Source organism: Clinocottus analis, unplaced genomic scaffold (assembly GCF_023055335.1).
Source record: "Clinocottus analis isolate CAN_PGR_092001 unplaced genomic scaffold, fCliAna1.0.p SCAF_25, whole genome shotgun sequence".
In the NCBI taxonomy this organism is placed as follows: domain Eukaryota; kingdom Metazoa; phylum Chordata; class Actinopteri; order Perciformes; family Cottidae; genus Clinocottus; species Clinocottus analis.
In genome coordinates this window covers 4,181,728-4,305,000 of record NW_027175987.1, presented here as the reverse complement: position 1 = coordinate 4,305,000, position 123,273 = coordinate 4,181,728, and the positions used below count along the sequence as shown (strand labels likewise).

At 41.2% G+C, this 123,273-nt stretch overlaps 2 protein-coding genes across 15 annotated transcripts; one reads left to right on the top strand and one right to left on the bottom strand.

Moving 5' to 3' along the window:
• Positions 1-428: 428 nt before the first annotated feature.
• Positions 429-30,626, bottom strand: cep350 (centrosomal protein 350). Of its 2 annotated transcripts, none has more exons than XM_068591202.1 (37): positions 30,265-30,626; positions 27,906-27,994; positions 27,776-27,819; positions 27,503-27,611; positions 27,253-27,406; positions 25,620-26,272; positions 25,320-25,433; positions 24,901-25,020; positions 23,223-23,342; positions 21,663-22,384; positions 21,454-21,572; positions 18,553-19,559; positions 18,224-18,365; positions 17,766-17,935; positions 17,431-17,611; positions 15,710-15,900; positions 15,372-15,535; positions 14,838-14,948; positions 14,529-14,669; positions 14,228-14,355; positions 14,014-14,121; positions 13,692-13,909; positions 13,241-13,455; positions 12,870-13,148; positions 12,607-12,756; positions 12,067-12,227; positions 8,496-8,740; positions 8,194-8,405; positions 7,650-7,791; positions 6,949-7,109; positions 6,617-6,750; positions 6,464-6,519; positions 4,511-6,366; positions 3,579-4,106; positions 2,852-2,998; positions 2,591-2,713; positions 429-2,032 (listed from the first exon to the last, which is right to left on the bottom strand). In XM_068591202.1, exons 2-37 carry the CDS (start codon positions 27,979-27,981, stop codon positions 1,862-1,864), a joined length of 9,372 nt encoding a protein of 3,123 aa, XP_068447303.1. In that variant the 5' UTR covers positions 27,982-27,994; positions 30,265-30,626; the 3' UTR covers positions 429-1,861. The 2 variants fall into 2 exon arrangements, with proteins under 2 accessions (XP_068447303.1, XP_068447304.1); XM_068591203.1 differs by having other exon boundaries at positions 8,206-8,405.
• Positions 30,627-39,926: 9,300 nt separating this feature from the next.
• Positions 39,927-113,518, top strand: LOC137794613 (voltage-dependent R-type calcium channel subunit alpha-1E). 13 transcript variants are annotated; one of them, XM_068591502.1, is made up of 48 exons: positions 39,927-40,038; positions 58,741-59,007; positions 66,171-66,276; positions 66,475-66,614; positions 79,619-79,722; positions 80,442-80,600; positions 82,144-82,334; positions 84,418-84,521; positions 85,456-85,571; positions 85,820-85,873; positions 86,882-86,923; positions 88,135-88,230; positions 88,434-88,643; positions 88,800-88,912; positions 89,108-89,220; positions 89,884-90,015; positions 91,176-91,245; positions 91,417-91,534; positions 91,750-91,817; positions 91,934-92,025; positions 94,829-95,752; positions 95,963-96,225; positions 96,987-97,098; positions 97,708-97,837; positions 98,321-98,380; positions 99,048-99,154; positions 99,370-99,381; positions 99,596-99,692; positions 100,886-101,046; positions 101,370-101,507; positions 102,078-102,279; positions 102,556-102,720; positions 103,419-103,529; positions 103,620-103,700; positions 103,910-104,095; positions 104,243-104,334; positions 105,191-105,365; positions 105,458-105,585; positions 107,172-107,268; positions 108,248-108,353; positions 108,449-108,556; positions 108,677-108,777; positions 109,021-109,127; positions 109,298-109,460; positions 109,714-109,842; positions 110,083-110,230; positions 110,494-110,675; positions 110,852-113,518. In XM_068591502.1, the coding sequence occupies exons 1-48, from the start codon at positions 39,935-39,937 to the stop codon at positions 111,404-111,406; spliced, it is 7,239 nt and encodes a 2,412-aa protein (XP_068447603.1). In that variant the 5' UTR covers positions 39,927-39,934; the 3' UTR covers positions 111,407-113,518. The 13 variants fall into 13 exon arrangements, 12 of the variants coding, with proteins under 12 accessions (XP_068447603.1, XP_068447604.1, XP_068447611.1 ...); XM_068591510.1 differs by lacking the exon at positions 107,172-107,268 and adding an exon at positions 106,366-106,462 and having other exon boundaries at positions 39,933-40,038; positions 91,931-92,025; positions 94,988-95,752; positions 99,367-99,381; XM_068591504.1 differs by lacking the exon at positions 107,172-107,268 and adding an exon at positions 106,366-106,462 and having other exon boundaries at positions 39,933-40,038; positions 91,931-92,025; positions 99,367-99,381.
• The last annotated feature ends 9,755 nt before the right edge of the window (positions 113,519-123,273 follow it).

Here is a 123,273-nt window from a genome sequence, read left to right as displayed (position 1 = left end):
CCAGATTACCACGCTTCTACACAACCCAATGTTTTTGGGAACAAATGTTCAGCTGGCTACTTTTACAACTGATAAAGGAAGAGGACAACCACATGTGTTTTCTCATGTCAAAGAAAGTACATTGACTGGAAAAAAGGAAAGCTTAAATCCAGCATTTCAGTTCTGTCCTCTGATGTGGTTCTTCTTTTGTGTCCCACGTGCATACTTTATATAGTTATTCTGCGTTTTGTGTATGTAGTGTGTTTGCACAACCGAAAAAACAAAAAATATATCTATATAATACCAGCATTGATGCAAAAATTACTTGATTTTTGAATGTCAATGGAAAGGTTTGTCCCCCAATGCTTACACAAAAACAATGTTGAATGGGGGTTCAAAAGCTTCAGTGAGAGCACAGAAAAATAGGAATAAACCGCAAATAGCTGGACTAGTATTTTCTTGCTGGTTGTATGAGATGATTTCAAACTGTGAACGTAAGTACACGGTGTCGTACAAAAGGGAGACAACTGGACAGTTGTGGCCCCATTGAACGTCCTACAGAACACTTTCAATGAATCATTAACACTACAACGTTGAAATCTGAAAACGGTTTTCTCTCCGTCTTCTTTTTCTCTTTTCAATAGCATTCCTTAAACCTCCTCTATAATATATTGCTGTGTTCACGTTCACATTTCTTTTTGTGCTTTTTACAATTTCAATACATGTTAAAATCTTTTCTCTATATGTTGACAAAATCATTTACAGTTCAAAATGTTCCGTACTTCTCTAATCAAACATTTTCACGCAATAAATAATATAATTATGGAGGCAAAATGTTTTCAGTGACACTCTAGTACAGCGCAGTCGGACAATATTTGATCTGTGACCATTTCTTTTTTTCTAACTTTCTTCCAGCCCACTAGTTTTAAAATTTAACAATGATTATAAAGTTAATTTGTTGACTGTCAGAATAATCTATACATAGTCCCCAATTTAAAGTCAAAGCAGCAGGACAATGATGCAAAACATGCAGCCAAAGCAACTGAGGAGTTTCGGGGCCAAACAGTGACAGGCGGCGTCAGTCACCCACCAAGACGTGACGAGCAAAAAGCGAATGGCTGCAATGTCGGTGGGTCAAGGACTTTTTTTAATTTAAGGCAGGCTTACAAACGCCTTGAATGGAGGGCTGATCACCCAACGTGAATGTAAAAACCCTCAAATTACAGCTAAGAGTTTAACCTCATAATCATTGTTTAATTTCAAGGAACTGGATTACAAAGCAAAGACGATAATGTGTCACTGTCAAGTCACTTGTGGACTACACTGTATATTCTTCATCTGCTACTCTATTATAATTTTTTAATCCATACATATTTTTACTTTAAGATTCAATATAAAATATGACAACCTAGAACCAACCTCGTGTTCTAGGTGGATTTTAATTTACAGTCCCCTATGGAACGATCAATTTAGCAGCATTTATGGACATTAAGTGCGAACAAATTGCGCAATCTATCCCATTGAAACATCCACTCATTCTCCGACTGGGATTTACAAAAGAACCAGTCCGGGAGGTGAGAACTGAGACAAGGTGGTGTTCAGGTTTAAGAAGGCTGGATTGCTCAAGAGGCGTTTCGTGTGTAGAACAAATCACATCACCACAACAGTTAGCTGAAGCAAAATTCAGCAAATGAATGTCACAGAAATAAGTAGGAGTAGTTTAGTAGAGAGGTAATGCTGGGACTGAAGGCATCTGAGGGTTGCTGTTGGCACGTCAGCTGGTGGAAGACCGAGCGGCGGGAAGTTGGCTTGAGTTCATCAGGGTGGGAAAAGACTGGGATTGAGCTAGAGGTTGTAGTTTAAAATCTAAACAGGAAAGCTGTCAGGAGAGGGAGTTTTCTCCTCTGGCCCTCTTGTCGTAGATCAGCGTCAGCACGTTTGCTGTGTCCTTCAGCAAAGCATCAAAGATACTGTCTGCCAGCTGCATCTTGACAAACAGCTCGTCCTCATCATAGTTGACCCACTGGGCTTCCTCCTCGTGGAGTTCCTGAACCTGGGAGACAAACACAGTGACGAATATCAGTGGTTTGTATTGTAATGAGTAATGTGAAAACATCTCTTGATTCAAACTTAAAATTAACTTTCACTCAATCACTATTTCAGGGCTGGATGACTATAATTTATAATCAACTCCTGTACATCCTGTTATTCTGAAATAAATTAAAATTGTCTTTAGAAAAATGGTATAAAATAGGTCTGCTCAACCCGCTCTTGTACTTGTGTGAGGAACTATATGGGGGCTAGTTGACGGGAAATATACCGCAAACAATCGTTTTAGCCAGATAAAGTGTTACTTCCAGTAAACATAAGTAAAGACTGTAATACAAATTAAAATGTGTTGACCTTAAAACTTCCAAATATGAACATTTCATAAAACTGCTGCTGGATGAGCAAAGAAAGACAAATTCTAATATTATCCGAAAGGAGAAGAAAAAAAAGAAGAAAAAGAACAACAAGAACAAGAAGAAGAAGGCATGATCGTGTGATCATGTCACACAGGACAAACACAAAGTTTGCCCAAAAACCTCAAACATTTATTTTTGAAACCTACCAGAATGTGATCGACTCTGTCTCGCTTCTTTTTGCCAAATTTGAGCATCTTCTGCCAGTCAGTCTTCTGGCTGTGATCTTTCGTCAGACCATACAGTTTTAGTACTTCTGCTGAGATGATTTCCTGGGACACAATGTAAAAACACCATGTCATCAGGTGTGTAAAAGAACATTGAAATATAGAAGAACTAAGTAAGTAGCCAGTGTGTTTGTCTGAGGTTGGTACTTTTCAGACACATAAATGTAGCATCTCTTTCTGTACCTGGATGTTGGTGAGGTCTCCTGGTGTCTTCACTCTGTGGAAGAAGGAGGACTTAAGTCGACGTGGTTTGACCCACTGAGGTTGATTAGTGTTGGGGTCCTCAGTATAGATCTCCTGAAGCATCTCCCACGTTAGGTCATACACAGCCTGGGGAGTGAAATTAATATTAAATAAATGTGAGCTAATAAAGCTGCAGTAGTTTCTCAGGTTAAGTAATCTTATATGAGGTGAGTGAGCTAGCATGTCAATATGTCAGAAATATTTACTGCTTAACATCTCTTGGCATTTCAAAAAAAGTGTTTAACCAACAGACAATATCACAAGCAAGCCTGAAGTTTATCAGGAGCAGAGTGATATCCAGTGATATTTCAAGTGAAATAGTTGTGTATTCCTGAAAACATCAACATACTAATTAGAGAGGACTATGCAGAATAATGGAAACTTGTCTGGCATTTAACCTCAGTGAACTCACTCCGAGTAAGTGTCGTCTTTAAGACGACACTGCTGTTGGCTTAGTGCTACGGAAGCAGAAGGACACTTGTGTGCTGATTTTCAACAGAATTATTGTTCGGGGGATCGAAAAGAAAGTCAAGGCTTGCCCGGCTTGCTTTTCTTCTAGTTTACACATTGTTCTGTAATACACTTGCATTGATTTTTTTCAGTGGGATATTTGTCTGGTTGTTTTTGTTCTATTTCTTTTTTCATGTTTTGTAAGTCTCCTTTTCACCTTTCTGTAGCTGCGGACGCAGAGGACCTCCGGGTCCTGGCTGCTGGCCTCTTTACCCAGATACTCTTGTGATGGTTTGGGGTTTGGCAGCTGTGACAGGGCCAGTGCTCCCTGCTTCCCCAGGCCACAGCTTTCCCAGATCTCCTGGGCGGCAGCATGGACCATTTTCTCCACCTCTGTGGCTGAGTGAGGCACAACCATGGCAGGCTGCTCAGGTAGTTTAGGGGGTAGGGGGAGAGGTAGCTCAGGTCTAGGTGGAGTCTTAACCTGCGGTTCCCCGCCTGGTGATAAGCACAGCCCCCCCAGGGCCGCTTCGACTGATGCGTCAAACCTCCCCAGCCTCCCTTCCTCCTCTTCTTCTTCCCTTTGTTTGAGTCTCTGCTGTTCTCTACGAGAACTGAGGCCAAAGTCCTCATCAAACCAGTCCTGATCGTCACCCAGCTCATCTAGCAGTTCACGGCTCAGTTCCAGCTCTGCTAGTCGCTTGGCGAGTTCCTCCTGACCACTAGCCCCCAACACAGGACTCTCCTGTTGTGAAAGAAATAGAGAAAAAAGTTAATTTCATGCTCGCTTGCAATTTTAGATAACCTTCCATAAATATGAAGGTCTAACGGCACCATAAGAGAACAAGTCCCAAAATAAATGATTGTTTAACACTTTTCAACAAGTCTTAAAGAATATTCTTTCTTACTGATGTTTCAAACACAAAAGGCTTTCAGCAAAGAGCACAAAATTTAATAAAGTCTGTCAACATGAAGTTGGACTTTGACTTAGCACATACAGAAAACAAGGGTTCTCCAGGTCAAATCAATATGTACTGTTTGTCAGTAACACAACAAACAGTGCTGTTATTTCCACAGTTCAATAATATTCATAGTGTTTTTTGCAAGATTCAGTAACGGGTCACTAAAGAATTAGAAAGCTTCACTCACCGGTTGGTTACATAGCTCTGGAGAAGACAGCTCTTCTTTTTCTGTAGGTAGGAAGAAGGGAAGACCATCTTTTTGTTGCACTGAGAAAAACTCTTCTCCAACATGTTCACCAAACAGGTCTTCATTCATCTGGTTGGCAGCTTCTATCTTCTGCTCTTTAGCCCTTTTAATTGCTGCAAACTGCACCAAAGTGTCTTTTACAAAGTTGTTGAGGAGGTTGTCTGCAAATGTGTCCAGCAAGTCTCCATCTTTCTGTTCTCTTGTATCATCCCTGATATCTGTAGAAAGATTTGCAGACCCAAACTGGTGTTTTGAGTCTATCTCTTCATTTTTAACAAGGGTAGTAATGTCTAGCCGACTATGCTTCCCATGGCCAATATTGTCCATGCCAGAGATGAGGATGTTGGTTGGTACATCTTCAAAGTCCAACATTATGTCCCGAGTGTTGCCATTAGAAATGTGAGGCTTGGATTCTTTGTAATGCTGCGAATTGAGGTGGGATCCAGTCTTGTGAACAGACTCATTCGTTATCTTTTCATCTCCAGGCCCATGGACATCGTTAGACGTTTGTTCATTCTTACTCTTCAGATTTGCTTGTTTTGTGGATTTGTGCTCATCTGTTTTAGGTTCATCCACACCTTTATCTGACGGATCACCACAGAACGAGTCCTCATCCTCCGTGTTGTCTGTGTAGACCTCAAACTTGTCTGGCAGGTGTGTAATCTTGTCTGGAGGAGCAAAGATACCATGGCTCTCAACACATTCAAAGTATACCACCCCATCATAGGTGCCGTTGTTGCTACCCTCAGACTTATCCAACTCCACGCCAGCCCAGAAGCCATTAGCAAAGCTAGTTGAACCTTTGAATCTTAAAGTGCCAGGCTGTACCCCACCAACAAGAACTCGATCTGCGATGTTAAAACTTGGCATTTCATCTGCAACAGGCAAAATGGGTGGCGAGTGGCTGGAATTAACAATATCATTGCTGTCATGTTTGGAGTCTTCTGTGTGGTTCTGAAGATCCAAAAGTCTCGCAGATTGGGGAGTGGCTTCACTAATCCCTGAATGGTGACTCAGCTCTTCAGCTATTTCCTCCTCTACCTCCTCATCATGGCTGTCATATAGTGTGGCTCTGCTCGGGGATTCTTTTCTCGAGCCCTTGATCTCTGTAGGAGCAACTGAGATTTGAGAGGTAGGCCTCGAACTATGACGCACCTCTCTGGGTGAAGAATCCACCGAAGACTCAAAGTCATCATGATAACCATCTACTATAGGTGAGGAGCCCTCAACATCCTTTTTGGGTGCCTCCTTCTTTGAAGAGAAGGCAACAGAGTTGGGAGAGCAGGAATGGTCAGTGGGTGCAGCCGAATGCGACTTGTTGGAGGAGATAATATCAGATTTTACAGCTTCTTCAGCTTCAGATGTTTTCCTTGTTCTTATTTTATTATCTTCTATGCTAACAAATGGAGAATGTCTATGTTCTTTGCCCTTGTAGGAGGAAACATGTTTAGATGCAGAGAGCTTCTCTTGGGAGTCGAGTCGGTCTTCCTTTTCTAGTTTGTGAAGATGTTCAGAATGTTGATCCTCAAACGTGGAGCTTACTTCCGCCAGCTCATCTTGAATGTCAGTTCTTTGATATAACACAATGTTCTTATCCCCAGACCTAATCATCTGTGCCTTGGCTTCCTTAGAGGAAGGTCTTAAAAGTTCCTCTGTAGACAGGCGGCTCCTCGACCTTGAGGGCAGACATTCTGGGCTGCCATCTACCGGGATTGGAGTGACTGTTGGTGGGTCTTCGTCAGACATTTCTTCAGACACTGAGGTGGATCTACTATAATCAACTTGAGGTAGACCATCTGGAATAATAGGATAGGGTCACATTATCATTGGAACATTTGCGAAAAAACACGTTTAAATAGTTGTTTGTATATTAATTATGATTATATTACTCACTGTGATCCAATGAAGCGTCACTTAGCTTCCTTTGAGAGATTTTGCTGGCTTCAGACCTGAGAAAAAATAATTCTCTTTAAATTGAACACCAATCTTTTCAAACTAATATTATAGTATAAGATATGTTGTCATGTTTACATCTCATTTTGGTACCTGTGAGCAGGTGGTTTAATGCTGCTCTGCTCCGGGATTGAGGTGGAATCTTTAATTTGGGACTTTGTATCAGGTGTTGGGTCTGGCTTCTTGTTCAGCTCTGCCTTAGTTTTCTCAATTAAGGTGTTATAGCTCTGAAAGGAGAATGGGATAATAACAGTTAAAATATGAAGAAACCTGTTGACAGTACATTGAAAAACACACATTCGCAATCACATAATCATCCAAGTTTATTTAGATGTGCAAACTACATTTAAACATTCAAACTACATTTGAACATTCAAACATTCAAACATGTAACCATCTAGAAGCCCACCCTCGTACACATTTACCTCCAGCTGTTTCAGTAGGCTGGCCTCCTGTGCCTTCAGGCGATCCTTGTGCCTCTTCTTCTGCTCTTTCTTTAGCTGGTAAGCCATAAACTTTCGTTTTCTGAGTTCTTCCTTCAGGGCCTTGATACGGCTCTTTATGTCAGTCTGGTCTGAAATGAGTTCTGAAGGGAAATGTTGATGATAAATCACAGTTAGAATGTGAAACCAGTGCCAGATCTCTGATTAGCAGAGGGTAATCCAACTTTGTTCCCACTCGAATGCAAACCCAATTCTTTCAGATTAGTATACATTTTCTTTATTAAGAATGTGCCATTTTTGGGCATGTTGCTTTGCCTTGGACCCAATGAACAAACAGTATTACAAAGATTAAACCAAGGTTTAAACAGTGGCCTGAAAATGAATAAAACACATTCAGGTACAATGCAGGGCCAGCAGAACTGTCTTTGCTTGTGCAGTAACTAAGTCCAATGCGATGTGTGCTCCTATCCTATCACACAGCTAAGCAGGTTATGTATCAGGGAAGTGCTTGCATAATGTATTCCTGGCAGCATCACATTATGTCTGACTACAGAGCGCCAGCAATATTTCCACTCTTGCTTCTTTACATCTTCTATCTTGTTTGAGAACTACCAAGGACTATCATACACCCCCAAAAACCTTATACATTCAGTGTATGTGTGTTGAATTAGTGGGTAACTCACCAGTCTGCATGAGCATGGGAGATTCAGTTGGCTGAGCACGGGCCTGGTTGGTGGTCCGGGACGAGGAGTGAAGCTGCATCTTGGTTTTGCTGCTGCCATCTGAAGGAGAGGCAGCAGGGCTGTGGCTGCCTCTGAGTGGAGACTGGAGAGACAAAACAGCAGGAGGAGGAGCGGAAGAGAAAGGAATATTACTTCAAGATCTCTCAACACAGTCAGATCGAGCATGCCTGGATAAATATTTTACATGCATAATGAACCAACAAATGTATAGTTACACCATTTCATGTCCTTCACACAACATAAAGCTGTGTGTATTTTCAATACACACAACATAAAGCTGTGTGTATTTTCAATACTTCAATGAAAGATGGCTAATCACCCTAACATCATCTAGACAAAATGATTTGGATAAAGTTGACTGACACCTGTTCACGATAGCAAACTTCCAATCTGTCAGACACGCAAGATCAGTTGCTATATTTACACTAAAAACTATCTCCGCTACCATCAAAGAGATGGGACAAAAGAGTGAAAGAAAACCCACACTTATGCGTACTTGTCCACTGGGTGACAGAGAAGCAGAACTGAAGTCCTGGGTGTAATTTGCATGGCTGCTCCTCACAGAGCCCAAAGGTGTTTCAGGGATCGACACATGTTGTAGTGAAGATGGGCTTCCTGGTTGCTGGGACATAAGTCCCTCTGTGTGTATACTGGACTCAGGTGTTGCTGAGTAACTGCCACCTTCACTCACAATGTCTGAAAACATGTAAAACAGATAAACAAATTAATATTGACCTAATTTTTACTTTAAACCAGGCAAAACCAGCTAGAATCATGTTGCTTCACCTTTCTCGCTGTGAGTTCTATGCCCTGAGCTGCGATGGTGACTGGGGCTGGGGCTAATGTCGGAGATCTCCTTTTCCTGGGGCTTTGCCATGTCTCGAGGTGTTTGCCTGTCCCATACAGCCAGGGCCTCCTTTTCCATCCTACGGACCTCTGCTTCCTCCTGGTCCAGACGCTGTTTCCACTGCAACAGCTCCTCAGCATGGTGACGCCTCTGCATTAGATGCTGCTCCCGCTTTGTCAGGAACCTGGGGAGGGTAGGAAGGATGGGGGAAAAGAATGGGGATATAAGGATGGAGTGGAAGAGGATGGAGAGAAAAGGAAAAAATGAGGAAGGAGACAGGAAGAAGTCGGGTGGTGAGGAGATGAGGTAAAATGGCAGAGAAGAGGGACAGAAGAGAGGTTTGACAAAGGCATTTATCGTAAGGAATGAAAACGTGATTTTGCAGATGCAAGCAGACCCAAATCACCTGAAGATCCAGTTATCACTGCAAAATCCCCTCAAACCACTGTCAAACCCACACATACACACCCAATACATGCTTTACATATTACTTTCTCTGGAATAATAATTTGAATAAAGAAGTGTATAAGCACCGATAAAAAAAAACAAGCATAAAGTGATGACATGTCACTCAGAAGAAAAGAGCAGGGAAATTAACAGTGAAGATGTCAGATTCATGCATCAAACTGAAACCCAGGGGTTAAACGCTGATTAGGTGCAGTCACACAGACAAACAAAACCACACACACACCTCAAACATAAATAGAATATATAAACTAAATAAATAAAAATGTAAGCGGAGACAGTTACTTCTGTATAAATGTGTCTCTTTTTAGACATGTAAGGATAGCAAGACATAAACACACAACAGTTCTTTGTCTTGAACGAACAAGAGAACTAAAATCTAACTTATGCGAAGTCTTGTAAACATATAGCACATATATCTGCAGATGTCTATCAGAATAAAGTGCAGTCAGGTATAGCTGTTGTGTAATGTGGTTCCCCACAGCTATGGGTGCCATTACAGTGCAGTATTATTTAGCCTTGATCTAATTTAGAGGTCTTTCTCTTGACCTAATGTATACTGATGACAGGCTAGAGACTGAAGAACCAGACGGGGGGAGGGGGAGGGTTAGTGCCTTCCCAAACTCTATTACAGCCAATGGCCATCTGTACATATTATCCAATCCTATGCAACAGTTACCTAATAAAGAGGGTTAGTTAAGATTTAGTGGGTTCATTAAAGAGATAGACCACTCTATCTCTGATATGTTTTCTGCAAAAGTCCTTTTCTGTAGCATTCTGGTTTAGTCTCTAAACATTTAGTACCATGACTGGGCTGGAGCTGGCCAGCCAGCGGCCACAATATGAAGGACATTGAAGAGAGATGCACAAAACATTATTTCCAAGAGGCAAGAAAGGAACGGAGGAGAAGAGTCACAAATTTAACACTACAGAAATTAGTGAAATCCCAGAGTTGAGTCTGAGATTTCCATCCAACAAGGAAGGCACCTATTAAAATTAAAATAACCTTTAACCTTTACAGAACAAAATTCATCTCACCTCCATTATTGTCAATGTAAACACTGTTTTTTTGTTTTATCGCTCCACAACAGAATGCTTTGATGTGCACACTAACAATACATTATATATTTAAATTAAACTTGTCAAAAGTTTTTTTCCCCGCAAGGCAGCCTTCCTTGGGCACTTGTCATGCTTTCGCTCAAACTCTCCCCAATGCAAATTCCATCCTGGACACAATCAAACACATTCAATCAGTTATCATTCACAGTCCCACCCCTATAAGTTCCCAGTGCCAGAAGATGAACACAAGCATGTTCCATGGGGTGGGGATGAGGCAGGGCAGGGCTAGGTGGAGGTTCTGGGGAAGAGGTAGAGAGCACTGTACAGTACCTGGCCAACTGGTTGCAGATAAAAAGCTGGAATTTAGGGTGGAGGTTGGGGAGACAGACACTGAGGGAGGCCCAGTGGTGGGCCGTGAACACAGAAAGGAAGTGGTGGACAGGAGAACAGTGTCTACAACACACAAGCACGCAACAGACCAAGTCAAAAGAGTCACACAAACATGGGTATGGAAACATACAACACACAAAGTAAGAGGGGGAAAACGTTAAAAACAGACACAGAGGGAAAAGACAAATAGAAAGAAAGAGAGAGAAGAGTGATATGAGCAAATGTGGTTTGATTGCACCTGATGTTTCAGTATGTCAGGTTTCTGTTTGAATATCGCTTCTTTTAAATGTTTTGGGAATCCATGAACCAATTAGCGAAAATGTGGGCGTCGTGCATAGGGGGTTTGCTGGAGGTATGGTCACTGCCAAACCTGCTTATGGAGGGGGTGAAATGATAGTTATCAGTAACGCTGATTGATTCTTAAACAAATTACAGCCTGAGGTAACACTTACAACCTTAGATGAAGGGACATTTGTTAGTGTGTTACATGAAGATAAATATATAGCGAACATTTCCTTTGACTTTGATCAACAACAGGACAGTGGTAAGAGAGAATGACTAAGAGAAATAAAGAAACAAGTGGTAGTCTGTTAAAATGGCAAACATGCAAGCCAGTAAAGGCATGGTCCGACAAATATCTAAACACTATTGCTTTAGTTAAATTCTCTTCATATTTATTTTTGTATTTAAATGATGTTACTTTTATGAATATAAACAAATATAGACCAAAACATTTTGAAAGCTACTATTGAAAGCATGTGATTAATAGCCAAGTTATAAATCCTAAACCCCAAAACAATTAACCCACTTGTTGGAGCTACCCGGTCATGAGAGGCTCTACAATCACCTGACCAAAGTTGTTGGCCAAGTCTAAAACCCTGGGAGACGTACGGGAGCACCAAACGCTTGTAATTACATGTGAACTCGATAGAAACTGAAGTTTGCCTTTTCTGTATAAAAAAAGCATGCCTCTGCAATTAGAAGATGCACATAGTGTTACAATTATTTAAGATGCTTAAATGCTGTCTGATGTTCTTGCTTTTAAACATTGTTTAAGGCGGCAACACACAACTCGTATGAAGACCCTTCTAAAAAGTGCTGTTAGGTAGCATACATTTAAAGTTAAGGGAGGCATTGTAGTAGAGAGTGGCTTCTTGTCGAGTTTAAAGGGATAACAATACGGAGCATGCTTATCTATTATATATACATTCACACATCTACTGCATTTTACACAGCAGAAGAAAGATGGCGTGCACTGTTTTTTTCCCCATTAGTTCTGACTTATCATAGTCAACTGTAAAGCTGTAAATCTAACTAAGTTTTACTAATTTAAATAAAAGCTCTACTTCAGGTGAAGTGTGAATGGTGTGTTATGCAAGAAAATACCAAAAACCTAAAAAAAAAAAAGTAAAAGTATTGCTGAGCATTCCTTCTGTTTTTTGAAAATATTTGACGAGTACAAAAGAAGCTAACCTCAAAGGGAAAGGCAGCAGGACATCACTAATAAGAGGTTATGACTCCTGATAATACACTTTGTCAAATGGTCTGTAAGCTGTAAGAACCCAATTTATATTATAAATAAAAATAATGATTTACTTCTCATCTGTGTGAAAGCGCATCTTCTTGAGCTTTTGCATGATGTTGCTGGTCTCACTTCCAGAGACGGAGAGCGAGGGAGAGGGGCTGCGGATATCATCAGGGTGTCTCAAGTTGGGCGAGGCTGCCTCGGACACAGGGGTTTCCGAAACAGGAGTCTCCTGGGGGATGAATATAGGACATTTCAGAGAGGCCAAGTCATACAAAAATAAAAATGGTAAATGAACATGGCACCATGTTCTATATAAGTATAATTTCCTTCATGATTCCATTAACAGCTATGCATATCGCCCTCGTGGGTTGGTAGACGGCTGTATCAGCAGTAAGCACTGTATGAGCGCTGGGCAATGCGTCAGTGAGTAGCTTACCAGTGGGACACACACAGCTTCCATTCAAATGATAGGTATCGAATTAAGCTCTGTTTCAGTATTTGTATAGCTTTAAAAAAAGGTACTGGTATTGGTGCTAGCATTGGTGCTGACATTGTAATTTTTCAAACTATACAAAGCCTTGGTGATTAGTGACTGTTGCACTACTCACAAGTGGTGCTTCATCCCCAGCATATTTGAGACGCTCTTTCAGTCTGAGTGTAGAGTTTCTCATCCGCTCAATCTCCTCCTGCTGCTTCAGCAACAGCTGCCTCTCCTTCCTGGCTGCTTTGTTGGCCTCCTGAAGTCGCTTAATCTCAGCCTGGGAAAAGCAGTACAGTGGGAGAAAAAGTTGGTTAATAAAGTAAAAGGTTAAGATGACACTATGCCCCAAAGCACGACTGTTGCTTGATTTCCTATTTCCACCCCATGTACCTGTTCCTGCTGTAGTTTCATCAGGAGGCCCCTCTGTTTCTTCCTGATGGGTGGCATTTTGTCATCCTCACCCTTGTCCCTCAGCCTCTTTTTTTGGTGCTCAAGCCAGGCCAGCTCAGTTCTGGTCTTCTCTTTGACAGCTTTCTGACGAAGATGTAGAAGAGAGCTCTGGTGTTGCAGTCTTACGTCCTCGTCCTTCATGTACTGACGCACCATGTCCATGGTGAACTGGGAAAAGCTGTCCTGTCCGCCAGAAAAGGCCATGTTTGAATCCTGAGCCTGCAGGAGAACAGAGATGAAAAGATAGAGGTTAGCTGACTTTTAAGGATATGTATGTTGCCAAATGTTTGTAGACCACACTGCCCTCTTACCTTTAAGATATTGTGTGCCCCTGAAACCAATGTTGTGTTGTGATTGGCTCCATCATCCTCTGATTCCTCATGGTGGCGGGACTTCTTCTCTATAGTCCCACGGCGGTGCGCCTCAGATGGCAGCAGAGAGCGGAAGGAGCGCTCTTCAATCTCATCCTCTGTCATGGATTCATCAAATTTGAGGGAGTACTCTGTTGCAACTGACGTACTGTCTCCTGGAGGGCGAAAATTAAGATAAGCTTAAAATGTTCTGGTGGCTTGTGTCCACAGTTTTGACTTATAGAAAATGTGAAAACCTTATTTAATCTTTATTGCAGTATTTCTGTAACAATGCAGGGACATGTTTATACCAACAGCCCCTGACAAATGAATACATAGGAAATACTGGCATGTTTACACATGATAAAGCAAGTTGACTTTTAAACGAATAGCCATGTTTGCCATCCAATACCTATCTCATCCACTGCAGAGGGGATGCTTTCACTGCAGATGGAGTCATTTGCAGCTGTTAGAACTTCCTCCTCTATGGAGCTGCTGCCTGCTTCCCTCTCTGCCCTTACTTCAGCTCCTCCCTTCCTCCATTTCCCCTCTACTGCTTCTTTTTTCGTCCGATCTCTGTGCTCTGGCGAGGCTTGAGACGGGCTATGTTGACTGCTAGAGTCTGCTCCACTGAGAAAGAAAAAATGGATAGATTTAGTGTCGGTAGGTTTTTCCTTCCCCAAATCTAATGGAAATCTGAAAAATTATTGCTACAAACAAGGCCCAAGCTGTACCTGAGGTTTGGTCTTCTGAAGGACAGAGAATCAGAGTAACTGGGGCTGTTAAACGAAGACAACGGTTCTTCTGGCCTGGTCTTTCTGCTTGACACCTCACTAGAGAAGCTGTAAGAGAGCATGCAGAAGAGACCGAAACATTTAGAACAGATACTAAATTCAAAATGGAAGGCAGTATATATAAATAATTAAAAAAAGGTGTTTTTTAGTTCACCTATCAGAGTCATTTTTGTCCTTTTGCTGCTTTGAATAGGAGCTCGGCTGTTCTTCTATGATGGAATCAGAAACATCAGGGTGGACAACCAAAGCTCCTGTTATCTGCGACCGAGCCAATTCTGTCATCTGATAGACAAGAAAATAATGTACAAATATGATTATTGATTTGATGAGTCTTACACTGGTCTTACTCTTTCCTCCTTTGCATGTATTGTTATGCATTTACTGAAACTCAACAATCAATTGGCTTTTGTTACAAAATGAAGACAGGGGCTGTTTTCCAGGCAGGGATTGCTAACCTCTTTGATGTTTCGGGCAGTGTCAGCTGTGTACCGTGCTGCCTCAGCTTGTTGAGTCATCAACTTGGTAGTTGCCTCCTGGAGGCCTTCCAAGGTCTCTTTTTGATTTGCCGCCAGGTTTTCCTGCAGTTCTATATGAGCCTGGACAAAAACAAGCATTGACATCAGACACAGAAAAAATAAGCACTCGTACCTTACAATTCAAAAGGTGAGGATGCAAACCCTAAAGTTACCATTAACAAATGCACATACATATTATTTGTGCAAGTAAACTAACTGATGGTGTGTGTGTGTGTGTGTGTGTTGTACCCTGGCCACTCTCTGCCTGTTTTCCTCGAGCTGTAGCTGTGTCTCCAGGGCTTCCCTTTCAGCCTTGATCTTCAGCTCATAGAGGTCATGCGCATGACCCTGCTGCCTGGCCTGCAGGGTCAAAGTTCAGAGAGCAGGTCAATACAGTGCATCAATACACACATTAGTCAGGTAGTAACTCACTCTAACTTATGTAGGCCAAAAAAGTATGTTCTCTTTATCATGTAAATTTGATGCAGCAACAAATAATTTAAGTCATGGATGAATTCAATTTCAGAAAAGATGTGTGTAAAAAAAAAAGTGCAGATATGACAATTTAGGGCAAAAGTGGATATGTGCCATCTTACAATCATTAAAATATTAAGCTTCATAAAAATTATGAAATCATCACTCATCAGAATTACTAAAGCTGAGCGTATTCTTCTCTTAATTGTTTAACATAAACCCAACTGTTAATATCTTAACATTTTAGACACAGCTGAATACACAGCAGAGCTACTTTGTAGTCATTATCGACAGTCTCGTTGACTTCACCTTGAGCATCTGGGCCAGTGACACGCTCTCCTGCTGAGCCATGGACACACCCATCACCCTCTCCACGTCACCTAATTGTCGGACTGATTCCTCAATGGACTCCAGGTACTGGAGCTCTGCCGTCATACGCTGCTGCAAGACAGCAGGTGAATACTGTTGTTCACCTGTGAAAAAAAAGGGTGGAGAGAGATTAATAAAAGGCTATATTGGTGGAGTGGGTCGGACCTTTTCTGTCTTCATCTCGACAGTTGTGACTTTAGCTAAAAGCAACATTCAGTCTTTAAGCTCTGCTTCACATAACGTCTGTTGTTTATCATGTTAATATGATTTTGATCTACCTGTGGTCTTGGTTTCTGCTCTACCACTGCGTGCTGTGGTGCCTGTGTTTGGATTATTTGCCCCTAGAGAGGCACTTCTCATAGGCTCACTGGAAGAGCCTGCTTCTGGAGGAGAACCAGGGTATGGAGAGCCAGACGGAGAAGTCTTTTTGGGCCTGGCTGCTGGAGACTTCTTACTGTCAAGACCCAAACTACAAATAAAATTAGAAAAAAAAGGGGAAAAAAGTTAGTAGGTGATCAATTAGTATTGTAAAACCAGACAATTTGTCTTCTAAAGCGGATGTTTGAAGACTTAAATATATTACTTTAATACGATAATTTTAAAATAGTTTTCTCAAACATACAAATTCCAAAATAGTGTTAGAAAAGGAGACGCTACAAGATTTGCACAGTGGTTTAACCAAATGATAAAGAAAGAGGCCCTCATGCTGCAAACCCTAGAACTGCCTGAGGCAGCATAGCCCTGCCGTGAGAGGCCCAGACTATGAATGGCTATATTGTGCTGCTCAGAGATGATCAGAGGCCAAGGACGTTGTCCACAGAAATCAGGATACACTCTACTTCCCCATTAAAAATAGTAGGCTGTGGCACCTATTTTTCCCTCCAAGGATAACAATCAGACTAACTTCATATATTAATAGTAAATTAATTAATAGTAAAACAGTTGGCTGTCATAAGAGAAACATAGGAATGCAATATTCCAAAAACCTACAAAGCTCAATGAGAACTATGGTAATACTTGTGCTGTTACTACAGAAATAAAACCATACTAATGAACACCAAGTCACCACCAAAGTTAACTAACAACCTACTTTGTAAATGGTGCTATGAAGGACACAATCCAGCCTGAATGTCTTGCCTTTATTGTGCAAGACACACAGGCAGCACAGAGTGGCAGGAATCTGCCACCTGGGTTTAAGAATACCATTAGAGGGCTCAAATGTCACCACTGGCCACTGAGATTAAATTAAGAAGAAAAAAAACACTCTCCTTTCCTCTGGCAGAAGGCCCAAGCTGTGGTGAAGCTGGCTGACCCGACCAACTACCCTGCAGGCCCCAAGAACAAAATAGCCACTGTTGGGTTGAACTGCAGCCTCCCCTAGTTGCTGAGCACTAAAAGGCTGCTTAAACCCTCAAACCTTCAACAGAACAGAAAGCCACAAGACTGTTTAGACTGGCAGCCTCAACGAGGGCCCTCCAAGTGTCGTTAAGTAATTAGTCATGCCCAGATAAATGACACTCTAGTTGATACAGCATAAACCAAGTGGGTTGGCACTGCAACAATTAAGATAACCCAGTGTTTAAATTACATTTCAGTTTAGCTTGGAAATACAGTGTGGCTTTTTGGGCTAATTGCAATATTAATTTGTATCCAGTTAAACAAAAGTTCCAGGAAACACAATACACTCATTCCGTGACCCTAAAAAGAAACGTATATAACGTTAACCTACTATATAGAGAACAGCATAAAACTATCCCAATGAAAGCCAACAGCACCACCGCTCTTCCCACAAAGCAGTGTTGCACAGAAGGTTACAGAAAACCAGGAGGGAAGGAAATACATTGATATCACCGCACAGACTCTTCAAATTGAGATTTTAGAGATGCTTTGATGAAAAAAATGCAGACACTGAAACTTGCAGGTGGAAGGTTTTACAGCATTAGACCTAAACCTAAAGTAACAAACCTCTCCTTTGATTTAGTCTGACGAAGATGGTTACCTTTGTTGAGAAAGCACTGAGGTTTCCCCTATAGTGTCATTAGAGTGGAGACTCTGGCTGTGGGTAGAGCTTTTGTCTGAGCCTCTCTTCCTGGAGTCAGAGGATAATGCCTCTGAGGGAGGAGAGCAGGAACTCCTTGGCGCTTCTACCAGAGTGGCATCACTCTGGTCAGATGCTGTGCCTGCAGAGGATTTAAGTTTATACATTGTGCAGCAGTGGTATTTGTTAACTATAAAACTGCATTTGACCATGTAGACCATTTTCTTTATTTCCTTTTTATAAAAATAAAAAATAGGAGTTTTTTTTAAGGAAATATGCAAATTATCCATTCTTACCTCTTTTTCTGGCAGAGTGTTTAGAGAAGGGTGAGGAGCCAGATGTTGAACCAGAGGATGGATGTGGTGAGTGAAGAGATGAGTGAAAGGATGAATGGTGGGAATTGATGCCTCCTGTACTTTTGTCATAAGGGGACCTCCTCATCAGCTCTTCAAAATGGCTGTTCACACTGACAGTGAGGGGAGAAAGACGTAGGATCAATCACTTTTAAATAAAACCAAGGGACTGTGACACCAAAACAATAGTTCCAGTGAAGATGGAACAAAAAGAATTAATCTGTCTGAGAGTAATTGTACTGGTTACTTCTCATTCTAAAAAACCTGAGAGGAAAAAAAAACACTGAACTCCAGAAAGCAGAGAGGAATTGCTGTCTGAAAGGGCTGCATGAGTTTTCCATTTGTGTGACATGAATGCCATCGAGTGGTCATTTTGAAAACTACATCCATTTTTTTCTTACCTGCGAGAATTGGAGCCTCTCTTAAACTGACCGCTGGCTCCGCTGCTATGTGATGACACAAAATCATCTTCATAGATGGCTGTGTCTACAGGACCATTTCCAGAGTGTAACAAATGTGCAGAGGGAGAATTCCTCTCACTCACTACAGGACAAGGTGGAGATAGAACAGACAGGAGAAATATTTATGATTTTGCATTTGACTTAATATGTCAGTTCTACTATGATTAACGTTTCATGTTGCTCTTATGGCTACATAGATAGATAGATAGATATTTCAGTAACAACAACTTTCTCACCATTTCAGACAAGACACTTATATGTGAACTAACCTGAAGCATGGCCATGAAGATTCTTAGTGAAAATGTTGATTACACTTAGAGGGCTTCCTTTGTTCAACTCCTCCCAGGCTGCTTTGCTACCGTCATGCTGTGCAAAGGGTGAGCTGAGGGCTGAGTACATCGCTGCCTCTCTCTGGAACTCTGACAAACGCTGAAAATCCTTTCTGTGACCCACGCAGTGGTCCACAGCCCTTAGGCGATCTGCCGATGTAGGTAGATGATTGTTGGAAGGGTAAGGAGGACTCACCTCTTCCTCAGAAAAAGTCCCTTCACTGATGGAACCAACACTTGAGTCATGGAGATCTGTCTGATTCCTGTCCGTGTCATCTATCAATTCATATCCTATACTTTGTTCCACTCTCTCTACCTTGTCCAGGCCATTGGCTAGCCTCCTCCTTTCATGTGTGTAACTGTTGAGTATTGGCCCTGTTACAGCAGACGTTGTTTGTGTATGAGTCAATTTGGCATGTGTGGCTTTCTTTTCTTTCTGTGCCCTGAAAGCATGCAGATTGCCTGTTCCTGGAAGAGCTGGGCCATTGTATGAACCATGACCTGTGCTAGTTAAAATCCTCTGGATCCTCGAGGCTACGTCATCATTTTCAGGGGCAGCTGTTTCTGCCCGGCATCCATCATCAAGATTAGCTTGAGAGGGTCTAATAATATCCACATCCATTGAAGTTTCAATACCATAGTTGATCCCCTCCCCAGCAAGCTTCCGTGCCTCACTTTCTATACGGTTTGAGAGGGACGCGGCTGTGGCCTTGAGGGCCTCAATGCGGGTCATCTTGGACTGAGACCTGTTCGAAGGTGCTGTGGCTGGCCGCTGGGTGTGCTTGAGGTCACTAGCTACCATCGCAGTCTCCATCCTGAGAAGTCGAGACAGAAGATGATCACCATAAGAGGCGAGCCCACTGCTGCTGGGACCAGTCGTAGGTTGAACAGCTGGGCTGAGATGTTCAGGCTGAAGTAGAGAGGCAACTCCATTATTCAGATCATTCCTGCAATAGGGAGAGCAAGAAAAGATGGAGAAGTTAAAGGGAGTGAGAAATAAAGACGCAACTTGCTTTAAAACAGCGTTCAAATTAAACATATGCACAAGTTTTAGTTTGTGGCGATTGGCTCATATAGCGACGATTGTTTTTTTCCTAAGGCGATATAAAAACAATTTCAACTAACTCACTTCAGTTAATTAATAGTCAGTAAGAATAATCCCTGAATATCTGCACCCAACAGTGCATTAAGAGATGGTTCTGGTAAAGAGGCATGTTAGCCCGCTGAGCCCAATTTACCAGCATGAGTAACAAGATCATTTTAAATCCTTCAACACAAACGGGTTTGCTAGTGCCATGGATCTGACACACCGCATCTCAGTTCTCCATGTGCTTGCTTAACAAAAAAGTGCCCTGTGCTCAAAAAGAGAGTTTACCATTATGAACAGAACTAACTATTGTCATTTTTTAAATATTCAAAGCTTTGATTGATGTTTTAAGAAGCGTCCAATTTGTCTGTCGTCATATTCTAGGATTTCATCACCCTAGAATAAATTGAAAATATGATTATGTGTTATTGTGATTGTATAAATGCAATTCATAGTTCTGTTGACTGCTGCTCTACTGCACCGTTAACAAAAGTACGTGACTCGCTTTGTGTGCAGCAAGCAGAAGACAAACTAGCAATGAAAATGTTTTTGAAAAGGCAAAATGCCAACTAATATGGATTTAAGCAGAATATTTCTTTTGTGAATTTTCTAAATGATTTAATCTATTACTTTAAACAAATTATTATTAAATGAATGTTCCCTTGCAAAAAACACCTTTATATACGAGAGCTAAATATTTTTGCAACTTCAGTTCGAATGAAGAAAAGAAGTGTTTTCACCAGTCGGATAGATAAATTTTAATGGTAGAGCATAATGAACAGGATAGAGAACTCACTGTAACTAGATGAACACTTTAAACGACAATAACTATAAATCACTGAATACACACAGAGAAAGATTATTATTTTTCTGTTTCAAAAGGTAAATCTATTACTCATAATCATCTTTATATCGAGTCAATTATCTGAGAAGTTCTTTTAATGCATCTGAAAGAGGAGCACAGAGTGTAAAATTGCCCGAAAAGCCAACCATCAGGGAACAAACAGTTCCTCTGTTTGGTACAGTCAGATGATTCCCGAGATTTTAATCGCCCACACATTGGGCCTCATGCAAGAACCAGATTCCATCTAAAGTTTCATTATTTTCTACTTCGAATTTTAGCTCAGGTGCCTTGTTATAGGAGACACATGCAATTAGTCTTCTATTATCCAAACCTACGTAATTCACATAACTAATCAATTATGCATGAGAAGATCCTATATAAATTACACCTAATAATTATGTTGGCATTGTCTTGTTTAACTCTGCAAGTGAAAATGATAATATGCAATACTTTAAAATGGAATATCAATATGAACATCTCAAGCTGATAAATGACTACAATGACGCAATACTTGACAGTTAATTTGTCTCTTTATTGAATAAAACCTGTCAGAACCAGGCCTTTGGAAGAGAGCATGTCTTTAGACAGCATCCTTATATTGGCCGAAACAGATGGATGGTTCTTCACATACAGGTTTTTGCAAGTTGCTGTCAAGGAGAACATCCTCTGTCGCCTTGAAATATGATATTGCCATATTTACACATTTCATGAACGCGGTCTTATTTAAGTACAGGTTGCATTCATCATGTTTTTTTTACAGTTATCTAAAGTTATGGTGTCCATTTCTTCCAATAGATAAGATAAGGCCTATACTGGGTTTGTTGTTTATCCTGGTCAACAAATCGTAGTGTTTGTTATTCTGGAGAGTGATGGAGTGAGCAGGCAGATTTGTGTTTGTGCGTGTGCGTACCTGGATAATGGAGGAGGTGGCTGGTCATTCAAAGATCTGTCACTGCTCGAGGGACTCTGTGGTGCCTCTAGTCTTTTGTTTTCTTTGTCAGACTCTCCTGAGGGCTGGTACATCGGTCTCTGTGGCAGAACATGTTAACACACATGTCAAAAACCTTTTTATTTTCATTATGTATGTATGCATATATGTATCATGTGTATGTACAATACCATTTGACTAGAAGGAGTAGCAAGTTGTGTCTGTGTGGCCTCCTCATCCAGCTGAGCCTCCTCCAGGAGCAGTTTGGTGTAGGTCTCTTGTAGTCGCTTTTGCACTGGGGCCACAGGCACCTCGCTAGGAAGGGCCACTGTTTTAGCCGCTTCTCTTTGCTTCCGGTAGAGGTCCTGCAGTCTCTGGTTTCTACTCTCTGCCTCTTCCCTCAGTGCCCTCTTCTCTTCTACCCGTTGCTTCTTTCTCTCCTCTTGTTGCTTGGAAATGTATTGCCGAACAGTGTCTGCATCATAGTGTCGTTTTTTCTGCCCGGTGTCAGCAGATTGGTGTGTAGCAGGGCTGGCGCTGCGGCAGCCTCTTGAGTAGCTACCTGTTGCCACCGCAGTTCCCCAAACAGAGACTGAAGCCCTTGTTCGTGACCCTGATCCCCCTCTCCCTCTCGTACCACTGCTCCCTCCTCGAGACCTTTGCCGGGACCTTTCCTCCCTTTCAGCCGCTTTACACTCCAGCTGAAGGTCATTAAGTATCCCCTGGATGTCTGCTGACAACAGGTCCGTGCTGACATCTACTGGAGCCTTCTCCCGATCTGCAGATGGAGGTGTAGATGCGGTTGCGGAGTGGCTTTTGGATTGAAATTCACGTCGAGGCCTTTCTGTGCTAGTCGGGCGAAGCCGTGGGTTTGATTCTGAGCGCGGGTCTGAATTGGAGCGGTGACGGGAAGCTGTTGGACATAGGGAAAACCATTTACTAATATAAACACACACTTTATAAATAATGTAATGCTAAACAAAGCCTTTGAAGTGGAAGCTAGGTTGATGGAACATTAAACATTCAGACTTTAAACTATTCTTTTTTTCTTTACACTAACAGTAGGCTATACAATCATTTTCACTGTTTTCCTGTTTATCTATGATCAATATGTTCAATAAACAGGTTATTGCAGCTTGCAACACACTGGATGTTTCTACAAGTGACTGCTCAAAACACTCCAAAATCTAGACGCATACTAGATGAGGCGTGTGGGGCTGGCTTGCTGCGGCAACTCTAATCTGGGCCAACTTGAAAATTCCCATCTAGATTTTAAGTATCTAATCCAGACAGTTTTTTCAGAACATGGCTGCGAGCTGTGAGCCTCTCTCTGCTCTGTAGTCTCTGGAAATCAGGTCACGTCTAATTGTGCACCCAACTAGAACAGCCAGTCAATCTATATTCTTTCCGGTCAATGGTACTCTGTACAGAAGAAGATAGTCTGTGACAATGAGAGAGCGTGAGACAGAGTCTGAGACCACTAGCAGCCAAAGACTCTTTATTTATTCATATTTTTCGGCAGGTGCCGTTTTCAGTCTGAGTCCTAAACATGCAAAACTTCTATATGTATTTTATACATATAAAGTACAACTCCCATTACAGGCAATAGCAAGCCGAGCAAGACCATTAGAAAAATGGTTATAGCAGAGATGACTGTGTAAGCAAGTTTATGAATTTGTCTAATATAGAAACATAAGACAGGGGTATAGCGGCATGTATAGAAGGGTAGAGTATAGGTCTCCATGTCCCACCTGTTCTGCTCAGTCTGTCGGCTGTCTGGCATCTGTCCTCCGTCCTGGGCAGCTTGGGAACTGAGCCCAGTACCGTCTTTACCAGCTTTTGGCCCTCACGCCATGATGCAGGGCTAATCACTACAATGACATAGAACATGATCACCTACAATGCTGCTAGGAGAGAGCATTGGAATGCAATATAGTTCATGTTGACCTGATGGAACATGATTGCATGTGTTAGCACATATGTAGACATGTCACCACTGGAGCAAGTTACCAGAAAATAAATACACAAAGAACAAAGAAAACATGTTATACCGAAGGTGCATTGCTTTAGTTATAAACGGTCACTTAACCTTATAAAAAACAACATGGAGCACAGAAGTTTCTCCGTGGGAGAGTTGATAAAACAAAATAACTTGATGTTGCCCAAATCTCCCCCCTCCCTTAAGTACATTTTCCTCCTTGTCCCTAGTACCATCTGACAGATGAATTGTTTTTTTATTCATGCCAATCTCTGCTGCTCAGAGTTCTGCCACCAGCTCAGTACAATGAGAGTGTGTGGAATTGCATGTGTGGTGCTCAGAGCATTGGAAAATGACATTTCAAAAACAGCAATATCTTACATGGGCAAATCGAGAGTCCTTTTCACTATGACTGTATTTAACTGGAGGTGCAGTTCCTGGTAATAAAGTTATACATCAACTAACCAAGCAGCTGTTGGTACTGGGTGGATGAGCAACTGAACCTGGCCACAGATTTCAGAGGGCTATTTATAGTGTTTTTCCAGCATGAAAGAGAGAACAGCCAGACTTTAGAGACAACCCAAAAGTTGGAATGAACAAGTAGACACCCAGTACAGTATGATCAAGAGCTTGAGAATAAGAATAGTATATTTTACAGTCAGCTTCCAGAATATCCAGATAACCTTTTTTGGTTCTGTACTGTATATTTCAATTGTGTTTTTTAATTAGACGGAATCATTCATACAGATGATCAGGCCAAACTGGAATCAATATATACAGTTTATATAAGACAATATGTTTCCCTGATGAAGAAAGATAAAGATCTATCCACACAGATGAAGTCTTCTAGCAATCATCTTTACATGTGTGCCTTTGGAGGCATTTTTGTCAATGGGGAGGGGGGCGTTTTCTCAGCTATCCAAGGTCTGCTGTGCCCAGTATACAGCAGTATGTGGCCATGATTCTTCAATGTGGGTGTCTGTATGCTACACAAACTGCATGTCAAACATACTGAACATTTCTTCAGGGATTAAAATCTTAACACTGCTTTAGAAGCCAGCAAACTTTCTGCTTCATGCACTAGAGCACACACAGGCAGTGTATGAGAAACAGTGAATACTGTAGTTTAAACACTAGCTTCTGTAGTCGTTGTGTAGAAATTGTGTAGAATTTTCAACATCACACCAATTAGATTCAAATTAAATAATCAATTATTGTTGTAGATAATTATTTGATGGTTCGCTAAAAAAAGTCAGCACTTGATAAAACTATCACTCTCATTGTGGCACAGACGCTTGAGAAAGCCGTCTATGCACACAGATTGTTTTGGTCCGTATGTACAGATAATAAAATTCTGTCAGTGTGGTCCACATATTTAGCTTTCCTAATGTCACTAATTGAAAATAAATCAGAGGGTGGGTTGGTTCCAGGACATAAAAGACATAAAATACCTGGTTTGGCATTAAGGTCAGAGGAAGGGGCAGCTCTGTGGATCTTCCTGACTGGTTTCGGTGGCCTCCTCTCTTTGGACCTGTCTGCTCTCTGCTGCTGATGTCTGGATCTAGTGCTCTCTGTGCACAGAAGACAAAAGCAGAGAATAAGCAACACAAACTAACAAACAATTACTGAGCTAAAAAGCTTTCAATTGGCTGAAAGCCTAGCTCTGTGTCCCGGGTCAAAAATACCTGATGTTTTAAACCAAAGACTATAAGCAAAATGATGTTTGTTTATGGAACAATCCTCTATGAAAAACAGCTGAAACAATATATGTATATTTTGTTGGCCCTTCTGAGAGATCATTAGACTTTCAAGCCATGCATTCATGTTCAATCCTCAGCCTGCTAAGAAATTGATTATGTCCTATGCTTACCAGCAAACTGTCGTGACATGTCTCTGTATATTTCTCTGCTGAAGGTATGGAACTCCTCCTCCTTCCAAACTCTTCCATCAGGAGTCCGGATCTTTGTCTCAGTACTGTTGAAACCTGGGCGTGTAAAGGATTGACGACGTAAGCTGTAGCATTCTGTTTTCTACTATAAACCTACAATGTGTCTTCCTAACACATTAAGCTATTAATATGTCATTATGTCTTTTTAAAAAAAATTTTTTTAAAAAAGGTCAAACAAATGAGAACATTGTAAGTTTGGGATATATCCTACATAAATGGTACCTTTGTATATCGGTGCAGGCGGAGCAGCCGCTACTTTCCGTGTTTTGGCTGAGGGCCTGTTGCTAGTACCGGCATTGTTACTCCCCACAGCTTCCATAACGGGCTGTTCCAGATAACCCAGCAGCTTCTCTCTCTCTGCAGACTCCTCCAGATGTTGCCTCTGCCTTCGAATACGCTCTTTGAGCTTCTCCAGTTTAACATCAGGCTGATGTCGCCTTAAATTCTCTAGCCGCTGGGAAGCTGAACCAGGGCTGGTGGAGGGAGTGCTCTCCCTTTGGTGTGTGGAGCCCGGAGTTGTAGCGAGACATGGGCTTAACTCTTGGCTATCCATATCACGTTGTGCTTTTGCAGTGCTTTCCTCCTCAGTCTCCTCCCATGCAGGGACTCTGAAATGTGACTGGTTTCCAATAGTCCTCAAGGTGTCCAGGGCTGGCTGATCATTGAGGTAGCGGACCTTTGTGCTCTCCATAGCCGAGGAGTGTGTGCTGTCAAGGTCCCGGTCAGTCTGTTTGTCCCTGGTGTCTCTCTGGTAGACCAGCTGGCTCAGTAGAGGATCTGAGGAGGGCAGGGAGGATGGATGCGAAGACCCTGGCACTGACTGCAGGCTGTAGGCCTCCAGCTGAGAGGAGGGATGTGGTGGAGGGGTGGCCTCTCTGGAAACAAACCAGATTACATGGGATCAGGAAGGGGATCAAGATTTACTCTTAATTTACCACTCACTGAGAATACAGAAAAGCTCATGTATGGGTGGTCAAAGTGTGTACAAGGTCTATGATAAAAACCATTTAAAATGTATGACAAGAATTGTTAAAAAAAAGAAGAAAAAAAAGTGAAATTGTAGTACTTCCACTACTTTTGGTCTCTACAAATTCTTAAGATATTCACATTTAAATTCAGTAATTCTGTGAAAATACCAAAGACAAAACATATGGTTTTGCAGTATTACCACAAAAAGCAGAGCCTTGAGCTACTGAAGTACCTGTGAGACATCAGCTACAAGTAATTCAGAGGAGATGTCAACAACATATGGTCTCTGAAAGGAAGTCTTGAAGAGCAAAGAGCTTTCGGGGACTCACTGTTATTTAGGTGAAAGAGCTCTTCTGATGTATCAAGTTGAAACAATGAGGTGACGCAATAATTACAATGAAAACATCACAGTAATAAGTAATAAACACCATCTTATTCTGTTGTCACTCTATAGATACCCTTTATAGTATGACTAGATTGGTATTATCTAAATATCATGTAGAGTAGTAAAATTGATAAAAGTGTTTAGAGAATGAAGGTGCAATAAAAGCATTATGCTTTTAGGTATAGTTTAAATTGTGTTTATTTATATATATATATATATATATATATATATATATATATATATATATATATATATATATATATATATATATATATATATATATATAGAGAGAGAGAGAGAGAGAGAGAGAGAGAGAGAGAGAGAGAGAGAGAGAGAGAGAGAGAGAGATCATCAATATGATTTGATCGGTGCTCGAAAGCATTAAGCAAAGATATCCAGTCCAGATTATGACAGAATACGCTCTTATCCAAATACAGCAATTTACTTAGAGAGAAAAACCTAAGGATGTTTCATACATGCATTTTCATGCAGTTTTTGTACCTGTAGGAGGCGAGTGGATCCCTGAACTCCACGCTGTTGTTCCTGCGGACATTGCTGTCCTGGGTGGTATTTCTCAGAGGGCTGCGTGAGCTGCTCTTTTCTGGACTCTGCTGATATCGCCCCCTGCGCTTTGAAGACCCTCCGTGTTCATCAGCTTGTTGACCATTTGTGATAGAAAAAACAATGTTAAAATTGTTGTGTTTTGAGTGTCGAATTTAACTCATGATAAGGACATTTTGAAATAGCTCACCCCTGCAGCAAACCGTCCTGGAGGATTTCTTCTTTGGAGGGTCCATGACCGAGTCCAGGAGAACCCCTGTCCCTGGAGTTGCCTCGAGACGGTTTTCTATATGCCGCAACTAGAAAAGGGAGGATACATGTCGGACTCTTTGGGTTATGTGATGATTAAAGGGAATCATTGTTATCATAAGTTGTTGCAGACTGTATTTCATAACTTTTTTGAAATAGAAAATATTTTTCAGTAGCTGACAATTCAGCAGAAAAATGGTCCAGGTGTACTTACAGCAGCTTTGGACTGGGACAAACTTTTCCATGCACTTGTCAGCTCTGACAAAGAGGACGAGAATGAAAATCAGAGAAAAAGTGCTTGCGAGAACTCTAACAATACAACTGAACTTTAGTCTTTCACACACCTCTGCCATTATTGTGATCTGTAAGCTGCTGAGCAGAGCTTTTCAGAGACACATCAGCCCTCCTGCTTCTCCTCATCTCTCTTATTCACCTGAAGCCAAGATTAGACACAAGGCAAATCATGAAAACCAATACTGAGCAAAGGTAAATATGACTTAAATCAACTCTTATACTGCATACAATATACCCAGTCTGAAAACAAGGCAGTTACAATTAAGAAATAAGGCAGATAAAACAAAATGTTTTTGAGCTGAAACCAAAACAATGAGTAGCATGTAGAAACAAAATACATCAAGCACTTTCAAACAATAAAATGACTGACAGAAACAAGTATTGTAGACAACCGTCAAGCTGTAAGCAATGCCAAGCATGTGAACAAAGTACAATTTGTTGAGCCTAATTAGTTCCGAGTCCAACATACTTAACTATTATGACAGCTTGTTGACAGCAGATCAATGTCAGCCTGCCATTTAAAACCGGTTCTACAGCAGCACATTCCTCTAAAGATTTCCATGTGGGAAGGTAAGATGAACTCGAGTTTGTTATGTCAGCCATAAGATGTTTACTTAAAAGCACCTGTTAAGATGGAGTACAGGTGTCTGGTCTTACCTACTCTCATAAAGTCAATGACAAAATTATATTTCATTATTTTTTTCTTCATAAGACAACAGTCTGTCGTTGACAACTTTGCCACATTAATCAGTTAACTGTGCCAAGGATTAGTAAGCAAATCTGGCCTAGTTCCTTGGCCCTTTGCACACCCTTTAAGTCATAAGGAATTCATCAGAAGTCATGCCTTGTATTCATAATAATCACGTGACACGACCAAGCAAACAGGAAGAGAAATTGAACTGTGTTTCTAAATTAATAGATTTTCTTTTAAACATTGATGAACATAACTTATGAAAAGCGTAATTGTGTATTTTTTATTCCACACCTTAAGGTTCGAACAATATCCCGTTAATCTGTAAACGGTAGTAAATGTCATAGAACTAACGTTTCCAGGTCATCCTCTTGCTTCTGGAGATAAGCTGACGTTAACTGCTTTTGGCCAAAGTTGTGACTGTAAAGTGCACAGGCCAGCATTACAGTAAACACTTCTATCGAAGCTCGGTTAACGACGAAGAATTAAAGTCAACACTTGTGAGAGACACTTACTACCACCCATTTACTCAAGTTAACGACCAAAAAGGCTAGAGTCTTAAGCTTAATCGGCGGCTTCACTGCGGTGTACCCGGTCCTCTGTCGCTGTCGGAAAAACTCTATCCAATTCAGGCATTCAGAGCTCATTAGAGTTCGTTTACGAACGTACTTTGACATTTAAAAGTCGTCGAAGGGCAAGAACAAACAATGCCGGGTGAACTTTAAATAAGAAAAAAATTAAACTCTCCAGCTGGAGTGCATGTGATTTCTACTAAAACAACACAACCGTGTGAAGTCAAAGATGGCTACATGTTCTTCTTCGCTTACCGACTCAAGTGTTGCTCTGCGGTATCGGCTCGGTGCTGAAGCCTATGAGCGGACACTACACTACAAAAACACACATGTAGGGACATTGACTGTTGCAATACAGCTTCCGACCACTAATGTCCTCACTGTGCAATGGACTAGTTACACAGCCGTTGGGCGAGGAAGAAATTACGTGCCATTTTTGACTTTACATGGTTTGTGTTGACTTTAACTTTAATCACAATCACTCCATTGTCGTCAATATGGTTTGTTTTACTTTGTATTCACCTGACAACGCCTTTTTGTCCACGAATCGGTTGCTGATAACTTTATCTTCCATTAGAGACTTCATATTTTCAACAATATTGTGTAAAACATCGAGAGCTTGAAATAAGTGGGTTCACACCGATAGTACATAGGGACCTGTACAATAACTGTTGCCGACAGCGCTGTTATCGTTGCATATTATAACCTTTATAAATACTAAATTAATAAACAGTAAATTATGGCCATCTAGCTCCCCACATCACTTGTATCAAAGCTCCGACTGAACCACCCTGTCCGAGAATTACTCGTCCGTAGACTCAGACAACACGATCCTTCATTAGTCTACTTTCCGGGGTGAACTAACAGCCATGGTATTATGGTTTTCTAAAAACACAAATATTGTTAAAACAACATGAACTTCACAACAACCATTTTTGGGTTTATCTAGTAAAATCGTTGAATGACCATAAATAATGTCTTCAACTCCTTCGAGCCTCTTACTTCGAGATGACCTATTCCTAACCGTCTCGGTCCAGAGAATAGTCGGAGCCGCGAACTCGAGAAAGAGTTGACGTTAATGCGAGATGACAGGAAAGTCATGAATTAACTTCGCCGACCACCTCTTTGGAGAAACATAACACGTACCTTTAGAGAAACAATCCAATGTGCCTAGACATCCGCATTCATGCTGACGTCCCACTGACGAGGAAATCCTTACTTCTCCGGACTTCTTCCTCAGTTTCGTCCAGCTGTCTGTTTGCTAACGTTAGCGTTAGCCGGCTAACGTTAGCAAACCAATGTTAGCTAGTAGTTGTGCCAACTAAGCTAGCAACTTTTTCTAGCGACATGCACCCATTGTTGTTGTCTCGGTGTTTGTCAGGACAACCAAAACTCGATACCCGCTGTGAGATTTCCAGAAAGAAATGTCGCTCCCCGCCACTGAGGTTAGCTTTCCCGGGTTACTATGTTGATGTTTCTCAACAGTAAAAACTGGGGGTATCCAAGACGGGTAGGTAACCGAGTCTGAACTATCGCGAGATTTGAACCGCGTCAAACGCTCAAAGCCCCACCTAGTGCGCGCGCGCGCACACACACACACACACACACACACAAACACACACACACACACACACACACACACACACACACACACACACACACACACAAAGTTACCATGAATAAATACGTGATGAAAACAAAACTACACTACACAACATTTTATCTTTTTTGCAAATTCACTTTAAAGGAGTGAACTAAATAAGCCATATAACAGTTCCAAACGATTAGGCACAAGTATACAATTAAGTATGTGTATCATTTATAATTTGGCATATTGTAGAGTGTATTCCTTTTTTAACAGTTGAACTGAAGAAAAAATAAGTCATGAATAAGTCAGAGCCAGACTGTAAATACAGTATATAGTACATGCAGAAAAAGCTTACCTGCTGCTCCCAATACAATTTATATGCATTTAATGCCACCTAGCGGTCTGAGTGTGCATCACATGCAGAGGCACATTACTGCATTGATTCGCCTTGTACGTTACACTTATTCACAAAACAATAAGTGTCATATAGCCCACTAACTCCGAGTCCAGTTCATTTGAGGGATTTTTCATCACAAGACGATTGCTTCATTTCTTTTTCATTCTAAGGATTTTTATTAGGGCTTGTGTTCTCTTGTATACTGGTGCCTATGGAAACAAATTGAGTGCACGTTATAAAAAAAAAGGGCGAAATAGTTTGATGATGTTATTTGTGCCCACTGTTTAGCAGACGAGTCATAAATATATAAACTGCAGTACAGCCTGTCATAACTACGGAGCCATAATATTCAGGTTTCCAGGTTATGGCTGCTTGTTTGAGCACGCAGAAGGCAACAAGTTACATGTATCCGACTTTGCTGTTTATAATAACACACTAAGTTCCATGGGGAACTATATATTTACGTGACATGTCATAATCATACAACAGCGATTTTAATTGCGTTTTGGAGTCTTTTCAATAAAAGGTGCCGTAACAGACTGCTCCAATTCCCCCTGCTTCTCCTTGACTAACCTGGCACGGTCTCTCTCTCTCTCTCTCTCTCTCTCTCTCTCTCTCTCTCTCTCTCTCTCTCTCTCTCTCTCTCTCTCTCTCTCAGTACTGGCAGGGGAACAGTACGGTGAACGTTGTCGAACATTATCTGCCGGCACATATTTTTTTATTTTCTGTGGAGAGATGACCGACATGGAAAGGAGTTCTCTCTTTTTAGGTAAGACATTCTGCGTATTGTATATATCTTAACAGGTATTCATTTAAAAATGGGATTGCACTTATGACTATGCATAAACAACAACTAAAGGTGTGTTTGGCAGAGGTTATTTTTGTGTACCACCCAAAGAAATGGGGTGCAGAAATCCATAAAGAGATACGTGAATGACTGCTGCATGACTTGAAACAACTGCCTGCAGTTTTGCAGATATAAAAACACGTTTTTTCAATCATTTTAACAGTGATTTTTTGAGAGTCTGTGGAGAAACTGGAATGCAGATATACTTTTTTTCTAAAAGGTTTTTTTTTCTTCTAAATGTTCGATTCTTAAGCTGTATTTCAACTCCACCATATATAAGCAACAGCGATGTGCGGACAGTGACAGAGCAGGAATCTCTTTTCACATTTACCAGTGCAACAGGCTGAGAAAGCATGAGTAATTACACTCTTGCAAATACAAGAGGATCAAATCTTCATATTCAGTTCATCAGAGTGACATCAGAGTTTTTCAGCAGAGTGACAGAGCAGGTGGTAGTCACATTGATGGAGACTGAACAAGGCTCTACAATGGGCTTCGACCAGATAATGATAAAATATTCAAGTGCAGAAGAAACCTCTTCCTTGCTCAACCTCAAATGTTCATTACATTCAAGCAGAGATCATTACCTCAAGGAAAGAGGAATTAAGGAAAAGGAGAATTAATTAAAGATGAGAAAATCAAGACTCCATTTGCTCCAATTAATTAAATGAAAGCATGTGTCTGACAAGTTGTTGATGAGATTTTACTAAACTGTCACTATTGGCTTGTGAAATCCATCTGTCATCCTGTTTGTTTGTCTCTGCCCTTGTATTTCAAATACCTGGGACTTTATCAAATGGTATGTAATAAAGATAAAATACATCAGAAGAAGAATAAGCACCTTTTTTTCTGAAGTCATGGAAGGTTGACACTAAACGAAGCGGCAGTTTGAATAATCACTGTTTGGATGACAAGCTGCTGGAGGCAAACACTGTGTTGCCAGTCGACTTCATCGCTTTACATTATTCTTTTTTCTGAAGTGGAGCTTTACAATTGCAGTCATGCAACCTCTGACAGCATTTATACCGCTTAGTGGTTCAATGAGCAGGTGATCAGCTTTGTTCTTGAATTGATCAAATGAGCTTGTGAATGATTACAAATGGATCACGTTAACATTTGTCATCAACCACCCCGATCCAGTTTTTCTTTTTATTGTTTTTTGTTAATCTTTTTCTTGTCAAGTGCTCAGATTGTCCTGCCTAAATAACACCACTCCTGTCTCTCAAATTGCAAATTGATTTTCATGTCGTGTAAATTAGTGCCTCTGTTCAGCAATCAAACGGAAGCTGACAGGACCACTTGAACTGAAACAAGCTGTATGTTTCTTGTACCACCTCCAATGCATATTCACAATGCTGAATAATTGTGATTAATCATTTACAAAGATGATTAATCACACTAAATGCATGTTTAGTTGCCACATGCAGTATTTTTGTTAAACTCTTGGTAAATACATAAAACACTGACAGCACACTGTCCAAAATATTGTCATTACAGGTTTATATATATATATATATATATATATATATATATATATATATATATATATATATATATATATATATATATATATATATAGACACACACACACACAGACACACATCTTTTTTTATATCAGAGCAGGTATTATCTTTTTCGTATATGTGTTGTGTATAATGGTATCGATGTTTACAAAACAGTGTTCTTTCCCCTCAGCCTTATGAATGAGTTTGGCAAAGATTTAAATGGCAGTGGCCTTACTGCCATATAATCCACCTGTAAAACATTGTTATATATCAGTAATATGTCCGTGCAAGACATTCTATCTAATATCATGGTCTATATATGGTATGAATGCTGTAATGTTGTTGTGCAGACATTATGCCCTAAAAGCCTACTTTTTTTTTTTTTTTTTTATTTTTTTATGATTTTACACTGACAACTACTTGCTACAAAATTCAATTACTTTTGTGGTAGTATCCTGTTAGATTTAAGTGTTTGTTATTTATATCAATATATTTTTCAGTTTACCTTGCACAGAAGTGAGGCTGTCTGTTGAACTGAACAACACAAATCCAACAAAAATCTATACGATGTTTTTTTAAATTATATATAGCCAGTGCCAAGTTGGACAACATGTTAAAAAACATTATCTGTCTCCCTGTTTCCCAAACATCTAAACATTAGTGAAACTTTATGATAAAATTATATCAGAAGACTGAGGAATTGCATCATGTTCCGCCCTATGACAGTTTGCTTCCCATGAGGCTACTTTCCCTTCCAATAATTGGACTTTAACAGTGTGGTGGTCTTATTAGTTGTGTTGATCATTACTCATCTCATGTGGCAGTGATGTTGTGTAATGGTCTTTCGTGGAAGGTCATCGCAGCAGTAGGAACCCTTTGAGAGGCGTCTGTCATGGTGTACCTGGCTGCAGTTAGTCCGATAAACTATGGAGGAAAACTTAGCACAAAACTGGACGTTTACAGTGGCTTTGAGTTAAATGTCTTGACAACTCTTGGCCTTAAACACCATTAAATTTGTGACATATATTTATACTCCAGTGTTTTTCAAATCCCACGGCACACCAACAACCAAAAAGTTACAAACTACAACATATATGGTAGACAATTATTGTCCTACCTACTGGCATGGAAGAGTATTTCATTACTATGCCAGCCACGATATTGCAGGCTCAGAAGCTCAACAATGGAAAATATTTTGCAGCAACTAAATAATATCTTTTGGGACCAATTACATTAAATAGGACAATTTCCACGTCACACCTGACGATCTCTCACGGCACGGGGTTGTGGACAGTGGTTAAAAATCACTGGTCTATTCCATCGACTTAGTGCTCCAGTTACATTGCCAGACTCACAATAAAAAGTTTTATAAAAATATATCGAAATGTATGCAGCAAAACCATAGATATTGTCTTTTTTTATTACTTCCTGGGGCCACTATGCGACTCGACCACTGACAGTTTGGTTAAAGATTCAGGCAGACACACTTCCTTCGATCTCTAAATTGTAGTTGTCAGCTCCAACTAATGCTGACTCAAGTGACATCACGTGAGACCCTCCCTCTGGAGCCAAAACAGGTTTTTAACAGGTTTTTACTTTTTCAACACATTCAACGTTAAACTCCCAAGACATCGATGTGTAAAATTGGTGATATTCCCCTCTAAATGTTCCTCAATAGAGCAACCCATCAGTTCAAAAATGTATCCAATAATTTGACTTCGACATTACCATGCTTGCTCACTGAAATGCACCACAGTGTGGAATAGAAAGTTTAAGATTGAATGTGTAGATGTTGACACTGCCTAATGCACTCTGTATAATACAGAACAGTAATCTCAAGAGGCTTTATTGTGAGAGAGCCCCTAGCTCTAAATTAGCGGTTGGCTGAGCTATAGAGGATATAAGACTTCTAATTGCGGGGATTCATATCACTGCATGTGCCTACACTACTACAGCAATGCTCTATTATGTGTCAGCGTCCCTCACTCTGTTCAGTTCATTTGATCTTTGTTCTTCTGCATGAGACCAAAACTTAACTTGGACACACTTTATGTGTGAGTAGAATATTGTTCCTCTGTTCCCATTGCATTGTGTTGGACACCTCAGTGCATTACAAATTCAAACACTATGCATCACACCAGCATCCAAAAATATGCATATTCAACCCTTTTTGTCATATCTGTTTTAATTCGTCATCTTATTTCCATATTCTTCCATTTTTCCGGAAAATTTGTATAACTCAAATGATCAGATTTCTGTCATGAAATGTCATTTCTCAATTCCTCTTTTGGACCATTTAAGCTCTTCCCGAGGTTTCTTAGCGGTGCGGCTGAATCTCCTGCACCTCATTAGAAACATGATGGTTATTTTCGGCTGGCTCAAATATTATATTATGCCAGATTCCCTTCAAACGGCCATTAGAGTAGGTCCTGGTGACATAAAACTCCCTGACACATGTTTGGCCACTTACCATGTTGACATCCAGGTTGAGGGGAGGATGTGGTGGAAATACAATGTGTAATCAGGCGGTTGTGTGTGTCGTTGGGGGCAGCAGGTGTGAAAAGGTTCCTCGCCTGCCAGAGCGTCTCCTTCACTCCTCATTAGTAACCTTGTAGACACCTGGCTGTCAAACAAAGAGCGCAAAAGCAATTTAGCCCCTCTAATGTTGTGGTTCAGTTTTCGTAAAGACTCCCATTCTTTTGTAACTTCACCAGTATAGCCGAGAGTAACACATTATATTTCGGATAATGGCACTATGAGAAGCTCAGTGACCAATGCTAATCAACAACTAACCTCTTAAAAGCTATTAAGGATGATTATTTCAAACCACAGTCAACTTTCTTGGCAGTTTGGTTTTGATAATTGTTTGAGGCAACCACAATGGAGGGCGGAGGAAGCAGCTAAGTGTTGATGTTTTAGTCAGTGCATTGCAGTGTGGGTGTTTTTTTAGAGCATTGTGGTAAAGGTCTGTTTTTGAACCGGTGTTGGTATGGGTCTGGCTGAACTAATCGTTCTGACAATTGTTGCATAAGGGAGAAGAATAAAAGAAAGATGTCTACTTCTTCCTCCTCATTTCTGGTCACAAAACATTATTGTTTTATTTTTATGCCAATATTATGATGATTGGAATATATAACAATTGGCTTTCTTGCTAACAGTTGAATGAGAAGACATAAGATAAACTGTGAAGACAAAATCTATCACATTGGGATTGTTTTGATCTGTCGTTCTCTTTTTATCTCACTGGCAATGTCACAAGCAGATGGTAGATGCCCATAAACAAGTCACTTAAGTGCGTCAGTATTGAATACACTGTATGGTATGTATACATAAACATAGTCTAAATGACCTTTACTTTAATGCACCATAGAGGAGCCAATTGCTGATAAGATCTGTACGGACTTTAAGAGCAGCCTTATGCTTGTGGCAATTTACAATGCATGTTCATTGTTGTATATACTTTCATGCCAACATCAATGTCTGTGTCCATTTTAGCAACTTTCATTTTCTAAAAGTGGCCCATTTGTCATTCAACCCATACTAACCATATTTGTCTAAAAAAAAGTTTTGGTGTTTTTATCAGCCAAATCTATTAGTATTGATCATGGGAATGGCACCTCTCTGAGTCAATATAGTTTTCCTTTGTGGTATTTTTTTGTGACTGCCGCATTTTTAGTATTGTATTAACCACATCTATTAATTTTTTTACTTAAACACCTCTATATGTCAGCTAAATTGTCTTGGCATTCTTGTTCAGTGATCACCAATTTAAAAACATAATTTGCAAAATGAATTCAGTAAGCCCTGGATCAATGAACATTCTCCTGACATTTCTCACACAGAGCTCCCCCTAATGGGAACCATCTAATTGGGCATACATATATTTATACTGGCATGTGTGTATGTGTGTATATATATATATATATATATATATATATATATATATATATATATATATATATATATATATATATATATATATGTATATATGTATATATATATACATATATATATATATATATATGTATATATGTATATATATATATGTATATATGTATATATGTATATATATATGTATATATATATATGTATATATATATATGTATATATATATATATGTATATATATATGTATATATATATATAACTAGTGTTAACTAGTTTTTTATATATATATATATATATATATATATATATATATATATATATATATATATATATATATATATATACATATAACTAGTGTTAACTAGTTTTATATATATATATATATATATATATATATATATATATATATATATATATATATATATATATATATAGTGTTAACTAGTGGTCCACCTGCAGCAATGTATTTTTAAAACTCTGCTTCATCTCGGTGTTCTAGTCGTAACCACCACGGTCTGACTGTCTCCTTTTTCCTCTCAAATCATTGTGCATATTATAAATGCTCATAAATCGTTGGAAGTATGATACTACCTTGTGGAAATGTTTCTCTTTAGCCACTAAATGTTCACCAGCTAACTTTTTCTGCCGCTTGCTGCTGAGCTGCTAGCTTACAATCGTGTCAATGTTAGCTATAAAGATATGGAGGGTTAAAAAAAAAAGTTATAGGCTGTAAAACCAAAACCGTGAGTTAAAAGATGCTAAAGGAAAGACTATAATGCCAATGTTGGATTTGGTAAAGCACAGCTAAACTGAACAATGTTTATTCAGTACGGTCACCACCAGTTGGCCCATTTGTATTACATTCGTTAGCTCTGTTAGCAGTGTGCCTTGCCTCAGGAAAAAAATGAATGTTTGATGATTCATTTGCAGATTCTTTGCTACATTTTTCATTTATTTCATGAGCCCAGTTCAAAGAAATATCTCCTATCAACCTTCATGGTGCTGCTTGTCATAGTTGTCACAGGGCTTTATCCTCTTCAGTAAGAGCTATTCGCAAATCAAGCAGGTTTCTTTTCCTCAGTTTCTGCAAACATTTTGATATGTGGAGGTGTGGAGACCTGTAGAAATCAAGGAGGTGAAGCTTTCTTGCACAATTGAAGCCATCATCACCTCAAGAGGGCCTCTGATCATCACAGTGCCCCGTTCATAGCATGGTGTCCACTTATTGACAGCATCCAATTAATTGCTCTCAACTTACTGAAGCAGTCTGATGGATTTAAAAAAGATGCTCATGACAGTTAAACAGCTTTCATCATTTCATCCCACGTGCTCTGTACAACTCCACAACATACCCTTTTTAACGACTTGATATTTTCACTGCACAAATTATTTAGAACCATTTCTCTCCGAGGGACCATAAAACCAGAAATCTATCGTTCGGGTCACTAAATTGGTGAGGGCTCCATAAAGCTAGAGTAGCAGCAGCAAACTGCTTTTGCAGCATGTCAGCCTATAAGATGTATTGAATGCGTGTCTTGTTGAGGATGTACCTGAAACCAGAATAAAGGAGAAGATGTGTTAAAAAAAATATCTCTCCCTATTTTTCTTCACGCCTCGTAATTGCGCTATTGAACATCGCACCAGTAATATTATATAATTATTTGCTTTGAGGGTTGCATTACTGTTATATAACTGGTGTTTATGCTCAAAGGACTAATATTTCAAACTGACTGTAAGAAGTGAGAGCTATTGGGTCATTGGCGAATTGCCGAGCTGAACAAATTCATATTCACCCAGAAGAGTCTCTTCTTTTGACTGATGTAGCTCTCTGACCCAAACACAAGCCATAATTGCAATGGGCCATTTTGCATGGTTGTGCATATAAATGGAAGAGGCCCAGATGATAAAGTTGGTCTCAAAACTAGAAAGCTATTAGCAAAATCTGAAAAACACTTTTGGCCATTTTACATTTTGAGACAGTCCCTAACTTCAGCTTGGGAGTTTCTTGTCTTCTGTTTCCTGTCTAATAAAAGACCAAAACAAACTGTTTTGTAAATCTTTGATGTCAATTACATTTTGCCTGATTAATATTCCTCTATTCCATTTCCTCTTTACTCCCTTTCCTTTCTGCAGCACTATGCTGAGATCCAGGGCAGCCTTCCCACCATGCTGGAACTGGGCTCCGGTTTGGTCAGCTCTCAGTCTCTGACAGGGGACCACAATGCTTTGGGGCTACCGAGAGCCCCATCAGGGGAGGAGTGTTCAGGAGGTGGTCTGGGCATGGGGGCGATGCGTGGTAGCAGCACCCAGAGGCACCATATTCTTCACTCGTCCACAACGGACTGTGAGAACTGGCAGAAGCACCGTGCAGGACTGGCTGCAGGGTCGAGCCTGTTGTCCGAGTCCCACTCCTTCCTGGAGCCCCAAAGTCTCTCAACCAGCTATGACACCCTCTACCTCCCACACTTGTCCAGCGATGCTGCCCCTCCACATCCGAACCGTCTCGGCCTCTCTCTTGACGTGGCCTCGACTTTCGACGTTGGAGCAGGGATGTTAGGGGTGGATGGAGATTTGGCGGTCAGTCCCAATGTGATGAAGCGACGCCGTGGCGGCCTTATTGAGCAGAAGGACATTGTCAAAGCCCACCAGGCACATAAGATTCACAGCACACCACAGGCACGGCGCAAGGAATGGGAGTGAGTATGATGCTGATTTACACACAGAACCCTGGCTCTCTCGCTTTCTTTTACCTGCTGAATTATAATGAGGTTTATCCTGAATAGAGTAATGCAGCAGCAGACCACAGCAACACAGCTGTATACAATATTGCCTGAACCATTCGTCGATATGGTAAAATATGTTATAGCGATGCTTTAAAATCTCATTGTATAATTTCATTATATTTAACATAATTGTGAAACAATTCAATTCATGGCATGTTGCCAGAATCAAAACCTATTGTAATGCAACTAAAATGGATATCATTTTGAGCTCTGCTGCGGCCACAGTTTGGATCACACTTTATTTTTGTAGTCAAATGATAGTATTCGTCATGGGGTCAGGTAGGGCTGGGTAATAAAGACAACATTTCGAATCACAGGGGTTTTACTGTGATGTTGTTTTCTAAACATTCAATTTAGAAAATATTAAAAAAGAGAGTAAGAGAAAAGTCTAAAATATTTTCACATTCACTCTATTCTGTAATGTTTACCAACTGGAGCTCCTTAAGAGCCTTAAATGTATCTATGATTTGTTTGTTACTAGTTACTGAAAAAACACACAAAAAACAATTATAACACAAAAATATTTTCTTTTTTTTAATCAAATTTTCCTCAACTGATTTGTGTAATTAGTGTACAATTAGAAAAGAAGATTCAAGAGTGATGTGGTGTTGACAGAAATCACAGTTGTACAGATAAAATACAAAATATTATAAATATGCAATGCATGGGTTTGTGTATGTCACAGCACTAGTGAGTATATGCAGGTATAAAAGAATAGTGTGACATTTCACAGATGAGAGAGACTGTTCTCATGTCTGCACACAGTCAGTTAGCTTAACTTAGCATAAAGACTGCAAACAGCTAGCCTGACTCCATCAAACAGTACCAAAATTCACCAGTATTTCAACATCCCTAATTAACATCTATAGTTTATTTAATAAGTGCAAAAACAACAAAGTTTAGGCATAACAATTTGCTACTTTAGGGGTCTACGTTTTGGCTGTGAGTTGTTGCTGATCCCAGCCAAGCAATAGAGGAGCAATTAATGAATGTACTCTTCAATTTCATCTTTTAATTTGTGAGCTTTAGAGGTGCTGATAGGTGGATTTCGTCAGCTGTTTCTCCCACTTCCATTCTTCTGGCTAAGCTAAGCTAACTGGCTGCTGGCTGTGTGTGTTTTTACTGGTTTCCTGCCCTGCGGTGCTGTGGATTTTCTAGCTGATTATAGCAGTGACGCCCCCCTCTGTTACCCTGCTGAAGCTGGTCCTTCACCTCTTGTGGTGTTGGCACCCTCTGTGCCCCCTCCCTCCTGCCTCACCACAGGTACAGGATGCCACATCCCATACTGAGTTATGTCTATGGCCAAAGAGACAGAGGCCTAGGGAGCGTGACAGCGGAGAGAAAGTGGGAGGATAGATAGGGGGTGGAGAGGAGACAGATGATGACAGACAATGAATGCAGGGGAAGAGATGAGGAGGGAGTAGAAATTCGAAATAAGAGGCGTAATTTGCAGTATGAGAACCCCTTCTGCTTCAATTTGCATTTGATATTCAAGCCCATGTGACAGTGGTATTGATGTGGTTGATTACTGGATCACCAGGGCTGTTCAGATACTCAGTCATGGGCCAGATAACTATTCTCTCCCCTGCCTGATATAATTATTACAATACTGCATGACAGATCTACACTTCATCCGCCGAGAGTACAATGACCAGAGTGAGTCAGGATATGTAATAACCATGAACATCCACCTCTCAGGGCCACTTAGCAACAAACCCACGGCCACCTGACAGGAGGATGTAAAATGAAATGTTGCACCTGAGCCAAAGAGTGCACCTGCTTTTGTTATTCAAAGGATATTAAGCGTTTTTCAAACCAAGCTGGAGCATTATGTTAGTTTGTCCCTTGTTCACTTTAGCCTTTAGCAAGATATCTACAAGTGCTGGTTGAGTGGAATACAGTTATGGATGAATGTTTGTCCTCCCCAATGACCTTCTAAGTTATAGTTACCCCACCGCCTGTCATATAGCACCACCATCACGTTAGAATTTTCCCTCAATCCACTCTGATGGGCATAACAAGATATCTGGAAAACGTTGCTGTGGACAAGTGTGATTTCTTGAAGATAATTGTTATTGCTTTTTGTTTTATTGATTTCCAGATGTTTTCCCAAGTGTTGGGCCAAATTTCCCATAATGCAATGAAAAAAACTTGAAATTATATATATATATATATATATATATATATATATATATATATATATATATATATATATATATACTGTAGTTTGTTCAACTTTGCGTGTACTCATACTCCCCAGAGGAGGAACCCATTTGTGTGTAGTGTCACTGTCAGACTGCACATTTTTAGACCTCCTGTTTGGTATATGGAAACAACGAATAGCAAAACCATCAGCGTGTTGTTTCTTTTTCAACCCTTTGCATTTTGGATGGTAATGAGCAGTGTAGCCTCTACGAGCCACTGACTTTGTCTCTAGTCTTGTTTTGTTTTGCGCCTCCAATGAGGATATTCTGAAACATTTTCTTGTTACAGCTCCGCTTGAAAGACATGTTGAAACAGCAAACACTGCTTTGTAAATGAAGCAATTAAGCCTCAGATTCTGGTATTTTGTTCTCTTCTTGGCAGGGGTCGAAAGGGTTTTGTATGTTTGTGTCTGTATTTTGGTGTGTGAGTCTGTGTGTATGTGCATTTGTAGCATTTGGCACTTTCGGAAGTGCTTGATGAAATAACAGTACTTAGATTTGGCCTTAGCGTGGCCCTAATGACAGTCATCAAACTGAATCAATCTAGCATTTAGATGACATCCGTCATTGGTCACAAACAGACGAGGGCACTAAAACTGTTTTGGTCTCTCTTTGACCTTGGTGCTGTGTGTGTTTTTGTGTTTGATTTATGTGTGTATTTCTGAGAGAAAAGGTAGCGAGAGAGAGAGTGACTACTTTATCAAAATGTTCTGTGCACTATTTTATACAAATTTAACAAAAATTCACATTCAACAGAAGAGCGGCCTTCAGAAAGAGCAGCAAGAGTATCAAAAGGCCGGTTTCCAAGTGACAGCACTGAGAATGAGATTATACCTCAAGATTCATTTTTAAAGGATTCTAGGAACGACTTGTCGTGATTTGCGGCATGTAGAACGTGTGTGTGTGTGTGTGCGTGTGTGTGTGTGTGTGTGTGCTGGGATTAGACGTACTGTGAATTCTTAAATATGGTTCTTTAATTTGCATTGATTTAAATGCTTCTGGGTCCAACGTCACACCTCCATTGTGTGCGCATCCTCTTTTACATTGAATAACTCTACTGTCTGAGGGCACTGACACATTCACAGTAAACGGATTCAGGATGAAGGAGACTGAAGTGGCTAAGTGTAGTGATGATACAATTGCGGATCTCCACAGTCTCTGGACTATTCAGAAATTACTGAAGCATCTTAAAAGAGAATTTAGAAAAGAGTAAATTGCACTTTCTTTTTCTCCTTTTCGCAAACACAAGTGTAAACATGTAGAGTAAAACATCTGTAATCGTTGGTTCAAATTCTTGTTTGACTAAAATCCTTGAGAAAGGTAGTGCAGTCAGATGTTATATTCAAATGTTCTTTGACAGATCAAATTGACTTGACTTGCAGGACAATAAACAAACCAGTTAACCTACCAGTTTTACACTCTTCCATCTCTCCGGTCAGATTTGTCTGCTACACAGCTGAGCTGCATTTTTTTTTAGAGAAAATATGACACCGCATTCACAATTGTCCCCAAACTGATTACTCCGCACTGACACTTGGATTTGAGCTTTCAGATTTCAGATTTTCTTATTTGCCTGACGTACTGCCTGTGTGTTGTTGTTGTAGTTCCTTGACTTCCATGCTGACCGGCAACACACACACACACACACACACACACACACACACACACACACACACACACACACACACACACACACACACACGTATAAAACTCTGCACAGTGAACACATATTGAGGGATGTCAAATCAACAATTCATGTAATACTTCACAGGCGATGTATTCTGTAAAAGCTGCAGGCCTCATCGGTTTCAGATGAAAGATAAAGACACCACAACATCATCATTGCTGTAGCCACTGTGTGTGTGCTGTCTGTATGTGCATTGTGTTATCAGTGGTTATCTGTGAAAGGCTTATCCGTGTTGACTCTATTCTCGGCACGGTTGTGTTTACAGACTCAGACTCAGTGTGGGATCCTTATTTCTTCTGATCACAACCTGATTGGAGCACACTGGCTATGCCTCTGGCCATCCACAAAGCGTCTTCATTCGTCGAATACATTGCTCACAGCTGCAGTTGAAAAATTGCCTATTTACAACAGTGTCAGTGTTTTCATGCTTTAGGCACCAAGTACGAGGCTCATTATTTTTCCACTTGTACAAAGAACATGGGTTCGGGGTTCTTGTTTTAGTTGAAGACTGCAGGGCCATAACAGTGTAGCAGGGCCATAACAAATGACTTTGCTTTTTGCGAGCGGCATACCTCCTTGAAGGGCAAAGTTCATTGATTGACATTAAATTGTTCTATTCATGGTCCTCAAAGGATGAAGCCTGCTGACCGTAGTGATGTCCTGACTGTTCCATGAGCGCCACCGTGAGGTTTACATTTGTGGTTTGAGTGAAAGGTTTTGCTAACTATTTGATGGATTGTCATGAAGTTTTGCACAGACATTCTTATGTTTCTCAGGATCCCTTTGGTAAACCCTTCAATCTTCATCTAGTGGCATCATCAGGTATTTTAATTTGTCCAATACTTTGGTTTTAATCAAATACATGCAGAACTAACGCCATTTCCAGCAGCCTTAGTTAGATTTTGTGTGAAATGCTAATTAGAAGATGATAGCAAGCTAAAATGTGTTGTTGTTTTTTACCTCGCTGCAGACTTTTGTTAGTTTTGTTAGATTCATGAAAACACTGAAGTCTGGGTTATTTTGATGTAAATCTGGGAAGATATTTTCTGATGTTGAGGCTGAAAATTGATTTGGATGAATGTGTGGAATATCCAGTCTTGCTATATGTTTCCAGCCAGTTTTTAAAGGATCAAAGTCCAATAATCCTCAGAATACAGTTTACGGAACTTTTCTTTCTTTCTGTATTTCTTTTTTTTTGTCTTGAAGAAACCTTTTTAGCCAATACAGGCTAAAAAAATACAATTCCGCTTGACTGTTATAGAAAATCTACGACTTTGTAATAACTTTGTGCCATCTTTTTTCATTTTTAAAAACAGTGTGAAAAATAAATAAAAATCCACACAATTTCATTCGTGCAATTTGTTGCTTTCACGTCGGCCCATTGTTGATAGAACTCAGTGTTTTGTGACGCTGCTCTACAGAGTGGAGAAGCAATCATTGTTGTTAGGAAAGCAGTGACACACTCTGCTTTGAATCTGCCTGCTTCTCTCAGTGTTTGTCAGGCAACAAAGTGTCAGCTCTGAATGAGAGTCTGCACTCTGCTGCCCTCGGAGGGCCTCACGCTCTGGTTTCTTGTCAACCTGTTGAGCTGCGTGTCAGACGAATATTCAAAGGAGAAGACACAAGGTTTTACAAAGTTGGTCATTTACTCAGCCATCGGCTCATTCACGCATTCTCACAAAGACTGCAGGAGTGTGTGATGTTTTAAACAGAGGCATGTTTGGTGAGCAAGGCATGCTATCTAAATGTCATGAAAACCTGTTCGCTCATTCTTACCGCTTTCACAAGATTTGCTTGAAGGGACACGGCTGCACTCTTAGCTTTGAGCTACGGTTACTCACTTAAGATCAGTTTGAGGATTTTTAAAAAGGTCGTTTTAGGCAGCTTTGCTTCTTCTATCAATGTTTTACTCCTCAGGGTTTGACACTTTATTAGGCCTGCTACCTGACCCTTTCTAATTCCATCTGAGAGAGACTCTGTCTCTCCTTGTATCTGTCTCCTTCTCCTTCATTATTGTCTCCTTCTCGGTGTCAGACAGACACCCAGCGCAGTGTAAATGTCAGAGCTGTTTGTCCTAAGTGAATTATTAATGATGACACGCTGAAAAGCCATTTTCAGTGGCACAAAATGACGTGTCTGTCAAACAATATGCAGAATGGAAACGGCAATGTTACCGAGGGATCAGTTGGGGGAGGTTAATATTTGCTCTATCATAATGTTTTTATTTCATTCCAGCTGGCATATTTGCTTTGCGACAAGGATGCATTGGTTGTGTTTTGGGTTTAGGGTGGAGCGCTTCTCATTAATTGATAAAATGATACACTGCTGCTTGCAGTCAGTCTCACACTATCCCTCCGCCCGCACTCGTTTCTCTCTTTGCTCTCCCTCTGTCTGTCCTCCTGTGTTTGGATGGCAAACGTACAAACTGACACTGTTGATGCTCATCACAGAGACAGATAGAGATCATGAGTTACCAAGCTGTGAGATGTGTCAGTAGATGATAGTGTCTGAGTTTGACTCAATTTTGCTCTGGGGTGTAGAATGAAGACATTGAAGGGATGAGAAAGAGTTGTGGAGTGCATCAAAGACAGACCACAGGGAAGTGGAATTAAACTCTTTTTTTTCTTTACAGATTTTTTCTTGTGTCCGAGTGACTTCATTATGCTTTATTGTCGATTAATAGCATCTATAGTCGATTGCTCTAATTATGGTAGAGTCGATGTTGTCTTTGGTTTTGATGATTAACTCTTCACTCGAAGATTGATGAAATTAATTTGTGTTTAAAAATAACTTCTGTGGCCATATATTTTATTGACAAATTGTATTATCACAATGTCCCCGATTTGATTCTGGCTGGGGACCTTAGTGCCCGCCACCCCTCCCTCTCACCCCATGTACCTGTCAGTCTCTTTTGTCACTCTCAATAAAGGCAAATGCGCCGGCGGTTAAAGCTAAATGCCATCGTCGGCATGTCAACATTGACAAAGTTTATATGCTGATGTTTAGTAAGAATGCATTTTTGCCACAATCGCCATCTTAGTTTTGTGTGTTAGCTTTAGAATATTCTGCTAATCAGCGCTGAACACACAGAGCACGACTGAAGTTAAAGGGAATGTGATTTGATTTGCAGACTTTTGGACAAACACAAAGTATTGAACTCAAATTTTGACCTAATGATGATGCTAAATGCAAAATTAAAAGGTTACTAAAATAGTTACATTTCATCCCAAGGGGGACATAACAATAGCTTTTGAGACGTTATCCTCAAAATCACAAACCCCATGGTGGCGCTAGAGAGACACCGAAAAAAGTAATTTGATTTCATCATCTGAGAATTCTGAATGTCTGTACAAAAGATGGTGGCAAATCATCTTTGAGATGTTGAGATATTTCAATCTGGACCAAAGTCAAAGACTGATGTTGCCATTTTGTGATTAAATTATGAAGTTATGTTAGTTCAGAGCTCAACCCCCCCTCACATTATATATTGACTCAACACAGAGCATGTCCCCGTTACCTGTTCCCATTCTTTCAGTATCACACTCCTAAATGCTACGACCATGCATCTCTGGGCTCATGCTCTGGTTTACGACATCAGTCCTGAGGGACTTCTCTATGAAATATGGCCTCCGGTCCTTTCATTTAGCACCACACAATGACCACCTGCTCTCTCGTTTACGATTGCACATTCACACTCTGAAAAAAAAAACCACACGGGCAGTTGAAGTCTAAATGAATATGGTTTGCAGGCCCTTATTGTCTTTATCATCTGTTTAATAATTGATAAGATGATATATGCGCTGATAACTCATTTGCTTCAAGCAATATCTTGATATCTCGATACATCTTGATATACCTTCAGCTCTGTGCTGGATGGAAGAAGGATGGCGGCCTTAACTGTATTCTGGAAAAATAAGTTCTGTGAGGAACATAAAGCTAGATCCAACTGAATTGAATTAAATGTTACTCAGAATTGTCTGAACACTTGATTAAGAATTATTGATTCCATTATTTATGGAAGAGGCATCTTCCATCAGACCCTATTAAAATAATAAGAAATTAATGTTAGATGGTTATTTACCTTGATTTACTGACAGAAAGATTTTTTTTCACTGGAAAGATACATTTTTCTGAGTGCCTGGTTTGCCGCACAGCTTCTGCTCAGAAAAGCAGCACTTTGTGTTGACCTCCCACTCTGCCCTGTGATATTAAACCATTTAGCACAGGAAGCAATGGGACCTGTCAAGCTATCCGCATGCACACAGACAAATAAAGCAACCATCACGTAACGATGTTTAGCTCGAAAAGTGACACCTTTAACCCCCCTTTTAAAATAGGAACTGGCTATTAGTTAACATGAGGAAAAAAAAGGATTTCGGTCTTTGAGGTCAGGATGTAAAATGTCAAGGTGTAAATCAGAAATACAATCAAATCACATGTAGTCCAGAAAATATACTTTCTACTGAAATCCCCCCCCACTCAAAACATGTCATTGCTTATATGAAAAAAGTTATTATAATTGATTATTTTATGTCAGTGTTTAGAATTTACACTGAATGTGATAATCACCGTTATTCTTTTTTTTAATCGAGCCTTTGAGCTGCATTAACGCTGATTCCTACGTTTAGGAATAACACTTTAATACTTACTGTAGTTCCGTTACTGTGTACGTCTGGAAAGACGGCGTGTTCATGTGTGTATGTGTGTGCGTATGCTCAAACTAATTAAGCTGTCATGTGCTTCTGTCGACATTAAAGTACTAACACGCTGTAGAGGATGAATGTGTACCCCATCATGGACCTTGAATCCACTTCCGTTCGTTCATGCAAAGCTTGAGATTTAAATATCAAAGATGATTGTGCTCTGGGAGTTTAATGCTGTTATCTTATTGGAGCAAATAATACCTTTGTAGTGCAACAGGATTTCAGTCACTGATGCTTTCAAGCCAAATGGGCTTATCAAAGAGGCTATAGCTAAATTTAATAGCCTTTTTTGGCCCCTATTTTGAGATTACTTTTCGGTTGTGGGTTGTGGAGTATGTGGCCAGCATCAAGATACACACATTAGCCATTATTGGAGAGTTATGCAGGGAAACAAGCCAAAGACACGCCCAAAGTGTGTGTGCGTGCGAAATATTCATCACATCCAACCCCTCTCCAAAACCAGAGGGAGCCCAAATGTTGCAGCTGCATGACTTATGTTGCTCCAGAAGGGTAGTTATGACAAATGTGTTGAAGGATGCTGGGTAAGCAAACTGAGTTGTCATCTATATCCAACAGCGAACTGCTGCTTCAATGCTGTGCCTGTGACCTCTAGTGGAGCTGCCGAGAACTCCCTACTGCACAGCTCATTCATGCATTCATAAGACAAATAGACTGTGTTTTAGCATGTGAAGTAGTCTGTGTCCATCATGATGTTGCTTCAAATAAATGGGAAGACGTGGCATCAAAATACAACTTGAAGGATTTACAAGAGAAGGGGAATCATTTCTTGAGAATTATCCATGCAGATGCACAATGGGAACAAAAGTGTCATGTCTTTTGGCGTTTAATTTGGTACACCTGAACTCCCTACAGGCTGAAATATCGACAAAGAGAAACAGTGGCTTAGACTGCAAACCCAAAAAAGAACTGATGAATCATTCCTCCATTTGATTCATCTCAAGCCAAAGTTGGATTTGATCCTGTGTATGTTAGACGAGCGTTGTTTTGCACACCAGAGGCCTGATCCCCGGTCTTAGTGATTCACTGCAGCTTGAGCTTGTCTGCACCGTATGTTTTCCAGATCAGAGCAGCTGCCACTTAAGAAGCTATTAAGTAATGACTCGGGGAAAGTCTGTCCTGCAGAGTGAGAAATCAAGCATACCCAATCTGCAGCTGCTGAGACAGTCCTAATCGGAGTAAAGTATCCTCCAGCCCACCGGCCTTCTGGTTATGATTGGCAGGCTCTTGCACACCTCCGTGATAAATATACAGCTGCCTCTGCCGGTATTGACCTGGTTGGCTGCCAGTTTGATTAATAAGTCTGTAATTTTGAGCCAGAAAGATAGATGGAGTAAGGGATCATTTTAAAAAGTAAATAGCCGGAGCACCAATCACTGAGAATTTTTTATTCATGGCTTTTCTTGATTAACCCACCTGATTACCTTCTGTACATCAGGATTTAATGGGGTTTTTTTGTTTGCACTTTGTCTTTCTGAGATGTTTGGAGTAAGAAAGGTCTCCAAACCAATGCTAAAAACATTCCCAAAATCACCTCAATGTGTTTTGTTGAACAATACAATCACATTTTTATGGGGTTTATTCTGCAAACTCATGTTTTCCTCCTTTTTAAGCTACGTTCAGATATGTTGTACGAAACATTGATTGTACCCTCAGAGAAAATGCTTGCTTTACTAAAAGTATTATGATCAGGGCTAGTATAAATACTGTGGAGGTTAATTGAGAAGTTCTAAAGGCTTCAGTTGGATGGAGAGAGGCAGGTCTGGGAAGTTCCTTAGAAATGTATCATGGGCCTGGGGAAGTGAGAAATGACAGCAGACAGTAGGGACTGATGGGCAGACTGAGCTAAATCCAAAACAATTGAGGCAGCCGTTACATAAACATAAATATATTGCTATTGTTAGAAGTTTATATGAACATTTAGAAAGGTGACTAACCCCAAAGTTGTCAGACAATAAAATCATGTGTTAGACATGCCATGTCATTTCAATTAGTCAAACTACATGTCCATCTTTGAATTCCAAATATCCAAATTGAAAATTGAAATTTTCTGTCCCAGTAATAGTCCCAATTGCAGTACCTCTCTTTGTCACTAGATGGAGATAATTGCTTAGCAATCATATTTCCCACCAGCCTTGATTTTATTCATTTAGTATGCATAACTTGACGGTTATGTTAGTACACATACATTAGTGTCAAACTAACAAACAAACCCGTCATTGGCCTTTTGTGCAATATTAAATATTAGCTGGAAATGTCATCCTCCTGGACTATAATGGAAGTAACTGTTAAACCTGCCATGATATTACATTTTCTTTGCACAATTGACTCCTCCATTAACTGTTTAATTATGTCTTTCATAAGCGTGTTCTGTATCACACAGCCTTAAGAAACACGTACTAAAAGATACAATCTAAGATCTAAATTGAAAATGTTCCCTCAATAGTATTTAAATGAGCTCCCAAAATCATTCAATTATAATTATTATTTATCAAAAATGATAGATTGAGTTTGTTTCTACACCTCACAATTATTATTAACTCAACAATGTGATGTCTCAACTTCATGGGCCTCAAAGCCGTTTACAGCCGGTATGAAAGAGCCTCTCAAAGTCATGTGGTCAGTGTGCGGGCAACAAGTGCATCTTTCAGTGCACGACAGGTCTGCCGTCTAACGTTGCGAAACCCTAAAAAAATATATCTTTATCATTCTAATCTGAGTCACCTTAATTGAAAAATCATCTCAGACAGCCGTATAAATGTCAGCGTTTATGTTTGCTTTGTTATCTGGTTGATGATTGCAGCACGCCATTCACTGGCCAACTGTTGCTTTGATCACTGGACTGAAAATATGGCAGAAACCAGGTTAAAAGCATCCTTGTACCAAAGTCGTTTGCCTGGAGACAACGGTCATAACTCAGCCCTCCTTGGGGAACGATGATTTATATAGCGTATTCTATAAAATCTAGGGTTATGGCGACAAATTTACAGGGCTGAGAATAGGGGGCATGTCAGTTCAGTTGCTAGGAAACAAGTCGGAGGACGACAACAGTCGAAGGCAGAGATCTGGGTTGGGTCGAGTGAGAGAGAGGAAAGGAGAGAGAAGGGAGAGAGGGTATGCAGCTGGCGAGATAGAGGAGGGTGAGAGAGAGAGAGAGAGAGAGAGAGAGAGAGAGAGAGAGACAGAAAGAGAGTGAGAGAGACAGGCAGATAAATCGTGCCGCAGGGTAAATATGTTTCATCACATTTCCTTTGGGCGCTGATCAAGGCCGGGAAAGAAAGCAGCAGTGCTGCTATTTCCATGCAATGTCATTGCGGAGAGACGACTATTGATTCCGCCATGCCCACGTGTAATTATTCCTGCTATTGTGATCAACAACGTGGATCCAATGTGAAGCCCAGAGATTCAAAATTGTGGGTCCCGTGCAGCTCATCATTAACACACACCCAGACACATGCAAAGGCACACGTGCTCTCACGCACGCATATGAAGTCCTCTCATGTTCCCACAATTATCATCTCAATGAAGCTAAATATAGTCCGATCCCCCGGCACCTTCATCTCGCCACATCAATAGGTCTGTTGTCGTCTGTCTGTCCTTCTGCTCGCCCCGAGCTTTTCTGTGTCATGTTGAATTCTGGGGTCTGGCCGATGGCACACTGACCCAGCACAGCGGTTATTTTGGGCAACTTAAGGTTTACTTTTTCCTTTTTCTTTTTTTTTTCATGACTTGGGCATCACATGATGTACAAGTTAATAAATGAGAACACAGCACGTGACACATACTGACACTAGTCAGGGAGGTGTTATGCAGGTGTTGTAAAAGTGAGTTTAAATGAATTTCTCTATAGAGTTGTTTTAGCGGTGGTTTAAACCATGTGGTTGTCCTTGTCTCCAAAAAGTGCTTCAAGCTCACTTCCACGAGAACATATACCAGTATGGTTGTGTTTCACTCTTATTTATTTGTTCGTCACACGTTCAGCAGCAGCAGCACACATCAGCTGCGCAGACAGACTGTGAGAAGATTGTTTTTGTGTCGATGCATCTTTGAAAATGTAATCATTTGTGTGAGGGGACAGTTTGCCAGTGCTTTCTGGCTGCAGATCTGTTTGAGGTAATCAGTGAGGGGACACACACCTGTGCCGCATGCATTGCATACTGTATCATGTCTCAGGCTCTTTGGTTCCTTTCTCTTGCTTTTTACAGTGCAACATCCAAGCAGCGCATTTTCACTCATCCCCTCCTTACACTTCTGACTTTACAGATTGCTCCTATTTATTTGTTTAACATGGTTCGATTATTTTGTGGTTAATAAATTACTTTATGTGTCAGTGTGGCGCTTTTCTGCTTGCTGTGTCAACTGGAGTGATGCTTTTATAGAATAGCAAAACGGACATTGGCTTTCCCCCCACATTTTGCAGCTAATTTTTGGTGCTTTGTGTGGCGAGGGACAACCACACACTGCTTCGTATGTTCACAGTGATCTAAGGGGTGTCTTGCATTAATCGTGCAGGGTCTAGCCCTCCCATTATTGCATACATATTTTATCATGCAAATAAACAAAGCAAAATGCAAGGGATGATTATTTCACATTTGGTTTTCTGTGTTAAAATCTCTGTCTAACAATTTAATCAACCGATATTCTTCCAAGACCTGCGCTGAGAGAGAAAGCTAGAGCATTACAGTAGTCCATAATACATAATACATCAGCACAATACCTGACTGTGTTAAAACACTGAACACAGAGCAATGATAGATATGGTTATGTGGTCACTACTCCTCAACTTCAAGTTGAAGTTGATAAACACCGAGCTACTGCCTCACTATACGCCGATGACAAGTGCACTCTAAAGACATACATAATATATTTTCATCAACCACTCTCTTTCTAACAATCTTTTGCTAACTTTTTCAGTGCAGCTCCCCTCCATATTTTTGTGGCGCACGCTGTCATTGGAATTGTCATTTTAGTTGTCATTATATTTTAAAGTTTGCAGCTAAATCCAACAGTGAACTGGAGTTATCCTGTCCAGGTATTTGTACACTCTGTCTTAAATCCATGAGAGAATTGCACATGACTTATCACAGGTTGTACCTGAGACAACAGTCAAGCTGAGCTTCCAAGCTGTTGTATTGTGAAAGTTAGGACAAATCAAAATGACAACTTTTTTGCTCACTTTGTTGCTCATATCTCAACAGTATTATGGACTAGACAACATCTATTCTTCTTAAATGTCTTATTGCTATAGAGACTAATCTGACAGTGACAGGTAGGACAAATTGTATGTTGCATACCTGTCAAAAGTCACACAAATCCTTTCGATAGCCTTATCTTTTTGAAAACTTAAAACAGGTGTAGTGTAGCAAACACAATAATGAAACTCTTACCTGCACAAAGCCTCTTCTTTGGTTGTAAACAACTGCATTCTCCACAATGATGGAAATGTTTTGACAAGTCTTACTCACACAGACACACAGCTTCCTTATCTGACATCTCTCTCTCTCTCTCTCTCTCTCTCTCTCTCTCTCTCTCTCTCTCTCTCTCTCTCTCTCTCTCTCTCTCTCTCTCTCTCTCTCTCTCTCTGTCTGGCTGCCTGTCTGTCTCAAAGCACTGTCTATCATTGTGACTTTGTTCCAATCAAAATTGTTTCATAAGACAACAAACATCAATGTGTCACCCAAGAAGTCAAGATAATAGTATTTCCCTTTAAGCTTGTAGTTTGTCCTGTTAAACATTTTTGTAAGAGCAGATTTTGCTTTATTCTCGACTGGATGTCTCTTTTATTTTCTGTAGCATTAAATGTATGTCCAGCGCTACACAGTATGCTGTTCTTGCTGGTGGGCAGTCAGGAAACTAAAGCTGTTGATATTTTTAGCATTACTGAGCTGCACAATACCTTATAGATATGTGAAATCCATGTTGGACTATAGGTTGCAGAAATGCAGACCAATATTACAAAATGACCTGAAACAAAACCCAGCAAATGGAAAATCACCAACAGGCTAGTTTTGATTAAAGTAAATTAAAGCCGCTTTGAGTAAACACGCACAAACAATGCATTGGCCATCCTGGTTGTGTCTGTAATCTATTTATGGGTTTGTGTGGACAGTAAACAGCAACACTGTAGAAAAGAGGGATGAGAACATGTGTCAAGTGAATTAAAAAAAGTGGGCTTTTTCACGTGACTCAGGGTGAAGAAGCTAATTTAGTCACAGGACTATTATTAAGCGAAGAGCCTGATAATGACCAGCTTTCAGATAAGAGCATGCCATGTATCTCTGTTCACTCGTTCTATTTTTGAATTGAAATCTTCGTTGTCACCTCTGTCCTGTGTCACTAAGTCCCATTAACGAAGTGGGGACTGTCAACCTGCTGTCACGACAGGAAGTAACCTTGGAAACACTGTCTCTTACAGCGAGATTTTCCAACATTAACAACACATCCACAATGTCAAAATGTTTCCACCAGCATATACTGTACCTTCAGTAGTGAAGAAGTATATAGTGGAATATTTTAGGGTTCCTGAATCCTACAAGGCTTTCTGTTGCCTCCATGAGAAGCATGTTCTTTTTCTTATTTTTTTACAGTTTGGTTTGCCTGGAAATATTTATCGAACCTGTTTCAAAAGATGTTGTTTGACCTTTATGAGTATCACTTGTAGCTGCAAGAGAAATTGGCTCACATGTTTAGCATGTATTAGCAGTACAGTATGTGATTTAATAAATGTCATTATACTCCACCTGTAGGTACCACGGGAAGAGTTATAAAGTTATTGCCAAATAGGCAACGCGAGTAATATTGTATAGAACATTTCAACAGCAAGGCGATTCAAAGTGCTTCACGTAAACCATTAAGATCTTTAGAAGACAATGCAGAAGAAAACAAGCTTTAAAAACAATTAAGAACATTCATTTTGAAACAGTCAAAAAGCAAAAAAAAAAAATAGAATAAAAGTTGCATTGCAGTTTAAGAAATGAAATGCAGTGGTGAGATGTCAGGAAATTGATTATTATCCTTGAATCTGGTTTAATTCAATATAGCAGCAAACAGAAAAGTCTTCAATTTAGCTGATGGTCTCAGCAGATTTGCAGCTTTGATAAATACATAAATACTCATCTGCTTACAACTTCATTATAATGAGCTTAATAATTCAGTAAATGTTCATAGATGCTTAATGCAGTGTAACTTTAATTTGAAGAGGATAAGTGGTGTTGCGATATACCAGTATTGACAGTAATAAGCTCTTTATAAAGTGTACTAACCTTCGAGCCAGTGATGTCAGTTTGAACTTCAAAGCTGGAGTGATTGGTTGATCTGGGCCATCCAGCAAAAATATTGATATTTCATATTTCAATTGGGTTCAGTTTTAGTCCTTCAAAAAAAAAAAACAACCTCAAAGCATCATCAGCAACAAGGAGACTTTTTCCAGAAAGAACCCTGGTCCTTCACCCTCATCATCCCTGTTGCTAACGTCTAATTACCATAATTCACCCCTCACCTCTCAGCCAAGCGCGCCGTGGCTGCGCCGCTCTCTTCTCTCTGCAGAAAACAATGTACTGGTATCACTGCTACACAGAGGAAGTGGCAGAAACCACATGTCTGTCACATGTAGCCGATATTGAAATAACAAAAAGCCTGTGAAACGTGATCTTTCAACGGTTCTTTGCCTGGTAGCTGGAGGAGACTGTTTCAGGACAATTTGTATGTCTCTTCTCATCACTTATAATGAGGAGATGTCAGAAATCTGTCTGTTATGTGTTCTATTTTTAAAGCCCATAATGTCTTGGAGCTCTAACGAGTTGGAGGCCACACATCATTGATCACTGCCTTCGTCATACCACTATCACTAAACACCCATCAGTGTCAGCGTCTCCTGTGGTTCTTCTTCTCTATGACTTCTGTTTCCATCAACATCAGTTTATTGGCAAATTTCACTTCTCACTGATTCTCTCAGCTTGATGCTGTTTGAGAAAAAAAGGCTTTCATTCAGGCGTCATGCTTTACATCTTTTTGGACAGTTCATCTTTTTCATAAAAAGCATGCTCTTAAAACAGCTGAGAACTGTAGTTTTCAGCATGTTATATTGAAATAAAGGTAAATAGTGCTTTAATTTGCAGCGGGGGACAGTTGCAGTATTTGTGATTGACTCAATTATAACATGTGACACACAAACATACAGTACAATGCCCATGTTCATTATAATGAAAACATGAAATCTCTCAACTATTGGCTAGATTGCCATACAATGTGATACAGATGTACCCCCATGGGGATATTTGTCTAAAGACTTTGTTATGACAAAACACAATGTAAACTAATGACATTAACTCCCTCATTTGTAATTTGTGTTTCCTTAGAAGATTGTATCTTACAAATATTAACTAAGATGTTAACATTATTGTTATGACATTATGAGCATGCACATTTTAGTACAAAGCCCTGCTGTGAATCAATTCACCATAGAATTAGCTCTTTTCAAGTAATTTATTGATGACACATTTAGGCACACAGAATGTCACCAGACTTATCCTCTTCAAGCCAATTATCGTATTGCTTGACGTACAATACATTTTCTCCGATCTGACAGACGTAACATTTCAACTCCACCCTTGTAACATCCAACACCGGTGCCTGCGCTCCCCCTTCATTGTGAAAAGCTTTCATCCTCATGAGAGTATGTGATCACTTCCAGCCTGCACGCAGCAGCACAACTCCCCCTCACTATCAAGCCGAGCAATAGTAGGTTCTGAACACTGTAATTACCCAAAGATGCTTGCTGCTGTCCTCCTGAGTGTCTTTGCTGGCGCAGGTTTCATTTCACAACAGGTGTTTACTCCTGCAGACTGGATGTGTTACCGGACGACCATGCGGGGTGAACAACATCAGAATCAACGATCACAGCATGGCCCCTCTTCAAATGGTAGCCTATTAACCAGTCTCATGAGAAAGCTGAAGTGATCCCACATAAACCTAGTATTTTACAATAATTGTACCCACATTTTCAGCGAAAGCATATCATCCTGATTTATTGAAGCCTGACAGCTTTACAAGCTGTCACATTTCTTTGGTTTACATAATCTCTCCTCGTCAAAATGGAGACATCAAATATTTCTATTTATCATATCATGACTTTGTTAATTTCCTGTGTTGTGTGTTAACACGTGGTTTGTTAAGTCAATGTGCGCATATATTGAAGTACACGTGGGGGGGTTGAACGGAGGTTCGAGGTGCATAGGAGACACTGCTGTCTCCTCTCCTTCTGTCTGACAGTGCGGTGGGGAAGGTACACTTCTTTCTCCATCCCAATGCAGAAAAGACGGATAAAGGATCTTATTGTCCTCCGTGTGACACGTAGTTGACAGTTTTGTTTTGTTCGAGTTGTTTCGGGGGGGAAATGTCGTGGAAAATGGCAAAGTTTTTTATATTTTTTTTCCGGGCGTCCTACGCACGCAATTGGATAGTGCTCTTGTGGTAGGTGGTCAACAGAGAAGAGGAGACGGGAGACAGGAGTGATGTGCTCTGAATTACTCAAAGGACTGCTGCCAGTTTATTTAAAAATCTGCTCTCGTGCTTCTCGCTCAGCGGACTGAGAGGATGGCTGAAGACGTGACCTGTTGCAGCCTTTCTTCCAGATATTAGTGTTTGGATGGGAATCAAATGCTGTGAAATTAATCAATTCCACAGCTTCGTCTTCCAGACGACGGAGTGTTAAATAAGGCGGAATTACTTTTTTTGGATTTGTGTCCTTTGTTTTACGCAGAGCGCACTTGACGAGCGCCTCTAATTGGATCGACTGGAGGTGAATCCGTGAATGTTTTTGAACAGATTTTGAAGTTGAGAAACACTGAGTTCGGTGTTTCTTTTTTTCCGAATAAAACTGATGATGGACTAAAAACTGGTCAGGATCTCGCCCCTGCGCCGCTGTCACGCCTAGCGCAGCACCGCGCCCTGCTTTCTCGGAGACTATAACCTCCTTTCCCTCTCCCGTCTCCCCTCCCGACAGAATGGCCCGGTTTGGAGACGACGTCCCGGGCTTGTTGAGCTCAGGTGATGGAGGGTCCGAGCGCAACCGGAACCGCGATGGTGCGGCTATGTCCACAGGTGGCATCTCCCCTGCCTTCAAGCAGACCAAAGCGCAGCGTGCCCGCACCATGGCCCTGTACAACCCCATCCCGGTCAGGGAGAACTGCTTCACCGTCAACAGGTCCCTCTTCATCTTTGGCGAGGACAACGTGGTCAGGAAGTACGCCAAGAAAGTCATTGAGTGGCCATATCCTTTTCTGCTTCATGATGTAAGTGAAGCGGGTTATTGTGTGAAATATACAAAGGAATCGTGGAGGAGTAAAGTACTAAGGTGGGTAAACTGTGTCACGGTGTTCCAAATAAACAAGAACAAGTGTATCATATTTCCACAAGTGCACCCAATTTCACAGAAAACCACATTCCTTAATGAAGCAGCCAAATTCTCTTCAGTGCCTGGCCCCGAGTGTCTCATTCAGCACCATGGACAGCACACACAGGGCAAGACATGATAAATTCAACCAACACACACACACACACACACACACACACACACACACACACACACACACACACACACACACACACACAGTGTGAGATACACTTCAGTCTAGGAGTCATTTGAGTGATACATTACTTTTTTGGGGGGGGGGGGCGGGGGGATTTATAAATAAGATAAGATTCAAGATATGTTTGTATTGTTGTATAGGTCAATAATCGAGAATTATCTAATGGGTTATGACTCAGGTTTTATAGACAAGAAATATGCAGAAGGGGGGCGATGTCAATGGAAAGTGGATTAGAGGAAGACATAAGAGGTTTATGGTTGTAAATCCTTTCTGTAAACAAAAGGATGAAAAACCTGCTGTTGCCATAACACACGCTGAATGCACTGAACATATCGAGCTCAACTAGAGCATTAATTGGGTTGATGGACAGAAAATGATTCGACAGCTATTGTGATAAATCAATTGCTCTGGTCATTTCTTAAGCAAAAATAGCAAATATTCATTGGTTTCAACTTCTCTAATGTGATGGTTTTCTCTTTTTTTTTTTCTGTTTCATATCCCATATAAAACGAATACATTGAAGTTTCAGACTGTTGATCAGACAAAATGACACAATTGATGAAACCTCCTTGAATTTTGGGAAACTCTAATTAACATTCATGCATTAATTAATGCTTTTTTTGTGGGGAGTTGCAGCCTTAAACTCAACGACTGATCCCAACCTGACCAACTAAAATGTATACTGTCTGCTATACAGGTTTCAGAGCATCGGTATAGCAGCAAACAACTATTTGCTGTGTGAAGATACTGTGCAATAATGTCGACCGGAGCAGAGAATGAAGTTGCTCTCCTTCTGTGTGTTGTAATCCGAGCTTCTCTACTTGCCATGTTGACATAGCTGAGCCGGCTTCACTTATGTACAGTGCTAACGTTAGCATGCCCCAATGGCTAGCTGCGCGGCTGTATTACAAAACACTGTGATTGATTTTAAAATAACGACGTCCCATTAATGATTATTTGGCTACTTTCTCAAACCTAATGACTCAGTCTTCCGTTATTTACTAGAAAGAGGAGCAACTATTTTATGTCCTCTGTCTGTCGCTGAGGAGGACGACACAACACGCATATGTCCATTGGTGGCGTGTTTGTGCTGCTGCTGTGCAGCTCGCCAGGTGTCCGGGCCAGGTGTGGCCTCCTCTCTGCTATTGTTCTGCTCCATTCAACAGCTTCCTGACTGACTGACTGGCCTACTGATTATAAAAACCCAGCAAATAGAATGAGTGGACCTATATTGTTAAATGCTGTCTATTGTTGTTTTCTTTGGGCTTGGCCATCTACTGAGGTGATTAAAAATAGATACTGGATGAATTTCAATCAACAGTTGAGGAAAAAAGGATGGAGGTGTGTGTGTGTGTGTGTGTGTGTGTGTGTGTGTGTGTGTGTGTGTGTGTGTGTGTGCGTGTGCGTGTGTGTTTGTGTTAGTTATCATATCATATTTCATCCCCCTAGTGGTTGTGTCATAACCAATAGTGATGGTATAATTGCACCGACAGGCACATCTTCTGTGTCGAGAATACAATTTTAATCCAAATATTATGTGTGCTGCAGTGACCAGAAGGAAAGCAGCCAGACTACATAACCTCCAGGTTAATGTGCTGTTGTGGAGGGAGTGTCTCATTACACCTAATGAGCTCTACTGTATCTGATTAACAGGAATTATATGTAATGATGTCTGATCGCACTGTCATATACTATTACAACCAGTCCTTACTCACTATTAGAGTTAGACTATATTATACTGTTTACTAATATGGTTTTGAGCAGACTGATGCTGACCTGAGTCTTTCGGTCATCTGATTGAGATTAACTGTGATGAGTGGCTCTCTCCAACATGTGAATCATGTCTGAAGTGGGAGGATTCATTTATAGTAAATATAAGTAAGCACAAATGCTTTGTTCATATAAAGACATTCAAACATGAAAGCAATGATTCACATACATACTGGTTTTAGAAGTATTCAGATCAATTACTTCATGAAAAGTAAAGTACCCTGCATGGAAATTATACTTAGACCTGCAAAAACTGACCACTTTGGGACAAAAGTTGGGAACACAAAATTGGCATATGTTGCGCTTTTAAGCTTATATAGCAAACTTGTTTGCGAACATTTGCATATTTACACTTCCTGCAGTTATGGAGGAACTTTCACTGATCATTTCGTAAGTCACACTGTTTTTTTTAAATCAATTTCTGAGGTAAATCTGGCTCTTAGGCTTCTGAATGATCCTTAATGTTCAGAAGTTAGCAGTTTAACTTGAGCACTTACCTTAAACTTAACATGAACCTATTTGTATTCATAACCCTTACTGCCTCAGCCTTTAATGAAGGAAAGAAACACAAATCGGTCCTCATAGAAATACAAGAACACACACACACACACACACACACACACACACACACACACACACACACACACACACACACACACACACACACACACACTTCTTCTTCTTCTTCTTCTTCTCTCTCTCTCTCTCTCTCTCTCTCTCTCTCTCTCTCTCTCTCTCTCAGCAGGACATCTCCTAAAGGTCAGCTATGAGTTGGAAAACAACATGTCACCTCGCTGTAAGAGGCTCTTTTTTCTCTGAGTGCTCAATTAACAGCAGATCAATTTAGAATTATCCAGAGCCAGAGTGCTGTGGGCGTATGAGAGCATATTGTACTCTGTTTTGATATTTACATGAGTACATATTCTCTGTTCTATGTTTTGGAGGAGGTGGTTAAATATGTGTCTGACTGTCAGCCCACTGACAGTTGTCAGGTTGTAGTCGATGGAAGACTGATCAAGGCCTGGCAGGGAAGAGGAAGGGCTAATTAAGTCCACGGCCCGAGTTTTGTGCAGCAGGCCTGGTGAGGACTGACAGCTGCTCTTCCTGTCTGATCCCCACTGGGTTCCCCCGCAGTGGGAAGTTTCCCATTGAGAAGGTACACCTCTAAATAATTGATATGGATTTAAGAGTTTGTTTCATCAGGGCTCACAGTAATAATGTGCTTGCTGGTTGTCAGACTTTCATTTTTTAATGATGATAGGCAGACGTGTTAAGTCTTAAACAGAATGGGCCACTGTTCTTTTTGAGGACTGTCCAGGCATTTCAAATCCTGTGAGGCCTAACCACGATTTGAAGTGCACGAATGTTAATTTGATTAAGGGTGCTTTCAAGGTTGTAAATCCTTTGCAAATGTCTCTAGATCCAGCTTTAACCTGAGAAAGACCATTAATTTCCCTCTAAATTGCATCCTTGCATGAACAATGGAAATGGAAAATTAGCCAGGAAATGACCCGAGTGTTGATTTGGTCCTACTCTCATTTATCTCCAATTACAAAAACAGTTTTTCTGCTTATTGCTTGCCTTTTTTTTAAACTTCTTTAATCAGAGCAGATTTTGTAGAGTGAATGTAGCTGAAGAAATGAGACTTGTAAATTGGGCCTTACAGTTATGCTCAACCCTTACTCTTTGGTGTGAGGACTGTATATCCACCAATTTCCTGACAGAGAGGTGTATATAAGAGCTCGCTGTGGCTCAGAGTTGACACGGTTTACTTGCAGGGCTGCTGCATATAAACAGGACTGACTGAACTATGGCCACATTCATCCTCAGGATTGATCGTCTCGCTCAAGCAGACCACTGAGGTGTGGAAGAGATGTGGAATTGAAGATAGATTGGTCAATGTTTGATGCCGCAGTCTGTTAAATCCAACATCTTTTACCTTCTGCATACTTTAATAACAGCACGGCAATAGAGATGTTAGTTGGAGTTTATCAGTCTTTTCATTCCTCAGGAGGAAATAGAGTTGATTTTACTCCAACTGGTGATTACACTCTGGGCCTAAGCGTATTCACAGATGCACAGGGCCTCACACTCTGTCTCCATGTCTATTTTTACACGCATGTTTGAGGAGTCGAGGCAGAGTGCCAGCGTCACTGTGACTCACTGGATTGCTCACGAGACGCCTCACTGCTGAAGCTGGTAGACGATGATCCTCGTCACGCTCCAGAGCAGCGCACAGGAGGGAACACAGGCTTTGGTTCAAGACAAGTGTTGATTGTGTAATTTAGGGTGAAGTTACCATTGAATTTTATCATATTACTTATTTAATTAATGTATTGAAATGTCTGGAGTCAGGGAACCCAGTCAGAGTCATCACCAACTCTGCAATTTAGCTCATTTCAGCTCTTCAGTTTGGCTAACATGGCCCTTTGCTAGCGCTTCAGCGAGGCACATGAAGTATAATTCTGTTTGTCAACTCGCGCAAAGCGAAGAATCCTTCTTCACTTCTTCCCTCTACAGTTCACAGTTCCCTTTGAACTGAGTGTGTTTTCTCCCTATGGTGTGTAATCTTACTTTGCAATGCTGAATACCCTGTGCAGTCCACTTCTCAGGGAACGAGGCGATCAAAATGCCGCCTGGCCGTCCAGCGCCAAGCAGTGGGCAGACAAAGCAACTGAATGCAGTGGAGCATAGCAGCTAAAGATTTAATCTCTTCTAAACTAAATACCTTAAAGACCAATTAGGTGGAGGAGTTGGCAGAGACAGAACACAGAGATGAAATGGGAGTCAACATTTGAATTTAATTTGAGAAGTTGCCGGAAACACAACTTCAAATCTGCTTGATGAGTAAAAGAATGTTTTCTGCTTCCCCGAAAGTGGTCAAAACACAACTTATAGCAGGTTTTAGGTGCTTTTTTTTATAGCTCAGAGGCAGAACAAGGAGAAGTGAATTATTTTAAACTTGCCTACTTTTAAATATTGTACAAAATCAAGAAAAATGTTCTCGCTTTTGACAATAAAGATAAAGATATTCTGCTCTTCAACGTCTGTCCTGTGGTGAAAAATTGCCTCAGTGTGTGTGTGTGTGTGTGTGTGTGTGTGTGTGTGTGTGTGTGTGTGTGTGTGTGTGTGTGTGTAACCAGAGATAGTTCAGGTGCCCAGTAACCGTCTTGTCGGATTGACTTTGGGCTGGAAGAGAACCCTGTTGCCTTGGATACCTCTGTCTTTCTTTCTTAATTTTGTCTCTTTCCTCCCCTTCCTTTCCTCTCTCTCACATTGCCCCTCCTGCTGTTTGTGTTGTATGTGTTTGAGGGAATGCAGGGAGTGGCTGGTGCTGAAGCGATGCGTGTTATTGTCGGAGGGTGACTCAAATAAATATTTTACTTCTAAAAAAACCACCTGACTTTCATTATGCAGTGAAACCCCTTTTTGCTGTTTGTTCTCACGCTCATCATGTTCTCCTTGCTGACGGCTTCTGTGGTTTTGTTTGTCCAAAGATTTCTCTGCGCTAAACTTGCAATCACTGAGTCAAATCTGTGGCTGAGTCTAGTTTTAAGTTAGAGTCCCTGCGGGCTGGTGGGAGTAAGATTATATTTGCGTTGTTTATTTAGCTCACATATCCCTGAGTAACCATGCTGGCTCCAGCTGCCAGTGCAACATCAATATGTCCGGAGTCAGTCTTATTTGGTCCCATTGCCTCCTCCTCACCCACCGGTTTAGAAAGCTTCTGACACACTGAATAACCATCATGTTCCCTCCCGCTGATCTCCCGTCATCCCCCTTATCACTTTGTCCTGTTTCTTCCCTCTGTTATTGTTGCTTCCTTACTTCCGCTCTCCCTCCCTGTCTCCACTCTGCAGCTTTAAGCTCCCTTCCTGCCTACCTCTTCTGCACATAACCAGCAGAACGGGGACTGCCCACGCAGAACATTAGATAAAGAACACATTGCTGGCTTAGCTCAACCCCAAAGCAGCCCATAGAGCAGCCACTGGAGCTCGTAGTAAGTGACCCTGTTTATGGGATCAGGTTTAAAGCACACCTGATCATCTCCCTCCTCGATAAGCTCTCTGTTGCCTCGGTGTGTGTGTGTGTGTGTGCGTGTTGATGTCTGTGTGTAGCTGTCTGTTGCAACTGACCTTTCATGATGTTTAGCCTGCGTCTGGTTGTGTCTGCGGCCCCGAGGCTCATAACATGCAGGTTAATTCTGTTTTGTTTCCTACAGAGGAATCAATGTTCGCCTGACTATCAATGCTCCATGACATAATAATTGCAGGGCTGCTGGGTCTGATTTAATGTGTTTAACTAAATTATTATTTTCATTTTTTTCTTTTGTGATTTAGTATGTGGATCCTAATGTGTTCTCTCTAGTCTAAGATACTTTCTGGGCTGTGTATAAATATCAAAGAAGGATTTTTGGTGTCATTTATTACACTTTGTACATTTCCTGAACTACTGTTGTGCTCTGGTGAATAGACCACGTCACGTGTGTGTTTGACTCTATTTGCCTTTCTGTAAATAATCCATTACTTAAAGGATGAGGCTGGCAATGTGTTGTTTGTGTATCCAATGTTTGCTATAGCTTATTCCTCTGTGTTTAAACTTCCATTGTTGCTCAAAATCTATTGAAATAAGCCCCACTGTTGCACTGGGCGAAACCTGTTCCTTCATTACCATGAACATGGCCACTGTCGTATATTTGATCCCATCCTGTTGCCTGAAATACTCACGAGTGCATCAGATCTGTGGCTTAAAACAGTTCCGAACAAATGCACTATTTACTCCTTTTGGAGAAATGTTTGCGAAAAACTACAGTGTCCAGTTGCTGTAGGAAATTACCAAACTTTTTAGAAAATGAAAGTATACATCTATGACTGGATTTTAAAAGATTCACTTGGACTTCATGGTCTGAGAGCCACAGTCAGGGGGGTCATGCAGAGAGACTGACTAACATGTTAACATTGATCTTTAAAAGGAGTTTGTTGTCAATGACACAAAGATAGAACATCACCAGCCTTATCCCTTTCAAATGAACAAACTTTTTCGAGTCAAAAGTTCCTTAACTTCGTTCGTCCACTCCGTTTGAGTACATGATCCTCACCACCATCATCGCCAACTGTATCGTCTTGGCTCTGGAGCAGCACCTTCCTGGAGAGGACAAAACCCCCATGTCAAAGAGACTGGTGAGTTATTCACACATGAAAAAGTCTGCACACACAACCACACTTCCTGTTTTTCTGTCAAAAGATTCATCCAAACGGCCTCTGGTGGAGCCTGAAAATCCTTACGAAACCCAAACGTGACACCTCCACGCACAGTGCTTCCATTTTCTGTAAAGTGTAAGCTAATTGACCCTCTGATTATCTGCTCTGCTCTTCCAGGAGAAGACAGAGCCCTACTTCATCGGGATGTTCTGCTTGGAGGCTGGGATCAAGATCATCGCCCTGGGCTTTGTATTCCACAAAGGGTCTTACCTCAGGAATGGATGGAACGTCATGGACTTCATTGTGGTCCTCAGTGGGTAAGTCAAACAGTGTGTGTGTGTGTGTGTGTGTCGGTGTCGGTGTCGGTGTGTGTGTGTGTGTGTGTGTGTGTGTGTGTGTTGTGTCTGCATGATCTCAGGAGCCTTTTAACTTAAAAGGATCGCCTACCAAGAATAAAATACTGGAAGAAACAACGAAAAATGTAAGCTTATATCTTTTCAAAACAACTGAAGAAAAATCACAGATTATTATGGTTTTATGAAACACTGGACAGAGAGCTAAAGACACTTTATAGTATATACAGATCCATCAAAAATAGTGTTTACATCCCAGGGGCACTACATTTCTTGGTCTATTGTAGAAGGTTGCATGTATTTTTTTCACAAAGCAGCATATTTTGTGAACTAGGTAACTAATAGGCAGGGATTTTTGGAAAAAAGGTCTTTTTAAGTACAACCTGTTTCGCTGAGCACCTTGTTGGATTAACAACCATCTGAAGTCATACTACAAGAAGCGTTGTACTGTTGTGTGGGTGGTGGAAACCATGACCTCACTCTGTGCTTACAGATCATCTATAACAAGGTAGTTAAAGGCCCTAAATGCCCTGGGGGGCTTATGACTACATTAGTCTGTTCTGTGGGGGAAAGGTCTTACATGAAGGGCATTTCACAGCAGTTACCAGAAAGGTGTCTTAGCAAAGAGAGGAAATGTTTTTGATTTCTGCAGATTAACCTCTTACACACACACACACACACACACACACACACACACACACACACACACACACACACACACACTCACACACACACACACACACACATGAAATATTAATCAATTCACAGTGCAGAAGTACAATACAAGACCGGGTTCTTAGAGAATTCTACATGATTCTGTATGTTCAATAATTGATGAGCCCGGCTCCTTAACGATACTCCACCCGCTGTTGGAGAGAGAAAAGGCGTGACGTTGGAGGAGAAAGGAGGATGAGAGGAGAGAAAGAGAGAGGGGATGACAATGAATAAGTGTTGTGGACGATAGGCCAGAGAACCTCCTGCCCCTCTCGCCTGTTGATCGGTGTAGATATAGAAGTTGAGGACACCCAGGCCCATGTGAATAAATGGCCAAAATTAGAAGTTTAATTAAAACACAGTGAGACAGACACGTGCTAATGGATTGTTTTAATCTCACCTGCGTGAATGGGGACAGAGAACAAGGGGGACAGATCCTGCAATCACACTCCACCTTTCCGTTAGTGTTGTATATCGATCAGGAAGTAAGTATTGATATGTTGTCTTCTACTGGTACCGAGGTCAGTGTGTGGCGAGGCTAAAGTAATTTGAATCATCCGAATTAATGTAACCTAATGCATTGGAATATTTCCCGAGACAATTTTCAAAAGAAAGATACTCCTTTTTCAAACACAAGCTCAAAATATTCATATGGAAGTAAAAGGAAGGCTTTTTTCTTTTTGTGGGTTCAATCAAAGCGACCGATTGTGACTTATGGAGGAGATGTGCTTGATCTGGATGGAATAGCCTTCCAGCTCTCTTTTTATTAATATTCAACATGATGAAGTGAGCTGCAGTTAGATCCCCCCTCGAAATTATCATTCTGACCACAGCACAGACAAATTAATGAAAATGTTCTCCCTCTCCCTCCCTCCCTCTTTCTCTATAACACACACAGACTATCCAACACACACACACACACACACACAATCACATGGACACATGGACACATTTACTCACCTGCAGGGCGTCACTCGAGGTTTCCAATGTTATTAGAGAGTGAATGAAGATTATGAGGATTGATGATAATATTAGGTGAGTGACCGTGCTGTCGATCGGTTAGTCATCAGGAGGCCTCTGCAGACAGGAGCAAAATACAGATACAGACTCCCCAAACTTGTACTCACACATGCAGGATGAATGCAAACATTCAACATCCTAAGCGTGATGCACAGTATACACACGTATACAGAGAAGGTATTCATTTGACATATTTTTGGGGCATTTTCATGCCTCTCTTATGGATCAAATCAGGGACGCCGTGGTGAGCTGTAGGCCATGGGGCTCCCTGAGTCAATTGTATTCATATAGTGCAGAATCACAACATTTTCTCACTCTACGGGAGTGTCTATCCTTACACAGTGGCACCCTTTATTGGGTGAAAAAGACAGAAACTTAGGAAGAGTGACTGAAGTCTCCCTCTCCCAGAATGGACAGATATCAAAGAAATATTGTTATACACAGTAGATAGAAGCAACACTTGATAAAAAAAAAGACCACCAGAATGACAATAAGAGTCAAATTTAGTGCAGACCTAAAGCATATTAAAAAATATATTTTCAGAGCTAATGTCAAGAAACTTTAGGCATTTTAGTGCTCTCGTGCTTAAGTGCAAAAAACAATATATTTTGTGAATCGGACCTTGAGGCGGTGCAGAGGTTAGAAGAGAGGGCAACTTCTGGCTCTATCAGCTTCTGCAATCCGTTCTTTATTTGCCAGTCAGTGTATTATACAGATATATATATATATATATATATATATACACAAATATATTTTGAGTTTTTTATGAACCCTGGTGAGGTGAAGTGCACATAATGCTTCTAATGTTCAGTGTTGTTGACATTGTCATGGAGGTATTGATTCAACTCGCATGACTGCACTGAGCTGACTTTGATGAAAGGTTTACATGCTTGAGTCATACAGGCAGAAACTCTAATTTAAATGTACGGGCTAATCTTTTTCCTTAAAAACAGAATACAGGACTGTTAGCTCAGACTACAAAGCATATAAGCCTTCCCACAGTGGATACCCCTGACTCACCCAACATTTGTTTGGACATGTGTAATTATGGAACCATTTGCTAACGTGTCGACGCTTGAGGCCATGATTACTTCAGCAAGCCGCCTTGGTGTTTCAAGACGGCCTGTATCTCACACACCGAGAGAGTGAGTGGGAGGGACGTATGAAAAAGCAGATTGCCCTTGCTGTTTCCTTAAAGGCTGTTATCTTGCAGCTGAGGACGGTTGTAACTGCAATTCAAATGCTGGGCCTGGAAATCACGCACGCTTCACCGGCCTGTTACTCCTGCTACATGGCAAGTTGTGAAGGGAGACGGATAAAAGAGGAGGCTGAGAGCAGTAACACGTAACCAGGGAGAAACAAAGTAAAGAAAAGAGATGAGAGAAGAGATAGAGCCGGAGCAAATGAGAAGGATGCCTCTATGTGTAATCGTACGTACTAATTGGCACCTTTGGCAGTCTCATTCGCTGGCAAGCCCTCCATTAGACTGGCAACAGTAGGCAGGGGGCGACGCCCACTGAAGGCTTGTGTCACCACTATGTGCCAGACTCTTAGAGGGGGGATGGGAGAGAGCGGAGGAGAGATGGAGTTTAGCTCAGAGAGACTTCATGAGAGGAAAGTTGACGAGATTGGGAAAAAAAAAGAGCAGATCAGAGCATTTTCTTGTTCCACTTCTGGTATTAAGTGGGTTGTTTTTGGAACACAGACATTCCTGCTAAGTCAAGATGGCTCATTTTTTTATTTTTTTCCTTTGGAAATTGAATCTAAAGACATTCATTTTGTAAGGCTGACACTGGGTCTGAACATGTCTCACAGTTAATTGTCTTCTCACTGCACTTCTTTTTAGTTGCAAAATAGGCAGAAAATAGAAAGTTAACTGCTTGTTAAACATACTAAACTTGCGGACCATGAGGCAATATTGCCATTCCAAAATCCTATTAAAATTGCAGATATTTTTTAGGCATGTTACTATTTGGTATTTGGTGTAGTGAAGACAGGAAATAAAAGTAGAGAGAGATGATATGCAGCATCGGTCCCCAGCTGGACTCAAACCAGAGACATTTCAAAAGCATAGGCCAAGAGGACACCCCAAATTCATGATCTGTTGTCATGTCTTAATCCTCTCTTCAGCTCCGTATGCTACGACTGCACGTCTTTTAGCCGACAGCATCGTCTGACTGTTTGTCAGTCATACAGCTGTTAAACTATCACACACACACACGGATGCTCACACACACACACACATACAGAGATAGACCTGTCGTCTCCGCTCATATTTGCCATCTGTTGTCTGATCGATTGATGAGTTCAGACGCAGCATGATGTGGATATGTCCCCCTGAGCTGTCACCGTGGTGACGAAGGACCCCGCCCCAGGTTCGGCTGTCACGGTCTCCAGAGCTTGTCAACGTCCCTACAATTAGACCAGACCAGTATAGATTTGTCTTTTCCTATAGTCTGATGGGGGAATGTGCTAATTTGCCTGCTTTCCTGTGTGTGTGTGTGTGTGTGTGTGTGTTCAGAAAAAGCACCGCTTTTCTTTCACTTTTCAACAAACCTTTGTTTCTCAAATCAAACAAAACAAATCATGAATATGTACGCGAGTAAGATGAAGACAGAGTGTGCAGCAAGTGACATTCAAATGACGGCCTCAAAGTAAAATTAGTGTTTTAGCGGTGATCCTGAATTAAGTAAGCGAATAATGATGATGGAAATTGACAGTCTAACAAGCTCACGCTGTGTCCCTGTATGCCCCCTCTCTCTCTCACTCTCTTCATGTTTCTCACCATTATAAAGAGGCTGAGTGGGCCGTGAAACAAAGACTGTGTCAAGGGCCTTTATGCGGTCTAGTCTGGGATCTGATCAGTAGATGAGGCGCTACCCTGACATGAAAGCCGTCCCGATGTTAACGAGAACTCGCGTCCCATTTAATTCAGTTCATTTACTTGTGAAAGTTACAGAAACTGAAAAAGGGTTGAGCGGGAACATTTGTCAATTAGGAACTGGAAATTTGTCCTTACAAATCGAATTTCAGGCAGACAGCTTGAGTGTGAGTTCTCTCTGATTTTGTTCAGGCTCTGGTTGAAAGACTTGCTGAACAAGATACACGGGGAACAGGGTCTTCCCACAACTTACAGATGGAGTTTAGAATTAAATTGCGTCTTTTACAGACAGACAGAGCCGGAGGAGCAGGTGTCAGCGCTGTGAAGACTGCACTACACTCCAAGTTGTAAACACGTTCACTTCACATGGAGACAGGCTGACATGCACACTCAGCACTGGATTCATAACAACATGTTGTTACATGAGGTGGGATTTCTGGAGATTAATCTGTGCCAAGAAACCGTGGTATCCTTTATAGCCTCGAACAAGTCAAATGTGGTCTTCCCTATACCAATCAAGGGAGTATCTTTGATTTTCAGCATTAGTCTGGAGACAAATTAACCTGAGAATCCTCCCTCAGAAAATCTTGAGCAGGTGAATTTCTCTGCATCATTTTATGGTGGAAAAGTCTTGCTCGCACTTTGACGCCAATTGTGAATATAAACAATGCTTTATTTGTGCTAGTGAGCCACAACTACACCAACTTGTAACGTGTAAACCACACTTATAAGTACTTCACAATTGTGAAACTCATAAACCCACTCGAATGTTGAATGAAATTCCTCCTTTCAACAGTAGTGTCTCACCATGCAATGCAGATGCCGAGGATAGGCCCAGACTGTCTGCTTTGAACACTGGAAGACGGCTGTGGAGCAGCTAATTAAATGATCATAATTGATTGTAGAAATATAACATCAAAGAGCGTTATTGAATGACATAACAGTATGCCAATAAGTTTAGGTAGCATTTTCAAAAACTGTGCAAATATCACCAAATTTGATTTTTTTTCTTGTATAGTTTTTGTGTGTCACATTGCAGCAGAGACCGTAGATGTGCTATGAGGCGCACAGAGATTGTGGAGCGGTGGACCACAATCTCTGCCTTCTCCTGTCATCCCACCACCACAGAGTATTATACCACCACTTATTGATAGCTGTGGAATCGTTGGTCTTTTGAGAAATAATTACCGATGTGTGCGGGTGTGATCGAAGATAAGGCCAAGGCTATGTGAGAAGTTTGCTCATATTGGTCAGGACAACAATTCTGTCCTACCAAAAATATTGGTCGGGACTTCTTCATGCTGTCAATAAACATACACTCTTTATGCCACAGAACAAAAGTGACCTGACTGCTGACTCTGATGTATGGGTTGAACCAATTGTTTCTCCATAGAACCTGATTATAAAAAACCCAGCTAAAACCTTTTTTTTTTTAACCGTTTCCTTTTTTATTTAAAATAATAACTTGTTTCTTGGGCTGAACTAAAAAAAATGGATTTATATGGCAGTCGGTTTTTGTTTGAAGCAGAATCAGATGTCTTCTGAGAGGCGTCACAATCAACTATCAGTGTTGTTGGCAAGAGAAAAGTGGGCACTCTGTTACAGTCACAGTTTCTCTGGAAAATGCTTCTTTTGTTTTTACACAGTCCATATGGGAATCCCAAGCAGAAAATCTTTTTAGAAATTGCTTTTAGACATTTTATGATACCAGCTAGCACCCATATCTCTTCTCTTTACTTGGTTCCAGGCCATGGATGTATTGAGTCCATCCGACAAGCAGTGAGATTGAATGGATGAGTGTCCAGAGGGCAGGGACGTTAAGTGAATCCGAGATAATTCAAGAGACTGCAGGTAGTTTGAAATATCTTCAGTGTTCAGTGCATCATGATCCAGTGTGCTCAACTATCAGTGGCAGAAAATGAGTAATGTTGGAGAGTTTAAATTACTTTCAGTCTCCACAACGTAGTGAAACAAAAAACTCCCGTAGCCTCAATCTCACACTGCGCCGACACCGATATGAAGCCCGAAGTCTGAATGCAGAAACTGGGGCTCAATTGCACACATTAAGTATGTCTATCTTTAAAGACCCTGACCGATCGAAGAATTTGAACTCTGCTCTGAGTCTCACTACTCTCACTACCCCTATTATATGATTAATGTATGTCATTTGCATTGAATGTGCTATCCAGAAGGTTTGTTCGTTTTATCTCCCCGTTAAAGGTTCATTCTTTTACTGTACCAATGCCGAGGCCCTGGGACAAAGGTTTTCGTATCTAAGTCCTCTGAGAAAAGTTTGTGGTTCATGATTTTAGACTATACAAAACTAATTTAATTAAATTGTTAAAGGATTTCCTCTTTAATCAACCAGAGATAAGCATTGGTAAAATGATGTATGTAATAGAGGCATTAAATGAGGCACAGGACACCATGTGTTGTCACTACATTCAGCACCGAAGCTGCTTCTCGAGCAGCGAGCATTGTGTTGCGTTTGGCTTTCATTGTCCACAAGAGACAAACCAGAGCGCCAATCCAAAATGCATAATAGTTCAAAAATATATGTATTTTTCTTGAATGTGATATTGATATGTATTTTCTCTAGATGTCGTGAGACGAGTATATCACAAAAAAAAACCTAAGGAGCAACTAGAAGCCTACGTTCCAGAGAGAAATGCTCTAGTTGCTCTCTCTAGACACTTTACATACAAAACATTATCATAAAAGTTGCTCTACTCAATAAAAAATATAATACATTGATGTGACTTAAACAAAACCAACAGTAAGAATAATATAACACAGGACTGGAGCAACTTTGCTTTAAAAAAATATATTATGGAAGAAACATTTTGAATGCAGGACTTTCGCTTGGTACCATTATTCTTCTGCATCGTGTTATTCCTACTTTTTTGTGAGGGATCAAAAATGTCTTCTTCCACTGCTTTATGAAATTAAAACTGAATTCTAATGTTGTATTTTATGTTCAACTTGCATAGTGTTTAACTTTGTAATTCTTCAATGTTCTTGCCCTGCTTTTAATAGGGCTTTTTAAATGGAAAGATACTGTATGTAGGCAGTGATCATGATATTATGCAACATTTCCTGTTTTCTCTTTGGTTTTGTTTGTGAACTTTGAGACCTAGAATGAGTTGGTGTGCCACTGCCAACTCATCTCTGAACGGAATTAACATTTCTCACTCTCTCGCTCTCTGACTTTATCGCTCGCCATCTCTTTCCCTCCTCTCGCCCTCTCTCCCTCTCTCTCTCTCTCTCTCTCTCTCTCTCTCTCTCTCTCTCTCTCTCTCTCTCTTCCAACAGATGGCTAATAAATCATTTACTCAAATCAATTATTCATTATGGCCAAAGAGCAAACATTTACCTAACTGACACATCAACCAATATGCAGGCTGATACTCAGCTGATTCACATAAAGCCAAGCCAGAGTTTTAGGCTGTCGATAGAAGGAGCAGTAGGTAGAAATGAGAGAGCACCCTGTGGGAGGCGGAGAGGCTTATATTAACTAAACCAACCGGAGCAGCACTGTAGGAGTTCCTCCACACAATTCCTTATTCTGTCAAGACGATCCGTTGAACACACCACCCACTGTACTATGGGCCACCAGAGGAGTTATATGAATTCATGCTCCTGCAGAATCACAGGTCTTCATGACACAGGAGTGTATGGGAGGTCTGATTGTAGTGTGGGATCGGTGCGGAAATTGGGCTGAGTCAACCCGGATTATTTTATTTTGAGAAACATCTTCAAATCTAGAGTCACGATTTTTAATGTTGACTTCAGCATTTTAGATGGACAAGTCAAGTTATCGGATAATATCAGTCAGAAAGGATTGTTGAGTTGCACAATGTTATCCTGTATTAGTTCATGTCCACGTTTTTATCCAGCTCAGCTTTACCAACTCATGGTATGTGTCTCTCCACAGTACTATAGATACTATAGTACATAGTACCATAGTATCTATTGTTCACATTGACATTGACATATTAATGGCTTTATACTGTATGGTATGTTGCTTTTTGTTGAATGGAAAACCTCCCAGAAGTCACTGTTCAGGAACTAAGAACAGTATATTGTATCACAACTATTTGGTGTTCACAAATACTTTGTAGGAAAAGTCCTCAATTTGACTTTTAGACATAGAGATCACCAGAAAACCTTATTTTACAGGCTATATTTTAAAATGTATACAAAAGTGCATGTATAATTAATGATATTAATAATAGCAATACAAAAAAAAACACAATGAAAAAGGCTTTCGTAATGAACAGAATCTTGTGATGCGCCACAATCCTATAATTATCCTGTAACCCCTGAGCTGAGAACCAGTGGCGCTAATAGCGCACGCTGTGGAATTGATATCACAGCAATAGTCAGGTGCGCTCATATCGTATTAGATAGCAGCTTGAGGATAAGTCACAACGTTATCAGTATCACAGCATGACGGTTGTCACAACAGATTTGTCACGCAGCAGCAAGCTGTCACTTCTGCACGGTGTGTCATTGCTACTCACTTATCCTGGCTGACAACTCTGACCAGGGCATCAGCTCAGTTCACTACACTGAGCATCTCACACAACGGCTGCAGATACGTTCAGAGTGAACAAAGATGTTCTTCTGCGTGACATCTCCCGGTGACTAAAAATGACGTGATGATTTACTCGAGGATGCACCAGGCACCTTTCAGATGTGTGTTGTCTCTGGGATCCGTTAAGGTGTTCATGAAGTGAATGCCGGGGTTCAATCGCTCCAAGACGCTCTCATCCCCAAAGTGTAGCTTTGGGGATGAGGCCCAAACTGTAAACACGAAAGTGACCGACACTCCTGTCACTTTACTCTGAATGAGCGTCAAACATAATCAGCCAAGACACTCGCACAAAACACCTCATTTATGATGGAACTGGAACACTGCCACAAAGGAAAGAAAGCAAGAAAAAAGATTTTATAAAGAAAAGATCAGGCCTAAACTGTAGCTCAAAATGTAACCAGTGAGTTTAGTTGAAAAGAGAGAAAAACGATTTGAGGAGATGTGGCAACTGTAGGGAATTATAAAAGGAGTTGCTTATGAAATGTATTTAAATTAACACACTCAAAGAAATTCCCATATGAATGCCTCTGGTCCACAATAAGTAGGCCATCATATGGCTTTTACTGGTGTTGTTTGTTCCTCTGTAATGTGTTTATTGTCTGTTGTGCACTGTGAACTTGTCTGTTGTTGTCTGTATGACTTTTGGCGACAAATGAGTTGTAAGTGTTTAATATGAGTTTGATGTAAGTAATATGATTTTAAGTGTTTATCACCACATGAAATAGACCAAATCTAATAAAAACAACAGATGAATTGTCCGACATTAGGGAGAAGGGAAACTACAGGGTGGAAATAAACTGTCTGCCAAATCGTTCTTTTGCGCCAAATCAGCCATGTGTTGTGCGTCCTGTGGCTGGTTTACATCTGCCAGTTTCTGTGGCCAACCTTCACCTTCCTTATAGAGGGTGCCAACGTCCAGACGGCAGTAGTGTGAAGCATAACTGTCATAATGAAATGAAAATGTTTTCATGTAAATTCAATAAATAATTCTAACTTCTGCCTATGTAAAGTAGTTTTTATTCTTCTGTTATCGAGTATGTCCAGTTCCTGAGCACAGCCGCCTGCATTAGATAAGTGTCGGTGAAATTGGCATCAGGCCAGAACAGTTCAGCCTGAAAAATTAAGCAAGATAGCAGCTGTCACTGTGAATGAAGTTACATTTTAGAAGAGCAGTGTAATGCTGCAAAGTGTGAGGTTTTAGGAAATGTCTTTTGTTTGTTTCAATCTTTTTATTTCATGTACCCTTGCAAATGTACAAAACATGGTGGCTTACAGACCAAATCCAGTTTACGGTCAAATGAATTCGTCGTCCTCTTCAGCACCATGGACAGCTCTTAGTAGCTGTGTGCACGTACTTCGCTGTAATTTAGGGTTTTTAAAGTGTACGCGTAATTTACACAACACATGTGAACATTTTGTCATCCTGGAACATCACGCAACAAAGTCAATGTCGTATTTTTTTTGTCTGTGCATATTTCAGCATACATGTACACCGTACAGAGAATATCTTTACATCCAGGCAATCCAAACAATTCATATCTTGCGTGTTTTTGAAAGCGTTAACAGTAGCTGATACGCTTCTCTTGGCTTGACAGTGATACTGACTTCCAGACAGCAGCTCGAGACACAGACACAAAAGAGGCAGAGACTGCGAACCAGCAAACATTCTATTTCGAGCTGTAATGTCTCTTTCCTTTTTGCAAGAATATAGACGTCCTTGGCTTAAGCAGACAATTAAAAAGCCGCTAACATGACTTTTGTCTAAAATTAGGAAAGAGTCCAGTTGGACATTGAGAACAAAAACCCTCTAAACTGCAAAAGGTCATTATTAGAAAGCGGGACCCAGGACTTCCACTGAATAACGGCGGACTAAATGAGGTAGCCATTTTTAGACCCTCCATCCCTTTGTCTCCATAACAACTAAAGAGCAGCCAGGACTGACTAATGGTCTGAGGAAAGATTGAGAGATGGAGGAAGTGGGGGATGAAATGACAGAGGTGGCAGGAGGCAGCAGAGGAAGCGATTGGGGTAAAGGGAGGGAAGGAAAAAGACATCGCATGTTGGGGGGGGAAATGGAAAACGGGAGAAAATCCAAAGGGGGATGTGTGAAACTCATGAGACTAAATCTATTTCTGTATTTGTGTGGATGATGGTGAGCTTAATTTAATCTTTCCCCACCTCATTCTCTCTCTTCCTCTCACTCTCTCTCTCTCTCTCCCTCTCTCTCTCTCTCTCTCTCTCTCTCTCTCTCTCTCTCTCTCTCTCTCTCTCTCTCTCTCTCTCTCTCTCTCTCTACGTCTTTCTTCTGTTAATTAAATCAGATGACGCTCTGTGCCTCCTAACACTACAGACAGGACTAATTTTCACCACCGTGTCACAAGAAAGTCACTGGATCTGTGTTGCTGTTTTTCTAGCTGTGTGTTATCACGTATGCCGTCATCTTAGATGACACAGCATTACAGAAAGATGCTGTTTTAACATTTTAGATCATATATATATATATATATATATATATATATATATATATATATATATATATATATATATATATATATATATATATATATATATGTGTGTGTGTGTGTGTGTGTGTGTGTGTGTGTGTGTGTGTGTGTGAAGTGAATTAATACAATAAGCCATCATTGGTTCTCCACTTTCCAGAAAAGCAATGAGCACTCATATACATTTTAAGTTTAAGTTATTTGAGTTTAAACTCTGTCTTCAAAGTAAAAAAAAAAAAAAGGCTGCTCCATGCTTGGCAAAAACTTTACTATTTCTAACTTACTTTTTCATCTCAGCCAGGTGAAAGGGATATAAATGTGTGTTCAGGTCAGTAGAAAATAAATAAACAGAGTCAAAGGTGCCAGTGTAATTGGGAAGGAGGTTGTAAAAACAGGTGGCGGAAGAGGTGGTTGAGAGGAGAGAGGTTTAGGGATGAAGAGCAGGATATGAGGGTACAGAGAGGAGAGAGAAACGAGAAGCAGGAGGGCAGACTAATGAGGAAGCAGGGGTGGGGTGGGCAGTGGGGATCACTGTCTTTCTCTTTGCTCATCAGTCTGAGGGCTGAAGGCCACACAGAGGTGTGTTTAGACGGCGGGGGAATAGATGAGAGAAAACAAGACAAGATAAAAAATGAAACTTTTGTAGGACTGGCTTTGTGTAGCAGATAACAGGTCAGTGTGATTGCGACATTTGTGTGTGTGTGTGTGTGTGTGTGTGTGTGTGTGTGTGTGTGTGTGTGTGTGTGTGTGTGTGTGTGTGTATGTCTGTCAGTCCACAAGCTTCATGTCTCTCCAGTCTGAGAATGTCTTGCCTTCCCCCTAACAGAGCTGATTTCTCTGTCTCCTTCTAAATAGCAGTTGTCACAGCCATTGCATCCTCCCACACGCAGCAAAACAGCCAAAAGCCCGGAAAAACATCCCTGTTGTTTCCTCTGTTTTGTCTTTGCATGCTGGAGACCTCACACTCCATATCTAAACTCTGCAGCCATCCTCCAACACTGTGTGTGATGGCCCCACTGTCTTTGTGTGTGGGTGTGTGGGTGTGTGTGTGTGTGTGGGGGTGTGTGTGTGAGAGAGAGAGAGAGAGAGTTTCCCCTTAATGACGGCACAGATTATAAAGCGTAACATTTTACATTTTAGCTTTTATGCTCATCTTCAAGACAGTAAGAACTCCGCTCTGTGACTGCGTGTGTGTGTGTGTGTGTGTGTGTGTGTGTGTGTGTGTGTGTGTGTGTGTGTGTGTTGTCCTCTGCAGGATCTTGGCCGCTGCAGGGGCACATATGAACATCTCAGTGGACCTAAGGACCTTGAGGGCGGTACGAGTTCTGCGACCTCTCAAACTGGTCTCAGGCATCCCGAGTAAGTACCACATTACGTCAATATCCTTTTATTGCTTAAGTCAAGAAAATAGAGGATATTGTCTCACGCCATCGGATGTGTCTCGCCAGTTTGGGCGATTTGGTCAGGTTTTCAGATATCGGCTGAGAAAGATTTACGCCTCAGGCAAAGGGGCCACGTCGCAAAAAGCAGTTCTGAAGAAATAAAACCAAAACTGCCTGCATAGATACACTTGAGAGTGAACATTTTTAAGTAAGGTCCATTTGCAACTGTCATTAATATACACTTTATAAATAAAGGTTGAATTAATTAAGGAATCACACAAGTCCTCTATTAAATTCCAAGCCAATATTAGTACTAATAATTGATTCATCTGCTGATTATCTTTGTTATTAATAGGGTAATGGTTTGGTTTCTCAAGGTTGTTTTTGCCTGACCAACACTCAAAAATTTAAAAATGTTCAATTTACCGTCATAGAAAGTAAGAAAACAAGCAAACATTCATTTGAGAAGCTTGAATCACTGATCGCTTGCTTAAATTTCCCGAATGATTCATAGATAATAAAAGTATTTGATGGTTTATTCCTTGTTAATAAATTCATTGTCAAAACACTTCAACTCTGGTTGAGAATATATTTTCTTTCAATCACTGTAAAGTGAGGTCATTACATTTCATGACTGACATGTTTCCCGAATGAGTTTTCCCGTCACTGTGAACTTACGGCGCGCTCTACTTCTAGGTCTGCAGATCGTCTTGAAGTCGATAATGAAGGCCATGGTTCCTCTGCTGCAGATCGGCCTGCTGCTCTTCTTTGCGATCCTCATGTTTGCCATCATCGGCTTGGAGTTTTACAGCGGCAAACTGCACTACACCTGCACGCCGCAGGCTGGAATACTGGGTACAGACACACTCGTTGTGTATCTATGTGTGTCTCTACAGGCCACAGGAACATGCTGCGCATTACATGCAGGATGTGCGTAGTGATGCTTACATAAGCGGATGTATAACTGCTGTTTCTCCCCCTAATCACATGTTGCAGTGTGTATTAACCAGAAATAGTGATCATTATTACATTCTGAATGTTACAGAGACTAAAACATACTTCAAATGATGCAAGTTCAACAATCATTCTGGACCATTATTATTAGTTTGATTATATCATTTATTTACACATATCACAGCTTTAGTCTTACAATGTTTGCTCTGTAAAATCATATTGTATAAATCAAAAGAAAAGAAAACTTAAAAAATTACAACACCCTTCTATCTAGTATTTCATACAGACAGGAAATCTAAAAGGTGGAAATATACAGGTGTTTAGGAGTTTAGTCAACATAAGTAACTAAGTTCATTTGTTATAACTTATTTGTACTAATTCAGTGTCCCAGTTCAGATACACACACATATACATACACATTGTGCATTGATTTATACTGCACTGTGTTGGTAGCCAATAGTAACATCTTGCCATTACTGTTATTCCTATATTTATTCACATTAAGCCAAGATCTAATTTACATTGCGATGAAAAATAGAAAATTGTCTCAATAACCCTGACACACACTGATGGCATGTATATTACGAAAGAGAATAATTTGTAGAAAGGGCCTGAAATTGTTGTGAATAATTAATCATTTCAAACAGATGAACGACAAATTTAGGAAGAATTTTTGTCAGAAAACTGCATCAGATGAAGGAAACGCGAAGAGTCCGGACTGAGCTCATGCTGTTGTCATTGAGTGTGTATCTACTGCATGTGTGTGTCTATGTGTTGTGTACATAGCTCTTCAGGTGGTAGCGCCATTGTCCTAATTACAAATGCACACACACACACACACACACGTGCACACAATGGCACGGCAGGCTGCACCTGCAGGGTTGATCAAACCAAACTGTCAGTGTTGTCCTGTATAATTAAAAAGAATGCGGCGCTCTACAATAGCTCATTGTGCATTCGCAGCTGTCATTAACCTCCATGCTGTTCCTGTCACACTGAAGCTGAATGGACAGTTAGATAACAAGGCAGTCTGAAGTGCGTATTTTCTGTCACTGGATGGTCACGTCACTGTTCTGACAGGCCTGCCGCTGCTCCGCTATAGAGAGGTTTCTTTTATTCCTTTTGACTTTAATTAATTCTTCCTGCACATTGTGACACGTGGGGCCAGTAGGATATCTTCGAGGCTATACAATTCACTGTCATCCAACTCAATTGTAGAACATTAATGAAGAGCAGCGATGCTCACTGGGTACGTGGGTTTAAAACTGTGCCGTGAACGTGAGAACAAATGATTCAAATTCTCACATTTTGTGTGCATTATTGAATGCGTAATAGCAAATTAAATCCAGACACTCGTTGAACGGGCAAGATCTGTTTTCGGTTGCTCGTAACTTTGGTCCTATGTACAACACACATATTGTTTCTCTATCTGTGCACCTTTCAGACAACGAGACGGTGGACTCCTCTGAGTACGAGGTCCCGTGCGGCGTACGTCGGTGTCCGGCCAAATACACCTGCGGCGATACTTGGATCGGCCCGAATGACGGCATCACTCAGTTTGATAACATCCTGTTTGCTGTTCTCACGGTCTTCCAGTGCATCACCATGGAGGGATGGACCACCGTGCTCTACAATGTGAGGCAGCTCACACGCACGTGTACACTTGCATGTGCCGCTCATGATGTTTCTCTGGATTGCTGCAAATGGTTGAGGTGCAGCAGTGCTTTGTTCACAATTTGGATTCTATTAACCTTAAAGAACAGAAGCTGCTTTTGCACACCGACGTTAGCTGACTGGAGGTCTGCGTCCTCCTCTCAGAGCCCCATGGTGAACATGGGGGTCAGGGATACTGAGACGGGTTTTTAGTGTTGAAACTGAAGAGTGCTTTGTTGATTCTTGCTCTCAGCTTGTTATTTTTTATTCTATCTATCATGAGAAATGTACAACCTGCTGCAACATGCTGCAAGGGCTGAATAGAGATTAGACTACCCACCTATGAAATATGACACGCTATAGAAGCTCTTAGAAATGTAATCTCGGATTATTGACTGCACCTCTGCTGTATATTGTGAGAATATGAACATGAAGAAGGCAGAAAAATAACATGTTGGCCTCTGTTTACCCATATTTAAATACACAGAACTAACGTGAATCATTCCTTGAAGCAGGATCTTAATGGCAAGTTCAGCAGAAAATTGACTCCCTGAGCCATGTCTCAAAAATTATTCTTATTGCTCTAAGTTTATGTGGTACATTGGATTAATTGTACATATCATGACCAGAAATATGCACGACAGTGTTGTCATTCTGTGACTGACTGGGTCAGTTATGCTGTTGCGCTGTAGGGAACTGTTTGTGCTTGAGGACTTATAGTTCAAGAGCAAAAGCTTGAGGACATTTCTAAATGATCTGACAGTTTTATTTTGATATATTTCTGCCTGCATGAACGTCCAACAAATCAAGTCCAATCATGTCCACCTCTGGTTGAATTACAAGATCCTGTTCCTGCCCGAGTCAAAAATATACCATCAGAGAAGCATTTTGCCAAACAAAATACCATTCCTCCCATAAAGGCCTGGCTACATCTCAAAGAAATGGTATGGATACATGAAGTCTATAGCAGTGTTGCATTATATGAAACAAGACTGAACTTTTATACTAACATATGGACATTTTTACTGTCATTTACTTTTTGCCAAATATCTGATATTGCCTCAGATTGAAAAGAAATATGTTCGGAAAATGTTTCAACCAAACATTTCTGAGTGTTTCCAATTACACTTTTGTTACATTTTCAAGCCATTTTCAAGCCGTTAAGTAAATACACTACTCAAGGTATCAAAGTACTCGACAGACGTTGTGCCGGAGTTCAATCAAAAGATTTATTAGCACTAACACTCCCCCAAGGCCAAAAACAACTAAATGTTTCAAACACTTCATTTGTAGGAGCGTGACATTTTGGCAATACCGTATAACAAGAAGTATTTAGGAAGTTAAAGTGAATGTCACAAGGCTGTAGCATAAAGATTTTGATTATTATTTGGGCCAGTTTTAATCATAAGAAGAGAAAAGAATGATAAACTGATGTGTAGTCATTGTACTGTATGATTGTTATAAGTACTGCTTCTAAAATAATACTTCACTTGTTTTAGTCAGTTTGATAGTTTCCAATTATGTACAAAAAAAAAGTAAAATCACACAATCTATAACTTAACTTGTACTTTCATCCTTTACCCACGGTTTCAGCTCTCAGTAAAGCAACAACCATAAGCATACACTCACTCACACAAACAAAATGCTGTGCCAGGGTGTAGTTTGCAGTCAGCTGCCTGCTCTTTCAGTTTTTATTGAGATTGATGACGGCAGATGATTTGCCAGGTTGATTGTATTATGTTGTCTGAAGTGATGCTGAATGAGCTTTGCTGATGAACAATGAAGGAGGGAGGAAAGTGGGAGGATGACATGCTGAAAAAGGACTGCTGACTATACAGGCTCACTGACTAAAGCAGAGATGCTGTACTCTGTTTCTGTTAGCTTCATACGGAGTACCTCCATTCTCGTGGATCAATATACATGTTCGCTGCCCCGCCTGCCCTCCGACTTGAACCTTCAGCAGCCCTCCAAACACCTACACTTGTGTATTTCTGTCAATGGCAGCATGAATCTGCTCCAGCCTGATGTGATTTTACTAAATTTAGAATATATTTTGATGTTTTAGACCGACGATGCCTTGGGCCCCAACTGGAACTGGATCTACTTCATCCCTCTCATCATCATCGGCTCTTTCTTTGTCCTGAATCTTGTGCTGGGAGTCCTCTCTGGGTAGGTTCACAGCTCCAGGTTCATTTTAATAAACTCATTAAGGTTTCAGCTTTTCGTGAAAGCTGTATGTGTTTTTAGAGCTCATGTAGACCAATTATAAACTAATACAACGCATTATGTGGAGGTGAGGTGTCTGATTGCCTCACTGATAGCCTTCTTCCTGTTGAATTTAATGTTACCATGAGGATGTCCTGTGAAACTTATTGATGAGGCACTTTGACTTCACGACTTGATGAAGACAGCTTGGACATTGTGCCGAGGCTTTAGAGCTTTGATGCTGGGAGTTTAATCTCCCAAGCCAGAGGTCAGTATCAGGTTAGGGGGCGAACAAAAGAGAGCACACAGACACTCCAGGCCAGGGGTTTAGAGCGACAGCACCTTGTAACAAAGGTTATCAAAAACTGTTCAGGGATGTAGTTATGGCCTTATATCCACAGAGGACCAAAGGAATAACTTAACTGACCCAGGGGTGCTCAAATGCGCCATTAGTTTACACTGATTCTTTTGAAGAATGGGCTCAGGTTAAATTACTTTTACACCACATCCGAGACATTGGCTCGAGTTCCAGTACAGCAGAGTCAGCTGGTTTGGATGTCAGTAGGACCTGACAGGCTGTATGCTGCTTTATAACTGACTGGTTGAGTGGTTAGCAAACTAGCTGCTGTCAAGTCAAATGGTGCCATTTTAGTTAGTGGTGTTAAAATCTATACAAGTTCATACGTATTCCATAAAGGTCAATGGGAGAATCCACAATGAGAATCTCCTGAGTGAGAGACCTCCTTTGCCTTGCTCCCTCTCTTGTGGTTGAATGAGCTATGACAAGAGTTCAATACAACAATATATGTTCCCCCAGGAGGATTTATTTACCCATGTCGATATAAGTCTCTGTCCCCTCAAAGAGTATAAATAAGTGATTTTGTTCTTTGTTCTGCAGTGAATTTGCGAAGGAAAGGGAGAGGGTGGAAAACCGCAGGGCTTTCATGAAACTGAGACGCCAACAGCAGATCGAGAGAGAGCTCAACGGCTACCGGGCCTGGATCGACAGAGCAGGTGGCTTTAGTCCCAGTCACGACTCATGGAGACTAAGGATGTGGCTCGTGATGAGAAAAGCTGAATCAATACTTCCCTTTAAGCTTTAAGACTAATCCCATCAATTTATGAACGTATGACTATCTGAGGCAACCTGTTCACAATTGAGAGATATTGATATTGTTACTAAAGATGTCAGTATATCTCTTTCAATCTGAGTCATCCTTGGCTGCTCATTTCTTATCGCCGTCTGACTTTTTGCTTTCCAGAGGAAGTGATGCTTGCAGAGGAGAATAAGAATTCAGGACCTTCTGCCCTCGATGGTAAGTCAGCAACGATCTTAGTTTTTTTTTTTCTGGGTTCCTTGTCACATTGCATTTCTGCTATCCTTACATTGCTTTACATTCTGTCTCTCTTCGACTGAATCAGTTTAATGCTGGCATGTACGCTTGATGAAAATGTGCTTTATGAAGGCTATTCAAGCATTTACCATGAGTCAGCATTATGTATTTGTTTGTGGGATTTTAGGTTGATACACTACTTTTTTTTGGACATAATAATAAAAATTGTTTTCGAATAAGTTGAATTACATTTCAATCTGCTTAAAATTGTTTATTTATGCCAGCAACAACCAATGAAGATGTCAGTCTACCACTTGGGTCCAGACTAAGATATCTCAACAAGTACTAGTTGGATTGTCAAGACATATGTTTCAAATATTCCTAAATCCTAGAGACCAAAGTGAACCTCTTACTATTCCCAATATGTTTCCCAATATATATATACCATGACCTTCCCATCAGCCTCAGCAGATACTTGTGTTCATCAGCAAATGCAAAACTAAGATTGTAAACATGATAAACATTATTCCTTGCTTCACATCAGCATGTAGTCATAGTAAAATGCGTCAAAAGTCAGGTGAGCATTCGTATCAATGTTAAACAATGTCGTGACCGATCATTAGTCCGCGGTGGCTAGCAGGCTGTGTTGTCATAACTCTTAGCCCTGTCATTGTGAACATGTTAGCGTGCTGGCTAGCTCACAGCATTGTTGCGCCTGCAGCCTCATAGAGCCACTAGCAGGGTTGAAGTCTCTTAGCATGGTGGAAATTTCACTGAATTGAAGATTGCAACAAAAAAATGTACAGTACACTATGTCGGATCCGGGCATATTGTATTGGGTGCGGTGCACTTGCAGAGATCACTTAACATCGCTCTACAACTCTCAGTGCCCCACAGACAGATACTGTGCCTGCCCTGACCCTCTTTACTTTGACCTTTCCTCCTCGCTAAACCAGCAGGGCTTTTTATTAAATGTTGATTGATTGGCAGCTCTCAGGAGCCTCCCAGAGTGGAGTACAGGTGGTGCCTATGGTGAGAACCGTCCTCTGTTCTGCTTTCTCCCTCACCAACTTCACCACCTCATTTTACACACACACAGACACACATATACACACACACAGCCACTCAAAATCACACAAACGAACACAAAGAGGGCGAATCTTTACTCAAGTAGGTTTCTTGTTCAGTATGTTTCTGTCACTGGAAGAACAAAGACGTTCTAAAAAAGGTAAAAAAATAAATTGAATGCTAATCTGGAGTAAAAACAGATAGTGTCTGTTGTGATGGAAATACATGCAGAAGCTCTGAGAGCTTTGATTAAAAAGAAAGGTGGTGCACTGCGGTTGCCAAAGCAACCATTGTGTGTGTGTGTGTGTGTGTGTGTGTGTGTGTGTGTGTGTGTGTGTGTGTGTGTGTGTGTGTGTGTGTGTGTGTGTGTGTGTGTGTGAGTGTTGATGGGATCCAGTGTTCATGCCAGTGTGTGAATAGCAGCAATATGTTTGTGTGTTTGATCAACAGCTTATTAAAAAAAAAAGTCCTCGCACATATTTGAACCGCAAGTAGATTCAGAAATCTCAAGGTAGCAGGAAGGTACGAGTGGAGGTAGGACACACATTAGTCAGCGAAAAGGTTAAAACATCCTCATCACACTCACTTCGGCATGTGTGCACTGCACGGCATGAAACCTGATACTGTGTGGCAGCCGCTGAGAGAAGAGAAATGCATGGACCGTCAAGCCGCCTCGGGGCAAGGTTTACCATGACGGAGGTCATGAAACAGCACCAGAAGGTTTGCATTCTGTTGTTTGGATCATTACACTGACAATAAATGATCATTTTTATCAACTGCAGCATTAAGTTGTTCAACATTCCCTCTCAGCTAACTTATTAGCTTGCCATGCAAATAATCCTAGTTGGGGTTTTCTTCTTATTGGTTGCTTAATTTGGATCCATATATTGCATTTTTTTCCCCATTTGGATACTGCCTGAGTCGACCTTACATGCACAAGGCAGTTTTTTGGGCCACATTAACGAACTACCAGTTAAAAGGCAAAAAATCTATTCACTGATTAACCACAATGTGATCGAAAGAAAAAGTTTTGTGGCCGTGTTGCCCAAAAGTCGGCTTTGTGTCACTGTCCTCACGGTATGTTCCCTCTAATTTCACAGACAATGTGCTGGTTACACAGTTTGAACATCTTGTTCTGAGACTTTTTTTTGATGTACATCCTGCTCTGTCCGCAGTGTTGAAGAGAGCCACCACCATCAAGAGGAGAGGGATGGATGTGGGCCATCGAGGGCAACCAGGGGAGGAACAATATGGCGACATCTCCTCTGTGGGTGAGTGGGCCTCTGGACAGTCTAATGAATATGAGCACACAAAGTGTGAGGTCTTCCTGTTCGGCAGCTCTGCTGCAGCTGGAGTGTATGTTTGTAATGTAATGTTGTTGTGTCGGGAGCACGGTGCAAGATACAGAACAGGAACATGCTCTTCACGCCCCGTGAGTTACTTTTCCCTCTCCTACTCCTTCTCATCCCCGCAGGCATCCCCATGGCCCGAGCTAGTATCAGGAGTGCCAAGCGAGGTCCAACAGCATTTTTCCGCCGCAAGGAGCGTCTCCTGCGCATCTCCATCCGCCGTGTGGTGAAGACACACACGTTCTACTGGACAGTGCTGGGCCTTGTGGCTCTCAACACACTGTGTGTGGCCATTGTTCACCACAACCAGCCTCTCTGGCTGTCCAACTTCCTCTGTGAGACACACTTCATTCATTAACGCATTGAGGCAGTTGACACACCTTTCTGACGCCACTATAAAGCAGTCAAATGGCTCTGAAGGTTGTTGCTTTATCATATAAAAGTCTCTTTAAGTTTCAAGATTGAGGTGTCTTTTTTTTTTCTTGTTCCAGACTATGCAGAGTTCCTGTTCCTCGCTCTGTTTCTGACTGAGATGTTTCTGAAGATGTATAGCTTGGGGCCGCGTCTCTACTTCCATTCCTCCTTCAACTGCTTTGACTGCAGCGTCAGTACTCAGTCTTCCTCTCTACATATTTTTTTTTTTTCCGAAAATCCGGCTTGTGTTCTTGAATGACGCAGCATCACCCTTCTCTTCCTCTGTGTCGGCCTCTGTAGTATCCTCTTTGCCTCTCTCTTTTCTCTGTCCCTCTGTCATAGCTGTTGGTTTAGACTCATTTTGTGTTTTTATGTTTGTCTCTAGGTGATCGTTGGCAGCATCTTTGAAGTGCTGTGGGGTTTCTTCAGGCCCGGCACTTCCTTTGGCATTAGTGTCCTGCGTGCTCTCCGTCTGCTAAGGATCTTCAAGATCACAAAGTTAGTGCCTTCTTAACTCTTTGCCATCTGTTGAGATGTTTTGTGTTGTTCACATGGAGCATTTTACACTAATGAAAGATAGACGTGGTAGTATGTTTGATTGGTTTGTTGTGATATGCAGTTTTCTATATTTTATGTTGTGTTAGGGGGTCTTTTTTACATTTCTGTAAACATGTTTTTTGTGTATATTTAAATTTACGCAGCAACAAACAAGTGCAATCAAACAATAAGTTAAGGCAGTCAAGACAAAACGATAAAAACACAGTCAGGTACCGACATATATAAATAAAAATGCCCATGACATTCAAAAATGTTACGATTTGCAGAACTCTGGCAAGATGGTTGAGGTTAGATAAGTTTTTTTTTAAATCAGACACGACCAGAGATGAAGAGAGGGCTACAGAAATGTGGTCCGCTCATTCTTTTCTAGCTCTACACCTCCAGATTGTTTTATTTTCAATCTTCAGCCTCAGCCAATGCTGACTCAAGTGACATCACTTGAGGCGATTTATTAGACCATTTTCACATATGTAGTACTACTACTTCAGACCTATTGACAGACTTTGACGTGAACATTCTGTGGAGTGAGTTTCCCTTGAAGCTAAAAAAAAAAAAAAAAAAAGTATAGCCATTTTTTGCACTAATGTGATATTTTGTGTCAAGGTATTGGGCGTCTCTGAGAAACTTGGTCGTGTCTCTGATGAACTCCATGAAGTCCATCATCTCCCTCATCTTCCTCCTCTTCCTCTTCATCCTTGTTTTCGCACTCCTTGGCATGCAGCTCTTCGGTGGCAGGTAACAGTGAATAGTCGCCCACAGTCGTCTGATTAAAATGCTCTGTGCATAACTTAATGAGTGCAGGAATAAATTGAGTCAAGTGAGCAACCACCTCGACTAAAAACAAACCCAATCCATCTGGCAGAAATTATAAAATGTTTTTGTCTCCTACTTGGCTTGTTTTTCATTTCCTGTGGCTCCAGTAAAGACACATTAACAGACACAAGAACCAAGTTAAAGTGAAATTCATTGATCGATAGATTGGTCTTTATTAACTGCACACAGTTTAGAGGAGAATAGATTGTCCTGTAGCTTGTTCACAGTTGTTTCCCAACAGAGTGTGAGCTCGGTCGAGATTTCAGACTTTCTTTGTCACAGCTTTTGTTGCTTGCTTTTCCCCTGATGCTCTTTCTCACAAGCTGTCACTTCAGTAAAGGCTGGCCTTGTGTTTGAACTGGCCTCAAGAATAGAGAACACAAGAATACAAAACATCAGCTGGCCAGCCAGAGAGGAGAACTCATTTCTGTCTAACTGAGGAAATAAAAATATCACGGACAATATGAACCCAGCAACTATGTCAGGCCAGGTTGGAGCAATGTCAAGGTGTCAAATAAAATATACGACAAAAGGAATCTATTTGTACATAGCATGTTATGCGAGCTTGTCGAGAAACACCCCAAAGTTAGACAACATCTTTGCAATGAACAGAGTTGCTCACCGTACAATCACCCAAATATTGCTTAAATCTAAATGTAAAAAGTTTTACCAAATCACAGAATGGATTTTTCTATGATTTTTGTTGAGCCGAGAAAGGATTTTTATTAATTCTTGAGTGATAAAAATTGTTAGATTTTGCGGCAAATATATGTTGGTATCACCCCCAAAATTGCTGCAATAACTCATGAGACATAAAAGAAGATAAAAGAGATTGGGATGGCCAATATATACTATTATCATATTGCTCTAAGCCCTTTAACACTTTTACAATTCATTCTAAACTGTTCATTCATTATTTTTAGATATGATCATTTAGGACTAGAACAGCTTGACACAGTGCTGAACTGCATCTCAAATGATTCTTCAAGATCCCAGCTTTTATATGATGTATAAATACCACTTCTAGACATGCTGTCTCCACCTAAAAGAAAATGTGCCTTTCATTTGTGTCTTTCTCACAGGTTCATCTTTGAAGACTACACCCCGACAAACTTTGACACCTTCCCTGCAGCCATCATGACCGTCTTTCAGGTCTAGAAATGAACCCGACAATTTAAGGCTCTCCATACAGCCAATGACGGCATACAGGAAATGCTATTTTGAGTATAAAAAGAGTCTAGCGGGTGTGCTGTTTATAGCTCAGCAGTGATGCTCAGGATAGTTAAGTGGATAATATCCTGTGTGCCTTGTGTGTTTTCTCAGATCCTGACTGGAGAGGACTGGAACGAGGTGATGTACAACGGTATTCGCTCTCAAGGAGGAGTGAAGTCTGGCATGTGGTCCTCAATCTACTTTATAGTGCTCACACTGTTTGGAAACTGTATCCTTTATTACTCCTCTTTCAAAGAAATATAGGTTTCCTTTCCAATTATTCAAATACAGCATGTACTGCTTTTCTTTACGTAGGTAACCTCAAATGTCTACCGTTATAAGTAAAGGTACCATCATTATATATGATTTTGAATCAATAATTGAGTCAGTCGGTATTATTAGCTTTTCCTGCTTCGCCCATGTCCTTAACTCAGCTGTGACAAGACACACTGCTGAATGTCTTCTTGGCCATTGCTGTGGATAACCTCGCCAATGCACAAGAACTGACAAAGGTATCAAGTCCTGCTATCATCTCCTCTCGTCACTTTGATTCTGTTGAATTATTCAAACAGAATCCACAGAACTACAGTTGTTCAGTCGCCTTTTGCGCTTTTCCTCTTTTGAGCAGGATGAAGAGGAAGCAGAGGCAGCGTTCAACCAGAAGCACGCTCTCCAGAAGGCGAAGGAGGTCGGACCGTTGTCCTCCTTCATGTCTTCAGAGTAAGTGCTGTTTGCGGCTTCTCTCCCTGCTTGACCTCCTCCTCTCTTCCCTCGGTCTTCCTCTCCCTCCCTCCTCCCTTCCACCAGGGATTGTCTATATAGGACTGACCTGCAGTGCCAGCAGGCGACAGCACGAGTTGCTGTGGCCTCTATTAAATGGCGAGTCTATCATTAGGTTGCAGTAGATTTGGCTTACTAACCACGTCGTGCAGTTCTAGATGGAGGCTAAGGATCGTCAATACAACGCTTCAAGTTGTTTACTTAAACACTGCCTCGGACCTGTTGAGAGAATCAGTATTTGATGCTGTCCCACTACAGACTTATTGATACGTCTCTTCTGAAAAGTCTACTATCTCGCCTCTGCTGCCCCCAGCATTGTAATTTGCTCCAAATTGAAGTCTACGTCTCCATGGTTACTGGCTCGACTCCAGGATGGGAGGTGCTTATGATGTTGTCATGGAGACAGGGTTACTTAGTGTCCAAATTAGTACGGCGTGTCCATTACAGTAATATACATATGAGTGCAGCAAAGGATGGATATTGCTCCTATTGCAAAGAAAGTCAAATGAAGTGTGCAGGCTTTGATCTGTTGAAGTGTTCTCACTTGTGAACTTTTTGATAACGTGACCATGTTTTCTCAATGCTCAGGTTTCCAGCTTGCAGAATAGATTGTATTTTTTTCTCAGGGATTGATTGCACAGTGCCTTCTCGTAGGTGGTGGAGGTGCATGTGCATGCACAAGAGTGGGGACCTCTGGCTCTGTATGCACGCTGTGTGTTGAGAAACAAGCAGTTTGTTGCATGGGCATGTGGGAGATTTGACGAGAAAATATTTGATTACCGTGACAATATGTGCCTACTTCTTTCTTCTTTTCTGTCCATCTTCGCTTCTTCCTTTCTGGAGGCCTCGCTATATCCCTAAAACTTGCCAAACGGAAATTAGATTAGAAGAGAGTAGAAAGAAAACTGGAGATGTGCATCAGTTTTGGCTTAGCAAGTTCGGGTCAGAGTCCTGTCAGAGCCCGTAGAGAAGACAGGAATACCACGGGGTCGTCTGGGCCGGCATCTGTATTCATAGAGGACACTCTGAACTTTAAGGGTCTCCGGTCTCATTGCCGATGTCAGCTATGAAACCCCGGCGGTATCTGCCCCCGCTGACCTCGGAGAAACTTGCATGACAGCATTTGCTCCAAAAAAAAAAAAAGGGATGCAGCATGTTGGAGGCTGATGATGATTTCACTTTGGGAACGCATGCGTCTGGTCAGCATGATCAAAGGAAGAAAAATAAAATTACACACTGCTTTTCACATACAGTATAACAAGTTAAACTCAGACTGGAATATTTGGATAGTTTGTTTCAGTGTGTGTCCAGTTTTTCTTCCATTGTGAAGTCTTTAATCCCTCTCCCAAATGCTCTTGAATATGTTAGATATTTATATACTAATATGTTGAAGCTCTGCATATGAATTGGCTCATTTAACTCGACTAGCATGTCCTAAAAGAATGCTAATGTGTGAGTGCTCTGAGTTGAGGGTGGTGTTCAGAGCTGCATCCCAATGTGCTGGTTTTGTTCAAAAGATATCTAAATATGTACTCTTTTCCTGTGTTTTGTTGATGGAGCCCATCTGTGTGTTTTCTACCATACCGTAGCTCAGACTGTCTAACATCTCAATCTTACTTAAGATGTCTTATATCAATGTTGCGCTGTTGATGTTTTTATGAATGTTGTTTGAGTGTTTCTAATACTGCTCCCATCTTGTTTGTCAATGTGCCACTTGGCTCCAGCGGAGACACACAGCAAAGCATCGACAGTCCAGTCAGTTTTTGACCAAATGTATTCATTGTAAGCGTTAATTGAAGGGATGTGCACAGTGTAAATGCTCTGTTGCAGTCAGAATATAATGGAGTTGCAACTGAATATTTACTAACTAATACATTTGTGTCTTCCCATATAACAGTTTTACATACGGATAATAAATTCATGACAGCCAATACATGGCATTAACAGTCTATAAACGGTAGTTTTAATGACTTTTGGTCTCGCTGTGTGTCTCCTGCTCTGTTCTGTCTCTGCTCACAAAAGCACTAATGTCTTGTTTTCAACCAATCGCTCATTGATAACATGGACCACACAAGAGTCCACGTTCCAGTAAGTAACGCTGTCCGTTCAGCTCTCTGAATCTCTCACTAACACCTGTCTGATTTTCTAAAATGGGTAAATGTCCTAGACTCATCCTGTATACGCTTCTGTTTATGCTCTGTCCTGTACCTCCAAACTCTCCAAGCTTCTTTTATTCCACCTTTATTATATCTATACCACTGGTTTCATTCTGCATCTTACTCTTTTGGTTATTATGGTCACACCACAATTTCTGGCTTGGTTAATTTATCGCCTCACATCTTCATCAATCCAGTAAATTGTTTCATACTCTTTGTTTTTAATAAACCACGCGAGCATCAGACCAAGGTTCTTGTTAGTACGTGTACTGTGATATTCATTTCTTTGGTTCCAATGTATTGATTGCTAATTTACATTTCATAAAACAAAAAGGGAACGTTCATGCAAATTCAGAAATGCTACTTTGAATCAATTTAGACTTTTGATGAATACATAGCATGCAAAAATGGTTTCAGATGTGGAAATATCAATACAAGTTAAAATGACTGGCCTCAAACCAAATGAAATACAACACTAAGACATTAGCCTTGACTTAAACCTTCTTTATGTGAAATGTGGCGCTGCATTTATTACTAAATCGCCTGCTTCTATATGCTGACATTTGGCCTTTTCTTTCTCTTCGTAGTGGAAGCCGAAGGAGGCGGCCCTACTTGTACAGGAAAAGAGCCATCCACCGCAGCCGGCCTACCTACTCCTGCTCCATGGAGGAGGCCCAGGCCAGCGTCAGGGAGGGCCGCCCCCGCCCACCCCCACCACTCAACTCCTCTAACTCTTTCATGTCCAGGAGAGAGAGAAGAAAAAGGATGACCATGTCAGTGTGGGAGCAGAGGACCAGCCAGCTGCGGAGACACCGCCAGATGTCCAGCCGAGAGATCCTGTTCATGGGCCCCAGCGAGGAGAAGGACGGGCCCCCTGTTTCAGCCCAGACCCCACATGGACGTTCCCTTTCACTGCACCGCAAGGCCATGGAGCCCACACAGAGTTTGAAGCAACCGACGGACCCCTTAGACTCCCCATCCAAGAACCAGGCAGCGGGCTCCTCCATGTCGGTGGATACGCCTCTGGATGCCACCCTCTCTGGTGACATATCTGAACCCCCAGCGGTTCTGGCAACAGAGTCGCTGAATGCGACGAACGTGCCCCTCGCTGATGTGTCTGTGTCTGTGGACCTGCCCGAGCCTCCCGAATCAGACTCCATCACCGAGAGCGTAAAACTGGTTAATCAGAGTCACAACACCGCCAGCAAGCGCCTGAACCCCAGATTGCACGGCGAGCGTCAACACAGGGCAGTAAAGAAGTTCAGACCACCTGAAAACTTTGACTCACTGACTCCTGAGATGGCCGGTCATGGCGGGATCAGGGGGAGGAGGGCGCTGCATCGCTGTGATCATCAGAGCGGGGCCAGAAGTCAGGGATCATCATCCGGGAATGGAAGCCACCCGGCGAGTCGCTCGGTCAGCAGAGAGAGGAGGAGAAATCCAGGGAAAGTAGAGGAGAAGGAGGCAGAGACTAAAAAGGACGAAGAACTGTCCAAACCGGATGAGAGCAGGTGAGACAGACCAACAGATAGCTTGTGGTAGTAGTATTTGTTTGGCAGTATCTTTTAGATTTGGTAAATAGGTGAAATCAAAGTGAAGAAAGACCAGAATGATTGGGAGAAGATATGCAGTCGGAGTCCTTCCATTTATATGTTGAACGCCACTGACTTTTAATGACCTGGAGATGTTCTGACAGTAAAGTATTGTGTCTGTATTTACAGACAGAGTGACATGAGTGAGGGAGGAGCCTCCGAGCCACCGGACAACCAGAGCCACACTGGTGACCAGTGTCCCCAGATGCAGGAAGAACATCCTCAACAAGCCGACCCGTCTCCTCCTGTCATCCAAGAGAGCAACAAAGAAAAGAGTGAGACAGACCAGGACCAAGACCAGGACCATGACCATGACAAATCACAGCTCAGCTCCAGTGTAATCATCGATGTGCCCAATGTTCAGTCATGTCTGGAGCTCTCCACAATTACAGGTATTTGACATAATAAACAGGCCATGCAGTAGCAGAGCCTTGCTTCAATTCATATTTATTCATAAGCTGTATATTAGAAGTGGTCGTAGTCACGGTGAAGTCACCCACGGACTCCTGGACTGCCCTTTTTAGGTCTCAAATTCAACATTTTGGCCATCGCAGTATTGTTTTTTTCGCTGTCACCATCTTGTTCTTTTATACAACTCGAAATGACGTGAGAGCATGAAGTTGGGTGCAACCCAACACTGAACAGGACACTTTTAGGGGACCAAAATGTACAATTCATTTTCATGCACTGAGCAAACACTGGAAGGAAATGTGTAAGACAAAAAACACAGACAACTCCCAAACTTGACCATGCTGTGGTAATAACCTGTCAATCACAAGGTCGCTAGGCCTTGCATCCACAGCATTTTATTGCGATGAGTCATGTCATTGTGTGTCAGTAGTTTACCTGGGCAGAGGGGTAGTGAATGTGCTTTTTTTGTTTTTGTATAGGAACAATAATTAACATATTTGTGCGTCATCAATGACGTTATTGGTCTAAAACAATAGCAGCCTCAATACACAGAAAACCTCCGGTTTCACTTGACACAAGCTACGAAGCCTCGGCACAGCTTGGAGCATCTCTCCCAACTAATTCAGTTTACTCCTGCTGCGCCTCCTTCCTTGTTTGTACCCTCACTCCTCTCATTCCACCGTACTCCTCTCCCATTATTTCTGTCCTCACCTCATCATCTTCCTCTTCTGACCTTCTCCAGTCATCAGTAAGGACCCTGAAACCTGTAAATCCGAGATGGAGGAGGCAGATGAGACAAAGCCAGTCAACACTGTGACTCCAGACAGCATGTTCATCTTCAAACCTGACAACCCGTAAGTTGTTACCGCCAAAAGGATCAACATTCTAACACAGGGGAATGGTGATACTCCACCCATCACAAGGAAATGCCACCACAGGGACATTTATTCTCTTTCGATTGGATTTCATCCCTGTTGTTTAAAACTTCTGCCATTATATTTTTGTCCATAAGTTTGCATTTCTGCAGACCTGAGGGAATTACCCACAATCCATTGCGTTATGATGTTAACCGGGGGAAGCTAGATGCAGAAAAAAAAGAAGATGTAAACAAAGAAAACGCCGTATGCGTGTTCAGTATGGCGTATTCAATATGGTACATAAAACACAGTCAAAGAAATGCAAGCACAGCCTTTGTTTCACACCTGGTCTATTCGTCCACCATTTCTTTTCAAGTAGTTTGATTTGTCACAGCAAAGTGCTGTCGCATTCATATGTATACTATTTCAAGTCCTTGCAGCCTCTCACAGTCAACCATTTGACAGGTGATGTCAGTTACCTCCCTTAAGCATTTAGGGTGTAACGCTTCAGGGGGCCAATTGGGATCGTGCCACAGTCTCAATCTTAGTAAATACAGTACCTGACCTCTGCCTCACATCTCCACTCTGCCATCTGCTCTCCCTCAGGGTGCGCCGAGCGTGTCACTACGTGGTGAACCTCAGGTACTTTGAAATGTCCATCCTGCTGGTCATAGCCGCTAGTAGTGTAGCACTGGCTGCTGAGGACCCTGTAGCCACCTCCTCTAACTGGAATAAGGTTTGTGTATTCACAATTATGTTCATATCACAGGTGACCCAGGGACAGCTGTAACATTGAATGACTTAGAGAAGCCAGAATATTTCTGCTGTTTCCACCATCTCCTGAATCACTCGGAGATTTGATTCCAATCATTGGTTATCTTTGCCTTGGGCGTCATTCACACAAAGCAGCATAAGCACTTTAGCAATAAAACCTTCTGTTAAATTGTTTTGCAAAGAACATCTAATGCGACTTGATGGGGGGTTGTTAAATTGTCGATGAGTGAGGGAATTGCAGTCTGAGACACACTGAGAGATGTTGTGTATAGGGGGAATTAGGCAAATGATCTTGTGTTGCACCGCCATCATATTTAACCACAAGATGAGATTTTGTGAAGTAAAATGGTCTCAAATGTCATCTGAAGAATTTCAACAATAGTCCTGTGTTGTATTCTAGATGTCTTTGATTTCCTGATCTGCCCTTTTGACTGTCCTTCTGCAGGTTCTGCGGTATTTTGATTATGTGTTCACCGGAGTCTTCACATTTGAAATGATTATAAAGGTGGGTTTCAATGTCAAGATGGGATGAAAAGGATATGTCACTACGTGGTGATGGATCGCAAGAAATTGTGGTAAAACAGAAATGTACCCTTTTCTCTTTTTAAGACAAGACGGTATGATAACTATCAGTTTCAATACTGCAGTAAACCTTCATGCTGTTGCAACCAACCCCTCATCTCCCATTTCCTACATATGTTGATTGGTTGTGACCAGTTGAACATTTAAATCCCAAAGAAATCTAATTAATCAGAAATTTACAGTGGTGGGCCGTCAGGGCTTGCTAAGTCTTCTCTGCTGGCCGAAAAAAGAATCACAAAGTTATCGCTTTTTCACGCCGCAAATCAGCTGTTGAACAGCAGGCGCAGGGCCAAAATCCACGGCCCACCACTGGTAATTGACAATTAAAAGGCAAAGAATCAAGGAATTCAATTAAGAGTTGTTGTGCAGCAGAAAGAGTGGCGCGTCTTTCCTCCGTTCCTGTGCTGTTGGTCACCTTGCAACTGATAGTCGGGGTTCCAGTCCTCAAGTTGCGGACCACTGCGCTATGTTACCAGGAGCTTTACATTGTTAAAAAGCCAATAAAGATATGAATTAAAAGTTTGCTCCATCCCAGGAAACTATCCTGGAGACAAAAGGTTCTTCACAGCACACTCTTGTCTTGTCCTCAGATGATTGACCAGGGTCTGCTCCTCCACGATGGCGCCTACTTCAGAGACCTGTGGAACATCCTCGACTTCATCGTCGTGGTGGGAGCGCTGGTGGCCTTCGCCCTCTCGTCAGTCACATGATTTATTTGAATTAATGTGTCTAAACAGTAATCACATGTCTAAACATCAAAGTGTCTTTAAATCGGTTGTAAATGACATTATTCTGCTTTAAATGTTTTCATCTCCTCCATTTTGTTTCTAACATTATAACTGTTGATATACGTGTCCCTCTTTCCTGTGTTCCTCCCTCTTTGGGTGATGCCCCTGTGGGATTGACCAGCAGCAATGTGATGGGGTAAAAAAACACAAAAAAAAGTCTTCCTTTCTCCTTTCCTAGAATGAATACTTGAATAATGTGTCAGAGTGTAACATAAGTAGAATATGCCAGATTAAACATAATGTCACGATGCATGAATACGGTGGGAAAAAGAAATCAAAGAGTGTCTAAAAATGTGATGATTACTAAGCTGCAATGATGTGATGCTCACATTGTCGGTCTTTGTGTTCAGAAACAACAAAGGACGGGATATTAAGACCATCAAATCTCTGAGAGTGTTGCGTGTCCTCAGACCACTGAAGACCATCAAGAGACTTCCCAAACTCAAGGTCAAAGATGCCTTTTAATATATCTTGGTTTCCATACTCGTATAATTTGTATCTTTTTGTCAATATCTGGTATTATAAGCATATTTATTAAAAAAACATTTTAAGATGGGACAAAGTTGACACCAGTTGTCCCATATGTCTCGATTGTGGTTTTTCTCATCTTAGTATCTGCAATCTTACAGAGCCATAACCTGTAGCTTAAAGACTCTTCCCCTGAGACCTGAGAAAGAACTTGCTGACAGATGAGATGATAAACCATGAAGTGACACTCTGAGCATCGAGGACATGTTGTCAGACCAACATCACATGAAGTCTGTCCACAAGGACGAGAGGACATACAAAGCTGTAAAAGTGTACGCATACATAGGTGGATAACGCTTTAAGGCACAAAATACACTACTCAGTGGGAAAAAATAATAATACGGAATTGAAACTGACCTGGTGATTTTCAGACGGATTTAATAAAAACAAAAACAGACAATGAGAGGAGCGGGCAGAGTTCAAGTGAAGGCAGGGAATTAGCCAGCCTGAGAGCCCGCTGGAGGACTGTCTGAGTGTGCTAACAGGTACTCATGGTGGGATTGAAACTCACAACATGCACACAGAGCCGTGAAGGAAAGACACTCACATGTTGTTACACTCACGAGACGAACGAACAGTAACTTTACCTCAACGTCCAACTTGTGGTTTTACATATTTTACGACATCATATTTCCGCTAAAGCCGTCAGCTGTTTAGATTATTTTCTAACTTTCCAGGCAGCCATTGGTTTCGGTTCAGACCAGTAAAAATCAAACTTGCTGTGTTACTCTGTGAGACATTAAAAGATGATTTATTAATGAGCTATGTTGTCAGAAAATTAGATGAAAAACAATGATCAAATAATGGAATTGTAAATAGCAAAGTGTGATTTAGTTTTTTCTTGCATGAAATCAGTTGCAGCTCAACCTCTAGTCTCAGATGCCTAATGTGTACCTGCTTTTACCCTACTCTCAACTTTCTTACTGTGTGAAGATACCATTAATATGACGCGTTAGATCCATAGATAGTTATGTGCATCAAACAATACACCGGTAATGAAATGTGCCACTTCCTTTACCTCATGCTTGCTTGTTGCTGCAGCGTGTACACATCTGCACAGACCCAATTCCCTGATCTCAACACGTTTTTCCACCTTTGTCTCTCTCGTCCAGGCGGTGTTTGACTGTGTGGTGACGTCTCTGAAAAACGTCTTCAACATTCTGATCGTCTACAAGCTTTTTATGTTCATTTTTGCCGTCATTGCCGTGCAGCTCTTCAAGGGGAAGTTTTTTTACTGCACCGACAGTTCGAAGGACACAGAGAAGGACTGCCAGTAATGTTACCTTTTATATTTCTTTCCTTATTTTCTCCTTTTGTATTTCTGCATTCAGATCTATATTCTTCATTCTTTCTCCCTGGATTCTAATTTGTTGTATCTTTCCACATCCCCTCTTACCTGCCTTTCTTCTTTTTCTATTTCCATCTTAATAATTACATACATTTTTCTTCATCTGAATCTTTCTTTTCTTCCTTCCTTGGTTCAGTCAGTCATATCATTGTTTTGGCTCTGCGTCTTCCGATAAATTAACAAATGTAACAAAATCCTTTCAAATTATATATCATTCTTTATCATTTGGTCTCCCCGTTGTCCTCCAGGGGTTACTACTTAGACTACAGTAAGGACAAGAAGGAGGTGAAGAGAAGAGACTGGAAGAGACACGAGTTTCACTACGACAACGTCATCTGGGCTCTCCTCACACTTTTCACTGTTTCCACCGGCGAGGGATGGCCTCAGTGAGTCTGACTCGAGTCGGCGGACGAGTGCTAATATGCTTCAGCCAGAGTTTTCCCGCATTTCATTTTCCATTCTTAGAAGACTCATTAGCTCTCCGAGTGTTATGACCTTCCAACAGCTGGCGTATTCTTTGATAATGGTCAAATTTGACCTTTGATGAAGGAAATGTAATATATGTGATTAACTTAACAAAGATTTTGTCATTTATTATCTCACAATAACATTATACCAATATTTCACTGAAAGGGCTTGTGGGTTTGTCCTGTCCCGCCCTCATTAATTAACTGCTGATGTGGAAATAAATGATATCCTCTTCTAAGTAGCAAATGAGCTTTCGATCCCCACCCCAGAGAACAAAAGTTTCTAAACTAAAAGCTGCTGTAAGTAGCTGTAAGTATGCACGAGTCTGGATTTTGTGAATGATTTCAAGCAGTTTGATATATTTTCAGTGGGTGTTACAGGAAAATGATTGCTGTTCTTGTTCCGTGTCTGTCTTGTCAAACAGGGAAGTGTCTTCTTTGTTGTCGCTCAAGCTGTTGATTGCATATCAACATGTGTCTCTCTTCCAGGGTTCTGCAGCACTCAGTGGACGTGACAGAGGAGGACAGAGGTCCGAGCCACGGCAACAGGATGGAGATGTCTATCTTCTACGTCATCTACTTCGTCGTCTTTCCTTTCTTCTTCGTCAACATCTTTGTGGCTCTCATCATCATCACCTTCCAGGAACAGGGTGATAAGATGATGGAGGAGTGCAGCCTGGAAAAAAATGAGGTGAAGGTCGATTGAGAAAGGAACAACTTCCAAACATTTCTTTTCAAGTCCGTCTCATCAGTTTTTTTCCGATCTTTCTCCTTTTCTCTGTCTCTTTACTTGATGCAAAGTATAGATTTACAGTCTAATCCTATGAAGCCCGAATAGATCAAACGTAGTCTCAATGTCTTTGTAAAGCCATTAATGTTCTTGCTCTTGTGGGAACATCTTTTTTTTTTCCTTCAGAGTTTAAAGGAAACAGAAAATAAGCATTTTCTTCTGTTTTCTGTATTTCAGAGGGCGTGTATAGACTTTGCCATTAGTGCTAAGCCCCTCACCCGGTACATGCCTCAGAACCGGCATACGTTCCAGTACCGTCTGTGGCATTTTGTGGTGTCGCCCTCTTTTGAGTACACCGTCCTGGCCATGATCGCTCTCAACACCATCGTACTGATGATGAAGGTGAGGATGATGAAGAGACAAAAACTCTCAGTTGCACTAGAATGAGAGGACAACACCTGGTATGACAGTTTATACCGTTATCTACTTCTGTCGTCTCACTCCTAAAGATGACGTGCTACTTTCCACATATCCCTGTTTGCTGCACACCTTATGTTGCATGTTGACTGTTAACACTTTGGTTTTAAAATAAGCCAAGATGCGTCACTCCTAACGGGAAACATGGATGTGTAGATAGTGCTGTGTTTTTTTTTTTAGGCACCACCTAAACTGTGATGTTTTCATTTGGTTCTGCTGTTTCAGTTTTTCCCCCACCCCTCTCTTCCCACTGTTTATTTTCCGAACGAGCATTTTCTTCGGCCGTGCTCGTTGTTCAGACAGACAGATGGACAGACAGACAGGCGCAGGGTGACTCAGCCTGTATTAAATATTGATCCATAATGTCCAGGGGCTGCTATTTAGCATGACCTCATTAAATGTGACTGCCGCCCCAGAGGAATGACTCCTTTTATAGTGCGACAGATGAAAGGTGCGGCGACTGAGGCACTATTTATGGGTCTGGAGGAATCTTCCATCAACCTGTAGATCAGCGGGGTGCAGGGCTGAAGTTCAGTGAACTGGATAGGGAATATTGCGCTTTTTAATCCTTCTCATAACACAGATTTCACGACGTTTAACCCCTGCCGCCTCTCTATTTTCAGTATTACTCTGCCCCGCCGGCATACGAGGCCGTACTAAAGCACCTGAACACAGCTTTCACTGTTCTCTTCTCTGTTGAGTGCGTCCTCAAGATCATGGCCTTCGGCTTTCTGGTGAGAGAAAAGAGCAACCCACAGCCCGACTGATGTGAAGTTAAGGTCACTCTTTACAAATGGCTCAAAGCATCTTTCCTGTTTCTGCAGAACTACTTTCGAGACACGTGGAACATTTTCGACTTCATCACTGTGTTGGGCAGCATCACAGAGATCGTGGTCGACTTGCAGGTAATAAGAAAAACACGATAAAGTATCAACAGACTGACTCTGAAAGAGAGAGCGTTTCTTTTCGACTCTCTTCTTCTCTGCACAGTTTCCCTTGATTTGAAGTATTACTGTGAACAGTAAGACTTTCTCCCTGTGTATGACAAGCTCACATCCCTCAGCACCACTAGTAAACACTTGTTTCCTTCCTCTCCCCTGTGTTCTCACACCAGTTTGTTGACACGTTCAACATGAGTTTCTTGAAGCTGTTCAGAGCAGCTCGCCTGATCAAACTGCTCAGACAAGGTTACACCATCCGGATTCTTCTGTGGACCTTCGTCCAGTCCTTCAAGGCTTTGCCCTACGTCTGCCTGCTCATCGCCATGCTCTTCTTCATTTACGCCATCATTGGCATGCAGGTGAGAAAGACACCTGGTAGATCAGCCTCTGTGTATTGAGACGGTGTTCAATATACTCTATTTACCATTTACCACAACAAAAACGCCAAAAGCATGACAACATTTCTTTCATTGTTATGGATTTGTGTGTACATGTGTGTGAATCAGGTGTTTGGGAACATTAAGCTGAACGAGGAGACTCACATTACGCAGCACAACAACTTCAAGACCTTCTCTGGGGCTCTGATGCTGCTGTTCAGGTACGACACCTTGAGATCTCCAGTCCTAATTTTCAAGTAGTTTTGGACTGTATATTGTTTCTTTTAGATTAAAAAAAGCATAACTGTGGGAGTTTTTCCTTGAACCAATCTGAAATTCAACTCTCAGCTATATCCAGTCCCTTTGCTTCAATACTAGTAGAATAGTTGGTCTCAGTTAATTTGAGATCCAGCAGTGATCCAAACTGAATGCTTTCCTACACTTGGTGCGCAAAATTACACATTTCCTTAATGTAGTGTGAATAATGTTGCTAGGTTATGGTAGTTAAGCTTTGCTTCCTAAGTTCCCAGGGGGCTACTCAGTGTCAAGTGGTGATAGATGCTGCTGGGTACCACTTACCTCCTTTGCAAATTGCTGCGCAAAACACTATAGAAAGCAGAGTGGGTCAAATAATGAAATGGCTATCAAGACCATTGTTGAGTGTTGTGTTTATGTCTCCATGTTGAAGCTCAAGTTTGTTCTCATAAGCCGTGAAGAAAAACAATATAAATGTAAACATGACAGGAATCGATGTCTTTGGCTCTGAAATCTGTAAAAGTATACATGGCAGAATAACTTGCTAGATGCATTACACTTGCATTAAAACTGTATTAACTGTACAAAACATTTAAGCACCAAGGCGAGAATATACTGTAAATGTATGAGAACTACTACACAACAAGGTCTCACATTTGTAACATCTAAAAGCGGTCTTTAAAGCGAGTGGCGCCTGTCTCGATGCTTTGACGGCACCGACCAGAAGGCAGACGTATCTGTGGATAAATAGTGAGCTAGACTGCTTGAGTCCTAACTCACCCTCCTCCTCCTCCTGGTGTTGTGTGATGTGTGCATGTCCAGGAGTGCCACAGGGGAGTCATGGCAGGAGATCATGTTGTCTTGTCTGGGGGGACAAAAGTGTGAAACGGACACCTCGCTTTCCTCAGCAGTACCGACGTCCGGCCCAGACGGGGGCTGCGGCTCAGACTTTGCTTATTTCTACTTTGTCTCATTCATCTTCTTCAGCTCTTTCCTGGTAAGACTGAGAAACCGGAGAGTGTGTGATAATTCCCCTTTTAAGCATAATTCATCTTTATGAAATCCTCATAAATGTTATAACTTCTCCAGATGCTGAACCTGTTTGTGGCTGTGATCATGGATAACTTTGAGTACCTGACCAGAGACTCGTCCATCTTGGGTCCTCACCATCTGGATGAGTTTGTCCGGATCTGGGGGGAGTATGACCGCGCCGCCTGGTCAGTGTCTCTGTGCAACACTAACATTTCATGACAAGTAATTCTGGACACACACTAATCTCTACTAGCAGATATCTGCATATGAATGCAGAATCCCTCAGCAAGGGGCAAAGATTATGAGCGTTCTGGTTTCTGTTTGTTGTCTGATAAGTATTTACCAATCACGATTGAGCGGACTTTGGTTGTATGCAGGTAAACAGTCCATGTGGAGTGCAAAAGAGGTGGAACACATCCCCCAAAATGCAATCTTCGAACCCCATTGGCTATCATCTGACTACGATTTAGCTTTCTTTTTTTAAAATGCATTTGTATTCAGTTTCAGATATCTTATATAAGTCAAACACGTTGTCTCTCAACTCAAACTCCATTCCCGGGGTTTCAAGTTGCTAATCAAACCGTAAACAATGGCTGGTATACAGAAGAGGACGTCTTGAAGAGGAGGGGAAACCCTCTAAAGATTAGCTGTGGCCCCCAGAGGATTATCCATCGTTAGACCGATAAACTTTGAGATTGTGCACACACTCATGCTCCAGATTTCCTTCATGTCAAATGATGTGTTCTACAGTCATGCTGTAACAACAGACAGACTACAGACTAATGCCACCTCATACACTGATACAAACATTTTGGGGTGTCTGTCTAGCTCTTTTGCTCCTGTAAAATACATGCGTGTTTGATCTAACACTGTTTATACGTCCTAACATTGTTCATGCAGGCCTCATCCCCCCGACACGACGAGGCTTTAATGATGCACACTAAAGACATGTATGTTCTTTCCAGTGGTAGGCTCCACTATAAGGAGATGTACAAAGTTGTACGCACTATCTCACCTCCCCTGGGCTTTGGAAAGAACTGCCCCCACAGGGTGGCATGCAAGGTTTGGTTCCCCCATATCAACAAACACCACCTCTCTGCCTCTTTCGTGTAGGATCCTTTTTAACCTCCTCCTATCCCTCCTTTCCTTCCCTTCACTAGCTGTCACCGCCCTGCTTGACTTTTAGGGGTGTTTTATTCAGGTCAAAGAATGATGACGCTCAAGTTTTAGGGTACTAAGGAACAGGACATCCCTCATTCAGGATTATAATTTTATCAAAATGCATACTTTTGATGCAGTTGTAGAGCAATTTGGGGGAGGCCTGTCTCTTTCTACCTTTTGGATCTGATTTTAAATATGTTTTTAGTTCTCTCTCACACACATATAACGCTACTCAACGTAAGTATTTGGTATGTGTACCAGATCCAGTGAGGCTGTCATTCCTTTGCTCATCATGTTTTCTCCTTTTCCCAGATTTCTATGCCCTGATGGCAGCATAGAAAGAATACAACCTGTTTTATTTTCCCCTACTTTTCTCCCTACTCCTATGTGATGCTTTGTTGGAATAATCCTTTCTCTTGTATCTCCTCCATTCTTGTCCCTCTCTTTTACGTTCCACCCACTCCTGTGATCTTTTCCTCCACCATCTCTTGGGAACACACTCCCAATACTCTTCAATTTCTTCTCCGACATCATCTCCTTCCTCTTTTTTCTCCCTCTCCTTTTTCTTTTCTTTCTCATCCCCATCTTCATGGCTACCTGGCGCCCCCAGTGGCCGTATCCATTACACTGACATGTATGAGATGTTGACCAACATGTCGCCACCTCTAGGCCTGGGCAAGAAATGCCCCTCCAAGTTGGCATATAAGGTAGACTAAACACTAGAGCCTAACAGGCTTAATCAACAAGGACAGGCACTGTAAACTCTCATTTTGTGTGTCGCACATTGGAAAAACAGAGCATTATTTTTATGTTCGCTTATGATCCAGTATTGCTTGTTGAAGTTCAAGTGTTTTTTCATTGGCAGGATGATAAGTGCTGCAGTGATGATTTGCTTGTTTTGCTTTGCATCTTGGCAGAAGAAAATGAGACGTCATTATCTGTTGACTGTTATCTGATGAAAGAGTCTTGGTGAAGTTTATTTATTCAACCATTTAGAGAACATGAATCAGAAAGTAGTCAAACATCTACATGCTAAATCGTGTCATTTGTAGAAGTCTGCTGTCTTTCTTACATCTCTGTTTCTCACATGTACCGGTCTGCATGTGCCTTCTGCAACAGCCCAATGCTACATCTCGGTGTAATATTTAATGTATTGTATGTGTGTGTTGTTTGTGTGTGTGTGTGCCATTGTGTGCCTGCAGCATGCTCCATCGCAGATGAACGCTATACTCTTTCAGCAGTGAGTGTGTTGTTGTATGAGTTCTATCTACTTAAATCTTTTGTCATGATGCTCAGAAAGGTCGTGGTTGCTCATTATTTGTTTAAAGCTGGTTGCCCCGAAATCATAATTTGATTATCTAAATATACATATAGTATACTTCATATTCATGGAGTAGTGGGTGTTTTTCTATTGAGCCTTCCTTTTCATTCAAATGTTGTTAATTATATAGTAGCGACCTTGATGATTTAAACTCAGTTTATTGTTAAGTGTTGGCTAAATTAATCGTGAACTTGGAATAGTGGGCTTTGAAAACTGTAAAAACAGTGCCATTTGTTAGCTCTCGATAATAAGTCCTTATAATGACGTTGTGATCCACCACGGCCACTCTGAGCTTCAACTTTTTTCACTGTGGCATGTTGTATAATTGTGTGCTGGGTTGTGTCTGATGATGCTTTCTCCATCAGAGATTAGTCCTGATGAACATGCCCGTGGACGATGACATGTCCGTTCACTTCACCTCCACCCTCATGGCCCTCATCCGCACCGCCTTGGAGGTTAAGATAGCCAGAGGTTAGACCGACTATCAAAACCTTACAGGCACACATTCTGTGTGATGTAAAACTTATTCAATCACACTTGATGTATTTATTTGTATACATCTCCAGGAGGGGAGGATAGAAATCAGATGGACCTGGACCTGCAGAAAGAAATCGGTGTCATCTGGCCTCATCTCGCTCAGAAGACGTTAGATGTGCTCGTTCCCATTCACAAAGGTCAGACAATACACTCATTCATATCTCCATGAAAGGAAACATGTACATGTTATAGGAGCTGCAGTAGGAATGATGTTTCATTTGATAATATCAGTGGTCTGACGCTTTCTCCTTTTTCAGCCAGTGACATGACCATTGGCAAGATCTATGCCGCCATGATGATCATGGACTACTACAAGCAGAGCAAAGCCAAGAAGCTCCGGCAGCAACTGGAGGAACAGGTGCTTCTCTTTTTTATTTTTTTTATTTTTAGGTGTATTAAGACAATTATTGATTTAAATGAATTTAAAGAAGCACCCAGCAGCCGCTGATGTGCAGTTCTTTTCCTCGTGGTCATCATTTAACAATTCTAATTTTAAAATGTAGCCTGAGATCAGTTTTTATTTGATTCATGTCCACATGTGCTAATTATGGAAGGTTCTGTTTTAATTTCCACCCGTGTGTGTCTTCATCTCCCCCTATAGAAACATGCGCCTATGTTCCAGCGTATGGATGCCTCCTCTCTGCCTCAAGAAATCCTATGCAATGCCAAATCCCTGTCATTCCTCAGGCACAGCGCCGGATCAGCTCTGTAAATATAAAACTCACACAGTTATCTATATTAGTTTGTGGGTATTTATGCTGGTATAGGATCTGGTCACTGACTGGCTTTTCAGTTGCCATCTGTTCCATTGTCATCAGCACATGACACATGTGAGCGAGTACGTAATGAAGCGTCCCTGTCTGTCTGTGCGCCTTCAGCACCAGAGGAGGTTTCGTGGCACTTAGCCCCATCTCTCCACAAGAGATGTTCCTGCAGCCGCTGTCCCGCTCCAGGGAGGAGAAGGAAGAAGAGGAGGACCACAGCGATGACTACCGTTCACCCTACCACCCATACCACCACCACCATCATTTACACACACTGGTAACCTGTAGAATTGAGAAAGCTCCATCATGAATTTCATCAACTAATGGATCTGGTCGACCAGAAGTCCATTAACGGCAATGACCACCCTCTTATTATTTCCTAGTTTTACTACTGCAAGATAATAACTAAATAATGTCCACAAGAACCATATGCAACATCTGTAGTGGGATACAGTGTTTGTTAATTAATTTTGTTGTTCAACCATTATCGAGCATCATTAGAGAGACTTAGAACTGTAGTCTTTGTGCAGGTACCAGAAGTCATGGAGTACAACCAAGTGATGCAGCAGGCCAGGCAGGACGCAACAAGTGTTAAATCCCCTCAGCGGACATCATCTATCAGAGCGTCCTCCATGCCCCGACTGGCTGTTGATCCACCGGTAATAAAGAGCAATTACTTTTATTCAAACCGATATCCAGTCGCTCACAAATATTGTATTATGACATGCTTTAAAATCAACAATTAAAATTCATTAATTAAAAAAACATTTAGAGCGCATAATGACATGTTCAGTATGCATGCATGGATACTGATGTGTTTTTTATTATGAGAGAGTGTGTTTAGGTGTCATTCATAGTCACCTATGGGATTCCTTCCTGGTTGTTTGACGTGTGTGTAGCCTGGGATATCAGCAGACAGTAAGCTGATGACGCGCTCCTTCTCTACCATCGGAGACCAGTGTGTGAACGGCCTCTGGCAGGAGCAACACTCTCTGGAGAGAATCAGTCCTGACGACACATACATGCCTCGTCAGAGGAGCTACAGAGGTCACTGAGCACACGTTGCATTACACCGCACCGCATACAGTCTGATACATGTTCAGAGCAATGTTTAGAAGTCCTGGAAGTAAAATGGGCAAAATCCATGTCCAGTATCTACTGCAAACCTTCAGCTGCTCTGCATGAATTCAATAAATTTTAGCTAAAGTGACAATAAGGGTAGAGTGAAAAGTCCACATTTATTTTGTTCTATGTATATTGAATGAACAATAAAAGATTTTCAACGAACCTGAAATCTATCCGCCTCTCAGGTCCACGATCGAACCACAGAGAAACAAGCAGTCATGAGAGAGGACGATCTAAGGAACGGCGCCACCTGCTGTCTCCGGACGTGTCCCGCTGCAACTCTGAGGAGCGCAGCCGCGATCCGTCTTGTGAACCGAGACGGTCACGTTCTCCGAGCGAAGGGCGAACGCACACCTTACAGAGACAGGTAGGAGTGCAACAGAGTCGAACACACACGCCAGTTTCAGACTCTGTGACCCAAAGTCGTGCTGGTTTGTATCGCGCAATGAAATGAGGGACTTTTGCGTACCTGATAATCCAGTCAACGACCTGGAAGACAACCAGCAGGACTCCTCTGCATCATTGTGCTTCTGTTGTTTGCAGGTGAACACGTCCGGCAGCCCTGCCCATTCAGCCTCGGAGTCCGGTACTCCTCGTAATCGGCGCCAGCTGCCGCAGACCCCTTCTCGCCCACGACCGTACATCTCCTACTCCCCTCTGGTCTGCCAAGCCCAAACCGCTGCAACACCAGCAGCCTCCTCTGAGGATCAGGCCCAGCCTCAGGATGGCGCCGGTGGCTCCGCGGGGACCGCGTGGAAGGCTGACGAGGAGTGCGGCGCCCTTACCGCGGCGCAGGGGTCATCTGGCGGTCAGGTTTCAGGACCAAGCAACCCATCTCCTCACCGCTACATCTCTGAGCCCTACCTGCCGTTCCACGAGGGCGTCAGCGGTGGAGTGGCAGGTGACGGGCAGGAGACCCTTACTTTTGAGACTGCCGTGGCAACCAGCCTGGGACGAGCCAACGCTATAAGCTCCGCCCCTCAGCTCAGACACTCCTGGCAGGTTCCCAACGGGCATTACCGGAAGCACTTGGGCCAAGCAGGTCCAGCTGGAGCCAGCGAGCTGCTAAGTGACACAGATGAGGACGACCGCTGCTAAAAACCAGAGACAAAGAGGAGGCAGAGGAGGCTCCACGTGGCACCACAAGCCTCCAGCTTCTCTGTGGATCTGAGAACTTGTATTCTCAGTACCAGTAGCATACCAGCCAGTACTGAACTCCACTGCTATTAATCCAGACACTAGGGTGTCTGTCAGCAATGTGTTCTCGTGTTTGTGTGTGTGCGTGCGTGTGTGTGTGTGTGTGTGTGTGTGTGTTGGTTTTAGCTGGAGGGAGGCTGTGTGTCTGGACACGAGAGTGTGTTTGTGTGTGTGCTCTCGATAGAGAAAAGTTGCCAAATCAAGAGAACAGCAGAGACTGACCGTACTTTAGTAGATCCCAGCAGCAAACCCAAGCATTACCAAGCTTTCCTTCACAAGTTCGTGTTTTGATTGGTTTTTTTTTGAACAAAATATGGTGAGTCGTCGATCCAAGATGTTCAAACCGCTCTTTGAATCCAAGGAACTGATGATCTGAGTGCGTCATGTGTCGGTGAACATAGAGGTAGCATGTAAAAATGTAATACGATGAATGTATTTTTGCTTTTGTTTCTTATGTTCAGGTCCTTTGAGAGGGTTGCTGTCAGTCTTGATTGTGCCTAGTTTTAAGAGTAGCAATGAAAAAAGGGTCTATTCAGTCGGATATTGCCAATTTAGACATCAACATAGTTCCTGTTTACAAGAGTATTCACATGGTTCAAGGGCATTACACCGTCACTAAATATTAGATAGCCAATACAGGGAACCATGTTCCAGACCTTAAAGTGAGCAAAACTTCTAGTTATGGTTATTTTTCTGTCCTTTTGTGAAAACAATGATCGTGTACCTTCAACTGGAGCTCTGTGGTGTGGAAATGATTCTGAAGATCTACCGAATAAGAGATGTTTTATCTCAGGATACTGGACCACTGAGTTTGTAATATATCACCTTCTGAAAAAATGAAGATGTGCGAAGATCCGAAGGACTAAAGTGTCTCTTGCAGGTCAGTCAGCATGATATCAAGATGACGAGACCGTCAGAAGGACTGGACTAGTAGGGATTTCACGCAGAACCAGTGTTCTGCATCTACTCTATGAACTATAATGACTTTTGCCTGAGGTTCAACCATCTGCAGGACGGGCAGCCTGCGTGAAGGCAAATGGATGTTCATTCTCCACGTTCGTGTGCTGGATAACTATTGTTAATGTGTCAAAGAGGTGACTAAAGCCATTTTCTTCCGGTATGTAGAGCCAGGAACGTGTCTTCTTCAAGATGTGTTGCCTTCTTTCATGTGATGACGAAAGGTTAATGTCTTTTTACATGCGATGCAACATGAATGCTTTTACAAAAGAGGAATAACAGGCACAGTATGGATTGTCTCTAAGTTACCTGCCACATTATCAATCTGTAAAATCCAGCATTATGGTATTTTCTGTGCTCTAGAGTTATTGTGATTTCCACATGCATGATCATGGTGACAAGGACAGATGTGGAAGAATGATCTGTTTTAGGGCTGCCTGATTGTTCTAATTTTGTATGTATCCATGATATTAAATGTGATTTTAAACCACCTCACCAACAGAGTAATCATGAAACAGCAGGCAGAGAAATGTTCATGTTTTTTTCAGTCGCAGCACTGTCGAAATCTTTAAACATTCCGACTTTCGACTATTTGTTGTTCCCCTTAAATAAGACGTATATTTATATCACGTGGTGTTGTGTTAATGTAATATGTTCAGTTTGACTTGTTTCTGAAATGTGAACACAGGACGTATCTGGACTCAGGACCCACAGGCCAGATGAGGTCACACTCCCCTGTTGGAGTCCCAATCGGGAAGTCCTGGACTGAAAAATATGTATTTTAGCAGAGAATCCACCTTTGAAGTGTGCCGACTATGAAGCTCGATTCATACAGTATGCAGGTTAGGTTAAGGCTTCAGCCTGTCGTTCATAGGACCGTGCTTAACATGTACAATGCAGCCTAGGACTTGACCTCGATGTCCGTCTCTGTACAGAACAACCTAATCTGTGCCTGGGGACGCTCGCCCAAAGAGTTCCCTATCAAGCCTGGATTTCATAGATAAGAGAAGCTTTCTGGTAAATATGTAGTATAAACTGTACAAAATAAATCCATGTTTAATTTATTGCACCGTTTATATTTTATTTGAGTCATGACGTGTCCACGACGTGTTTACATATCTCTTCAAAGGTCCTTAAAGAGAGATCACTTGTCTTTTCTGTACTGACTGATACTATTACCTTTAAATAATATATATTTTCTTCTTCGAGAAATATTTTCGGGGAAATGTTTGTCTTTATTGAATATGTGACAACAAAATGATGAACTCCTAGACCAACAGCTACTTTATATTTAGCAATAGCTGGGTTTTGAAAAGTGAATTGTGTGGGTATAGTGGGCTTTAGAAATTGGATACCAACAGATGTGTACTGTGTGCAAGTGTCCCTCCATTAGTACACATAAAGAGAAGACACGTTAAATAATAATAAGAGATAACTGCACGTGATGGAATTATTCTGCAACAGTTACATCTTGTGCTTGTTTGTTCCTTTAGAGTTTGAATGCACATACACACAAAAGTGTCAAACATATGTTGAATAAAGAAGTCAGGAACACAAGTTGATGAATGAAACCATGCTATTTTATGGTTTGAACCCACTGACTCCTCTAGGAACTTAGTTTTTTACGTTTCTCTGTGTATGCTCAGATATTCTCAAAGTAATCTGGTGCAGAGGTTCGAGTGTCCTGGGAGCGGAGCAGAGGTGAGGTAGGTGAGATATCAGAACATGAGCCGAGTGACAGAAATGCCAGTTAGGCCCGGCCCTCCGGTCCATGTGTACCGGCAGCTGAGATGTTCCTCCAGCACCACTTCTTTCTCTGCAGTCTAAACTGGGGACATGATGCCGAGCACATCTTTGTTCTCAGTGCTTTGGTTTCGAGCCTATTTATTGATAGTGGAACATGCAGACGGTCTGTTTGGGGGAGTGAGCTCACCTCAGCAGTGTTACCTTCACTCCAAAGCAAAGGTTCATGGGAGAGACAGAGCAAATGTGACACTTGCAGGTGTGAAAGGTAGGCAAACTTGGTATGAGGAAAATGTCTGATGGTGGGGGGGGATTGTTGTTGCCTGATATTGAGAGCATTATGTCCACAAAACATAAATGTACAGTACTGTTTCAGTTTAAATCTTGCTAGAAATAATGTATTTTACTCGTGTCTCTTTGTCTTGTGTTTGCAGAAGTGGATCTGTTACAGCTGCTGGACATGCAGTCAGCCACTCATTACAATATTTCAACAACAGAAGATGACCGAGGATGTCCAGCATATCAGATCGGACAATATGCCACACTGTCCCTGCCAACAGCGACGCTATTCGGCCCTCTGTAAGTATTACTAAGTAGGATCGACACAGGAGCTAATAACTGCATTACTCCTCAGGTGACACTTTCAGTGAGTAAATAGGGTTTGGTTTCAGTGAGTCAACAGGAGAACAGGAAGTTGTGTCAGATTACGCTAATCCTATTTATTACAGCCTACCAATCTTATCTCACCAGTCTTGGAGGTAATACAACTTTATTCTTTTATCACAAAAAACATGTGTCAATGTAGTGTACATTGCTCATAAATTCATGCAATATGTTCAAAACTTTGTTTGTATGTTTTGCTCCAAAGGATTTTTCATTTCCACAGAACTGACAAGGTCATGCGTGACGGCAAACCTGTTTACCTCGGAGGGTTTTTCTTTCCATGGTGTGTAGGTTGAAAGGATTTAGCTGAAGGCTCCGGTGTTAAACTTGACCTCGGCTGTTTACACACACACACGATGCTAATGCCGCCTGAATCTGTCAGCTGTGTGATACAGTTTACGTTCACATGCGAAGCGTCTCTCTGTGAGGAAAGTCTTCAGCCTCTCTGTGACGCCACATCTGTGGATTTAAAATCTCTACTGTCCTGTATTCTCATCTCTCTGTCCATGTCCAGTGAAGGAGCAAAGAGGAAAAATGTGCATGTGAGTGCGTGCATGAGTGTGTGTGGGAGAGTCTTCTGTACGTGTACATTTATTTGTGAGTGTGCTCACGTTGACATGACAGTTTTCCAGATGAGCTGAGCGTGCTGATGCGTCTGCGTCTGGGTCAACGTCGGTCAGAGGAGACGCCACTGTTGGTTATTTTAGGTCAGGAAGGGGAGGAGCTTTTTCAGCTGAAGGTGGGGCCTAGACTCTTCACTTTCGTCAGTGCCTGGGGACAACACTATGAGTGAGAAAATACACTCGCACATAAACACTCACACAACCAGAGACAAATTCATAATGATCCACAAACAGACATCCACCATTGAATGTGTGAAGTTTGATTCTATTCAGGGTCAAAATTCATAAACTGTGCAGAAAACATAAGCGCTGAAACTTACTTGAATTTAGCTTGACTTGATGTTGAAGTCGTTTTGTTTTGAGTTATTTATTTTGGAAAATATATAAAGATATTAATTTCAATGTTCGACCGTCCACTGAAACCCCAGTAAAAGTCATACAGATCAAGTCTGTATCTTTGGATGTTTTAAAAGCTGGAAGAATGTAATGCATACTGATTTAAGGTTACACAAAAATTTTAGTCCACCTCATTCACCGAAACTACAGCTATAGCTTTAATGTGACTTTCTGAATGTAATTATCAGCAGAAATGATTGCATTTTTAATTGTTGAAATAGGACTTTTCCCATATTGGTTTCCCATCATATCATTGAGTGACACCAGGATTTTTTTTTAAAATTTGACACATACTAGCTGTTAAGACCAACTTACCACCTCCACCTTTCAGTGGTTTAACTTCTCACCTTGTTGCAGTGACGTAGACGGACAGACTTCCATTCAGAGAGGACAGTACAACACTGCCCTGGTGTTACGCTGTAGATACTAAACTGAAGGGTTTCAGTAGCTGGAAGACAAAATCCCTGGCCATGTTTGCTGTGAAATTCTCACAGGTCTGTCTCACAGGTTTCCTGCTGCTCCTCTGTGGGATGGACTGTGGCACAGCCTCTCCCTGTCCGTCTCTCGGTCCGGGCTGGACTTGTATCTGGACTGTTGTCTACAGGAGAGCGTCCCCTGGCGCCTTGGCCTGGAAACGCAGATCAACACTTTGGGCCTGACGCTGCTGGGAGGAGTTTCGCGTCCTCACCACACACCCTTTACCGTAAGACACAACCGTCCTCGGGCAGCAGCCCCTCACTCTTCTGATCTCAATGTCACATTCCTCACCTGGGCCACAGTCCTCCCCTCTACCGACAAAAGAGGGGGGGCTCAGTGTGAAGTACAATGGCAAATTAAACATAATACAATCGTTCAGGGGAAGACTGGGTGTAATCCATTAAAATAATTAATGAAAAATTAAAAGTACTTTATTAATCCCCAAGGGAAAAAAATTAAATGACAATGTCAGGATCTATATCAGCCATTTAAGGATGTTCTCCGTGCATTTATAGAAAAAGGGGAAACAGCAAACCTTAGATGGTTTTCACTTGTCTTCCAGTAAATACAAATATAAATCCATCATTTAGGTCTTACTGTCGAAGTTAGAGAGTGAATACAAGTAGAATGAAAGGAGGCTGATGAGGATAGGAAGTGCGTCCCTCATCCCAAGCCCACATCCGTGACAACTGTGTTTTCTATGAAGTCTAACCTTCACCATCGATCTGCCCTGACCACAAAGGACTTACACCTACTGGACAGCAACAGCCCCGGTAGACAACACCCCCAAGTGTCTGTTGTTGTTCACACTCTGTTCTAACTAGCTGAGTATTTAGTGGTGGTCGCTGACCTGTCTGGCGCTGTGTTGCCACAGGAAGCAGGAGAGATGTGCGTGTGTGTGTGTGTGTGTGTGTGTGTGTGTGTGTGTGTGTGTGTGTGTGTGTGTGTGTGTGTGTGTGTGTGTGTGTGTGTGTGTATGTGCATGTGTGTTTGGATAAGAGTGAGGGTATCCGGCTTGGTCTGTTGGGTTCGTCATTTCTCCGTGCCGTCAACGTGTGTTCACACACCCTCCGGAGCAGGGTGTGTGTTTTTTTTTCAAGTTCAGTCCCTGAACTTAAGTGTGTAAAGCGGCTGCTGTCAGAGGAGTCTAGAAGTCACCGTAATCAGAAGCCATGCGGAGAGCTGTGGTGGTGCTACTGCTACTGAGCTGCGTAAGTCTGATTGTCTGTATCATTAATCTCGGTTTAAAATGTCAGGGTCAAATTTAAAAAAGATCAACTGTCTTCTTAGATTTTGTTCATGTCTTTATACATTTGGAAAGCAAAGGGCTCTGAAAAACCTGCTTCCTTTCTAAAAAAAAAACAACAACTATTAGATCATTTGATTACATCAAGATTTATTAGAACTGTTATCTTTTCGTCTGAGTTTTCTCATGCCATCTGATAATATGCAGTGAAAAGATACAGTTTAAGCTTTGAAAACATAGTTGACCACTTTATATTCAAATGGCTTTTCTGTTTGTATTTAATGGTGTTTAAGTGTTTTCCTGTAGATGTTGGCATTGCTATTGACCGTTTCTTTGTGAGTTGCATGGTGTTTTACCATGAAACTCACATATTTCTAGTCAGGATTGGGGGCTTCTTACGTGTGCGTGTGAGAGGATGAAGGCCAGGAAAAGATTTTCACATCAACCAGTAAATCTCATAAAATGCTGTGCAAAAAAATGTCAAAGTCTTTGTCACTGTGGGAAATTGTAGAAAGATACATTTAACCTAAAAAACTCAAACGGAGTGACGCAGTTATAAATCAGGGGATTATCTTACCCAACATACTCTGTTGACTGTTGTCTATATATCTATAAGCCAGAGTCTGGAATGAAACGCTGCCTCATTAGGGCATGTGAAGGACATTTGGGGATTTTTTTTTATTTTGACATTTTTAGTTAATTTTGGCTGTGTTAATGCATGTGGCAAATATTTTGATGGCGTGTGAGTTTTTTGTTGTTGTCGTTTTGATTGTTTTTTCAACCTGAGCTTCTAAAATTGTGTTGCCAAAATACAAACACCGTGAACATTTTCTTATTTTGGACACAAATGCAACCAGAATATATGTTGAACATATTATGAAAATAAGGAATATTGTTGTAGAGTTATGATCAAGACATATGTAGGTTCAAAAAATCTAACTTAATGAAAGTGAAAGATAATTTGAATATGTGATATTTTACAGCAGTTTTAGGACGGGGATGAAAGTGGGAGTTTTTTAAATAAATCTGACACTAAACAATTAAAATGCATTTTAATGCAAAGGTTAAAATGGTCACCTCCTGTCGTCTGTGTGTCTGTGGTGTGTTCAGGGCACCATCCAGCAGATGATCTTTGTCTCAGGAGATCCAACAGCAGCAGGGCAGCACTGTGGAGATCACAGCAGCACCTGCTCACCTCTGATAGACACACAGGTACGAACAACACACTACTGTCAGCTAGCAAAATAAAATGAAGAATTTACTCACAATGTTTACATCCAGATAACATTAGCTTTGTTGCTCTATTATCTATTATATTTTCCAGATAGTACAGACTTTACAGACAGGTGTGCCATTAATAACAAACAACACATAAAGATTAATAAGAAATAGATTGATTGTTATTGATGATTCCATGTATACTGACTAATGTGACCTGGAGTGAATTTCACAGAGATATTTTAGAGTGGTATGTCGTGTTGAGCTATGTATATGTGTCTATAAAATGTTGGAATTCTTGAAACATGTTCTGCCTTGTTTGAAGTAGGAAAAAGTCTTAACTTAAGATTTAATTTATCTGAGGGCAAATTATTCCTTTAACCATGAATTACGATGTCCATCTAAAGTCTGACTTCATGTTTGATCTAAGCCCCAGTCAAAGTCAATCCTTGTGAAACATTAGGTGAAGCTTTGCTGGGAATTATCTGCGCTTGCTAAACTTCAAGAAACAAAGCTAACAGTTCAGGCTGATAGCAAAGAAGCTTAGGTTACACGCCCACACAGTCTCATTAGGGTCGGTCTTATTCGGCTTTTTATTCGTTGCCGGTATGTCGGTGTGAATGTAGACCTTTAAAGTATTCATCCACCAGTCCTCTCGTAGGCCACTACGGTAGTGTTTGTCTCAGAGAGGTTTAACATCATAAAAATGTTATTTATTTTAGACACTAACTGCATGTTATACTTGAGTCCATCCTTGTGTGCGTAAGTGTTTCTATTTCTGAGCAGACTCTTTTAACACCGCCAAAGAAAGCACAATACTGAACTGAAACGTCTGATTTAAAAGGCATGATTTTCATTCTTGTGTGCTGGTTGTTTTGATTGCAATTCAATAAAAGGGCTGGGGATACCTGAGGAGGCAATTACAAAACAGGCCAAAATTGACTGACTGTCTTTAAAAGATGTCCTTCTCTCACACCTCTGTTACTTTGAGAGGAGCTCAGCACTCACAGTGCATGTTGGATAATATTCTACCTTATGTAAACCTTTCCCAGGAGGTTGCTGCTATAGATGAGGTGACCCTTCAGCCTGAGACCAGAGTATCACCCAGAGTCCCCACCAAAGACACCACTCTACAGGCTGGTCCCACTGAGGAGACACCAAAAGTGTCTCCTCAAAATCCAGTGAGCAGCACCTCCCCTCTGAGTACAACCTCTGGGTCTGCTGACCCAGAGGTTGTACACACCAAAGCTGGAGAGAAACCCCCGGCTGACACAGACACTCAGACTGTAAACAGACAAAAGGATAAAACACCAGCTGTGAGTAAGAAGCTATATCAAGGTGGAGATACTGAAATACAGCCCCCCTCTCTGACTGGAAATGAGCAGTTTTCTAATGCTCATCCTGATATATTCGAGACAATGAAGGCACCATGGAGCACAGAAGGAAGTATCATAACCGGGAATCATCATCTGAGCATTAAAGATAAGAAAGATTCCACAATAAGTAACAAGGCAAGTGTTGAAACAGCCATTTTGAGCCCTAACGTTCAACCTGAGAACCCTACAAAGACAGGAGTCTCATCAGGAGATGCAGAAACTGCAAGTCCAGAGATCGCTTTCTCTAATGGGCCACAGTTTGCTACTAGATCTACTTTTATCTCAGGCCCCATCACAGAAGAAGAAATAATGGAAGGGAGACAGGAGGCATCGCCACAAGTCTTTATACCTCCAGTTACTGTCAATCCACAAATTAAACTCTTAAGACAAGCGGAAGAAAATGTAACTGAAGACTTTGCTGCGCCTCAGAAAGATCCAGCCTCAAACCTGACCGTTTTAACTTCCACACTCCAAAGCGGAGAAGCACTAAGTTCCAGGAACATGAAGGGTGAGATGGGTAATGTTTCAGTCGGTGAGACAAAAGAAAAAGAAGAACTGGATGGCAGGTTGCAAACTGAAACATCACTACTACAACTTCCAGGTGAAGAGCAGGGGAGTGGGATGTCAGGCAAAATGGATTTAGAGAAGAAGGAGGAAGCGCAAAGACTTGCAGAGATGGAAAAAGAAAGTCATGATAATGAAACTGCCATTTATGAGAATTATAATCAGTCCACAACTGATCAGATCTCCCAGTTCGGCGCTGAAGGCTCCTTCATCAAATCAGAGACTGAATCCCCACAGCTGATTGTCAAAGCAGCCAATCAGCAGCCTACAAACACAGTCAGACATCAGGGGGCTGGACTTAGACCTGGGATCAGAAGTCAAAGGGTAAGACATTGTTGACATTTAGCAGTACCTGTGTAAATGTTCAAAATCAATAACCATAGCTGGATTTCACATTTGAAGTTATTTTTGTCATTATAGGTCTCAGTAAACTTTAAACGTTAGACGTATTCACAGTGAAACTGCGTTAATACGGTTATAAATGCATAAACAAACCACATAGGGCATTTTAATCACATTTGTGTGATATTCTCATCTCATTTTCTGTCAAGACCTCGGATGAAATTGAGTTTGCGAGGAGCTGATTCGATGTTTGAGATGGCAACATATGTTTCATATGTGCCAATTCTAGCACCTATAAAGACATGCAAATGTGTGTTTGTGTGTGTGTGTGTGTGTGTGTGTGTGTGTGTGTGTGTGTGTGTGTGTGTGTGTGTGTGTGTGTGTGTGTGTGGTAGAAGCGAAGAACCGGTGCTATTGTGATCCTTCTGGAATTTCAAACTAAAAGACTGCAAGACTGTATACAGTGTTGTTACACCAGAAGTTCACAAATTACACATTATCAGAATCTTTTTTTGCTGCTCTGTCGAGAGAATAAACACAGATAAAGTTTAACTTAGTTGTTTATCCAACCTGCTATCAATGAATCCAAATATGCTATGGTACATTATTTTTGGTAGTGATGTTATTCAGATCTTACTGTTCTTCCTCACTCTTCCATCAGGGGTTGCAGGGTCCACCGGGGCTATCAGGACCACAAGGGGCTAAAGGAGACAAAGTATGATTTTCATTAAACCTTGAATAAAAAAAAAATATTTGAGTCAAACTGCTCATAGCGCTAAACAGATGTGTGTCAAACATACTGCACAACTCTGCATTCTTGTTTGCAGCTAGAAATTGTAAAGTTACCAGAACCCCAGGGGTATTTCTGCAGTTGCTTTGGGGTAGTGTTACATGGGGGAGTATTAAACTTTGAATTAAAAAAGATATCCTTATATTGTGTCAGCTACACACCTAAACACAACTGAATGTGTAAAAACTAGCTTGGTTAGTCATTTATAGCTAACTGGTTTAAATAGATATCTTAAAGTAATGGATAAACAGTTGAAATAGCTAAGAGTAACAATACTTAATGATACATAAAAAAGTGAGGGATTAACAGTTGACATCTTTGCCAAAAACAGGGCAGATGAAGAGAGCTAGTGTCTAGCAAGCTAACTTAAATACCCAGACCTTTTTCTAAGGAGTTGGTCAACCAAACCAGAGATACAAAATGATATCAACCTTACATTTGTCAGGTATATTAAAAGAAATACGCCTTAACTAAGATGCTCATGTGGCTCCGTGTCAGCTAGCGACATGTGCATTTAGCAAAGCAGCGTCAACTTTTACGACCTAGCTTAGTTGAGGCTAAAAGGGTCACGTTAGCTATTTCCAAGGGTTTGACTCACAGACGTGTTCAATTTAATTGGAACTCTGTCAATATGTATATTTTTCACTTATTTATTGAGTTCATTGTCAATTAATACATGAATTGAATTGTATATTCTTTGAATATTATTGCATTTTATTTTTTGTAATTATCATCTCTTCTTCTGCCGAAGAAAGGTACTTCCCTTTCTGATTCTCCCCCCTCTATTATCTTCTTTGACTTTAACTCGTAATTCTCACAAAATCGATGAATGTCAATAGTCTATACATTTAATACATATAATCTTGTATCTCTATTTGCTTAAACTATATCATACTAAATATAACTTTGAACGGTGAGAGCTTTTATAAAAAATGTTGAATAGTCCTTTTCTCTGAAACCAAACAAAACCATGGGTCCTGTTTTCATATAAATGACTTCATAACTTAATTTATGTTTGATGGAAAATTGGCCTGCTCACTTTGTCAGATAATCAATAACATGTCCACCCCTGATTAAACCTCAGATACAGCAAGCTTTGGTGCCACGGGAAATTGCAAGACAAAGCAAATTGGTTTAGAGCACAACTGCACTTTAAGCTTCTGAGGGAACCACAATCAGATTCAAGTTTTGTTTCCAGATTCCACAGATATACAATACCTAAAATATGAAATTCAGATATACTGAAGTGAAAGGACACAGCAACTGCCAACATGGCTCAATAGGAAATTAATCTCAAGGCTATTTTTGTCAGCTTTTTGTGGATTTCTTCTGCACCCTAGTGGTCAAAAATGGAGCCACAAATTATCAATTGT

What these genes read in the sequence shown, in the direction of transcription:
- LOC137794613 (XM_068591504.1), top strand. Translation starts at nt 39,935, where the DNA reads ATGAAGCGACGCCGTGGCGGCCTTATTGAGCAGAAGGACATTGTCAAA. An exon ending in GGACCACCGTGCTCTACAAT is followed by an intron (nt 82,335 to 84,417) that starts GTGAGGCAGCTC and finishes TTGATGTTTTAG; the next exon opens with ACCGACGATGCCTTGGGCCC. An exon ending in GACTGGCTGTTGATCCACCG is followed by an intron (nt 109,843 to 110,082) that starts GTAATAAAGAGC and finishes ACGTGTGTGTAG; the next exon opens with CCTGGGATATCAGCAGACAG.
- cep350 (XM_068591202.1), bottom strand. Translation starts at nt 27,981, where the DNA reads ATGAGGAGAAGCAGGAGGGCTGATGTGTCTCTGAAAAGCTCTGCTCAG. An exon ending in TGTCCCAGTCCAAAGCTGCT is followed by an intron (nt 27,612 to 27,775) that starts GTAAGTACACCT and finishes TCCCTTTTCTAG; the next exon opens with TTGCGGCATATAGAAAACCG. An exon ending in CATGTCACGACAGTTTGCTG is followed by an intron (nt 25,021 to 25,319) that starts GTAAGCATAGGA and finishes TTCTGTGCACAG; the next exon opens with AGAGCACTAGATCCAGACAT.